This window comes from Hydra vulgaris, chromosome 11 (genome assembly GCF_038396675.1).
Source record: "Hydra vulgaris chromosome 11, alternate assembly HydraT2T_AEP".
Lineage (NCBI taxonomy): Eukaryota > Metazoa > Cnidaria > Hydrozoa > Anthoathecata > Hydridae > Hydra > Hydra vulgaris.
The window spans coordinates 51,384,167-51,528,345 of record NC_088930.1 but is presented as its reverse complement, the minus strand read 5'-3'; the positions used below and the strand labels follow the sequence as shown (position 1 = coordinate 51,528,345).

At 28.8% G+C, this 144,179-nt stretch overlaps 10 protein-coding genes, 1 long non-coding RNA gene and 1 other non-coding gene across 13 annotated transcripts; 8 read left to right on the top strand and 4 right to left on the bottom strand.

The window, feature by feature from the left end:
• Positions 1–1,985: 1,985 nt before the first annotated feature.
• LOC136087301 (uncharacterized) lies at positions 1,986–3,591 on the bottom strand. 2 transcript variants are annotated; one of them, XR_010641700.1, is made up of 4 exons: positions 3,462–3,591; positions 3,144–3,368; positions 2,879–3,034; positions 1,986–2,564 (listed from the first exon to the last, which is right to left on the bottom strand). It is a non-coding gene; the product is annotated as an uncharacterized LOC136087301 (long non-coding RNA). The 2 variants fall into 2 exon arrangements; XR_010641701.1 differs by having other exon boundaries at positions 3,237–3,368.
• Positions 3,592–8,581: 4,990 nt separating this feature from the next.
• On the bottom strand, positions 8,582–9,067 carry LOC136087122 (uncharacterized). The gene has a single exon (XM_065809628.1). It carries the CDS (start codon positions 9,065–9,067, stop codon positions 8,582–8,584), a length of 486 nt encoding a protein of 161 aa, XP_065665700.1.
• Positions 9,068–22,295: 13,228 nt separating this feature from the next.
• On the top strand, positions 22,296–23,168 carry LOC101240259 (lateral signaling target protein 2 homolog). Its single transcript, XM_065809156.1, has one exon. The coding sequence runs from the start codon at positions 22,500–22,502 to the stop codon at positions 23,037–23,039; it is 540 nt and encodes a 179-aa protein (XP_065665228.1). The 5' UTR covers positions 22,296–22,499; the 3' UTR covers positions 23,040–23,168.
• Positions 23,169–28,694: 5,526 nt separating this feature from the next.
• On the bottom strand, positions 28,695–29,141 carry LOC136087121 (uncharacterized). The gene has a single exon (XM_065809627.1). The coding sequence runs from the start codon at positions 29,139–29,141 to the stop codon at positions 28,695–28,697; it is 447 nt and encodes a 148-aa protein (XP_065665699.1).
• Positions 29,142–35,805: 6,664 nt separating this feature from the next.
• trnaa-ugc (transfer RNA alanine (anticodon UGC)) lies at positions 35,806–35,877 on the top strand. The gene has a single exon. It is a non-coding gene; the product is annotated as a tRNA-Ala (tRNA).
• Positions 35,878–40,051: 4,174 nt separating this feature from the next.
• On the top strand, positions 40,052–41,116 carry LOC136087120 (uncharacterized). The gene has a single exon (XM_065809626.1). It carries the CDS (start codon positions 40,052–40,054, stop codon positions 41,114–41,116), a length of 1,065 nt encoding a protein of 354 aa, XP_065665698.1.
• Positions 41,117–41,863: 747 nt separating this feature from the next.
• Positions 41,864–44,899, bottom strand: LOC136087119 (zinc finger MYM-type protein 1-like). The gene is made up of 4 exons (XM_065809625.1): positions 44,876–44,899; positions 44,270–44,597; positions 42,910–44,219; positions 41,864–41,884 (listed from the first exon to the last, which is right to left on the bottom strand). The coding sequence occupies exons 1-4, from the start codon at positions 44,897–44,899 to the stop codon at positions 41,864–41,866; spliced, it is 1,683 nt and encodes a 560-aa protein (XP_065665697.1).
• Positions 44,900–50,032: 5,133 nt separating this feature from the next.
• Positions 50,033–50,485, top strand: LOC136087118 (uncharacterized). The gene has a single exon (XM_065809624.1). The coding sequence runs from the start codon at positions 50,033–50,035 to the stop codon at positions 50,483–50,485; it is 453 nt and encodes a 150-aa protein (XP_065665696.1).
• Positions 50,486–67,386: 16,901 nt separating this feature from the next.
• LOC100203015 (epoxide hydrolase 4) lies at positions 67,387–86,508 on the top strand. Its single transcript, XM_065809155.1, has 6 exons — positions 67,387–67,800; positions 68,029–68,184; positions 68,268–68,380; positions 72,669–72,798; positions 84,225–84,348; positions 85,915–86,508. The coding sequence occupies exons 1-6, from the start codon at positions 67,407–67,409 to the stop codon at positions 86,051–86,053; spliced, it is 1,056 nt and encodes a 351-aa protein (XP_065665227.1). The 5' UTR covers positions 67,387–67,406; the 3' UTR covers positions 86,054–86,508.
• Positions 86,509–109,331: 22,823 nt separating this feature from the next.
• On the top strand, positions 109,332–110,096 carry LOC136087117 (uncharacterized). The gene has a single exon (XM_065809623.1). It carries the CDS (start codon positions 109,332–109,334, stop codon positions 110,094–110,096), a length of 765 nt encoding a protein of 254 aa, XP_065665695.1.
• A 4,208-nt stretch (positions 110,097–114,304) lies between these two features.
• LOC100211338 (Parkinson disease protein 7 homolog) lies at positions 114,305–125,519 on the top strand. The gene is made up of 6 exons (XM_065809154.1): positions 114,305–114,469; positions 114,553–114,648; positions 117,345–117,404; positions 124,964–125,033; positions 125,118–125,198; positions 125,291–125,519. The coding sequence occupies exons 1-6, from the start codon at positions 114,380–114,382 to the stop codon at positions 125,440–125,442; spliced, it is 549 nt and encodes a 182-aa protein (XP_065665226.1). The 5' UTR covers positions 114,305–114,379; the 3' UTR covers positions 125,443–125,519.
• Positions 125,520–128,991: 3,472 nt separating this feature from the next.
• Positions 128,992–129,472, top strand: LOC100207502 (nucleoside diphosphate kinase-like; the record flags this gene model as incomplete). Its single annotated transcript, NM_001287383.1, is given in 1 exon segment — positions 128,992–129,472. A coding segment is annotated over 1 exon segment (456 nt). The 3' UTR covers position 129,472.
• Between the last annotated feature and the right edge of the window lie 14,707 nt (positions 129,473–144,179).

The following is a 144,179-nucleotide window of genomic DNA, read 5'->3' as shown; positions in this document are numbered from 1 at the left end:
ACAATGTCTGCATTGGTTTCAATATCGAATGTTGGGAAATTATAAATGAAAAATACAAACTTTTGAAAATATAAAGACATAAGCCCTATCTCCATTGAGTTTTTATTTGTTTTTTATTATTATTTCCGTTTGGAAAAGTCCTTCGAGCATGCGCAAACAGTATTAAAACAAAAATGCGGATGGTTTTTAATACTAGAAAATTTTATTTAAAATTAAAGCTCTGCTTTTATTTCCGTCAACTTTCATCATGTTATCTTGAATTTTAAACACTTTAAAGAAGTCTAAAAATAATGATCTTTTAATATTTTTTTCATTTATTTTATATTACCCAATGCTAAAACATAAAAAACGGAATTTTTTGTTAACAAATTCTTTTGGCGCACTTATGCCAGTTCGCATTCATGCTGATTTGAATTTTTGCAATTGCTTCGCACGTATGCCAGTTCGCACTTGTGCCAGTTCACACTTGTACCAGTTTTTGTAACTGTTTCACACTTTTGCCAGTTTGCACTTATGAAATTCGCGCTTGTTCAGTCGTCCCTATAAAACACAGGAAAGTACCAATTAATTTTTAATTTATTTACGAGATATTTCAGTCTGGTAAGCTCAGGCCGTTTTCAGATGTAAAATCGTCTTACGACGGTCTGAGCTATTCATACTAAAATATCACATAAATAAATTAAAAATTAATTAGTACTTAGCTTTGTTTTATCTTATTATATATAAAATAAATTATCGAGTACATCAAGAAATGTAATTGAAACAAATGATCTCAATATTAGAAATTTTCTTGTGAATTTTTGTAACAACATTAGCGCTTTAAAATCATAATACAGTCTTTGTTTGTGTTTTTATTTAGATGTTTTATGAATGAAATTAAAAAGCATAGTTGTTATATTATAGATGCTATGAGGTTTATTCGTTCAAAAGATATGTAAAACTATAAAAGTCGTTTGAGTGGTATTTATTTTGGTTTCAGAGTGGTATTTACTTTTATTTCAGAGTGGTATTTACTTTGGTTTCGGACAAAAAAAGTTACAATCAACAAATTAGTTGAATTTTAGTTTTAATTAATTAGAATTAATTTTTAATCATTAATTTTTCACAAAGTCATAGGCTCAACTTTTTTTTAACATTATTTTGTTATTAAACTCATTAAAAAACAAATTACATTTTGCTCCGTTGTGCATCGTGTGTTGGAAACAATGTATTTTTGCGTTTAACTTTTAATGCTTTTTTATGTAAACTTTCAATAGCAATTTTACTTAACCAAATGTTTGACATAAAGAAATGTATGAAAAATGGAATAATTTATTCACATTTAATTCAACACAATAGGGGAAAGTGCTTCAAAAGAACTTAAAATAGCACTTGCCAGGGCAATGAAGATCAGAGATAACAAAGACTTTCTTCGAATAAAACTTTGTATGTTTTAATTAGAAAATTATTTAAACAAAAAATAAAATGCAATACATGTAATGGAGACTTTAGCATGTATTCTAACCCAGCCGGCACATCTAGCTTTAATCTCAGAATTAAAACCCGTTCAGACACGTGTTTGTTACGATCCAGGCGTAAACCAAAAACACGTGGATTTCACGGGTAGTTTTACTGGAGTTTGACACGTGTTTTTTGTGGTTTTAAATACGTGTTTTATAAGGTTTTAAATACGTGTTGCAAGAAGTTTTAAACACGTGTTTTATGAGGTTTTAAATACGTATCTAATTTAATTACTTTATTAGGTTATATATATCTTCAAACACGTATAAATTAAAGTTTAATATGGAAATTAATTCTTAAACTGATACAACGAAGTCCTAGCTAAAAATACGTAGATTTCTCGTAAGATTAAAGCCCGCTGCGAGTTTATACTAAGGTCATGCAAACTAGTTTTTATTAACTATTTATCAATGATTTATGATATTTTATCAATCAACTTAGATAAACTTTTTAAGCTTTGATTGACTTTGACTAAAACAAGTTCATTTCATTATATTTTACTTACTACATTATATTTATAAAGAAATACTAAATTTCATTACAATTTCTAAATTTCTTCCTTCAAATAACAAAATATATATGCCACCTAAACAACTGCAATTAAAAGACAACGTATATATTGTTCAGCCTCTTGGCAGCATGAGCTCAAAAAAATTAAAGGTACGTCTTAATGACAAATGGTCAGTATAAATCTTGTTCGGCACATGGTTACTATACGATACGTTGACTTTTGATTACTCTTCCTCCGTCATGATCGAATATAAACAGCATAGCAATGCGCTTTTGTATCCTTGCTAACAGTTCCCATTGCATCTTTAACTGCATTGTCTTCAAGTTGGATCTCAAATTTGACTAACTCGTCCATTGAGGTAACCTGTTCAAATGAAACATTGGAATCTTTATCTAGAAGCTGTTGTAATAGACTAACAGACATATCCACAGTTTTCTTAATCCTATTAACTTAATTATTTTGCGCTGTAATGTTGCATTATCCATTGGAATTGTTTCGTTTGTATGATTTTTTGGTCGACCTCCTTTATTGTTATATGATTTTGATGAATCGCCTTTATTTAGTTGAGAAAAGACAAAATTTATAATAGCAAAAATAAGAACATCATATTATATTATTTTGTATAGTACAATCTAAAAAATAAATTTGTTTAACTGTTTGAAAGTACTGGAGTAATGATTTTTAATGGTTAAATTTATTCTTTACTTCTCTATCACCTCCATTACTATCCATTCACTCCTCCTGTAAAATTGTGTTTTCTATAGTCCTCACTCTAAATTGGAGACTTTATTTTGTAAATAAACCTCACCATTAAAAAACATAAACCACTAAGTAAAATATTGAAATCAAAGATAAAAAAATGTTCACTTTTTACTGAATCAGAAAGTAGAGATTCATTGGATACGTTTTCATCAGCATTTAAACCAGTGCATCTTTTCTAATTGGATGTTTATTTAATGATATCTTTAATGGTTGAATTAAATCCATATCCATTGTTACTTTGCTTGTTGAATTTCATATACCCTGGTTTAAAATACATACATTTATATAGTTTACATAACAAATAAATAAAAAATAAATCTTATATAGATAGCAAAAATAAAATGTAAAAAAAAAAAAAAAAAAAACTTGCATAAATCTAAAAAAGTTGGGATTGTGTATATAAATCAACAATTGAAATTTTTTTGTAATCCCAGTGCACACATTTCACTCGTGCTGAAAGTACCTGAATAGATCTACTTTGTTACTATTCCCTAACATTTGTTAAGAAAAACATTGTCATCATTATCGAAATTCCGAAGTTTTCTATCAAAAATTTTATTGTCAGTATCATGATTATGTGATGCAGGTTCAGCACCTACAACATAAAATTCACAAGGGAATTTACCATAAATATCAAGGAACTATTTTTATTTTAAAACTTTTTTTATTAAAAACTAAAAAATATTACCCTTTCCCAGAAATTGCTTCTAGTCTCAACAGCAACTAAATCTTCGCTCATTGGCTTCTTTACAATTGTAGAAAAATGACTAAAATCCATTCCAATGTATTTTTACTTATTTAAAGAAACATATTCTGGTTTAAATACAATAAATAAGTATGAGTACATATATATATATATATATATATATATATATATATATATATATATATATATATATATATATATATATACATATATATATATACATATATATATACATATACACATATATATATATATATATATATATATATATATATATATATATATATATATATATATATATATATATATATATATATATATATATATATATATATATATATATATATATATATATATATTAGTAGAAAATCAGTTAACAAAAATTTTTTCCATTTAACACTGTGTTTCATCAACAAAGATTCATCAGAAATGATTTTTAAACTAAATATTACTATGAATATATATACTATAAATCACTCAATATATTACTATAAATATATAAATAATATTACTATAAATAGAAAAATTCGCACTTTGTTCTCAAGTGTCTAAAGTAAAATCAAATTAACAGATATTAAAACTGCTTGGCACTGAATTCTTGGAAGTAAGTTCTGTCTTGCTGAGCAGCATTTCTTACATTTCAACAACGATTAATTTTATCCTACCTAGATCTATCTCTTTTATTTGACAACAACTATTTTTATGTTGCCTATTACCATCTACACTAATAACTTCGAGCCTAATATTATCCATTTCAATTCCACTATTATCATTAAACAAATTACCAACAATATTACTATTGTTACAACTGAATAATAAAGATAAAAGAATCATCCAAATTGCGATCTTTTCTAATCAAAGACTATAATTCAACTTAAAATTTATTGTAAAACTGAGATACACGATTGCTAACCAATGTTGCATGTTCAGGATTGTGCACCAATTATGCCATCTCTTGGGGAAAAAAAGTGAATAAACTGTAGGATCTAAGTTAGCTGACATTTTCAATAAAACTTCTAAATGACCTTTTGGGTAAATAACTTCCCTGGAAGCAGGTGCAGCACCATCTCCAACGAATACAACAGCAACTTCACTAACTATAGTTTGCAAATGAAACATTAAATTATGTAAGCAAAGTTGATTGCGATGTTATTACTTTCTAAAATTTACTGCTGCAAGAGGGCCAGAGATATACAGTTGATAATGTTGGGGGAATATCTTGATCTGGCCTAAGATTATCTACAAAATGAAAAACTTGACCCCATATTTTAAAACATGGCGGCCTATGATTTATAGGTTAAACCACATTATCAGTTAATAAAACAAAAACAGGCATATTAAATTCTATTATATTTAAAAAAATTTATATTGGAATTATGATATAACTTTCTGTAAATCTTGCAGAAAATGGAAGCAAAACTACCTTTCTATTATGGGAACATAAAAAATGTGTTTCATCAAAAAAAATTTAAGCACAGCAATGCTGACAGATCTGGCTCATTTCTCCTAAATAATTATAATCTAGAATAGTATCACTTCTTGCTATACAATATATTTTGATTGTCTAGCAGCATTTCTTACATTTTGAGGATGATTCATCTCATTTAGGCTATTTCTTTTATTTATGTGATAACTACTTTTAACTTGTCTTATCATGATGTACTAGTTTAGGTATAAATTAATTTATTCTTACCAAGCAGCATTTCTTATATTTGATGACAATTAATTTCAGCTTGCCTAGTTCTAATCATTTCATTAAATTATCAATTATTTTTAAGTTGATAGTATTTCTTCTAATAACTTATTTAAGCCTAATATCGACCATCCAAAAAAAAAAGAGAAAAGAAATTAAATAAAAATATCAAAATATTAATAGTCTAAAGTGGTAAATAAATCAACAAAGTGGTAAACATATCTACAAAAAGATAATTAACAATGTTCAAGTAAAAATCAACAAAAAACCTGCAATCCTAATAACAAAGATATTATTTGGTAATAAAAACAAAAACACAATGTTGAAACTTAATTGGTTTCTCATCTATAAAACAATTTTATCTAACTATTTAAAAGATAAAAAAAATCAAAATGCCTTATGTTAAGCAATGTATTTAAAAAAAAAAGAATTAAATGCAATTACTTTAGAATATATGATATATAAACCTCTACAATTTAACTCATTAGCTTAACCACTGGTTTACCATTGAAGTCAAAAATTAATAAACAAAAATTAAAGCAATTGATTACAATTATTATTCAAAATAAAAACCTCTAACAATTTAATTTAGGATTTATTAATATCCATATTTTTTTTGGCTATGTCAGTTAGTATATTTTTATCTAAAGTAATAAAAAAGATGAAACCATTCAAGGACAAATTTAAAAATCTAAATATATATTCAGATACCTTAAAAAGAAGCATGACACAACATTCTTTTGACAACTTCCAACATAATTTTTTTTACTTTCTACTAATTCTTTCTACTTTCTATTTTACTATTTTCTATAACTTATTTTTTTTTTTTATCTAAAAGAAAATATAGAAATAGATACAGAGAAATATAAAATATATTGAAATATACGCAAACTTAGGTAAGTACATGTCCACAAATAATAGTCTTATTTTTATTTAAAGAAAAGGAAACAGGCTATAAAAATTAGAAAAATACAAACAACCAACAACAAACAAACATTTAATTAAATTTTATTTTAAAATTAAACAATGAACAACATCAATTCCTCTTGAAAATAAAAATTCGTCAGCTTTAATTCACTTGCAGACCTTGCTGGGAAGGGTTAGCGTTCCATTAGATGACTCAAAACGCGAAATGCGAAACACAAAAAAACACAGACCAAGAAAGTTTTTATATGCTAATACGCATGCGTTTAAAATTTTATTTTGGAATCATCGCGCCAAATATGTTTTAAAACGAGTTTCGCTGGCTTTTTTAACAGTTTACCAAAATTCGTTTTTTATAAGTTTTTGAATCATTCTTCAAATCAAAATAAGTGAAGATAGTTCTTCTCAAAAGTTGGAAGATTCATTGGGTAATTTTTTCATATAGTTAAATCTTTTTATTTAAAGTTTAAATCAAGAAAATTTGAATGTGGATATATGTACCAGACTGTTCACATATGATGGTTTTTAAAAACCATTATATGTGAACAGTCTGGTACATATATCCACATTCAAATTTTCTTGATTTAAACTTTAAGGATTCAGTAATGCTGTTTGTTATAAAATTTTATAACAAACAGCATTACTGAAACCTTAATTGTTTTTCAGTGATGGAATATTATAAGAAGATAATGCAAGATTATTTTATGTTTTATACAATTAAGTAATTGTTGCTTTGCCTATTTCTAAATAGATTCACATCCGATCACTGCTGCAGTTTCAAACCAGGCTTCAGATTTAGAAATTAAGCACATTTTATCTACATATGCAGATGTTTGCGCGAAAATTAAAGAACATGAAATTTTGCACACAGTGCATTATGTTGTAGCTTTCAAAAAAGTCATGGAAAAAAATATTGAAGGTTTGAATTACTTTTAATGCCTAATTTATTACTAGAATTACTTTTTTATTTCAATATAAGATAAATAATTGTATTTTAAATCTGTTTTGTTTTTTAAATTATTTTCAATTTTAAAAAATCATTAAACAATAGGCTTTGTTATTAGTTTAATTAATTGCTTAAACAATTAGCATATCAACTTACTGGTTTCAAAGTTAATATATTAATAGTAGAGCTAAGTAGAGCAAGTTTTCATTTGCACTGATGTATTTATATTAAAAACCTTAAAAGTAAACAATTATGATTAAGTTTTATATTTCAATTTGATTTATTTAATAAAGATGTAATGAAGAAAAATCACAAGGTGTATTTTGAGCATAAAGATTATCCCTACTCAGGAATACCCTTCATTTTTTCATCATCCAGTATTCTTGACTTTATCTGAGTTAAATAATACCAGCCGCTGAGTGAAGGTCAAATTCCCCCTCTAAGCAGTCAGAGAGTGTTGGCTTCTTATCAAGATATAAACAAATGCTAGTAGCATCAGCAAACAATGCCAGATTAGATGTGAGAAGTTCAGGGAGATCAATAATGTAAATTAGAAAAAGTATAGGGCCAAAAGGATAGAACCTTGAGGAAACCCTGAAGTTACAGGAAATAAAGAAGAGTGCTGTCCGTTGAGGACAACTTTGATACTATGATTGGTAAGGAAAGATTCAATAATCTTAAAAACATTACCTGATATACAGTCAAACAAGAACTTATGGAAAAGACCAGCATGCAAAACCTTATCACAGGTTTTAGAAATGTTGAGAGTGATAGCCCTAACCTTCCTACATCATTTAATGCACAATAAAACCTATTGGTTATTACTGTTAACAAATCAGCAGTAGAACGAGAAGATCAAAATTCATATCAGAAAGTTATTAGAGTCAATTTGAGAGATTAAGTGCTTGTTAATTAAAGACTTAAAAACCTAGCTTTTGATAGTAAGAAGACTAATGGGATGGTAGTTAGACAAATCATATTGCTCTCCAGAATTTTTGAAAATAGGTACAACAAACGATGCTTCACAGCAGGCAGGAAAACAAGATTCTGATAAGCATTTGTTGAATAGTTTTGAAAGTATAGACAATAGCTCCGGAAAACACTTCTGCAAGACTAAAATAGGTATGTTGTCCATACCACAAGCTGTAGAAGAGTCTAAGCAGGAAATCACTTTAGATACAGAAGCTGGGGTGATTGCAATGGATCAAACTGCCCTTCGGCTATATCAGGTAGAATGTGATTAGTGGAATCAAGAGATGAGATTGTTAAAAAGTTCTTAACAAACAATTCAGCTTTGTCTTAGATGAGGTCACAAAGTCTGAACCATGCAAGCGGAGGTGGGTTTTTTTTAAAAATATATTTACTTCCAACAAGGCTGCAAGCAACTATTAAAGTTGGAAGTTACTGGAAGGAAAAAGATGAATAGCAAGATAACGATTTAAAAAACTACAAATTATATGAATCAGAAAAACATGAGGAAGGGATTGAATTCCAAAGAATTGATACTCGAGGAAAAAAACTAGATGAATAAGAATTTTTTTAGCACTTAGGAACAGCCACAGTGAAAGGATGAGACTTAATTGAATGACGAGTAACACAAGAATAAATTTTAGTAGATGGCACAAGAGACGCTAGCTCTTTAGAGCAGCGCCCATTGTAGTATTTGTAGAAGAGAGTAAGAAAAGCAACATCACGACGATGTGACAATGGCTGAAGGTTGGCTGCAAGAGCAGGTCCAACTATGTTTACAATGCGTTTTTGAACCTTGTCCAAAAGGGAAAGGGCATTGTTGGAAGATCCGCCCCAGATATGGCAACAATATTCCATACAATGATGGATTAAAGATTTATAGAGATAAAGAATAGAATCAGGAGTAAGAAAGTGGCAAGCACAATAAAGAGAAGCAACCTTAGCAGATGCTAATTTTGCAATCAATTTGATATATGGTTTCCAAGAAACATCAAAAGTAAGAGTTAAACCTAGAAGACGAAGAGTTGATGACTCATCGAGTACATAACTATTCATAAATATAGGAAAATCTAGATTATAGCGATAACGATTAGCTGAAAAGTATTGAGTTATTTGCCTGATACACCGTAAGACAAAAGCTTATGTAGAAGACCAGAATGCCAAACTTTATCAAAGGCTTTAGAAATATCAAGAGTGATGGCCATAGCCTCTCCGCATCTATCTAATGCAGGGTATTAGAGCTATATCAGGTATTAGTTATATCAGGTAGAATGTGATTAGTAGAATCAAGAGTCAACAATAAGGGCAAATCTGTTATTCCACCTCTCTTGCATGGTTCAGATTTTGTTACATTGCCTAAAGACAAAACTGAATTGTTTGCTAAGAACATTTCATCAATCTTGTCTTTTGATTTGACTAGTCACATACTACCAGCCGACAAACAAGTTGATCCATTGCTTTACATTCTTATCACTTCAGCTTATGTATCTAAAGTGATTTCCTGCTTAGACACTTCTACAGCATGTGGTCCGGACAATATACCTGTTACTAAATCTTGCTGACATTCAAAAATACTGGATAAGTATTCAATGAAGGGTATTCCTGATTAGAGATAATTTTTATTCTCAAAATATACCTTTTGATTTATTTCATTAAAATAATCCAAATTGAAATATAAAACTGCAACCATAACCATTGTGTATGCTTTAATTTTTAGTATAAATCAGTGCAACTGAAAACTTGCTCTATTTAGCTCTACTATTAACATATACATGACATTACTTTTTAACTAGTAAGGCAATATGCTAACTGTTTAAACAAAAGTTATCGTTTGATGATTATAAACAAATATTTATCTTATAATCAAATAAAAAAAGTAACTTCAGTAATAAATGAAACTTTAAAAGCAATTCAAACCTTCAGTGTTTTTTTCCATAACTTTTTTTTTTCTAAGCTACAATAATGCACTGAGTTCAAAATTTCATGTTCTTTAGTTTTTTTTGCCTCTGTATATGTAGATAAAATGTGCCTAATACCTAAATTTGAAGCCTGGTTTGAAACTGCAGCAGTGTTTGGTTGTGCATCTATTTAGAAATAGCCAAAGCAACAGTTACTTAATTATATAAAACATAAAATAATCTTTCATTATTTTCTTTTCATATTCCATCACTTAGAAACGATTAAAGCAATGCTGTTCGTTATAAAAACCATTATAATATAATTTAAATGTGATCATATATACTGTTCAATGATAATGTTAATGATCACATATAGCATATGTTCACATGAGCAGACTGCAATCTATGTGATTATTTATGAGTATGTCTTATTAAGTAAATCTATGTGGTCATTATATTTGAATAGACTGCAGATAAAATTTAGATGCGGATATATATTCACATTTAAATTTTAAGGTTATAAAAAAACATCTAAATTATATAGTTATAAACAAACATCTCTTTATTTTATTCTTTTAAATCAATAAAATTTAGATGTTATTATTATTATTAAATTTAGACTATTATTTTAAATCAATAAAATTTAGATGTGGATATATGTAACAGTACTGGTACATATGTACCAGTACTGGTACATATGGATATATATATCCACATCTAAAATTTAGAAAATTTAGACTAAAATTTAGAATAAAATTTAGAAAATTTAGACTAAATTTTCTTGGTTTAAAATTAAAATAAAGAGATGTTTGTTTATAACTATATAAAAAAAATACCCGATAAATCTTCGAAATTTCGAAAAGAACTGTCTTTACTCATTTTGATTTGAAGAATAATTCAAAAACTTGTAAAAAACGAACTATGTTGAACTGTTAAAATGTCAGCAAAACTAATTTAAAAATAAAAAAACATGGCGCGGTAATTCAAAATAAAGTTTCCATTTTAAACGCATGGGTATTAGCATACAAAAATTTTCTAGGTCTGTGTTTTTTTGCTTTTCGCATTTCGCATTTTGAATCATCTAATTTTCTACACGCATTTTGAATCGTCTAATTTTCTACATCTAATTTTCTACGCGGTCTTCCCAGCTAACCGCTGGGAAGACCGCGTGTAGAAAAGCCCAGAAACTACTTTAAAAACGACTACTATTAAATTAGCCTATTAATATTTATACAAGGGATTTCAGTCATGCATATTTTTCCGTTTCGCAAGTTCATCATAAAAGAGGTCGTCCATAAAGTACGTACGCTCATAGGGGGGAGGGGGAGGTCTTCAAAAAGCGTAGGGGGGGGGGGAAGGGTTCAATCAAAACAAAAAACAGGTTTTAGCAGGGCCGTGGTTGTTGGGTCGGAGCCCCCCCCCCCCCCCCCAAAAAAAAAAAAACATGTCATTGGCGTCTCAAAATCTTCCAAATTTGACCGCTAGGTTTTGCTAAATTAAAAGCTTTTTAAATTAGCAAAAGGGCACAAAATTTGCTATTGCCCCCTCCTCCTCCAATTAAGAGGTATAGGCTACCCTCGGCACTGGGTTCTACCCTTTGTTTTCAATATTACTGATCTCGCTTAAGACTCGTTTTTTACTTACTAAAGAGGGGTGTCTGAAAAAAACGTCCGCCTTAAGTATAGTTTATTTATATTTGATTCGTTATTAAGACAAAGAAAAAAATTTATACGGATAGCTCTGCGAATCGAAACTGGATCGCCACCGATTATTTTTACCACATTAACCTCTCGGCCAAACACACGCTCTGCTTTGTATCAGTTTAAACTTATTTAAATTATTATTTGCATATATACTTAAAGACATTTTTAAAATGCGCAAACAAAGAGCTTTGGGGTCGTATAAAGTATTTAAGGTACCCTCCGCCTTTTTTCTTTTAAATAAAGTTTTTTATTGAGAAAAAAAAGTTGAGGGGGGGGGGGGTATTTGAGAAATGTACGTACTTTTTAAGGAGGAGGGGGTACACAAAGTACGCTTGGCAACAGGGGGAGGGGAGGGTCAAATTTCAAAATTTTTGGCATACGTACTTTATGGACGACCCCTAAATAAACGCGATTTTTTTGGCAACTTTTTCAGGAAATATTTTAAAGCTATCTAATTTCAAACCAAATTGCCCGTTGTATACCTTGTATAATTTGTTATAAAAAGTTGTATAATTTTAAATAAAAATGTTGTTCTGTAAAGGTTATTTTTCAAAGTTCCTTAAAAAAGAAGCCAGAAAATTTTTTAAGTCGTTTTTTTCATAGTTACGTTAATTTACACATTTTGACAAGTAAATATGCTGATTTACATTGCTTTTTTGGTATTCTAGCACCTCAAAAAAGAATATTAAGGTTATTAAATTATAGTACTTGATATTAGTTTTTATAACCATTTGCTTTTTATATCAGGAGTTATCAATTTAAAAAATACACTTTCCATCATCTTTTCGATTTTTACTTAGGCGCCATTATGGTATTCCTTTTAACCTATATAGTTAGTTATCAACATGGATATTTAGGAAACGCTGATTAATGTGACTTTGATGTATAATTAGTTTTTCATATCTAGTTATTTGAAATGCAGAATAGAGATCTGTATTTATGTTATCAAAATTTAGAAGACAAAAGCTTAGTCAATGTGTGCACAATTTTTAGACAACACTTTTTTTCCAATTTCCAAATTACTAAAAGTGACCTTACTTTGTTTTCGAAAATAACTGTGATTCAAAAAGTTAGGTTGCTCATTAAAAAAAGAAAGAAGAATTTTTGCTTTTAAATTTTATATCACTATTATTTAAAACGAATGTTCAACCATTTTTACAATCAACGTCATCTGAAAAAGAAAAAAATCTTATGAAAGACCTACATCTCAAAATTAAAAAATAAAACTCTAAAGCGCAAACTTGAAGAAATCGTTGAAAAAATAGTTGAAAACAAATGTAACCAGTTGAATGGTCTTGAAAGTGAAAACAAATAACTTAAATTAGCTGTAAAAACCAGCAATGGAGAGAAATTAGAATTTGTAAGACAAGTTATGCAGTGTAAAGCACTATATACAGCAACAAACAAAAGTCTGTTGAGTCTAGAAAAAAAGTTTACCGCATTAAAACTAAAGAATAAAAAAAATAAAATTTGAAATTTAAATAAGAAGATTGTTTATCGAGATATAAAGTTAAAAAAACAAGAAAAAGAAATTGATGCATTAAAAGCGCAATTTGAAAAACAATCTCAAAGTTTAAATATGGAATTCAATAACCTTAATCAAATGCTAGAAAATAGTAATGCAAAAGTTGAAATGTTGTGTCAAGAAAAAAGAAATCTCAAAAAGAAATTAAGCTGTGTAAAAAATAATTTAAGTAAAACAAAGGAAACAATTTCCTTTTCTTCAATTGAAAATCTCTCTTTTTTTAAGTCAGAAGTTAAAGAACTTAGTCCAAAAGTTGAATCATTTAACAAAGAAAAAATTTATTTAAATGGTCATTTAAAATTGTTGGAAGATGAGGAAATTGTAACATTTGAAACAGGACGTTATTCAAGGAATATTCGAGAAGTTGTCATGGAGCTGTTATCATTAAATGCCGGTATGAACAAAGTCAATGATGTTATTAAAATTGTTTTGAAGAAACTTGCAAAAAAAGGAATTACAAAACTTTCCTCAGTAGGTACAAGATCTAGATTTATGTCAGAAGCTTTAATTCTTGCACAGCTTCAAGTATAAGAAGAAATGTCAGATAGTATTGAAAAAGACAAAGGAAATTGTTTACATAGAGATGGAATGACCAAATATAACAGACATTATCAAAACTTTCAGTCGACTACCAAAAGCGGTAGAATACTATCATATGGACTATCAAAAATGGCCTCTGGGGATGCTGCATCAACTTTGAGTTCTTCAACAGAAATGTTATATGATATTTGTGATATTCTAGACACAAAGGACAGCATTTTGTTTTGTAATGGGGCTGCACTGTATTATCATTCTAAATCTATTAAAGAATTTTTGTGTCAATGGCCAAATCCTAATAATCTACTGAAGGCAGTTAAGGAAGATATATCAAATATATTATTTTTAGCTGAATCTCGTGCACTAGGTAATTTGGATAAGCTTATTACTGGTCCTTTTTGGAAACTTGTTATAGAAAAGAAAAACATTCTAAAATGAATAAGTATTTATTTCGTTTAAAAATGAAACTGTCAGATCTTTGCAAAGATACTTCTCCTATGCTCAATGAAACACCTGTATTTGATCTAAGAGATGTTAAAATACATAAAGATAAACTTTATGAAAAACTATTTGAGGATACTGGCAATATAGAATTTGATGTTTTGGTGCAACAGTCATTAGAAATAATTTCCCATGTATTTTTAATAATACTTGAAAGACAAGCAATTGATCAGCTCCCAGGCGGTAAATATTGGAACTCAGATGATCAAATTCAAAAGGCTGCTGAAAACGTACCAACGACTAACAAAGCTTTAGAAAGTGATTTCACGATTCTGGATCTACTTATTCGAACTAAACCAAATACCAAAATTCAAATAATTTAAGCATATACTATGTGGTACCGAAACCAAACCTTAGCATGGCTGGATGTAAAATCAGAAGAAGAGCGTTACATGTTAATTGAAACAGCTTCTCATAGCGTTGAAAAAATGAAACTAAAGTATAAAGAGCGGCAAGTAGAGTTATATTCAAAGAAAACTTCAACGTTGATAATAAAACAGCAAATCAAAGCAGATGCAGAAAAGAAAGCATCATTAAAAAAAGCAAATATTGTAAATGTGCTTATTTAATTGAAATCGCAAATTTGGATAACAGTAGAAGAAGCAGAAGATAAATCTTGAAAAATTGATAATAATACTTTAAGGAAGCAAGTTATTAGAAGTCAATTAGATTTTTATCGTTATGTAATGGGGGCAAAATGTTCATTGAAGCTGTTTTTTAAAACTAAAGTTTCTGGAAATAAACGTATTGATTTAAATTCAAGTGAGCTGATGGAGAACTTGGTAACTATCATTCGCACATGCAACTTGCCTTCACCAAAACAAAGGAACAATACACTAAAAGAAAAAAGCCAACACAATGACTTGATTAAGAAATAAAAAGAAGAGTTGTTTCGAAAGTTAAAAGGTGTAATCACTGAAATTTTTATTCAGTATTTATTAATTTAAAATCTTGTGTTATTTGAGATCCTACTATCTAAATGTGAACAAAGATAAATCTATAATATTTTTCTAATGATAATCAAATTTATTATTAAGATTTTACTTTCAGGAACATACGAACACTACGAAATTCACAAGGAAGTAGAAACATACGAACACTACGAAATTCACAAGGAATTAGGAATATACGAACACTACGAAATTCACAAGGAATTAGGAACATACGAACACTACAAAATTCACAAGGAATTAGGAACATACGAACACTACGAAATTCACAAGGAATTAGGAACATACGAACACTACGAAATTCACAAGGAATTAGGAACATACGAACACTACGAAATGCTTGAAGCTCTTATTTTCAACTAAAGTTGTTTTTATGGTTTCCACAGAGATTTTATTGCTTACGACCCACTTACATATTTTCTTTACTTTCATAAGTGTATATGAGTATGTTCACTTTAATAATTTGAAAAAACTCTTGTTTTTTACGGCTTTCGCGGAAATTGTATTTTGTTTGTCCCAATTGCCCCAAATGGGGAAACGAGCCCTAAGATTCTAAGATAATTTTAGAATTTTTATAAGTTTATATGAATTTGTTCACTCTTATAGTATGAAAAAACTGTTTTTTAACAACAGCTAATTTTTATGCTTTTTACAAAGAAACTGTTAATTTTGACCCAATTACCCCAAATGGGGGCAACAAGCCCTTGGATTCATACATATTTTTAGGATTTTCATAAATTTATGAATTTGTTTACTCTTATTGATTGAAAAGGTTATTGTTTTTTAACTAAAGTTAATATTTATACTTTTTACAGAGATTTTGTTGCTCTTCGCCCAATTACTCCGAATGGGGGAAACGAGCCCTGCGATTTCAATATAGTTTCTAGATTTTCATAAATTTGTATGAATTATTTCACTTTGACAATAACATTATAAAAAACTTTTTTTTTCCTTGACTAAAGTTAATTTTTATTAATTTTACCGTGATTTTATCGCTCTTGACCCAAATGCCCCAAAAGGGAAAAACAACGCCTGGGCCAACTATATCACAAAAACAATTTGTATAATTGAATGCATTCATTCCTTTGTTTAAAAAAATAGAATGAATATACTTTATTATTCGTGCTCAACTGTAAGTCTTCTCGTCGATGTCCATTGAAAATTAAATTAAATTTTTAATTTCGGTGCCAAAAATCCTTAAGAAAAACTCCATAAATTTCAACCCAAAATACGCATTATTGGACAGCACATAAGTCGTCATAACTCGGGAAACAGTTATCCAAATTTAAGAAATAAACTAATTTTGAAATTGTCTATATTTTTCACATATTTTATTAATAATTATGGTTAAAGATAGTAAAGTAATCAAAACCATGTAAAGTGCCTAATTGTTGACATTGTTGACCCTGACATTCCCTGACAGAACCCTGACAGTCCCTTTTTAGTTTTTTTAATAATAATAAAATTTATAAAAAAACTGTAAAAAAAAAATCTGATAAATATGCTTTTCAAATAGCCTACCCTTTTTAAATCTTCCTGGGTATTTGGATTCCAGACCTTCCGTATGCTTGACCACGGATTAAATATTTTTGAGACGGGTTTGCTTAAAGAATGGGCGGGGTTTCGCCGATATGATTATAGACAAAAATCTATTTTTGATTTTTTTAAACTGAATATTTTAAACTAGAAGTTTTGACCAAATTTTGCTAAACCTTTTAAGTTTTTGAAGAATATAAGTCAATTTACTCATTAAATATAGGTTACTTTTAATTGTAATCAAAAGTTATATAAACTGCAAGCTTATATAATTATTTATATATATATTAATTTTTAGAACTATAATTTTACAAATAAAATATTAAACGCCTGCTTAAAAAAATTATTTTATTAGTAAAATTTATTTACATTTGGTAGCATATTACTTTAGTGTGGTTCGTTTCGTATGCAAGTTTCTTATAATTACAGGTAAAAGGATCTCTGAGTACCAGGTGTTTTTTTTAAGGTCCTGGTTAAAACAAAATATTTGGGCGGCCATTCAGTTTTTACTTTTAGAGTTGACAAAATATTCTTGTTAGAATATTTTGTCAACTCTAAAACTTCGCTTACCCTGCTTATTTTTTATATTCCACTACAAAATGCTAGGTTTAAAAGCCTCAGAATGCTAGGGGAACGAAACTTAATTAAAAAAAAAAAGAAAAGTTTTTTTCATACGATTTCTTCTCAAATCAATGTGCTAACAAATCAATGTGCAATGTTCTAAGAGACGTCATAGAGATGAAAAATAAGCAGTTAAAGAAAGTAGTTGAGTAGTGTCAAATCATTAATAAACATGGTTGGGTTGCAATCATATCAGGAAAATTTCTACAAGTTAAAGATCTAAGAACAATTAAATAGGTACGCGGAAATCTGCGTTTTACGGAAACAAAAAAAGTGCTAAAATTCTGTGCCATGTTTTTTGAGTCTTTATTTTTGCTAGTGAGGAAGAAACGTTTGTTGATGGTTTATTTTTTAGAATTTCCATTAACATAGATATTTTCTGAAAACTAGAATAAATAAACTTTATTATTATGTGTCTTTTGATAAAAATGAAGAACTTTATAAGTGGTTTTATTGACATTCAAAACTTGGTTGTAGTTTGAGCATTCAGTGCATGTTGATAAAATGCTCTTTCATTTTTCTAACATATTCTTTCATTTAAGTTTACACATTTTCAATAACCCTGTAAAATTTCATTGTAAAATTTTTCCAAACACATGTCCTATTTACTCACGTGCTTTGGTACCTAATTTATATTTCTTCAAGTTTAACGGTGGGAGGTAGGGACGTGGAAATTTTAAGACAACATTTATAATTTAAGAAATATAATCTGATTTAAATAAAAGTCAAATGTATACTTTGTACCCATTTATAGTAGATGAAAAGGTACAGAATTTACATAAATTTTTATAAAGAAACAAATATATATATATATATATATATATATATATATATATATATATATATATATATATATATATATATATATATATATATATATATGAATAAAACTTTTTTGACAATAGGGTGTGTCCTCCGTAGCCACCTTAAAATAAAATACACCTCACATAGTTGTTGTTGGTCTCAAAATTAATTACAATAACTTTTTGTATATAAAAATTACCATTTTTACAAAAATGATGCTCTTTTATAGAAGAAATAAGCATTTTAGGGTGATGGTGGTTTGGCATCCCCTTTAGCCCCCTGGATATGCCCGATGGTTATAGACTATTATAAACTTGTAGTGCAATATTACATCTATCTTTTGATACCAAGTATTTCTTGTTCTTTATTAGTAAAAAATATAAACAATTTATTTCTTTTATTTGCTTTTACTTATATTTGTTCAAAATTTATTTTACAAAACGAATTTATATATAAACAGTTATATCAATAGTGAAACGTAGTTTTACACATTTTATATATATTTTATCACAAGCATTTTTCACAATTTATATATTTTATTGTAAAAAACGACCTGTAATGAAGCCACAATGGGGCTTGGTGATAAGACAAACTTATGTCTTCTTCCTCAAGCCATTTGTTTTATTATTTATGTTATTTAATAAAAAAAACTTTCTACAGCAAAATAGAAAAATCAAAAAAAAAAAAGGTAAAGGCGTTTAAATAAGAGTTGACAAAGTTATAACAATTTTAGTGAAGTAAAACTAAATTTTGACCACAGTTTCTTCAATAAATCCATATATCAAAAATTTGCCACTAAAAACCGCATAACTTTTCTTAAAATCGTCCAATTTTGATAATTTTATCACCTTTAAAATACTGTATTAAAAAGTTTTCTAATGATATATAATATTCTAGTATTTAATTAATTTAAAATTTTCATGTCACGTACCTAAATTAACAATGACTTGATAGTGTTATTGATATAGGAAGAGAGAAGGAATATTGTTCAATTTTTACCAAAGATGAGGAAGAGTCGCTAGCCTGTTATATAAAAAAAAAAATTAAGTAATACACATGATTGAGAAATAAAATTATTTTCTTATAAACTGTTCAAGTTAAAAAAAGTAAAATCATTTTTTTTTAAATGATTATTGAAAATCATCATTAAGAAAACTAAACGTGTAGTATTTAATTATTTGTTTTTGTAATTTCACTAATTTATTTAGATGTCTTAAAGGTTTAAACAATTCAGAGTTGACAAAGACAGTTTTGAATGTTTTGGGAGTAAGAAAGCAAGCATGCAGAAACCTCTGTAGATGCCAGATTACTAAGCTATCATCAAATGCTCAACGAGCACTCCAAACAAAAAAGCTTACTAAGTTTTTTTGGGAGCGTTGGGGTGCAAAATAATAAAAGAGCATTATAAAAAAGGGAACTGTATCTATAAATCGTGCCCGTAACTGTGCAAAAGAAATGGCGTGTAAAAATCTTTGCGAGTTAGCTGACGAACTTATAAAAAGTAATATTACTTAATAAGAGTAAAAACAACGGCTCAATGGAGGGCAAGGAAGTCAAAGCCAAAAGAGCAAGCTAACAAAGAAAGGAAATTTTTACAACAAAATCTAATTGAAGGATTTTATTATGTAAGGAAGAATGTAATCGCAACAAGAATGTTTGTGCTGCAACTAAGCCTTGAGTTCGTTTTGCCATAAAGTTTTAAATTCTACATGCAATAAAGCATCATGCTGAGGTGAAACAGGTTCAAAACGAAATATGGTCAAACAATTTTGTGAAATAGGAACCAATAAATGCCTTCAAATTGAATCTGATAAAGATAACGTCGAAGACTTCTTTCCTTCCTCTGACTCCTACAAGAATTCAACGTATCATTTTGTTTTCTCTAATTTTTGGATTATAGCTTATATAGATCTTATTTTTATATTTTTTATTCATTATATAATTTTTTAAATTTGTTTATGTTAAATTTTACTTTCAAATCTTAAATGAAATCAATGAAGTTTATTACACAGTTTTTTGAATTAGTTTCTCAAAACGCTAGGTGAAGCACCACAAAATGCTAGGTAATTTGAAACGCAATTTTAAGAAAATTGGATTTATTCAATGGACGCATCTTTTTAGCACTGTTTTTAGAGTCTTGAAGCAACATTTCTGACAACAAATTGTAGACTTATTTTTAGAAGGGCTCAAAAAATTAAAAATTGTTTCAAAAATTTTTTTTAATAACTAGTAGACTGTCTCTAACGTCTTTTTAATTTAGTTTTCTTATATTTAATTTTTTTTCTTTAAGATCTTTTTTTCCTTTATGAACATTATATTCTTTGTTCAGTTATTCATGGCTTTCAGTTTTTAATAGAAAATTTCGGGTTTTGTGTTGCTTAATTTAAAATCTGACGTTCTCAGGTCCCACTACATTCTGAGGCCCGTTTACCTATACGGTAATATAAATTATTTTTAATAAATTATTTTCTAACGTAAAGGGTTGTCCATAAATTGCGTCACGCTCTAGGAGGGGGGGAGGAGGTTAGTGATATTGTGACGTCTCATAGGCAACTTGTTACAAAAATGTTACGATGTTGTGATAATGGGTGTGACAATGTGGGTTGGGGGTGGGGGTCAAAATGGTTAAAATTTGCGTGACGTTATTTATGGACAATACCTAACAGTGAATTACATTTTAAGGAACAATTATATTATTTAATGCCATTTTTAAAAAGTAACTTGCTTTAAAATGTAAAAGTTTTTAATATGACTTAAAAGGTAAATAACTTTTATATTTACATTTATATAACTTACATTAAAAAGTAAATTCAAATTTCATTTATAAAGTAAAAGTCGCTTTAAAAAATTAATTATTTTTACATAAATGTAAATTTACTCTGAACGTTTAAAGTTATTAACTTTTTAATAAAAACTTACTTTAATTTAGTGTTAATAAAATTTTAATTAAAAAACTTTTTGGCGTCGCTAGGGGGGGAGGGGGGGTGGGCCGCACCAGATGACACTATCACAACTTGACACAGAGGGGTGACACCAAAATAAATAGAAAGCAAATATGCCAGAATTTTTTTAAAAGATTTTTTACTATTATTAATTAGATATGAAGGACTTCATTTAGAGTCTTGAGGGTTGACACCAAAAGTTTACCACTCTAGTTGACATCAACCTCGGCAACGCAACTGCATTTGTTAAAGAAGATTCTTATGATATGTTTTACACTTTTTCTATTTTTTTTCTTCTTTCATTTTGTAGTCTATTTTATTTTAATTTTTAGCGACAGTTATTGTTATAGTGATTGCATTACTGTCATGTCCACATATTTAATTCTATGTTTTTTATAAAATATTAAAACGTTTATTTGATAGCTTTACATCACCTTCTCAAGCAAAATACAACTCTAATATTTGGCGGTGGTTTAGGGGCAAATAACAAGAAAAAATTTTCTTAAAAGGTTTTTAAAGAGAATTCGCAAAAATAGTTTATCAAGGTAATTTTTTTAAGTTCCTCAACTTTTGACTTTTTGTTGCAGTCTTTACCTCAGGGTTTTATTTGCTCTTGTAACGTATTTTGGGTTATTTTAGAACTTGTGGTTATTTCCCATTCTTATTTTAAAATCATGGGTTATACCATTATACTCATATATAAGTTTTGTAGCTATACCTTTCCAATCGATTCTTTTCATTTAAGTAGGAAAATCCTTATCACTGTTATATCTTTTTGATTTTAGCCTCCTTGTTAGTGATTTTCTAGTAATGATCTTAAGTACTCGTTTGTCAATCTTTATCAAGTTAAGTTCTTGCATTTTGTTGCTCGTTTTTTCTATCGTTTTTAAAATCATTATCTTTTTGTCTATTTTATATGGGAATCGCAATACCTTAACAATGTAGAATTATCTTTGATGTTAATGCTAGAAATTGAATACCATTTAAAAGTAAACTTCCTTGTTAAATGCTCTTCCACGGCGCTTTGCGACAAAAGTTAGGGCTTCTTAGAGGATCTTAATATTTTGGAGAAGAAAAAAAAGTTATATTAGTGAACAATCAAAACAGTGTTTTAAAAACGCTAGAAACATAAACATATCATAAGCTAAACATAAACGCAGATGGTTGTTTAGCTGTTCGACCGATTTTCTATCTATTTTTTATGACTCTGGTAAATAAAGCCATTGAGCCTTGTAAATTGTTCAAGTAAATAAATACTCAATAAGTTTGATTTTTTTTAATTTTTATGAGGAACTTAGTTGTTAAACGTTTATTAAAACTACTAACGTCTGAAACATAACAGTAAAAGTTATTATTATATTATCAGTAAAAAAAAATAAATACAAAACTACAATCTAAGGCACGGTTATTTTCGATAAATAACCGTAGAAGATTATTTGTAGTAAAAACAATTAAAGAAAAAAATATTAAAATGAATGTTAAACATATCATTTTGATCTTGGGTTTTGTTGGTTCTTCTATATGCATGCCGATTGCTGAAGAAGGATCTGCCGAAGAAGATAACAAAATTGATTTAAAGTTAAAACCAAAATCTCACAAGGAGGTTAATGGCTTAGTTGCAGTAGCACCACTATCATTATCAGCTAATGTAACAACTACTAAAGAGGTCGAGTCTAAATTTACTAAATCCAAGTCTGTTGCTACTAACAACAAATTTTCAAAAGAAAGTAACAAATTGCACACAAGATGTCATCATCATTGTCATTGTCATCATGAACATGAGCATTGTGGACACCACTGTTGCGAAGATCACGAAGATCACAACGATGAATGTGGTCATGATCATCATCATCATTGCGATCATGATGACGGTCATGATCACCATGAACATCATCATTGTGACTGTCATCACGATTGTCATGGTTGTCATCAAGAACACTGCCATGAAGAGCACAATCCTTGCGGACATTGTTGTGACTACTGCTGTTGCGAAAATGAACACAAAAAATAAGCTTATGTGGCTTTGTATTTGGAAACATTTTGAACGATAGAATAACGTTTTGAAGGATAGAATATAAAACAACAAACAACTTATAAAATTTATTTATGATATACAAGTAAAAAAATAGTTTAACAGGCATTTCACCGTTTAATGTTGTTGCAGCTTGCTGTTGATACTTGTTGTAGCAGCGTATTTTTTGTTCCAAGGCATTAGGCTCTACCCTACCAAGCACACATGCATTGGGCCAATGTATGCAAAAACATCGCAAAGTTTGGCTTTTTTTTTTTATTAAGTCCAATGTTGATCCAAAGTCATGTGTGTGTTAGCAAAGATTAAAAACAGCTTGCGCAGTTACGTAAAAACAACACAAAAATTGATTGCATTTACGATTTAAACCCAACGTTGATCCAATATATACAACCCAATGTTTCAAGGAAAGATTTAATAAAATCTTCTATCATTTATTAAATCTCAAGCAAAACAAAATTATAAAATGGTTTATGTGTTGTTTTGCTTGCGATTTGTTAAAGTTTAATACCAAATACTTTAAAAGCAACATTTAGCCAGGCTAAAATACAACGCAATACCAAATAAAAATACAACGTTGAATCAACGGTAAGTATTACACTTTACCAACTTAAAATACAACGTTATGGCTACGTAGGTTACTTTGTTTGAAATATCGCATTTGCAACCAAAATGATATAAAAATAACGTTGATGAACGATATCGCGCCAATGTAATTGGCAACATTGTTATTACATTTTACCAACGTGTGTGTGCTCGCTGGGATAAACGTAATAAGTAATACAGACAAGATTTAAAATATTTTTTTTTAGTAAGGTTTATTAACTTTTTTCTTATAGACTTTATATAGACGTTCTTATAAACGTTCAAAAACGGTGCGGCTTGTCAGAAATAACAAAATTAAAGAATTCTTGATATTATAAACCTTGTTCTTGATATTATAAACCTTGTAGCTTCAAAGTTCAATTCAAAGTTGCTTTAGAACATATGTTGGTCTCATAAAAACTCTACCCTGTATAATAACACGATCAAAATACGGCATTGGAAGAAAAAGAAATATGGAGCTAACAAATGAAGATCTGTTTGAAAAAAATCTTGAAAATATTATTTGTTAAATGTTAGTAATTTTAAAAAAATATGTATTATAAGTAAAATATAGGATATAATAATACGAGAACTACCTACTTAAGCTTATGGTCATAAATAAAAAATGTCTAAAATTTGAACAATTATAAATAACTATTGTCTAAAATTAATCTACTTATTTCTTTAACCCAAAGTTATAAAAATAAACAAAAAAATACATAATTTGTTTAAAAAAATTTATTGTTAATTTATATTTGCCGATTAAATGAACGAAAAATTATGTGATGGGAGGGGGGAGGCGGTGAAGAACTACACTCCCTTTCCCGACAGCCTTGGATGGGATATACTTATTTTTTTAATATTGTTTATCTTATATGCCCTGAGAAATACTAATGGGCTTATTGCAGAGCACCGCGGATGAGCATGTAACTAGGAACTTTAAGTTGCCTACCTAGCCAATGGTGCAAAATGGCCAAGAGCTGGATTTGAAACCTAGATTAATAAATTTTGATACCTAAATTAATAAAACAAATTTTAGGGTAATTTTAGCAAATTTTAATGGGATTATTGGGGTTAATGAATATATTTTATCATTTTAGGTGAAAACAAAATTTTCAAGAGCCTGCATTTGCAGTTTTTAAGAAGCGTTTTTCCAATTGGTTTTTAACAATATAAATGAACTACATTTAATTAATTTTTATTTTTATTTCAATCCATTATGTAAATTTTAAAAGTAAAATATAGACAAATTTTAATAAAAATAAAACAAATCAACAACTTAATATGCTGAATAAACTGTAGACTTAAATCGTTTAAAAAGATTTAATCAAAAATTTCTTGATAAAAACATGGATGAAAAATTAAAAAAAAATTATCTTTTGTTCCATACATTAGCGAAAATGAGTAACTTTAGGAGTTGCAGTTAGGTGAATTGGTGAGCTTTTAGCACGTTTAAAAAAATTTTTAATGGCCTTTGAAAGCTGATCAAGTTTGCTTGCATTACAGCTTGGCTCTTCAGATCAAAAATGAATATTTATTTAAAATTACTATTTTAAATAAATATTCATTTTTGTATAACTTTTTGTACTTAAGCATTGGAAATTGTTAAAAACTTTTAAGAAATTATTTCATAGTTAACAAGTGTCAAGATTATAGTTATCAGTTATTAACTTTTTTTTCTTAAATATTTATGTTTTTTCTTTTTTTAATTATTAGAACTTGGGGAAAGGGGGCTAAATAGTACCCCCTAAGGAAAAAAATTAATAAAAATAAAACTAAATGTAGGAAAAAGTTTAATTTTAGATAGACACAAGCATTGATGAAACTAAAACAAACAAGCATGATTTCAAGATGTAAATATTAAAATAAAGAGCACACTAATAAAAACTAAAAATAAACAAGGTCGTACTAATTACCCACAAGAAGGTTCAAATAGTACCACTAGTGAGGGTAATAAGTACCAAAGGGTATGAAGAAAAATAAGCTCAGCACTAATAATAAGTAATAAATAAAACAATAACTGGTTCATTCTACATTTGTAAAATATATTTATTGACATAATTCACATATATAACTATCATGTGACCCATTTTGAGACTCAGATGATGAGCATGCAACATGTACCCATGCTCCACAAATTAAACACTGAATCATATCCTCCTCAATGTTCTTATCACACATGAAGCAGTACCAACGCTGCCCTTTGTTATCTTTAGAGGTTGGGGTAATTAGTACCACAGGTACGATTTACCCCACCATCACAGGTACGATTTACCCGACTATGACTAAACATAGTTTTCTACTTCAGTGTTTTAATGGGCAAAGTGAATCGAAAAAAAACCCTTAATCATGAAGAAGAATGGATGGGCTAACACCATAAAAAAATAGAAATAAGTTACGTATATCCACGCCTGCAAGGTACGACTAGTAGGACAGTGTAATTATTACATCAAATAGGGTAAAGGGAAACAGACTTAACTCCTTTCTTTAACGTTCGATTCCGCCATTTTTTGGTCAGTATACATATTTAATCTGCTGGCTTGATTTTATCGTGTTTCCGCCAATTTCAACGAATCAGAAAAAGAACAATGACGCTGGTACGAATTGCACAGCGGTACTAATTACCCCCCTTTCCCCTACTCCAAATGGAAACTGCTTATTTAATGCTTGTTCCATATGGTTAATTGGCAATGAATCTTTGTTAGAATACTTTAGATATATAACTAGTATCAAATTATATATTAATGCTAATTTTTATACAAATCATCCAATTATTTTTTCTTAAATTCTCAAAACGATCCTACAAAATCTTGAACCATCGATTAAAACGCTTCTTTTTCTATTATTATTTCTCAAAAAGCATATGATTCCTATTGTAAAAATAACAGAATACCAAGTGTCATATCAGAGTCTATCAATATTGCTACAAACTATTCTTATTCTTCATTTCTTTTTATGTGCGCTCACTCTAGTGTAATAAGAATGCAAATTGAGTCATATCATTCTTATGTAAATGATACACAAAAGTCGAGAAGAATGTTTATGATATGTTTTTTATTTGCACTATTAGACCATATGTTGAACACTCCTCAAAAAAAAGTACACATTTTTTGTTGCTCATCAGTTATTACAGGATTTAAACAAGCCTCTAATATATCAGTAAACAGAGATCATTTTGTCCCTCTAATATCTTTAACAAGTTTATCAAAAAAATACAATATTCCTGATATTTTTGCACTCAAATTACCTGAATTACCTTTTAAATTACCTGAGACAAATCGGGTTGCCACTTTAAATTCTATTAATTTGTTTCAAGATTCTTCTCAGGAAGCAGATATATTAGGGTCAAGTAAAAGTACTTCCTTTAAAAAAGGAAAGCAACTTAAAATTGATCAATTTACTACTAACTTACCTTTTCCTGAAGAAAAAATGTCTGTTCAGTATCGTTGCCGCTTAAATTAAAAGTTCTACGCTATCTGTTGCTTCAAAATATTCTTCAATATCTAGCAAGCCACTAAGAAATGTAAACTCAAAAAGTAATTCTTCTGTTTTCGGAAATTATTGTGAATTACCTTTTGTAAACAAATATGATGTTGGGCTCTATGCAATTTACGGAATTAATAAATTGAGCAATGAAGAAAAATATAATTTACTTAAAAATGTTCATAAGCAAAGTTCTAGTTTTCATTTCGAATGCAATAAAAATTCTCTTTTTGTCCTCTTGGTTTGCATATTCAGAAAATAAAAATTTTTTTGTGTTAATTGTATTATTTTTGGATCTGAAGAGCCAAGCTGTAATGCATTCAAACTTGATTAATCTATTTTTTATTATAAAAATGTATACTTTATTTTCTTCAAAAACAAAGATATTTTTCCTATAACACACACACACACGCACACATGTACACAAATGAGTCTTGTGTGACACATCAACAATCAAACAAATATACACAAATAAACGCAATATAAATATTGCACGAGTTTTTTTTTCTGAAAACTTTATTATTTAAAAAAATATATATAATCTCACTGGTTAAAAAACGTTTTCTGCTCGAATTCTCTGAGATAAAGGAAACTGAGTATGTGAAAGTTTGCACATTTTATGAAATACACTTACTTTAGTTTCTTTATTAAAAGAAAACTGTTCTCTAATACTGTTATGAATTTTTTTTATAATATTAAATAATAACAATTCCTTTTAAGCTTGATCCATATTTTTAGGTAAAAGACATTTCAAAACCATTTAAAGCATAGAATTCGCCATATTAGATGTTCGTTCACAGCTTCGCGAAACGTGTATTTCATGAAAAGATTTTTTTCTGTTTTCACATTCGCAGTAATTGCGTGATTGGCCTGCACTCGTCAAAGATTTTTCTGATTGGGCTGGCATCCCTAAAAACTATTTTTGATTAGCTTAAGAAACCAAGCCAACCAAAAGTGTCTTTTGAGGAGTGCAGACCAATCAAAAAGATTTTTGAAGGGAGCAGGCGAATTAGAAAGCGTCGTAGGTTGTCCAATCAAAACATTACAAAAAGTAATATAATAGGTAATAAAATAGCGTTCTTTTAAAGAAAATGAAATCACAACGTATAAAAAGGAATAAACAAATTTTAAAATTTACTTGTTAACGATAAAAAATACTATGCAATATTTAATTTTGCTACTGTTTCGCATTCATCATGCCATCTACAGTGTACAGACGTCCAGGTTCTTTGAAAGATATCACGCTCCAAACCATGACTTTAGTCGGATGTTTGATCTTCTGCGCCAGACACTGTGGAAGAAACTCTTCCCTGGGCTTCATCTTACATATCGACAATCGTTGTCCAATATTTCCAGTGTTGATTCATCCGAAAAACATACCTTAAACACACACTTATACAGTGAATTACACAGACTACTATTATAGGCTAACAACTGTTACAATTATTCTCTTCTAGTAATTTAAATTTCTAGTTAAGTTAAATTTCATTTAATTTGTTTGTCGCTAATCAAATTTTAAAATTATTTTGCTGGACAGTATGGAAGTACATTTAAACAACTCACCATTTTCTAATCCTCCACTGTCCACGTGGCAAATTGTTTGGCCCATAATAATCTTTTCTTCATCATTGCAGCGGTCAGTTTTGGTTTCTTTCTTGGTCGGTATGCCCTCAAACCAGCTTCAATTAATCTTTTTTGCACTGTGCTGCTACTCATCTGAACACCTAAAGTGTTCATTTCAACCATCAATTTGCGTGATATCATTTTGCGGTTAGATTTAGAGAGTCTCGCCAAAGCTCGATCATCTTGTTGTGATGATATCCGCTTTCTTTCGCATTTTCCTTTACGTTTTGAAGTACCAGTTGAGCCATGCTGCATGTTCTTTTTTATGCTTAACACGATGCTCTGAGTCACCCCACATTTTAAAGCTATCTGACGTTGAGTAAGCTCTGTATTCTCCAAGAGAACTTTAATCTGACCCCTTTTACGCGGAGATAAATCTTTTTTTTTCCCCATTGCTACTAAAGTAAATAAATAAAACAATTAAACACTGAAGACTATTTTGATTTTTTACATGAAGTTGATGGTCTGGTTTCAGGACCTCAAATCAAGTCATTTCTGGTAGCCTAACTTCTTGCAAAATAATCCCTGCCTAATTGCAAATAATTGAAAATATTGAATATTCATAACTAAGAACATAACTAACGTATTTTCAAAATACAAATCTAATATGCAGGCACTAAAATCTCACAGTAATGCCCCAGGTATGATATTAATCATAATACTTATTGACTATAATGCATTTTAATGACAAAAAGTACAAGTAAAGCTTAAAAATTTTTCTCAATTATTGCAATAATTTGAACAGTACTGTACTATAGACTAGTTATTTATATTATTATCATATATAGTACTATAGACTAGTTCTTTATATTATTATCAGGTTCGAAACGAGCTTTGGGCATATTTTCGCGTCACGGTAAGGAAGGAGGCGTGAACTTCCCGGTTAAATGCACTTACGCGGTGCTCTGTGACAAGACCGTTAGGACTTCTTGGGGCACCTAAAATAAAATTAAAAAAATTAATAATAATAAATAATATTTAATAAAACACTGTAATTAATTATGATAATTATCACTCAGAGAATTTTTTATTATAAATTATAAAAAAGTTTAATGTTATATAAATCTTAACGGCCTAATATCATTGAGCATTAAAATTTAATTAAAAGCTAATTTCTTAAGTCACTATTATTACTAATATTACTGTGCATTTTTCAATTAAAGCAAGTCTTTCATTTTTAGAAATTCGACGATGCGGCCAGTGGTTCAGTTAGCTGTAGCACCACTCATTTCCTCTCTTCTACTTCTCTTTCTCTAGCAACCATCCCTAAATAAATCTCAGCATTAAAAAAATAGCGAGGTTTAGAACAAGTTAACGCCCCACCTTGATGCCCTATTTGTCAGGTTTTTTTTGGCAAACTTTAAAACTACGGTATATATTACGGGGTTCAGTGATAGTCTTCTTTTGCCCCTGTCATGTAAATCTTTTATTCATGTACTTTATAATTTCAAATATTCTTTAACAGCAAAATTTAAAAAAAAAAAAGCACTTGCCCACGTGTTGGAACTATTTGTTTACCAACTCAACCATATCGGAAACAATGACGCATAAGCAACAACATTTGAGAAAATGTTCCCATATGTCTCTAAAAGCTGCTAGTTTATCGTGTTGACATCTTTCAATAGCGTTTACTTGTTGTCAAATCTCATTAACTTTGTGATTAACTCAAATCTTTCACGATACATTGTGGCTTTGTAAGCAAAAATTCTAAGTTCATCACTTCACAGGTCTCTGAGAAACACGTTTTCTTTTCTCAAAGCACCCATAAGGTAACAAATGCCAAAATAACCAACTAGTTCCTGTTCTGTTATGTCATACCTAAGGAGACCAAGAAAAACATGTATACTTATGTACAGTATACACAATAATATAAACTTATCAAGACTATTTTATCAATGCAGTTGAAATCAAATCTGTAATAAATTAAAAGGTAGTAATTTATTGAAAAGTTAAAATATGTAATTTATTTAAAAGTTTTGTAAAATATGGTGAGACACTTCTCCAGCACTTATGACACGTTGAGCCTCTCAATTATTTTTATGAAGTATCCGGTCATTTATTTCTGCAATTAAAAATAAATTCTCACGTACTGTATCAGGGTTGATACAGTACGTGAGAATTTATTTTTACTGCTCATCTACTGTTGTCTTCCAAATTCTTCCGTTGCGACTAACATTCTCTTCTCTAAACGAATTATGTTTGATATCTGAAACTTAATTTTTATTGTCATCATCCTAAACGTTATCTTCTAACTCACTTCTCGAAGATTCAAATCAAAATTTGCCAGACGTTTAAATATGTTTTTATTGATTATATTTTTCTAACTAAGTACTAAATATATGAAATAAATATATACAATCCACATTACTTTTTACAATCTATAATAAAAATGCCGAAGGATTGGGACTGACCATTCTATCGCATTAAAATTATTTTTTCGAAAATACTCTTCCGTTTTATAGAAAGTATATTTCAACTCTTTGTCTTGTTGATAGACAAATTTGTTTTTAAATTGAAATTTGCTAGCGAAAATCTTCAAACTTTGCTTTAAAACGTGTACGTATTATATTTGGTTTAATTATATAATAATAAAAATATTTGGTTAATTACACATCAACTTTAAGCTTATTGCTAAATAACTGATTTCCACACCATGTATTTTAACCGCCATGTTTTACTGCTCTTCTCACACAATATTTATCCTTTGTCTTCCTTTCATAAAACTTTTTGTTCATCATCCGATGAGCTCAGCTTAAATTTGAATTAATTATCAAAAACTACTTTTCTTTTAATACTCCATAGTCCGCATGTACTCTTTCATGTACTCACATGTTTCTTTTAGTACTCAATAATCTACATGTACTCTTTCATGTACTCACATGAAAGAGTACATGTGGACTATGGAGTTTGTCTGGGTATATTATACGTCGTATAATATACCCAGACAGATATTGTCTCTTAGGACATTTATCTACATAAAAGGAATAAAACTGCAAAAAATTAGGACTTATTACATTTTACTTTTTAAGAGATCAAGATTTTAGCATGTTTTTGGCTTAAAACCACCTGTTTTTGCCCAAAATTTATGGAAAAAAAATTAAAAGCAACTTTTTAAAAATGTATTTCTTATGTTTGAAGTAAAAAAAATCAATCGAAATATTATCAGATACAAAAACAATTTCTTTAGTAGTTTACTACCTTAACATCACAACGTTTTTTCCTCTTTATATTTCCGTTTGTTAACCGTTTTGACCTATGGATAAAGGGCCGCCTTTACTTAACTGTTATCACGTTATTTCCCCTTATGCAACGGCGATAAAGAGTCCATTTTGACGGGAAAAAAATATTTTTAAATTGGAATTAAATTAGAATGATGTGAACTTCATTGAAGTAATGAAAGTTGTCTTAGATTGAAAAATAAAACACTTATTTTCTTTTACTTATTTTCATTGGTTGGTTTTAAAAAACATGACTATCAATCGGAAATCAATATTGATTGATAATCGAGATAGGAAATCCAAAAAAGAAAATCAGTCTATTTGGTTTAGAACACACGCCTGAGCTTCCTTACCAACATACATGAATTAGATATTGGCTCCGTGTCTTGTCTTGTAGCCGAATTTGTTAACCTATATCCCAACAACATCAATTCAAACCTTGGAAATGAGTGTATTTATTTCAGAAGATTCGTTTCAGCAGAAGTTTTGATTGGCGAAAACTTTTTTCTTTTTTTTTTATATATTTCGTCATTAAAAAATAAGCTTTTACAATGTTTTTACAACATAAAAATATAGCATAAAAGTTTCGACCGGAGCTGGCAGAAGACATGGTCTTATCATCCAGCCCCGTTGATATAAATAAAAAATTCAGCCGATAAAAATAAAAAAGGAAAAAAAAAAACTAAAGAGAGAACTGATTTAACAATCTATTTACTATTTACAGAAAAAAAGAAAAAAGTTAATTATTTCTTTTTATTTTTTTTTATATTCTACTTTTATTTTTATTATACACGCACGCACGCACACACACACACACACACAAATATATGTCCATTCATATATTGGGGTGAGTTGTCTTAATTTAGGAAGAAATATTTATTAACCAAAGATGGCTTAACAAGGAAAACATTTATGATTTGATTAATATAAACAGACAACCATACTATACTTTTAACCATAACTTGACTTAATTGATTGCATTGTTATTGGAAATAAATTTATTTTTGCAAAAATACTATTTTGTTCCAATCAAGGTAACTGGTTTTCTAAATTGGAATATTTTCATTCCTCAATCAGAACAGGTTGTTTCTTTTTTTAAAAAAAGCCAGTAAAATCAATAAAAATTGATTAAAAATGATTTTTATCTATACAGTAAAAATTTAAACAGTTCTTTCAAAACTTATAAAGGGAACAATATTACCCTGACAAACTGAAAATCTACAAATTAAAAATTGTATAAAAGCTTCAACTGTTATTATGTTCTCTTAATTATTGATTAAAAATCACTAAATAAAGTATTATTTTTAAGGTTTCTAGTTGTTACTAAGTATTTTAAAGTTGCACTTGAACTATTTCTTCAACCCTTTGATTTTATTACTGATTTAGTAAGGAAAACTTTATAGTTCCAATTAAGGAAACTTTTGACTATTTTGTTATATCACTGCAATATCATGCTTGCAGCAACTTATAAGATAAGTTTATAATGATATTTTGCATTTTAAATCCCATCAAATTAAACGCAAAAAGCCATATGCCTATAGCAGTATAGTTTACCCAGTGCAATCAATATAGTGCGGACACAAAATTAGATCACCGAAAAAAAAAACGCAAAAAAATTTTAGATCAATGGTGCACATGCCTTTTTTGAGGACTTTCAAAATGTGTCAAAACGTATAACGCGTTTTACTTAAAAAATGCAAAATATAACCATAATTCGCTTTATTTCAGAAATAAATGTAATTATTATTATATTATATATTACAAGTTATATTATATATTCTATTATATATTCTATTATGTATTATATTATATATTATATTATATATTATATTATATATTATATTATATATTATATATTATATTATATATTATATTATATATTATATATTATGTATTATATTATATATTATATTATATATTATAAATGCAAATGTATTAGCTTTTACATCGTTAGTTTTTTTATAAAATCAGCTTTTTAAAACCACATTTTTTCAAAATGGGGCAAGTTGGGGCAGCTAACTTTTTTAGATTCTAACAGAATGATACAACCTCTCTTTAAAAAAAGAATTGGCTTCGCGAAGAAAGTCTAAGGTAATAAGTCCTAGCACTATAAAAATCAGTTTAAACTCATACAAATTGCATTTTTTAAAGGCATTTTTTATAAGATGTATCAATACATATTTACCTTTTTTTTTTAAATTAAGATAAATTTATCTATTATCTTTGTATACTATGGAAATTAAAATGAAAAGTTTTGAAATCAGGGAGAAAATTAAGTTTTAATAATGATAAAATTTTAACAATAAAAAAGAGCTGTTTACGGTCATTTTCAAACAAAAATTTACAATTAAATCTGTTTTTTCAGTGCTTATTATTTTTTACCGTTAGAAATATAAGAAACTGTAGAAAATAGTTAGCTAATAACAAATTTCGCTACTCAAAAAACTATACTTTCGGCAAATTTCAAGTGTTTCTAAATCACTGTGCGCTGTTCTAATTATGGCATCTCTCGCTTACATACAATACTAAATAAATCTGTTTTATATTCCATTTACAAATTGCGTAAGATATGTTAAATATTGCATTTACAAATATCGGTATTATTGTAAAATAGAATAATGTCAAACATGTTTTAAGTACCATGCAATATAATTAAGATGTTGCGTCAATTTATAAGACATTAAATAACTAAGATTATCAAAATTTTTTAATAATAGGATAGTAAGTGCTTTGTATCAAAATCAAATAAGTGTTTTGTTGCACGCTAAAAATGTTGAGTCGAAAGTGATAAAAAGAGAAAAATTAACGTTAAGATTCAAATTATTTGTTCCGAAAATCTTGAGTAATTTTTTGTTCCGAAAATCTAGAGCATTTAATCATTTCTTATTTTGGTGGCTCATAACTCAACCTAATTTTGAAATTAGTAAATCGTAGATTATGACGATTTTGATTTTCAACTAACAATTTTTGATTTTTATATTTAGACCTCATTAAAATATGCGCTACTAATTTTCCAACCTGCTAAATCGTTGACCTACTGTATTTTTGACCTACTGAATTTTCAAACCTACTAAATATTCAACCTATTGTACTTTCAGTTTTATAACTACGTCTTTCCGGTATGTTTTTTGTATATTTTGTTGTTGATTTTAATACCAAACTTGATCAGCCTTGGCACAGTGGTTAAAGCGCTGTTATCAAAATCGGGCAGTATAAGCTTCGATGAATGCTTGGAAAACTTATTGATTATTAATTAAAAGAAAAATTCGTAGTTTAAAATAAACAACGTTAAAAATACAGGTTATATAATTTTCGAGTTTAATTTTTGAGAATATAATTTGAGTCAAATCGGTTGAAAATGAGAATTTATAAAATAGCTCGAAAACGAAAATGTATTAAATCGGTTGAAAATAAAAGACTATAATTAGTTAAAAACAATTTAGGCCACAGTAGGTTATCTGAAAATTTGTTCCACTTTTTAGCTGTTCTTTTTGTAGAACAACTTGGTAGGTCGAGATTTTTGTAGGTGTAACTATCTGACACGTTATTTTCGAAAATTACGTGTAATTATATAAATAATTTGGCAACAAACCATTTTTTTTAAACTTAATTAAACAACTTAATTAAACAAAGGAATTCCTTTAGTTTGAAAGTTGAAAAAACGAAAATTGTTTAATTAAGCTTGAAAAAAAGGTTTATTGCCAAATTATTAGGAGGTTAAATTGTTAGATTATGCAATAGACTTTATTTCATAGTTATCATAGTTAAATAGTAATCATTACGTAACATATTTAAGAAAAAAGTTTTAATCTAATATTTGATTTTTAATTAAAACGCAAGGGGGTGTAGCTCAGTGGTAGAGCGCTCGCTTTGCATGCGAGAGGCCCGGGGTTCGAAACCCCGCTCCTCCAGCTTTTTATTATCGGTGGTAACTGTATCGTTTTTTGTGGATATTGTGTTGTTTTGTGTGGTTAATGTGTTGTTTTGTCAAAAGATGTTATATATTTGTATGAGAAAGAATTTTTTATTTTTTATTTTTATTTATTATTTTTTTATTTGTATGAAGGAAGAATTTTTTATTTTTTTTGAACATTTCCATAATGCATTGGCCTAGCAGCTTTGAATCTTGTATAAATAGATTTTGTTTTCTACAAAGAAATCTTAACAGATGTCGATTTAAAAGTTCTTCTAAAATACTTATACAACCCTTATTACAACCAGTGTTACATGTTGCTGTATCAGCACAAATTTAAATTATAAAGCTTTCAATTCCAAACTTTTTTATAACATTAAAACATGCCAATGCTCGATCATATCCTTTCCCCAATTGACATTCAATTATGCCTAGCAGCTCATCCTGTTGTTTTCCATTTGTATTTAAATCTCAGTCAGGACTTGTAACAACAATATCTAGATGTTTGTTTATTTCAGAAATATTGTCTTCATCTAAAACCGTAACTTTTTTTGTATCAATGTGCAAAATTAAATAACTACTTTTACATTTTTATATTTTATTTTTTCCTTAATTATTTCTGATTCCCTAACATATAAATCTTTTCTTATTTTTTCTACTTTTGTCTTTGAAAGTTTTCTTCATTAAGATCGATATATCTTAAAAATAATTCTAATAATCATGTCTGTACTTCAACAGAAATTCCAAAATGCCCACAAAATATTGACGTTTTCTAAATAAGTTCATCAATATCTACTGTTACTGTCACCTTATTTCGTTTTATTTTAGTTGATTGTTTTAATTTCACCATAGTTATTGTATTGAAATTCTTCATTATCAAAATTTTCTAACGAAAATAACTCTTGATTTTCATTAATACAATTGCTATTTGATGAAAATTGTTTAAATTTTGAGTTTTTTGTGGAAGATTTCTCCTTTAGCTCAAAATCCTTGGCTTTCTTTTTGCGAAACTCTCTGTTGGAATAAACTTATTGATATTTTATTGTCTATTTTGTCAATTATGATTGTTCTTGCAATTATTTGGTTGTATAAAATAAAAAATCGCATTCTTTTGCGTCTTTTGATCGAATTCTATCTTTTTCAATTATTTCATTAAGTTTTGGGTGCCCTATGTCAAACAGTTCTTTTTTTAATGCCAAAAAATTATTTTCATGCAGCTTTTGTGTTTCATTTTTTTTGAACGATATGATACCAGTTTCTTGTGATGATATATTAATTTGGAAACATTTTCCTTAAAATAATTTAATAAATTTCCATTTGTCACTTAGCTTAAACTTTTATATCATTCATTTAATGAATGAATGATTCATTATCAATAATTATGTAATAAACTATAAACATTATTTAAATCAATAGTTACCTATTACTTCTGCAACTAATGTGTCGTATACCACCCATAATCTCTGTTGGAGTAAACGGTTTTCTAAGAACAGAAACAACACATTTGGGCTGACCTGTTTTATCATTACATAGCAGCTCGTGATTTATGTAGAGAGGGCAGGATATAACTTTTAGTGTGTTTTTATTTCTTTTTTTGAAATTTAGTAATTTGCAGCAGTGATAAAAAATATCTTAAAACGTCGCCTTTAGTAGGTAAAGTTTTGCAATCAATTTCGTGGGTTTATCCTAATAATAATATTTCAGTATTTAAACGCGTTGATATTGCCACTTTAAATTTAAAAAGTTCCAAACGCAGCGCAGTTTCATAAAATTTATTATGGCGCGCTGTGGTTATAACTCCGCATTTTTCCGGCGGTACAAATAAAAAAAAAAATTTCCCTAAAAATGTATTATATATAAAATATTCAAACCCTTAGGGAGGTTAGGAAATTAAAAATTTCTCAAAAATTTTTTCAGGAAAAGTCTTGTGTAACAACATAGAATGGCAAAATAAATTGGCAAAGTTGCAGTTTTTCCAACCCCTAAAAACGGACCTGCCTAATGTGCATGCAACTTGCGTGGTTAATTAAGAAAAGCAAAAAATAACAATCATTCTTTGTTTGGTGTTCCAATGATATGGCGGGAGTCTAGTAACCATTCTACGGATTTTTTTTTTCTGTTCTGTAAATATTGCTGGATTTTTATATAAAACTTTTGTTTTATATAAAAATCTGTCTGTTAAATATCCTGAAGTGGCATCAGTTTCAAAAGCAATACTTCATAACCCTGCCACTTTGCTAATACCTACTGCACCTACTGAATGTAGTATCAATGTAGAAATGTTAGACGAATTTTAAATTGCGTCTTCTGTCAGTAGCTCAGACTCTGATTACAACGAGCATGACGAAAACGTCCATTTAATTAATAATGCGGAACTTTGCGATCTTGTGCGAGACTTGGCGCGGACAAAAGGCCAAGTAGAATTACTTGGATCTCGACTTTAAGAATTTAATTTATTGGCACCAGGTACAACAATATCTAAATTTTGAAACCCTCACAAATAATTGGTAATGTTTTTTTCAGTTAATGAGAATATTTTCAGTTAATGAGAATGTTATTGCACGGATGTTGAGAATCTTATGAAAAACTTTTGCATTGAACTTAGTATAGAATCATGGAGATTATTTATTGATTCATCAAAGAGCTATTTAAAAGCAGTATTACTTCAGAACGGAAATATATGTGCATCTGTACTGATAGTAGCGTAGCTAAAAGTTTCGGGCTCATAGGCAAGATCCCCTGAGGGGCTCCCTTAAGGTAAATTTATTTTATAAAAAAAGTAAATTCAGTAAATATATTATAAACTCAGTAGTTTATTATTATTACAGAAAAGAACACAGTATGAAAAACACTTACAAAGTACATAATATTAAAAACTTTTTTTGCATTTGCAAAGATATTCACAACTTCTTTAACATCCATTGTTGATGCTGTTTTATGCTCTATGGCTAGTAATGCAAGATGATGTAGTCTGCTTTAGTTGGTTGCATTTCTTTTGTAATCTTTAATTATTTTTTAATTTATTAAAACTTCTCTCCGCACTTGCAACCGTTACGGGTAATGTGAAAAATAAAAGAACTGTCATGTAAATTTCGGAAAAATCACTTTCCAATGCACTATATTTGGTTGTCATTATTTCAGCTAGCTGTTTAATTGTCATTGTGTGGTTTAAATCTAATTTTAATAATTTGGTAAGTTGGACAAATTGATTAGGTAGGTTGGATGTAAATACTTCTTTTACCATATTTTGTTGCGACATTAATATTTTCTTAGGTTCAAGAAATGCAAAATAATGGTTGATAGTTCTCATTCCGGTGAAACTTTTATCGATTAAGACAATTATTTTGTCAAGTGTATAATAAAAAACATTTACCTTGAATATTTCTTCATTATTACTAAAACGATAATCTGATGATAATTCATCAAAATGACGTTTAACAAATCGTCGTCGTTAAGGGGAGATGGGGGAGCATTGATCGCCCGGCAGTATGATCTTTTGGCTTTTACTCGTTCATTTTTGCCTTACTAGAAGTGAGGTTGCAATTTAATTAACCATTATGCTTCCCTAATTGATTATTCGTAATATTTTTTCATACGGTTATCAGCGTCAAAAAAAATAAAGAAAATATTGTTTTTCGTCATAAAAAGTGATTTTTTTAAATCGTACTATAATTCAAATATATTTTTATTTAGATGTCTGTATGGGTTAACAACAATTTTATTTTAAATTTGTAAGTGTTAGGTGTATAATATAATATATAATTTTTATTTGGCTGCAATTTATACAGTAGATATTGCTATCAATATGTTACCTATACCTATTGGGGTACATTGATCTTTGACTATGCGGGGCCCATTGATCGGAGGATCAAAGTGCCCCATAGAAGACGAAGTGCCCCATGTTTTTGTTTATAAGCAATACAGTTAAACGAATGGAATTGTATTTATGATTTAAAAAAAAACTATATAAACAAACAATAGCTTTCAGCATTTCATTTTTTAAATCTACTTATGTTATAAGCTAGTAATAATAATACTATTATTTTATAATATCAAAAGAATAATATTTAACATAATAATTAAAAAATATTTAACATAATATTATTATGTTAAATATTAGCATTTATTAAAAACATATGTTTTTATTGATATATTTTTTTACAGATCTTAAAATGGTTAGAAATAGAATTAAAAAAACAAATAAAGTTGCTATACCAAGTGAAACAATGAAAGTAGCTGTTAATAAAGTTTTAGAAGGAACACAACTGAATGTTGTAGCACGTCAGTTTAACATAGATAGAATGACTTTAAAAAGATATTGTTGTAAAAAGAGGCTTAATCCAAATGAAGCTTTCAAGCCTAACTACAACAATAGACAAGTTTTTACAGCAGAAGATGAAAAAAGTTTATCAAGTTATTTACTAATTGCATCAAAAATGAACTATGGCCTTTCAACTAGGTCAACGCGATTATTGGCATATGAATTTGCTTTAAAAAACAATAAGATATGCCCATCATCATGGATCAAAAATAAAATTGCAGGCATTGATTGGTTGCAAGGTTTTATGAAAAGACAACCAGAGTTGTCTCTAAGAACACCTGAAGCAACGAGCTTCGCTCGATCAACAGCTTTTAACAAACACACTGTAAGAGAGTTTTTTCAAAATCTTAAAACGGTAAGAAATCGATATAAATATAATCCTAACCGTATATACAATGTTGATGAAACTGGTTTAACAACCGTTCAAAAGCCGGTAAAGGTTTTAGCTGGTAGAGGAAGCAAACAAGTTGGAAGAATCACATCTGCAGAACGAGGAACATTGGTAACTGCATGTTGTGCCTCTAATGCTATTGGAAATTCCATTCCTCCATTATTTATTTTTCCTAGGGTAAAGTTTCATGATTACATGATTAAGGAAGGACCTCCTGGATGTGTGGGATTTGCAAATCCTTCTGGTTGGATGAACTCAGAAATTTTCATAGAATGGATTAAACATTTTGTTAAATATTCAAACTGTTCTCAGGAATCTCCAGTTTTGTTACTTCTCGACAGTCATGAAAGTCATATTTCTGTTAAAGGCTTGGAGCTTGCAATTCAACACGGAATTACAATGATAAGTTTTCCTCCCCATTGCAGCCATAAATTGCAGCCATTAGATAGAACTGTTTTTGGACCATTGAAAAGGTTTTACAATTCTGCATGTGATAATTGGATGGTTTCAACCCAAGACCAATGACCATTTATGATATTGTTTCAATAGTTCGAGAACCGTATACAAAAGCTTTCTCACCATCTAATATACAGACAGGATTTAGAGTAGCTGGCATTGAGCCATTCAATTCTGAAATTTTCAAAGATGACAAATATTTACCATCATCAGTTACAGATAGAGCTACTCCAGATACAGTCACTATCACTCCTGTCAACAACATGGAATCTGAAATGATACCAGCACATGTTAATCACATAGAGTCTGAAATAACTATAGTAAATATTGAAACAAGTATTTTAAACAAAGTGTCAACAAGTGTTGCTTCTATAATCTCACCTGAGGTTTTAAAACCTTACCCAAAAGCATCTGCCAGAAAAAAAAAAGTTAAAAGTAGGCAGTTAAAAACAAGGATCTTGACTGATACTCCTGTCAGAAATGAAATTCGTTTGTCAAAAGAAAAGAAAATTTTGAAGCAAACCAAAAATCAACAAAAAGTCTCCACAAAAGATAAGAAAGAAACTAAGAATTACTTGCTTAGGAATAAAAAACAATGTAAACCATAAGTTGCTTCACAACTTGACTTTCACAAATGATGAAATATTCTTAATCAAAATATTGTACTTTTAACAAGTTTTGTAAACTTAAAAGTTGTATTCTTATTTCAGTCTTTATATTTCAGTTCTTATAAATTTCAAGTTGTTGTAAAGTTTTAAACGTATATAAAGCGGGTAGCTTATAGCTGCTGTGATTTATACATTTTTTAATTAAAAATTAGACTAGTGGGTTTAACTGCTATATTTAAAAAATAATTAAAAAATTTAGATGTATTATATGTTATACAATATTACCCTTTGACTAAATTATTTACAAGATTTAGTTATAGAAGTGTTAAACGTTTAGATAATATTACGCATATAAGATCAATGTGCCCCAAGTCGGAGATCATAGTACCCCATAGTTTGGGGTACATTGATCTTTTGAGAGGGTTGTTTAAAAGTTAAAATTATTCATGTTTATCATTTTTTTAAATCAAAATATTTATATATTCCAAAAGCCAGATAGTTCTACATGTGTTTCGTAGTTAATAAGTTTTTACATCTCTTTCAGGTTCTGCGCAATTTTCAAAACACTGCTACGGCGATCAATGCGCCCCCATCTCCCCTACTTTAGCTTCCATTTTAAATTCTTCATATAAGTCTCAAAATACTTTTAGTTTAACATTTAAACTTTCTAATGCAGAAACTGCCGTACTTAAATCCACATCTTTTTTTGTAAAATTTTAGATACTTACTTAGAACAAGATAAAAGTCCTTACTTAGAACAAGATAAAAAAAATTGAATCATACAACGTAAAGCAACACGAACAAAATGTCTTCAAGGGAAAAACTATGAAAGTAGACTAACCTACTTTAAATTAACGACTCTTGAAAAAAGATGCGAACGTAATGACTTAATCCAACTTTTCAAAATAGTAAAAAAAATAGATAACTTAACATTGGAATACCCACCAGATTTAATAACTTCAAATACAAGAGGTCACAACATGAGGTTTCATAGACAATTAATTAAAAATCCAAAGAGGTACTATTTCTTAACAAACCGTGTTATTAACAGCTGGAATAATTTAGATCAAAACATTGTAGATTCTAAAACACTTAATCAATTTAAATCAAAGTTGGACTTATTTTTAACATAAATTGGCTGTTAAAGCCTAGATTACCTAGGCTCCGTACATTGTCATTGTACATGTACACAGTTATTATTAAATAAATAAATAAAAAATAATTGATTTCAGTCATGATTTTGAATAAAAATACATTAATAAATACAAACTCAAAATTTTCGATTTGTTTTTTAATATTGGCTGCTTCATTTCTTTCATCCACCTTATTTGATTGCAGTATTATTTTTGTAACTGCTTTTAAAATTTCAACGAAACGAACTTTAATAGCTGCTATAGATTGTATTCTCCCTGACCAACGCGTAGGGTTAAGTTTTTTTAAAGTTTTTTCCGATTCCCCAGAAAACTGTGACAGCAGATCCGACCGGTTGATACTGCTTCCAAAGAAAGAATATATATTTTGAAGTTTGGCATAAAATGGCATTACATCATGGCAGCCAGATACGCTATCATTAACAACTAAATTCAAGTTGTGACTGTTACAATGGATATATTCAGCATTTGGTTGCATTTGTTTAATTTTAGACTGTAGTCCATTGTAAGTTCCACTCATAACACTGGCACCATCATAACCTTGACCATAGCACTTTTCAATTTGAATATTTAATTCACTAAGTATACGCAGAACCTCATCAGTAATTCCTTTGGCTGAATGATCCGTTAATTCAAAAAATCCTAAGAAGGTTTCAATAATATTAAAATGTGTCGCTTTTTCGTTTTCACTGCGATCTATGTGTACGTGTCTTATAACAATGCTTAATTGATCTTTCTTAGTGATATCTTGTGTCATTTCTAACATTAAAGAATAAAATAGCGATGTATTGATTTTCGTAGTCAGTTCTTCCAATAATCTTATTCCCAAAATTGTTATTAATTGATTTTGTATATCTGGACTAAGATACGTAATGGATCCAGAAGGCATTGAAATAATTTGCTTCATCACATCATTATAATGAGCAACTAGTTCTACTTGCGAAAAAAAATTCCCGTTATAATCTCCTGTAAATCCTTCTCGATGGCCGCTAAAGGCTAAAGAATTTTTGGCGAGCATAAGCGTTATACGAATTAAACGCTCTAATGCCATTTTCCTTAAGGATGCTCTATAACGTAACTGTTCCTCCTGTATTTCATTAATTGTCTGATTAGTTTTCCATAGTTCATATACTGCACAAGCATTAACATGAGCTTGTGAAGAGGTATGAGAACTTATACGTGTAGATAAATTTTTCCAATCTTTCAAACCAGTTTTCCATTGGCTATTTTGATTTGAAAATAACCAGCATGGCTCACAGTAGACAGCATCTAAGAGTATGGAATAACATAGCCATATACGTGGAACTGGACCATATTTTGATGTGTAGTAATAATAAGTTTTACTAAAACTTTTGTTCTGTTGATTATAATCTTTGGGAAATGGTCCTTTTGGCTGATGCGGTGGAATACATACTAATAATAACGTTTTTCGTCATCAGATATAATTTGATTTAAATATTTACCCAAATCACTAGTTAGTGTCATAGGGTGAATATTAGTTTCTACTGCTGTTTCTTTATTTGCTCGTTCAATTTGTATTGCATTTTCAGTAGCAGTATCAGTAGTCTGCGATTCTTCAGTTTTCGGAAATTCATTTATATCTGCAGAACCTATATTATCAGATTGGTGAATATAATTTTTACTTTTTTTAAAAAATATATCGAGCTTGGGCAATTTTTGTAATTCTTTTTCTTTTTCATTTCTAATTTTACGCTTTTCAGCGCCAGTTTTAACTTTAGATGTAGATTCCGCAATGATAAAAATGGGTCTTACACTTATAAATTCCAAAAACTGGTGAAATCAATATATATAAAAGTTTTATTATTTTTTTGAATTAATTTTTTACAAAAATTAAAAAAATTTTAAAAAAATATATATGTATATTAATATACATATGACTAAATAAACAACGTAGAAGTTCACAAATATAAAAAATGATGACTTAGTTAAGCACAAATCTATACTCTTTAAAGGTTCTCATTGAACTACAATAGTTTATAAATATTTTAACGCAAAATATTACAAATGTTACTTAGATAACAAAAATTCAAATTAAAAAAAAAACTTGCCAGCTCTATTGCAAATTTCAACATCTCAATTTCGATTTATGAATTTTGAGCAATGTCAACGTTTGGGCCCTTTTTCGACGGACCCTTAGGCTGTACCTACTCTTGCTATAGGGTAGCTACGCGCCTGTGTACCAATTGCATATTTTGCCAATCTAAAAGAAACATACGATACAATGTCACTGCTATTAAATAAAATTGATTATGGTAAATATAACTGGAGAATAAGTGGTGATTTAAAAGTAATTACAATTCTCATGGGAATGCAAACAGGCTACACAAAGTATTGTTGTTTTATGTGTGAATGGGACAGTAGAGATAGAAAACAACACTATATAAAGAAGGATTGACCAATCAGAGATTGGTCAATCCTTCTTTATATAGTGTTGCCAGGAAATAAAAATGTCCTTCGATTGAAATTAGTTGAACGTGATAAAATAATTATGCCACCACTTTATATAAAATTATGACCTGTTAAAAATTTTGTTAAGGTGCTACACAATCACTCAGAGTCGTTTATGTACTTACGTAACAAATTTCCTGAATTGAGTGACGCTAAGGTGAAAGAAAGTATATTTATTGGTCCTCAAATAAAAAAGATTTTTACTGACATCCACTTTGAAAATTTACTTAGTAGAATTGAAAAAAATGCATGGCTGGCATTTAAATCCGTAGTTGTTAATTTTCTCGGAAATAACAAGTCTGTAAATTTTGAATATGTGGTTAAAAATTGCTTAAATGCCTATAGAGATATAGGATGCAACATGTTTCTCAAAATTCATCTTCTTAACTTGCATCTTAATTTTTTTCCAGAAAACCTTGGTTCTGTAAGCGACGAATATGGTGAACACTTTAATCAAGATGTAATGGTAATGGAGTCGCGTTATCAAGGTCGTTGGAGTGTAACAGTTGGAGTGTTGGCGGATTACTGCTGGACACTTCAACGCGATTTGCCAAACGTTTATTTTAAAATTAATAAAAATTATTTAAGCAATTATAATATTTTACTTAACTTATAAAAAAAAAATATAATATTAAAATAATGATATTATAAGATTATTATAGGTAATGAATAATTTATATACCTATAATAATCTTATAATAGACGTCTAAAATACGTTTGAGTATAGACGTTTTATGGACGTTTGTTCTAAACGTTAATCTGGATTTCATTCTAAACGGATAATTGACCAAATCTGAACGTCTTGTTGAAACGTTGTTTTGACGTTTAGTAGACGTTTGTGTGTTTAGTAATAAGAGCTATACAGGTCGTGAAATTTATAAAAAGGATATAGTTGTAAAAGTAATGAAGTTTATAAATTAGATATAGTTATAAAAGACCTGGTCTTATTTTTTATACTTTTTATAACTATTATAATATGTTTATAAACTTTTATACTATACTACTTATACTATACTTTTATTTTATAAAACTATATATAAAGTTATAAACTTATATAAAACATTTTCAAATAGTGAGGGTTTAGAGAATGTTTCTGCACTATGCTTGTTTATGTTTCGATAATTAAAAAAAAATTAAATGATCAAGCTTTTGGCAGTGGAAATATTTTATTAAAAAATTTCTATCAAATATTTTTTAAATATAATCTCAGCAGAAAATAAAAGTTTACATTAAGATTAAGTCAAAGATTACTTATAAAATTAATAAACTCATAAACAAATATTTTGGATCACTGGTTCATGCATTATCCAAAATCTTCCTAGAATACCGTCTACCACTTGATTATCATGCACATGTTTGTGCAACATCATCTTCTACATTGTTATCCTGATCGTCTGATTTTGTAACCTGATTTGTAACCGCAAAAAACTAGGGTGAAATAGTTAGCATTAATTTTAAATTTTAATTAAAATAATTTAAATGTACATTCATAAATCAAAATTGGAATTACTCAGAACAACTTTACATATAGACGATTTTCTGAATGGAAGTCTCCGAAATTTCCTGTACCATCCTAAACATAGAAAATTTCGTAATATTGACTAATGTAAGTCAATATTCTAAACGTTAGATCGACGTTTAGTAAACGTATATAAAAAAAAGTTTGAAATATACATTCCAAATCAAGCGTCAATTTTTAGTCAATAATAGGTCGCTAAACGTTTTATCTATTTTTCGACCTATTTCGATTTATTATTGACCAATTGTGAACCAATCTGTGTTTACTGGGCTCTTTTCAAGTCGTCAACAAAATGGAAAAAATAAACTTGAAACATTCAATCAAAAATTCCATCTGAAAAAGAATATAAATTAAAACTACTAAACAAAACAGAAATTCTCGTAAAGCAAATGAGGTGGAAGGCTTTCTTTTTCATAAATAACTACCCAAGAAATGATTCAAATTATACAGACTACTGAATCAAATCATCGAAATGCCCACCACAAATAAATGAAAGGCGTTCTTTTGAAAAAATCCTTATAAACTTAGTTAAATCAATAAAATTTTGCAACGTAAACTGCAAGTTTCAAAATAATACGCAAAAAGACTTAAAATCCACAAGCACGCCACATAAAACATTAATAAAGGTAGACAAAATATCTAATTTTTATAAATTATCTAAAGATGAATACAATAAACTGTTAACAAACGCAATTACTTCTACTAACAAAAAATCGATGCCAGAATTAAAAGATCAAATAAATAAGGAAGGAAAAAACATTTTAATCCACCATGAAGTGTATAACAATATTGAGATAAACGGATCGTCCGGCTGTTTTTTCACTTTAAAAGTCCATAAGGATAATTTTATTAACAACCCTTCAGTTCGCCTTTTAAATCCGAAAAACGAAAAACGAGGTTGGAAAAATTAGTAAAGTTACATTATCTAAAATTATTTACGAATTAAAAATTAAGCTACAGTTGCATCAATGGCAAGCACCCAATTTGTTATAGATTGGCTTAATAAAATTAAAAACCTAAAAAACCAATTTCTAATTTTTGATACAAATGATTTTTACCCATCTCTTAGTGAAAACACTCTTACCAATGCAATCAGTTTCGCCGAACAACATGTCATTGTAAATAATGACGATAAAAAATTAATATATCATGCAAAAAAATCTTTAATTTTTAAAAACAATGAAGCTTGAATAAAGAAAAGAGGCGGATTATTTGATATCACAATGGCAGCATTTGATGGAGCTGAAGTTTGAAAACTAGTTGGTATTTTTATATTGTTTCAGCTCTCTCAACATTACGATAAAAATAATTTTGGCATGTATCGTGACGAAAGACTTGTTATTTTTGAAAAAAAAGCGGCCAACAAATGGAAAAAATTAAAAAGCATTTTACGCATATTTTGAAAAGTAACAACCTACTTAACTCCATCCAATGTAATATTAAAATTGTCAATTATCTTGATGTAATATTGAACCTGATTGACAGTTCTTATCAATCATATTGTAAACCTAATAACCAACTTATGTATGTCCATTCTGATTCAAACCATCCACCTAATATAATAAAAGAAATCCCTCGCACTATTGAGTTAAGATTATCAACTATGGCAGAAAATAAAACTGTTTTCAATAATTCCATTCTTCCGTATAAAAAGGCTTTACGTAAATCAGGATAAAATTAAAAACTCACCTACCAACCGCAAATAAACAAAAATCAAAAAAGACATCGCAAACGTAAAACTATATAGTACAACCTCCCGTTTAGCAAAAATGTTGAAACTAAAATTGGAAATCGCTTCTTAGCTTTAATTGAAGAACACTTTCCAGTAGGACACAGGCTTCATAAAATTTTTAATCGAAACTTTATTAAAGTTAGCTATAGTTACATGCCTAATGTCAAGTCTTTAATAAATGTACATAAAAACAAAATTTTACAAAACGATAAAATTCAAAGATAAAGTTTATTTTGGTATAGGTGTAACCACATTTAAATTAAATTATGCCAGCCATCTTAAATTTTTCAATGCACCCAAATGTAAAAATGACACTGTGCTTTCCAAAGAAATATGGAAGCTAAAATCGAAAAAAATAAAACCTGTGATTACATGGAAGATAATTCACGATGTAAGCCCTACATTCAAGCATCAAAAGTTTGTAATCTTTGTAAAACCCTGACAAGAAATTTCATATACTATCATATAAAGGAGAAAATTTACTTAATAAAAGAAATGAAATAATAAAAAAGTGCCGGTGAAGGAGGTATGAAATACTTAACCGGTACGGATCACTGTACAGTAACTCCTACCGGGCGGTACCGTTCACTTAACAAATGATTCCTACCTAGGTGCCAAACACTGTACTTGGGTACCGAACACTTATTATTTTCGCCGTGTAAATGTCATTAAAAAAAAGCAACTAACGTGGAAAAAGATACAAAAAACATATGTTCACTAGCCGTATAGTTTAAACAAAATTTTAAAATCAAACTTTTAAAATTTAGTATCTATCACTTTTTTTTTTGTGTAGTAACTTTTTTAGATCAAATTAAGATTATTAAATACTAGATTTTATAGCTGTTTTAAAGTGATAATCATTCTATAGCGTTCTATTAAATAATATTGGTGGCATTTAAAATTATTTCTTTCAATATTGTTTACATTTTTTTCTACATTTATCATAATTATATTTTATACTATATATTTTATGGACATGGATATGTTATAGACATGTATGTGCTATGAACACTTCTTTTACTATTATATATATTTTAGTATAAAATGGAAGAAAAAAATTCAACAGAGATCGACGACTCAAAATTATCTGAAAAAATAATTAAAGAACCAAACTTTTGTGACATTGAGAATTATTTATAATCAGGAATTTTTCCTGAATATTTACAAGGAAGAGAAAACATAGGTAATTAAACAAACTTTAAAAAACAAAACGACAGGTTTGTAATTGTCAATGGTACATTACAAATATAGAAAAATCATGAAAGTTACTTCTGGCCCAGAGACTTTATCTGTCTTCAAAGATCAAATATCTCGTGATCAGTACAAAAAAGCAGCACATTATGGGTTAGGCACATCAACTGAATCAAAGGCTATAAGTGGACATGTAGGGAGGGATAAAACAATATGGAAATTGATTGATTCAGGATATTGGTGGCCTAATATGAATAAAGATTAAGAAGAAATCATGTTGCCATTTAAATATCATGTCAAAAATCAAATTCAAAAATGAAAAAAGTCTCTCCAGAGTTGCATCCAATACCAGTTCCAACAAAAGTATGGCATCAAGTTGGTGTAGTTCTCTGTAGTCTTCCTAAAAATCTAGAAAGTTACATTGGCATTTGTGTAGTTGTTGATTACTTCTCAAAATGGATTGAAGCAAAGCCTATTTATAATAAAAGTGCTGAAGAGGTATCCAGATTTCTTTATGAACACATTTGTTGTCATGGTTGTGCATCGATTCAAATTAATGATCAAGGTCGAGTATTTTGTAATAAAGTTTCTGAAAATTTGTTAAATCTTACTGGAACCTGTCAACGTATTACTTCTGCTTACCATCCTCAACCATATGGTCTGGTTGAAAGAGCTAATAGAACTATACAGGCTTCTATGCTTAAAGTCCTGAACGGAGAGGAAGAAATATGGCCTCGTTCGTTAGATAGCATACTGTTTACATTTTGAACAACTCGCCATAAGTCAACAGGTGTCACTCCCTTTCAAGTTATGTATGCAAGGGAGTCAGTCTTACCCATATATTGCATAAAAAATGATCAAAGCTTAATTCATGATGTATCTGTTGATTTAGAAAGAGAAGAAGGTATTTATTTTAATAATGAATTAAATTAGTTTATTATATTTTACTTGATATTTCTAAAACTAATCATGGACTGGTTTTTAACTCTCTTAATTTATTATCTCCCTTTTTAAGTTTTGATAATGTTTTAGCAAGCAAGAAATTGAAATTAGCGAGGTTAATTTAAAATACAATGGAAATTATCTTTTTTCTGTAAAGACTTTTAGTGAAAACTTTATAATTTTTTATTTATTTTTAATAGTTTAGATTTGTTTTTTTAACAATAAAATTATTTGATTTAGGAAAACATTTTCAATTTCTTGTCATGCAGTTGTTTGACTTCATTTTTCTCATTTTTTTTGACCTCTTTTCCCTCATTTTATTTTAAAACACACCTGTTTTGATTTAAAATGGCAACACAGATTACCAATTATTTAATTATTAAAGTTGAAGTTTTAGAGGACAAACAACCTGAACTCAGATTGGTAATCTTCTAAAATTCTGCCTTTACCATTGACAGGTAGCGTGGTTAAGGAACTACGAAATTTTAGGGGCAAATAGCGTGCCTAGGAACTTAAAAGTTTTACTAAATGAAAAAAAAAAATGCAGATAAATTTTGTGCGTCAATTAAAGTAATGTTTCATATAACGAATCTTACGCTCATGGATTCTCATAAAAGTATATTCTTGAAAATAGTCACACTGCAAGCAATTATTAAAGCAAAAAGAAATTCAAGAAGCGAGGGGCTAACAAAACTTACAACTCCATGGGTCAAGAAAAGTGAAAAGCGGTCTTTTCACAAATATATTTTATTTGTAAAGGTTTATACCAACATTGCGGTTATAAACAGCAATAAGACATTCGAATTGATTTAGCTACTCAGGTCAGATCACCCTCTTCTATTGGACACATGTAATCTAATATAACTTACTTTATAAGGCAAGTGAGACTCCTTAACCGTATGAAGTCAACGTAAGAAAACGAAAACTCTGAAATAAAACCCCCAAATTACATGTCGGCAAGGGTAGTAGGACCATGTAAACCCTGAAAGGTAATCTTCTCAGTCAAATCCATGAAGGACATCCTTTTATAAAAACTCTATTAGAGTATAGTTATCATATAATCTTATAAAAGTTATGAAAAATTAATAAGTTTAAACAAGAAGTATTTTCTTTTTTTTTGCCGTTAGTACATGATACCTGAGTTAAGTGTTTGATACCTGGCCGGTAGGAATTACTGTATAGCGATTTGTACCTAGGCAGCGAGCACTGTACAGTGTTTGTTACCTTCCAGTACGGCTTACTATACAGTGTGCGCTACCGTTAAGTCAATCCTACCTACTACACCGGCATTCAAAGAAATTTTTACTATCCTTATTCGACACCGGTGACTAAAACCTTTGACGTCTTTTTGTTTTGTTTTATTTTTGTAACTTCAAAACTTGTTACACCGTAATTTTAATTTGTAATTTTTAAACGGTTTTTAAGTGACGAAATACACAATGGCTGATGATTGCCGAAAGGCATAAAACCTCAGAGTTCCATCGAAAGTTGTTTGTATTCATTTTACATAAACATATATATATATATATATATATATATATATATATATATATATATACATATATATATATATATATATATATATATATATATATAAATTAGTAAAAAACACTTATCTAACTTTTATCTTCGACTTGAAGTTTCACCATTGCTGGATCATCAGGAAGAGTTCTCTTCCTGATGATCCAGCAATGGTGAAACTTCAAGTTGAAGATAAAAGTTCGATAAGTGTTTTTTACTAATTTATTATTGCTCTGTTCTTTAAGAACATTGAGCACTCTATTTGTAAAATACACTAACATAATTTACATATATATATATATATATATATATATATATATATATATATATATATATATATATATATATATATATATATATATATATATATATATATATATATATATATATATATATATATATATATATATATAAAGGGGAGACATCGGACAGCTTTTAGTCTAATTAGGCTTATTTAATAACTATTGAATTTTTTCATAGTAACATATTTTTTTGTTAAACTAAATGATTAAGTTTTCTTTTAACATTTTAACTTTCTTTATATTTCTTGATTTTCAATGTTTAGAAAACTATTTTAAAAATGCTAGTCAAGTGTCCAATGTCACCACGCATGGAGTGACTTTGGACGCGTAAATCGGACATGTATAGGGAAGATTATGGACATCAAATAAATAAATACGCAATTTTAACAATGATAGTTTGTTTTTCATTTATAAATTATTGCACTTTGTATTCATTCAAATTGCAGTTAAAATATATATTGTTCTTAAAACGAGACCTCTTATCTTCTGTAGGAACTGGCTATACATGCACTACATCGGTATAGGCGATGAATTCAGATTCTTCATTAGTTCTTATAAATGTATTGGAAGTTCCTTTTGTAAAACTCCCCTTCATAACCGCCTTTCAATTTTTTAATAATTTTTGCTGTATAGTTACGACTTGATTGTTTCCCACATCCATATACCATTACAATTATAAATCTTCCTTCTGGCACATCAAATGTATCAGCATTGGTGTCATTGAATCCATCGTCATCAAGGTTATGTGTACTCTCAATCATTGAAATTTTTAGGTCTATTGATTTATCTGATAACGATTCTCGAAGGATTGCTTTTTTGAGAGGTTTTTTCCCTGTAGAATCTTCTTCTTGATTGTCTTTTTTGTAAGATTTTTCGCCACTTTTGCTTTTGTTGCAGCTGCAAGTGTCTCCTTTTCTAGGGTACCTGTGGCTATTATCGATCTACCCTTACAATTGTGCAAATAGAAATTTACAAAGCTTTTATAATTGTCGATTGGGAATTGTTATTTTTATTTTATCAAAGCATAGGAGAAGACTTTAGACAATGTCCGAAATGTCCGAAGACTTCCAATAAGGTGTATATTGAAAAAATCAGGGGAATCGTTACAAACTCCTATATAGGTTACAAATATAAGTTCATAACTAAGATCTTAATGATTCACTTGGAATTGAAAAATTTACATCAAAGAACCAAAAAATCGTTTTTTCAATCTAAAATCTGTTTTTTAGAAGGACTCTCTCTCTCTCTCTCTCTCTCTCTCTCTCTCTCTCTCTCTCTCTCTCTTATATATATATATATATATATATATATATATATATATATATATATATATATATATATATATATATATATATATATATATATATATATATATATATATATATATATATATATATATATATATGTATACATATATATACATACATATATACTTTATATATATATATATGTATATATATATATACATATGTATACATATATATACATACATACATATATGCTTTAGGTACTGTATATTTTATGTAGTATCTACAGAGTGTACATATTATTAGTGATGTACATATGATTAGCCGATGCCGATAATCAGCATCGGCTTCATCGGTCACTTTTTGCATAATCGGAATCGATATTGGCCTTTTTTTTAATTAATTTATCGATTTTCCAATCAATGGCATTTTTATATTTTAGTCCTACATTATGGTAATAATTAAATAATAAATAATACTAAACTTCATGCATTACTTAGAATTTTTTTGAGAAATTGTTAATTTTGACTTTGTTTACGGGAAAATCTGTTTATTCTTAAGAATTTCAAGTTTATAAGCTTTAATTTAAAAGTTAAATGTATTTATACTTTTATTACTATAATGTTGTTTTTAGAATAATTTTATTTTCTGTTGTTCTATTGTTATACTTAAAAGTAACCTATTTAAACATTGTTATATATGTGTGTTTAAGTATAGCCTACTATATTTCTATATCGTTGTTGTTTAGATATCCAAATTACTAATAAATTAATAAAGAATTCTAACTTAACTGCTTACTAAATACCGTTTTCTTTTTAAAATTGAAATAAAAAACGTTCCTCAAAAGTTGTATTTACTTTTTTTGAAAGTGTTCTTTTTATAGTTAAAAAAACTAAAAAATGTATGTTTTTTTAAAACAGTTTTTCTAATATCTTTTATTATAATGGTTTGGCTCTGTTTTGGGTTCAAATACTTGTTTACCAGTACTTATGCCATAAAAAAGTTAACACGATTTAAAGTTGTATGCTATATATTGTCACAGCACTTGCTACTTACAGTTTTGTTAATAATTGATCTTAACGTAAGGAAAAAATTGAAGTCATTGGTCTCGAAAATGTTTACGTAAGCCTTGGCCTTGAAACTCTTAATCTTGGCCTTGTCCTTAAAACTCTTGGCCTTGTTCTTGGCCTTGTAACTTGTGGCCTTGACCTTGGCCTTGCTACTTTTGGCCTTGACCTTGGCCTTGCTACTTGTTAACAACTCTGCTTATTATACATCACTACTTTTTGTGATATTTATTTATAAACTTTGGCATATATATAATTCTGACATATATAAAATTCGCCGAATGGTCACACACGAGCAGTGAACGCCTGAGGGAAGAAATGAAATACATTAGAATAAAGGAGAATTATTTTTCAAACAAAGCATATTTTGACAGTTGTCAAGACAAAAATAAAGATTAATAGAGGAATATTTAAAATAAGACAGACAATGCATCTAAACAGTACTAACAATAATAATAATAATAAAAAATAAATTGTTATATAAATACTAATATGAAATAAGATAAACAAAAAAAATATATCACCAAACAAAAAATACATTAAAAAATAAAAAGTATGCATAACAATGAAAGGCCTCAGAATGGAAAAAAAACATTAATGCCAATGTGTAAACATAATTTGTGTAGTGATTAAGTAATAAACATCTCCTCAGAGTCGCGTCTATTATTACTGGCGTTTCGATGAGGATCAGCACTTATAACTAGTTTATCCCGTCAGACAAACATCATCGCCACTTATGCTTTACCCCGCGACTTACGCCTATTCCATACTGCAGTAAAAAAGGATTCACTACAAATAGCCAAAACCCAACCATACCCAAATTTGTAAAGCACTAATATTTTTTTAATGATATGAAAAGTGTTAATCTGCTGCACAATATAAGTAAAAATAATTAAATAAATCACTTACCATACCAACGGTAGAAAAAAAAAAAAAAAAAAAAACTACGCACAATAAATTAAAATTCAAATAAAAACGCCAGAAACAAAACTAAAAACAACTAAAATGTGTAAACAGAAAATGCTAATAAATTTTCCCTAAGACCATTCAAACCACATAGGTACTTCCAGCACAAATAAACCAAAAACAATCAAATGGCAATATACCCTATTAAAAACCCTTTTAAAATAAAATAAAACATAATAGAGTATTCAAAAAACTCTAATGTTGTCATAGATACTTCATTCGAATTTTGTTAACCAATCTGAAGTGTAAGAAAATGAAACAACCCGCGCAACTTAAAATCATAACTAAAAATCAAGTATATTAGAAAGTAGAAAAAAACATATGTATATCGCCTGCAAAAATGTAATGATTTAAACATGTAGTGAAGGTTATAAGAAATTCTCTGAATGATAATAAAAGACGAAAATTGTGTCTGTGAAAATTAAAATGAAGCCGAGTAATGAACGTACGATAATATAGCAGAAAAGCTCCTTGATAACAGCAACAACATGAAAATCAGCGGATAAATTATACACCGAAGAATATTGTAATAAGATCAACTAAATACTAAAATAAGACCAGATAAATTTAAGTCAAATGAGTGGTTGAAAAATTATTTTGGGTGATAAAGCAATGATATTAGTCGTCATATAAAAACGATGTAAGAGGCGGGAAAAATATTGTTTAAGAAGTAAAGTCTTCTCTACGGTCCGAATTAAAGGTAACTTTGAGACCATATCTAAATCGAAGTTTCCGAAAAAGTAAAGCTTTCTCTACGGTCCGAATTAAACGTAATTTTGAGACCATAACAAAAAACAAAAACACGTCCCATCAACAAAACATGTCGAAAGCCGCTAGTCAAAAAGATACGCTCTTATATATATTATATGAATTCTAAAATGAAAAAACAATCACACATGATAACCACATATACATAACATACAAATCGGCATTTAACATTCCAACTACATACTATATATTAAAAGAAATTATAACCTAAATAAGAATGAGTTCAAACAAAGATAGTTTATCATATAAAAGAACAAAAAGCATGCAAAAGATGTAAAAAGGCTATATGTGCATAAGGGTGTATAGGTGTAATGTGTAAGTCCGTGCTGTGCTATTCTTTTAAATAATATATGTTGGATTGGATATTAATTACATAAAAGGAGCATGTTGAAAAAATTAAGATACGCCTCCGAGTTATAAAATACGCCTCCGAGTTATAAAATACGCCACCGAGTTATAAAATAGGTTTTTGTAAATATTAATAACTCGGAGGCGTATCTTAATTTTTTCAACATGCTCCTTTTATGTAATTAATATCCAATCCAACATATATTATTTAAAAGAATAAAAAATTTTATAGGATAAATTTTAAGGTCCCCGCCAGGCGTTTAAAACACCCAACATTTTTGCCCAAAATCGAACTGGCGGGGACCCTAAAAATTGTACAAACATACTTTTTTTTGTTCAAACTTATTTTCATATAAATGGTCAATTTATAAATCGATTCGCGAGTTTAATTTCAAAAATTGATAAAATATGAAACACCCTAATATACATACATATATATATATATATATATATATATATATATATATATATATATATATATATATATATATATATATATATATATATATATATATATATATATATATATATATATATATATATATATATATATATATATTTATATATATATATATATATATATATATATATATATATATATATATATATATATATATATATATATATATATATATATATATACAGTATTGGACAAAACATTTGCAACCAACATCGAACAATGCTAAAAAGTGTTCCTAATTTTACATGTCTTAAAAACGAAACGAACCATACTATCACAGCAAACAGTAGTCTGGAGTCGTAGCATGCCATGATATGAGCAATCAGCTGACAGGTGATAGCACACAGGCAGAATTTCGTTGACAAGTGCCATTTTGCAGCGGACAAAACAAGTGCAACTTTTTTGGTTTGTTTCATTTTCTTAAGTCTGGTCCGTGTCAACGTCACGGAAGTTTTTTAATAATTAAAGGAAGCAGAAGCATGCAGAAGCTTCCAGAAGTTTCTAGAAGAAGCATCTGGAAGCATCCAGTAGCATCCAGAAATATCCGGAAACATTCAGAAGCATCCAGACGCATCCAGAAGCTTCCAAAAGCATCGATAAGAAGCATCTAGAATCTTCCAGAACAGGTTCACACAGGTTCATCTTACTATATAAGAGACATGTAAATCGACATGTAGTTCAGTGAGTATACGGAAGTCAATCAGTCAGTATTATCAAGACAGTTTATCGAAGTGAGTTTTATCAAAGTGTTTTATCGAAGAACATCAATACAAGAAGTGAAATACAACAAGTGTTTCATTACATCAATACAGTCCACATCCAACCAAGACGTTGTGTTGCACAGAGCATTATTGTATCATCACAAGCTAAATGTAACACGGTAAGCCTTGAGAAACGTGATTATTTATTTTTATTATTTTTATGACTTCAAGTGCAAAAATGGCTCCCGACAGTCTTGGATTGGAACTAAGAAAGAAAATTATTGGCGATTACGTAAGTGGAATGTCACAAAAAAGTATTTGTGATAAATATCGCGTGAAAAAATGGACCGCATCAAGACTATGTTCCAAATATCGTTCTACGGGGAAGTTGGCAGCAGATAACAAAGGTGGAAGACCGCGTTCCACCACTTCTAGAGAGGATTCTATGATCGTCAGGTCCGTCAAGAAGGATCCCTGGATATCATCATTCTAGATACAAAAGCAGTTAGAGCTGCCTGTATCGGACCGAACGATCAGACGACGTGCTGTTGAAGCCGGATTGTTTTCTCGACGCCTTGCAAAGAAACCGCTGATTTTACTAAAAAACCAGAAGAAAAGACTCCTGTTTGCTACATCTCATATTGACTGGAATGTGCAGAAATGGCGAACCGTCCTCTTCAGTGATGAATCGAAGTTCAACATCATTGGGAGCGATGGCATTTGCCGTGTACGTCGACCTGCCGGAAAACGCCTCGATTTACGTTACTGCCATAAGACTGTGAAGCATGGTGGAGGCAATGTAATGGTCTGGGGGTGTTTTTCTGCTAACGGTCTACGTCCAATACATCGAAACGATGGAATAATGGACCGTTTTATGTATAAAATTATCCTGAATGATGTTATGTTACCTCATGCTGAATGGAATATGCCAATAAAATGGGTTTTTCAGCAAGACAATGATCCGAAACACACTGCAAAAGTAGTCAAGCAGTGGTTTCAAGACAACCACCTATCGGTGATGGATTGGCCGCCTCAATCTCCGGATCTCAACCCTATCGAGAACCTGTGGGAGATCGTCAACTGCAGAATTAATCGTGAAGGTGTTCGTAATAAGGATCAACTGTTTGAACAAATCCAAAAGGCCTGGGCAACGATTCCACAAAGTTTCATTGATCACCTGATCGAATCTATGCCTCGAAGATGCAAGGCTGCGATCGACAACAAAGGATTCGCTACGAAATAATGATAGCGAAATACAGCTTGGTCAACATTTTGTCGAGTTGCACTTGTTTTGTCCAGAAGGAAATCAACTTTTTTTAATACTTTTGATTAATCTATTAATTTTCGTGTACAAATAATGAACTTTGTGATGAATAAAACTTGAAGAACTTTGTCTCTAAACAGTTACAAAATTATTTCTCTAAATTGAAAAAATGCAGCACTTTTATAAAAAGAAACTAAATTAGCGCTATTTGGTTGCACGCGTTTTGTCCGATACTGTATATATATATATATATATATATATATATATATATATATATATATATATATATATATATATATATATATATATATATATATATATATATATTATATATATATATGTATGTATGTATATATATGTATGTATATATATATAAATAAATAAATAAATAAAATATATTTCAGACAACAGGCATGTACAAATTAGGTGCCAGGTCCATAGTTTTTAAAAGAAAAGTATTTTTTTAAACTTTGATTAAGTGAATGCATAGAGTGATTCACCAAGGTACAAGCCATCAACTGTTTACGAAAAGCATGTCCAGAGTTTAAGATTATTGTATGAAAAGATGGTAATTTGAGCTCTAAAAGCATGAAAGATATACTATCATATTTGTTGTATCCGAAAAACATTTTAGTGCATTTGTTGTAGCAATATTGAAGGCGTGCCATTGTTTTATCATTCTAATTTTGCCACAAAGGAACACCATATAAACACCATATATATATATATATATAAACATATATATATATACATATATATATATTAGGGATATGACTTTTTTGCAACCTTCTAGGCCTGTATCGTAATTCAATGAACTTTTATGTAAAAAGAACGAATAGATGTTTCATTTTGACATATTTTGAAAAAAGGTCACCCCAAAACCAAAAAATCGAATTTTCAATAGGTACACTTTTGTACAGTAAATGAATATTAAAGGCTGAAGATGTTGTAAGAGTCATACTCCTGTTGTTATTTTATTTATTTATGCAACATGTACTGTGATATAACAAAAAACATTATGTGATATATAATTATACAAGTATTACAAAATTAACAGTATCAAAGCGTCTAGTACAACAATATACATAACTGTCTGTGTCTATAGGCCTACTGTGTTTAGTACATGGGTCACATGATGCTCACGTCTCATAAAGAGTCTAGCGCTTATTACTTAGAATGAATCGAAGTTGCAGTTTGTCTTTCTTTCTGCAGGAAGCATACAGGTCTTGCATCACCTTGATTGCACGTTCAGCTATCTGATTACTTCGTGGTATGTCGATGACGGATGGCTCTTTCTTCCAGTGATTTTTGAATGACTGCAATGCCTTTTTGTAAGGCTTCAATACATCAGATAAATTCTTGAAGTCATTGTCATTGTACTTTTGACTACTAAACCAATGTTCTGCCCACTCATATGAAATGAACCTGCAAACCTTCTCCAAATTCTTTCTCGCTTCAGGCATAAGAATGAACGCCAGAATTGCGAGAATGGCTCTTGAGTTCCATCTGGCATTGCTCATATTAGGAATGTTCTGAAAGTGAATCAGAGGGAAGTTTCTTTGTTCTTCATAGAACCTAAACACTCTTGTTAAATGGTACAAAAACTTCATATCGTCTCTCCACCCTGATTTATCAAGAATTTCTACAGTTCCATTCACAAACTTATCCTTCAGTTCATCATACTTATTCAACAGTTCAGACACAAATGGGTATTCAATGTTTGGAGATTTGGTATCACCCCCAAGTTCTTCGTCCATCACCAGACGGAGAATCCTGTCTAGTACGTGATGCTGACAACCGATAAATTGTGGTATTGTGACACCCTTTAATTTAAACATACGTTGCAACTTCACAACAACTCCATTTCTCTTCCCAGTATTGACGTTTGTTGTATCAGTAATGATCATCTTAATTGAATTCCACAAATTGTATTCATCAATAAGTTTGGCAATTTTTTCAGCAACAGTTTCAGCTTTGCCATCTTTTAAACGCAGTGCATCAAGTTTCACGTCAGTTCTTTCATTCTGAAGTACAACTACCTGATATTCCTTATCATCTATTCGTTTGCCGTCAAAGTGTAAGGACCACTGTTCCATTTTAAGTTGTTGTATCATTTCTTTTTTTAATTTACCTGCCTCTTTGAATATGGACTTGTAAATTGCTGATTGACTTGGAGTTGGAATATCAATACCTTGTTGTGATAATACATTGCATATTTTAGCAGCTTTCTTTGTGGAAACTCCACTTGATGTAACCATACTTACAGCAAATTTACTTTTGTAGTGCTTTCTAGTTTTTTTCTGAGTGTCCTCATCATCGTCTTTATCACCGTCGTCGTCTTCATCATCTTCACTCTTACTTTTGCAGTTTTCAGATTCAGTACCACTGTCTGTGGTAGACAGGACTTGTGATGTGGAAGGTATTGCTGTTCCAGACTGGACTTTCCTTCTCTTGGAAGGGTGAATGGTTTCTTTACTTGCCACTTGTCCTGTTGAGTACCCCACCTGTCCTTTACTTTCTTTTTGTAGGTGGTATAGACGTTTATCTTCCGAGGATAACCACTGGCCATTCACTTTCGTGATGTCAAATAATGCATTGAGAACATCATATTTTCCACGCTTGACACATTCATCATAGACCTTCAGCACCTTCATAAGCTTTGCTCTTATCACTTGATCAGACACACGTGGAAAATTCAGTTTATTGTCCCACAATTTTGTAATTTCCTTAGAAATTTGTTCTATTCGTTCTTTTCTTCCTTTAACATATGCTCCGAGAAACTGGTATCTTCCTACGATCTGCAATTGAAGTGGTATTCTGGATTTTTCATCGAGTGAATGTTCTTCTACAGCCACGCTTCCTCTTCTTCTGTGTGACTCTTGAAATCTCACCAAATTTTTAGTCCAAGTCTTCTTGTTCTTTGTTACTGTGGTATGACTTTTCTTGTGAGACATCATATAATATTGTTACGACTTTACGGATAGCTGAGCGTAAATATCCGTTTAATAAAGTCGTTTAATTAATAAAATACTTTAACTGTATAGTAATCCAATTATAGTTCGATAATCCAGTCAATGTTGATAACAGTTCGATAATCCAGTCCGTATCCTAACGATAATGCTACAACTACTTATACTTCGTACACTTACAGCGTCTTTAGTTCGCTACAGTAGTTCCTTATTAGCTCAGTTACACGCAGAGTACTTCATAGAACTATTCACATTATCAACACTGAGCTCTGACAGCAGCTCGCTTATATAATTATTTAGAGCTTCCAGAATGTTCTACTAAGTTCTATAATCTTCTACAGTCTGTTACAGTCGTCTATATCACCGTGGTAACACAATGACGTCATCACATAACAATTCCAAGTATTTGCCGGCACACGGCCGTTTCGTTGCCATGGTAACGTGTGGCGTTATATTTATAAATTCATAACAAAATAATGAAATAAATAGAATTAAGCTGAGAATTAAGCTTAAGATTAAAACATCGGTCAAAAATGAATGTATAAAAATGGTAAATCAAATTTTTATTTTGGGGGTGACCTTTTTTTGTTGCAGCAAGCTATTTGGGCCTTTGTTCTTGATTTTAGGTAAAAGTTCATCGATTTATGATACAGGATACATTTTATTTTAAAAAAAATTAAATATTCATATCCCTAATATATATTTATATATATACATATATATATAGATATATATATATATATATATATATATATATATATATATATATATATATATATATATATATATATATATATATATATATATATATATATATATATATATATATATATATATATATATATATATATATATATATATGTATACAACTATCAGTGCTGGGACAAATACTTTTTAAAAGTATTTGAAATAAAAATAAAATACAAGGAAAGTATTTCAAATAAAAATTCTTTATAAAATTATTTTAAATACAAAATACAAAACACTGGAATCGTACCGACTCGAATCGTACATCACAACTTTATTGACATAATTTAACCTTTAAATCAACATTTATTGGCCTTTAAAAGTAACAGTTTTTCGAATGTTACATCACTAAGATAGTTCCTTTGTGGCGCCTGAATTTGTCCAGCGTTGCTAAATAACCGCTCAACAGGTGCGAACATAAGTAAGGTCGTATTGTACCTCACAAATACGTGTTTTATAACTTCATATTTTGCCAAGATTTTAAAATCCGTACCAGAGTCGCTTAAGTACGATTAAAATTCGTTGTTGACTGTTGTTGTTCTGCAATGTTAATTTCGCTAAACGAGAAAAAATCATCACTCATGCCACTGCCACCAGCTGATTGAGTACCTGGAAGTGGGTCAGGGTCAGAAATAGTATTAGCTTTGTCCAACAACTGTTGCTGCTGAGACTTAGCTGCACGAACGAAGAGATCACGACAGAAATCTTTTTTATTATCCGGAACCCATCTCATTTTGAAGTAAGGATGCAATACTGCTGCAATTATCCTGCTGGCATTATGTTCTGAAAATGATAGATGACCCTCAAATCTTGTTTACAAGCTTGTAAGCATAGATTCTGCAAATTTCTTAGCATGCTTCAGTGATTTCTGCTGCAGGTCCTGCAATTTCTGCTGTACAGTGTGCAGCCTTGGAAATACATCACCAAAGTACACATTGTCACCTTGAAGCCTGTCAATGGCAACAGCAATAGGAGCCATTATTAATACATACTCTTTTGGACATTCCAACTCCTGCTTTTTGAACTTTGGCATCTTCAAAACGTCGCATATTTCGCCAAGCTTATCTTGCAACTGGAGAATGAATTTTAATGCATCAAACCGGGAGTTCCATTGTGTAGGGACAGGTATCAGTATTACCCTTGCGATGATTTTTTTCACAGCATCCGATGCCTTGTAATTTCTACGAAGCAAATTCCAAATGCTGGTACACTTGGCCAATGCAGCTCAATAAAGACGTTTGAAATTAGTATCGGAATCACATGCTTTATCTGCATCAGTAGTTGATGTGAGGCTGAGAGAGTGACTATTGCAAGCTTCATGGTGAGGCAGAACAACTTCAGTATCAGCATCCGTGTCTTCGCTAACTGGTAAATTTAGGACTGCAGTCATGTCCGCTATTTCAACATCATCGTCGGAATTTTCTGCTTCATCATCATCACCAGCTTCTGTTTCCTGAACTTGTTCTTCAGCAGTTGCAGAGATCAGATGCAGTACTTCTAGTGTCTATAAAATAACCAGATGCAGTACTTCTAGTGTCTATAAAATATTTTCGGAAGGCTTTGCCGAAGTTAGAGGCATTATCTGTTAGGGTTGCTGTAATTTTTCCACGTGTAACCCATAGTCATTATGAATTTTTGAGATCATTGCAACCACTGAGTCGTAAGTATGACTTCCAACAAAACGTTGACAGGAAAGAGCAACAGATATGCGTGATACTGAGCATTCAGTACTAATATCAATATAGTGAGCTGTCATTCCTAAGTAGCTCTTTCGGTTCACTAAACAAATGTCAGCTGTTGTACAAACAAATGGTACTTTACTGAAGACTGTTCTTTTATTATCACGCATTTTTTGCGAACGGGCGTTTAATCGCTTGCCTAATGTTTTGCGACAAGGTATACTGAGATTGCGATTGAGTCCGTGGATCAAATTTTTGAACGCCAGCTTTTGCACTGTGATCAAGGGGCGCATTTCCTGCACAACGCAGTCAGCAATTAGCTTGTCAACTTCATCCTGTGAAATGGATGTTTGATTTCGAGGCATAATGTGCATTTGTTTCAACTTCTTAGAAGCAGGACCAGATTATCGTAAGCGCTCTGTAGCTGTGATGGAATCTGGAGTCGGAGGTGGACCTTCTGCCGAATAACCTAAGCCTTACGTTGTTTCGCAACTGAAACCTTGTGCTGCTTGTATTCATCGATTCGCTTTTTGCCATGAGCATTCTGCAACAACAACAACAACAGTCAATCAACCGAGATTATTGCATTTATTTGTGTTATGTTATAGCATTAGTGTTTGTCTGTGTTGCCTTATGTGTTTATCGTTTTTACTGTTTAGTGCGTGGTTTTACCGTTTCGTTTAACTTTCAATGTTTTTTCTTTGACTAATTGACTGGCTGTAACTACTATGACTTTGAGATGAGAATGATTTATTACATATTTTATTCATTGTTTGCTTTGTTTGTTAAATTGAATGATTTTATTTAATATTTATATTTATACCATACCACATTAATCATTAAATTGTATTTGGTCTGGTCTCTTTTTTTTTCAGTAAATGTACACGTGCCTCATAATATTATATTGAAATTAAATTATAATTTTTCTATCTAATGACTAATGAGTAATGATTACTGATTATTATATAACAAACATAAAATACACAATATAATATAGTGTTTTTGTAGTTATATACATACCTGAAGATGTTGAGTAAAATTAGAAGTTGCTTTCAGTGAACCACTGTAAGTTTTTTTGCCAACACATAACATACACTGTGCAATAGTTTTAACATCCCCTGTAGTTTTACTTTTAGATATAATTTTAAAAAATTTTCCCTCAAGTATAGCAGGGACGGCTTGTTCACTCTCAGCATTTTCATTTTCTTCAATTTCAGTCGTTTCCCTCTCTTTCGTCATTTTGGAATCTTTGGTAGATTGGTTTCCTCTAGTCATAGTAATTAAATAACAAATAAATAGATAACATTACCAAGGGTGGTCCAAGGCAGCACAATACAGCCAAGGAACTTTTGGAAACCAAGTTTTAATTTGCTGTTGGTGGAAAAGTATTTTGTATTTTGTGTTATAAACAAAATAAAAAATAGCCTTGAAAAGTATTTGAAATAAAATTGAAAATACTAATGAATAAAAGTTTTTCAAATAAAAATAATATAAAAGTATTTGAAATAGTATTTTAAATACTTTCATTTAAAATACTTTTTAAAATACTCAACACTGACAACTATAAGGGCACACTTAGGCAGTCTGATGACATACTAAAATGAGGGCTGCATGGCTGATGTTGGGAGAGCATGCAATGGAGTTGCTGCTTCATTGAATGAGGGTTTGGGTGCAGGTAGTATCAAGTTTTTTTCGTTCTTTATTTTTTTCTTTTTTATGCAAAAGAAAACCTTTTTTTTTTTTTTGCATAAAAAAAACAATATTGGTTTTTCAAAAGTACAAATTTTGATTTGCAAAAAAGTTAATAAATTTATCAATAAAAAAATATCTGCCGCATGCACCTTAATAAGTTCTATATGATAAATTAATGATGGATTTAAAAGTTTTTTGAATAAAAAAAAATTTTAGGGGTTTCTTATGACCCTTGAACATTTAATGTTAATAAAAAAAAAGTTTTTCAAAGTGTGTCTTGTTGGATCTTAAATGAAGTGAAATTATATAAAAATTTTAAAAAAATTTTAAAAATAATATTTGTATATAAATATGTTTATATATATATATATATATATATATATATATATATATATATACATATATATATATATATATATATATATATATATATATATATATATATATATATATATATATATATTTATATATATATATATATTTGTTGAATGTCGAAATAGCATAAAATAAGTAATTATTTTTAAAAATAACATGATGTTTTTTATTCTTGACATGTTTTGTAAAATTTTATTTACATTTTCAAAAGATTATTTTACAATAATAAAAAACTCTGAAATATATATTCAAAAATAGAAGTCTTTACAGATCTTTAAAGTCTTTACATTATATATATATACTTTACATATATATATATATATATATATATATATATATATATATATATATATATATATATTTTTGTCCGTTAATATTTCTCTGTAAAGAATTCTATTTTTTAATATATATTTCAGAGTTTTTTATTATTGTTAAATAATCTTTTGAAAATGTAAATAAAATTTTACGAAACATGTCAAGAATAAAAAACATCGTGTTATTTTTAAATATATATATATATATATATATTGAGATATACAATGTAAATATATAATATTTATATTATATTTCAAAAAAGAAAATTACACTTTATATGTAACTCCCGGCAATTTACTCGTGTCTGTATAACTGTAATAATCTGCATGTATAATTTAGGCTTTTATTTAAAAAAAATGATTTCAGTATTTCAGATACTTTGCAAGCGGTTGTCTTATTATTGCTTAGTCTTGGCATGTTCTGCAATGTATATTTTTAGTTATTTTGTTAACTTGGTACGGCTTTTTGTAAGTGGAAAAAGATGTAAAACAAAAAATCGTGCATCACCCCCATCCTGTTTAGTTAAACCTGAGTTAGGAGTTCATGGCTATTTAACTCTAAAAAATCGTAATGACTTGAAGATTCATTATGTTGCTAAAGGAAAACCAGGTAACCCATTAGTACTATTTCTGCATGGTTTTCCTGAGTTCTGGTATTCATGGCGGTTTCAGTTACAAGATCTTAGTGATGATCTTTATGTTATTGCTGTTGATATGACAGGTATTAAAATAAAATTGTAGGTTTTTTTTTTACTTTTGTCCAATGTGTTTAATATGTATATACATGCATGTATTATTATTAGTAGGATTTGTTTAATTTTAAAGTTATGAAATATTATACAAATAATTGTTGCAAAGTTGTGATTTTGTTGTTGGCTGTATTTGCGACTTGTTGTTGTAAATAAAACAACTTGATTCATTTTTAGTAGTTATGATTTGTTTGATTCAGGTTATGGAGATTCAAGTAAGCCTCAAAATCTAGATAGATATCATGTTAATGAAATAGCTGAAGATATGAAAGAAGTTATTCTTGAACTGGGATACAATTCTTGTATTTTAGTTGGACATGATTGGGGTGGTGTTGTATCTTTTTCTGTGGCTCATAGTAAGTATCTTTAATTAGATTTCTACTTGAACAGAAGATAAATATTGTTTTATATCAAATATTAAAAAAAATTTTAATTTCAGATTTTCCTGAGGTGGTTAATAAATTGGTTGTTGTTAATGTACCACACTCAAGAAGTTTTAAAAAAGCATCATTTAAACAACTTTGGTGCTTCACTTATATCTATTTTTTTCAGGTTATAATTTATTATTTATTTATGTTACAATTTATAACTTGTTTTTTTAAGTTTGTTTTGATTTGGACTTTCTTTATTTTTAAACAAATTAATCTCAATTATAATTTTTTTAAATATAATCTACAGAGGTTCAAATACTTATTTCTATTTGTATTATGTAAAAATGGGCTATTTGGACATAATTGTATTGTATCAGATAAAAAAAATTCTTAAATATTTCTATTTTTATTTGATTGAAATGTATTTGCAGCTACATGAACTAGGTTAACCACTGTTTTTTTGGGAAATATTTTCTTTTTACTATTTTTAACACTAAAATTTGTTATTTAAAGGTTTTTGTAAAAATACTTGTTTTCATTCTTCTACATAGTCCATTTTATCATTCTTATCTTGAAAAACATATATTTTTCTTAACCTAAATTACAAATATTTGTATTTGTATTTGGAATTCTAGAATTAGCATATCTGTATTTGATCAAATTTGTATTTGATCCCAACCCTGATAATCTACACAATTCATGTTTTTGAACTTTTTTATTAAAATAAATGAAATGCTTCAACATTTAATATATTTTAATAAAATACTTGTAATAGAAATCTAAAAAAATACATATGTTACTACTACAAATAGTGTAAAACGATACCTAAATATACTTGATAATTTAATTAAATAAACAAAAACAAACAAAATTAGGAAATTAAATAAATTTAACAGTTCATTAACAACAAAGTCCCCCTTTTTCCATTGTTAATTTTGCAGTTTTTATTATATTACTTTATATTATTTTTTTTTAATTTTTATATTTTTTTGTTTGTTTGTTTGTATTTTTACACATATTTAAAAAAAATACTTTTATTGATTTTATTATTTAGGAAAAAGTTTTAGTGTATGTATATAGAAAAAAATTTCAGTGTATATACACACTGATACTCAAACTATATTAGTTGTGTATATACTCCACTTTGCCTATACTTTGCTTATATTTGTCCACTGCGCTTAAAGCTAAATCTGTTGATTCATAACGTTTGGTCCCACAGTTTTATACTTAATATAGTTTTTTCAAGGAAATGAAAAAATTATACATGTAAAAAAACAAACTTTATTTACTGGTTATTTACTGGTTTTTTTCAAAAAAAAAAAAAAATTGATTGCAAATAATATTTTAAAATATTAGAGTTTTAGCTAACATTTTATAATTTAAAGTTTGTAGTCTAAGCAAAAACTATATATCAAGTTATATAATATACATGCGCAAAGGCTAACAGCTAAGCGCTGTGGCCATTATAAGCTTTTTTATGGGACAATTTGATTTGTGTTTTCACGCTTTGTTAGTAATTTTACAATTCATCTTTCAAAACATTATTCATAATAAAGGAATATATTATGTTTTTTAAATAAGTGTCACAAAATTATTCTTAATATATTAAATTAATATATAAAGATTAATTTTGTGAAATCCTTATCTGTTATTTTTATTTTGAATTTATGTTGGTTGTTTTAGTTAGAGCACATTCGTACAGTTATAAGTGGGGAGGTTTTGTACTGTATGAATGAACCCCACATGAGTTCAGAATGTTTCATTCATAAAAATGTTATTTTCAATAAAGAAATCCACAAATATAGATAAAAAAGGCAGAACAAAATAGGTAGATGAAGTAGCAATGAAGTCTGCGATGAACAATGTTTTAGAGAATAAAATTTTATCTATTAGAAGGTTAGCACAAAAATATGAGAATCGTATATGATGAAATAACAACTCTTAATTATTCAAGCATAACACTATGCAAACGATAGTTGCTTATTAGTGCATATTGTGAGCTTGATTGTTTAGCATACTTAATAAAATGTTTCTTTATTCTGTATATAAGTTTGTCAAAAATCAAATTTATGCTAGCTTTCTTTAACATTTAAACAATAACAGTAAATAATTTAAACCAATAACAAAGTTGCTTAAATAATTTAAACCAATAACAAAGTTGCTTAAATAATTTAAACCAATAACAAAGTTGCTTAAATAATTTAAACCAATAACAAAGTTGCTTAAATAATTTTAACCAATAACAAAGTTGCTTAAATAATTTAAACCAATAACAAAGTTGCTTAAATAATTTAAACCAATTACAAAGTTGCTTAAATAATTTAAACCAATTACAAAGTTGCTTAAATAATTTCCATAAAAAAGCTACTAATAACACCCTGTCGCATGTGTCTACTTCCAAGTTCACATCAAATCAAGTGTTCACTACCCAAGAAGAGACTCTATTAAATGAGTACATTATTAAATATTCTGAAATGCATTATGGGTTGACAATCGTACAAGTTCAAAGACTAACATAGGAATATGCGAATGTAAATCAACTATAATATCCACCTAGCTGCCATCACAAGCAAATGGCTGGAAAAGAATGGCTTGACAATTATCATAGGCGTAATGCTATCTTAAGCCTAAAGATATCTTAAAATACAAGCGCAGCATGTGAGAAAACCTAAAAAAAATTGATAAAATTGATCATGGTAATAGCATTATTTATCTGTCATTTCCTCCTCACGCAACTCACTGTCTTAAACCTTTTGATGTGGTTGTATTTGGACCTTTTAAGGCCTAGCTAAGGATGGCATTTAATGATTAGCATGTGAATAACCTAAGAAAAATCCTTAATATATACATTATTCCGAAACTGGTCAGAATTGCCATATATGAATTTTAATTGCAAAAGTATTTCAAATGTTTTTAAAAAGGTTGGGAATGCCCATTAAACAAATTGAATTTAGTGATGAAGAAATTCTGCTCTACGAGTTTACCATTAGCAGTCACAGATTACAATATGCAACAAATTATATCTGAAGAAATAACCAACAAGATTCCAAGAGTGCATCACCATCTACATAGTCTGCGGGATTATAACTCCAGAAACTATCCATACTTTACTCTAAAGTTGACAGGAATATAACTTAAAATACTAAGAAAAGAAAACTGCCAGAAAAATCAAGGATATTTACAGATACTACCGAAAAAAAAGCAGACTAATAGAAATAAAAAGATCAAAAGAGATGAAAAAACAAGGAAGAAAAATAAATAGCTAAGGAGCTGAAACGCGATTTATATTTGCTATCAGATACAAAAAAAAGAAACCAAACCAAAAAAACAGAAGAATTAGATACTGAGAACGAAATTCCAGTTATGACAGAAAATAATAAAGTAAAAAGTTTTGTATTGGTGAAGTTAAGTAAAAAAGGTTGTTTAACATTATATTAAACAGATGGTAACCAAATACAGCTCCATGGAATATAAAGTTTCATTTCTAAGAAAGAAGCCAGGTAGCTGGAAATTTGTTTTATCTAATACCAAAGATAAAGAAATGGTTTACTTATAGGATGTGGTCTGTGTTTTAACGCCACCCAAATAAGCAAGAACCATATAACAATAAATACAATAGAAAAGATCTTACAATGTATAATGTGCAATAGTAGACCCGTTATGTGTCACATTATATCACGGATTACCCTGATGGTAATGTTGATTTTAAAAATTAAAGTCATAAAACTTAAATTTTAACAAGTTTTTTTTAAAACAGTGTATTATTACTATTTTTAAAGTCTTTTTTCTATTTAAAAAAAAAAATCCAAAATTACTGGTCAACCTTGACCAGCAAGAATGTATTTTTTGAGGTTCAAATTTTTCATTGATCGTTGATTCTCTTTGTTTTCTACCCTGAATATTTTTTTTTTTTTTGCATGCTGAATAATAATATTGCATTCTTTTTTTTTTTTTGCATGCTGAATAATAATATTGCATTTTTTTTTTTGCAAACTGAATTATAATATTGCATTTAATATCTTTAAACTATCAACCCTAAAGCATTATTTAATAAATAATGAGTTGCTTAAACTTAGTGTTTCTAATGGATTTAGGAAACTTGGTGTTACTAATTGTTGTACTGCCATACACAATCCTCGGAATTAGGGTCGGCAATGCCAACCTAACTGCCGACCTGAAAATGTTTGAGGTCGGCAAAAAATTGCCGACCTCGTTTCTATGTTTTATGGTAAGATCTTTGTATCAAATAATTTTTGCCGACCTGATGCCGACCTCTAAAAGATTGAGGTCAGCAAATTATTGCCGATATTTTTCCTAATTCCTAGGGTTGCGTACAACAATTGCACAACAAATTTGTTTTACAATGGAAACTGGCATTAAGTTATGCAACTTTATGTTGGTTGTATAATGAACTTATGTTAAATTTTAAAAAGGAAAAAATAATAAATTTATCTTCTTTTTTTTTTTAGTTGCCGTTTATTCCTGAGTGGATTCTTTCATCAAATGACTTTTCTTTATTAAACTACATAAAAAGCATGGCAAACTCTAATAACTTCACTGCTTCTGATCTTGAAGCATACAAGTATTGTTTTCAGAAAGGTAAATAGTTTGATCGGAAAGAAAATAAGAACAAGAACTAGAAAAATTGAAATTTTTAAAAAATCCTAATCTTTATGTGTAGTAAATGGTAGCCAAGGGACTCTTTGGGTTTTAATAGGTTTGTTCAACTTTAAATCTATAAAAAATTATTTTGAAAGTTTAAGAAACCGTTTTACACAATATAGGTGTATAGCTTGTGATCAATTAACTATTAATAGAAGTTATTTTACATTTGCTTGCGTTTGTGTTTTGTTATTTATAATCCTCAATATTTATTAAAAAGCATTAGAAATAACCTAGATAACCAATATACATTGGTCCCATAAAGGACTTATATGGGTTTAGAAATCATGTGGGTATCCCAGCAGGATACCAGAGGAAAGAGGGAGTCGTCAGAGGGCTTGTATGGAAGTCATGAGGGCTACCCGCTGGAATGTCTGCCTGGGTCCCATATTTGCCCTAACTGTTTCCATATTTTGTCCTAATGATTTTCATATGTGTTTTGCTAAGTTTTCCATCCAGTCACCCATCATAATCCCATTAGTTTCCAATTCCAACTTCTATTATATGATATACTCATAATATGTATCTTAATATGTGTTTATTTATATTGATTAGTATATTGTTTCTGAAAATTAATGATAAAATTTTAGAAATCTATACTTTTTATCGTATATATACTGGTATAGTTTATGAATGCTTATATTTAAAATGCTGCTTGCACAATTGCAAGGTATTTTTATAATGCTGACAGTACAAAAAATTGGAAAATTGTTTTTACTCAAATTACTACCAATTTTGCTGAATTTTTTAAATTTTTTTATATGAAAAAATTAATAAGTAATAATAATTAAGTCGCCAATTTTTCTGTCCGAAATAACAAATTTTCTATTTGATTTAAGTCCAGACTTTGAGATGGCCATCCCAAAACATTGATGTTATTTGTGTCAAAGTATACCTTTGTTTTCTCAATTTTTAAGAACATTATCTGATTGGAACCGTTGCTAGTGTGGCTGGTAGAGGATGAAAACGCAAGACCATCAGTGTAATTGATCGCAATATCATCATTAATGTGCAGAAAAATAGAATTGCATAAAAAAAATTTATACAACTTTCATTGATACTTTAATTAAAATCATTAGTTACTTTATTTAAAAGCGTTTTGCTAGAAAATAATATAAAAGCGTTAGTAAAGACAAACATGTCAAAGTTTATTTTTAATGTAATTAAAAAATCACTTATTTTAGCACATTTTTAAAATTATATGGTTAAATCATCAAGTTATAAACCGTGGTTAAATCATCAAAACAAAATATTATTTGCATGGTCATAAAAAGACTTGTTCTTACACACCTTCCTGGCTTCCTTCCTGGTTCAAAGTATTAAGAAATACTGAATTTTTTCAAATTCAGCATTTCCCAATACGTTTCACCATCAACAGTTAGTGTATTTTCTGTATCATCTTCAAAAGAATTAGGATCTAAGAACTTTTTTGGCATGTACACCACACCAAACATTTACTTTTACAGATTGTAGACAGCGTTGGTGGACTATTCTTGAATTTTCTGTATCCCAAAATTAGATACATTTTTTGTTAACATAACTGTTTAGATTGAAGTGGACCTCATTACCCATTGTAAGGTTGTTAATGAACTCAGGTCCTTGCCTTGTCAATTTTTGGTAATGGATAGCTTATGCTAATATGCCTAATAATCTGCTGGTACCTGCATCTTCAATTCTGTATCTTATTTGCAACGCGTTTTAGAAACCTTTAAAACCTCTGGAGCGAAGTTTGAGATATTGCAAGCTGTTGAGACCACCTTCAACTTGACACTGAAAGCTTTTCTTCAACGTTTTTGCATACACGCTGAATATTGTCCTGTAACCTTCCTGAGCAAGGCCTTACAGCAAGTGAATTTGAAACCACAAGACAATGCTATTATTTGTTTATACGGTGATTTTTTAACTCCAAAATGACAATTGTAAGCTCTTTGCATTAGTACAATTGATTGTCTGTTTTTCAGATAAAATTTAATTATTTAAACTTGTTGTTCGATTGTGAATTTTTCCATATTAACAATATGTATATAGGTATATGTATAATAGTTTACAAGGATTATGCTTTAATAATCTACAGTTTTTTTAACAAATTTATTATTTGTATAAAGTTGTTTAAACTTAAAATGCTCTAATAAATAGTGCTCTAATAAATGCTCTTTTGGGCCTCCCTGTACAAAATAGCTGTAACACAATCAATCATTAAAACTGGTTTTGTAATGTTACCAGTAAACAAAATTACTTTTACCTCTATGTAAAATTCCAGTTTCTCTTTTACTGTTGACTAATAGTTAAAACAGTGAACTTCACATCATATAAGTTTACTTAATTAAACCCTTAATTAAAAATATAAGTAAACTTAATTAAATGTTTTAACAGTTGGCAAACTAATGACAAAAGACGGTGAAATAATGACAATAGAAGACAAAATAATGACAATAGAAGACGAAATAATGACAATAGAAGACAAACTAATGACAATAGAAGGCAAAATAATGACAACTATAAAATAAAAATGAAATTATGTTTGAATTTATAAAAAAAGATAACATTAATTAAATTTAATGTTATATATAGCTTTGATTAAAAAATAAAATTTGATTTGTGAAAATGATGTAGTTGCTAATACTAAAACTAATAGTTCTTTAATAAATAAGTTATGACAAACGTTTTAAATATTAGTTGCAAAAACTTCAAATTGTTCTTCAAATGATCTTAAATTTATCAGTTGTGATACTGTAGATTATCTGAAAATAATTTTAGAAACAAAAGGAAGACTATAATAAAAATTAGGTAGCTGTAAAGTTGTATTTCAATTAAAATATCAAAAACAACACTTACCTTTCTTTTGGTTGATGATGCTGACAGGGAAACCATAGAAATTTGTAAGTTGATAAAAATTTATAAACTTAACATCATTAACCAAAAAATTAAGTAATGTTATATTTGTTGCTTTTGTTAAATAGTTTTTTGTTTTTTTTCTTTTTTGTTCACATTCTGTCAATATTTCCATTTAATTTATATACAATTTCGAACACCTCAGAGCATAATAAACAATATAATGACTAAATACAATATAATAACTATATACAAAAACACACCTGCAACATTACTTATGATGCAATAAAATATACAATTTATATACAATACAAACAAAAACATTTTTTAGAAGAACATTTGACAATACAACATTTATGTAATATTTGTTAAATAGCATACTTTACAATGCATGTTATAAATTTTATAAGAGCCATAAAAAAAGCAATGCAAAATGCATATGTATATGTGTGTGTGTATATATATATATATATATATATATATATATATATATATATATATATATATATATATATATATATATATATATATATATATATATATATATATATATATATATATAACCCCTAACTGGTTGTCAGAAACTTTTTCCGTATTTTGTTGACAAAAAGTAAAAATTAAAATGCAAGACCAGAATTTTTTTTTATTGCTTGATAGACTGCTTGCCGCAACCAAACCCTCAGTCGATGTAGCAGCACTCCTTTACGAGTCAGGCTATAAGATAGTCGATGTAGCAACACTCTGTGCATGATTTACAGTAAAAAAAATAAAAATAAAAACATTTTATTAAAAAAAATAATAACATTTTATTAAAAAAAACAAAAATAAAAACATTGTTTATATTATTAAAAACATTCTGAATGCTTTAAAAACATTCTGGTCAATTAAATTTGCGTTTTTGCGGTTTTTTTAAAAAACGATTAGTTTGTAATTAAATTAATGGTTTTAACTTTCTGATAACACGAAAATGTTGGACGAAAGTCAAAAGTAATTAAAAGTGACATATTTGTTGATAAAAGAATCATTTTTTACCTTCCATACTCCCAAATGCAACAATTTATATATATATATATAAATTTATATATATATATATATTTATATATATATATATATATATTTATATATATATATATATACATATATATATATATATATATATATATATATATATATTTTATTTCTTTATCAAATCAATATATAAAATGAAATTTGTTTCATTCTTTGATATGAAATTTGTTTCATTCTTTACGCCCCACCCGTTTATATATATATATATATATATATATATATATATATATATATATATATATATATATATATATATATATATATATTATATATATGTATATATATCAATTTTTAAGTAGATACTAAAAAAATTATCTGTTCATTTTATATATTGATTTGATAAAGAAATAAAACTTTTTAATATTAAAAATGTTTATTTAAAATTAGGCCACCTTGATTTTGTTCAATAGCAAAAACTTGAGACCTGAAACTATCAATCAAATCTTGGATATTTTTCAGGGGTATTTCTTTAACAACTTCTTTTATTTTTTTAACAAGCTCAATATTGCTACTAAAAGATTTCGATTTCAAACGATCCTCCACTTTATTCCAAAAAAAATAATCTAAAGGATTAAGGTCTGGCGAGTTCGGCGGCCAGATTTTAGGTGGAATGTTTTCAATGCCCATGAGCTCAAGGGGTTCGATAGTTCCTTTGCTTGTGTGTGACGTGGCGCCATCTTGTTGATAGATAAAATTATCTTAAATTAGTCGAATTCCTTCTTATTTAATGATTGGTAGGACATTTTTTATGTAAAAATCAGAATTAAAGCTCATATTGTCTGGCTTAACTACTAATTTGGTTGGTCCATTAAAAGTGAGTCCACACCACACCATGACTTTAAAAGTAAATTTATGTACTGGATGAAGGCCAATCCCTTCGTTAGCAGCTTGTCTTGATTCAGCATAAATTCTGTCGTTTTAACGATTGTATTGTCCATCTTGATTGAATATCTTCTTATCCGAAAATAGGATTTTTCGGCAAGTCGGTTTACTGAACAGATTTCTTATCCAATGAGAAAACGACTTTCTTTTTTCGATGTTAGCTGCAGTTAATGCAGGAACACTAATTTTTTTTTTACTCTTTCAATTTTAAGTCCTCGTTAACTATTCTATGAACAGTTTGAGATGAACAACTTGCTTCTCTGGCGATTTTTCTAACTGACTTTTTTGTTCTTGTTAGATACAAGATTTCACCTCACTTTTGCAATGAATTGTTTTGTTCGAATGCTCCTTGGCCTACCAGGCGAGGTTTTGGCTGAGATTCCAGATTTAATTATACGATTGACCCATCTGTACACTGTTGCCCTAGATGTTTCTGTTTGTAATAAACTGTAGATTTTTTGAGCCTTGAAACCTTGCTCTAGCCAAGATTTAATCATATTTTGGAAGATTAGATTTAGCGTCATTATTTTAACAAATTCTAAGGGCAAAATTTCAAAAGCTATAAAATTTTAAACAGGGTTTCATGATGTATAATAATATATATAAAACATGAAATAATTTAAAAAAATAAAAATTTTAAAAATATTAATCATTTTATAAAAAAACAGATAAAAAAAATTATAATCAAAAAATCTTGTTAAATTCCCTATTTTTCATTTTTAGTTAAAAAACGTAACTTTCTGTTTACTAAAATCTAAAATAAAAATTTAATTATAAGATGATAATTCTTTTTAAAATTTTTATATAATTTTCCTTCATTTGAGACCCAACATGACATAATTTTGAAAAACTTTTTTTTTAATAATATTAGGGACCTATATAATGTTCGAGGGTAGGTAGCAACCCCTTAAAATATTTTTTATTCAAAAATTTCTTAAATCTAGCATTTTTTTAATTATATACAACATATTCAGGGGGTGCCAGCACCTCCTGAATATGTTGTATATAATTAAAAAAATTTACCTCGGATTATGCTACAGAAAAACTACGTTTAACGGAACTAAAATTATGGTTAAAAGAATGTCTTTACCCAGATAATATTATAGAAAAAGCATTTCATAATGCCAAATTACAAGGACCAGCACCTTTAAAAAAATCCAAAGAAGTTTTTCCTCTGGTAACTACATTTTATAGCAATTTAAACTGCCAGCCTATTTTAACAGAAACTAACCTTTTACTTAGTCTATCTACTAATGCAAGGGTAAAGAAGGTTTTTTCAAATATACATCCAGTAATAGCCTACAAACAACCACCAAATTTACTTAGACAACTAACTTCTTCAAAATTTCATTCTATTTCATCTATCAAAAAAACGGGTTTATTCAAATGTAAAGATATTCGTTGTAAAATTTGCCAACTATATTTACAAGAAGTTGATAAGTTTGAGACGTCTAATGGAACTATTTGGAATATTAAAAGTCGCATTACTTGTAATAGCAAAAATGTTATTTATTATTTAAAGTGTTTATCATATAATGGTTTATCTACTTACACTGGAAAAACAAATAATTTAAGAAACCGTACTAATGGTCATATTTCCAGTTGCAGAACAGGAAATTCTACAGACCAATTTGACAATCATGTATTTGAATGCCAGAGATTGCACAACAAAACTATAGAACCTTTTTTCCAACTCTTTGTTTTCCTTGAATTGAAAAGTGAAAAAAATTTGTTGTCATATGAAAGTCATTTACATAAACAAAAACATGACACATTTAATTGAGACTTCATTTTTTAAAAAAATGTTACAATGGTAACTCATAGTTACAATATAGCAATTTAATTTTTCTATTATCTAACTTTCTACAGTAATATAAAAAAATTTGATAAAGCATTAACCATAGCACTACTGATTAAAATAGTGAAAGGCCTTTTTATTATTTATATATTTATTTAAAAGAAATAAATCTTTTTTCAAATTTCAAAAATTCAATTATTGTTTTTTTGCTTGGCATACCTTTTTCCATTATATATATATATATATATATATATATATATATATATATATATATATATATATATATATATATATATATAATTACAAATAACATTATTATTTTTTTTTTTTTTATATTTATTTCATATAAATACATAGATAAAATTCTAACTTTAAATAAAACTGAATAATAAATTTACTTAAATCAGAATCAGTCAATTTTGATTTAGTCGAAAAAAGTTTATTTTTTGTTAATCCTTTTAATTTTAATCCTTTTTAATTTTAATTTTAGACCAAAACAAAAAAAAAACAGTAAAGTAAATTGAACTAATTTAAAGTCATACGTTACGAGACGTAACATTTTTATGTAACAAGATGTAATGTTACAAAACTTTTACATAACATGTTTACGTATCATTACGAATCAAATGTCTGTTATTTTTATGTAACAAAAAGTAACATATTTAACCTTGCAAGACGTAACATTTAACGCGTGGTTTCTTATTATTTTTATAGTTTTTTGTTTTATATATATATAAATATCTTTATAAATAAGTATATGAAAATCTATATATCTATTTGTAATTATATATAAGAATATAAATTTAAAAATCTTCGAAGTATAGTGTAAATAGTAAAACAATAATTAAAAAAAAAAAACACTAATTAAACATTACAAATAATTAATTACAAACACAACAGTAGATTTAACTAATTTAAACATTTAAATTTTTATATGAACTACAGTGAACACATAATATTGGTTGAAACTTTATATATATTTTTGCTTGTGGGTTTATTAAAACTTTAAAAGCACAAAAAAAAAAAAAAATAATTGTATAAAAAAAGTTTTACTTGCTATCAACAGAAAAATTAAATCTCAAGACTAAAAAAGGAAAATTCTGTAAAAATCGGTCTTAAAAATTTGAAAATTATTACTTCAGTCACCGAAAAATCAATGGTTCAGTGTAAACAGGCTTTAAAAATCGTCAACATTGTAATTTTCTCACCAAAGTATAAAACTTATATCAACATAATGAATGAAATTATGAAAAAACAGTTGTTAGAAAATGCGCATTTGACCACAAACCATGCTAGAATTAAATAGTTTTAAAACTATTTAATTCTAGCATAGCTTGTGGTCAAATGCGCACTTTCTAACAACTGTTTTATAATAACTTATTTATTATGCATAAAATTTTATGCATGTTATGTAAAAAATATTAGTTTGGATTTATAAATTACCCCCACCCCTTTTATTACCTCTTCCCAGTAAATCAGTCCTGGACTAAAATTCCTGCCCACCCTTCTTTCATTCCCACCCACTCTTCTTTCATTCCCACCCACCCTTCTTTCATTCCCACCCACCCTTCTTTCATTCCCACCCACCCTTCTTTCATTCCCACCCACCCTTCTTTCATTCCCACCCCTTGTAGTAACCAATTGAGATGTTATGTAAGTACAACCAATTGAGACATAATGTAATTAATTGTAACATAACGTAAATAAATTATGCATTTAAGAATTATTTTAATTGCGCCTTTTTTTTTACATTACATTACGTCTCAATTGGTTACACTTTTAAAAGTTAAAAAAAAAAGCCAATTGAGATGTTACATTGCAAATGGATGTCTCAAATTTGAGACATCCATTAATTAAAATACGTTAAAAATATAGATTTTATTTTACGTTACATTACGTTTTTTTGAAACTTTCAAAAGTGTAACCAATTGAGACAAATGTAACTTAAAAAAAAATCTGTATTTGAGACTTATTTTAACTGTGCTTTTTTTTTTACATTACGTTACGTCTCAATTGGTTACACTTTTAAAAGTTACAAAAAAAAGCCAATTGATACTTAACATTGCAAATGGAAACTTTATTTTTTTTTCGTGACAAAGTAACCAATTGAGACAAAGCTATTTCACAATAAAAAATAAAGTAAATATGGTAACTAACTATACAGCAATGGTAAACAAACATTTACTGCGTTATCAAGTTTATTTAAATAGTATTTGAATTAAAATAATTAAAATAAGAGAATGTAACCTTGTTACCAATCGAATGTTACCGATTGAGATGTAACAAAATTAGTAAAATGTTATAAGGGATGATATCCAATTCTGACCATATCCCAACATAAATTGGTTAAAATTTTTATAAATTGGTTATACTTTCCTGTTAAAAATAAAGTTCATTTACAAAAAAAAAATTTTCTTGTTTTCAAATGAATAGAGTTTAACTTTTTTTTTTTTTCCTTTTAGTTGAACATTTCAAAATTTAATGGCATTTTTTCAAAATCTTGCTCAGAAATTCAATAGCTTCTTGCTGAATGACAATGTGCAAACAGAATATTTACTTTTGCTAAAGTATTTATAATAGTAACCCAAAACTAGTTGTCATGCCTGGTCCATTAGAATTTTACTCCATCTTGTTACATGAACTTTATATTAACACCTAAACAATATGTAACTCTTTACATAACTCCAATTTACCACTCATTATCATACACACATGCAAGGTACATTCCAACATGTAAATCAGTTTTATGGTCTTAAGTTTAGCCTTCTTTGTTGTTAGTTGCATTAGCTGTTGTAAAATTAAGTTATTTAAACTAAGGAAATTTGAAAATTTCCCCCTCAAACGAAAATTTTCAGTTGATGTACTTACACTCTGGTAGAAACTGGGAAAATGGGTGCACTTTTGGTCTATGTTATGAATCACTAACTCAAAAATGCATCTGATATTCTTAAAATTTTCACATGCACAATTTTCGTCTTTTATTATTAATCAGAGAATTTCTTATATTCTATGCAAACAATGTAAACAGGCTGTATGTGCATAAGGGTGTATAGGTGTAATGTGTAAGTCTGTGCTGTTTATGTTGTTTAGTAGAGTCTTGTGTTGTTAGTAACCAGCGTAAAAGATTTATCTCTTAACTACACCAAGCTAGCCCAGTCATACTCTAGAAAACCATGAAGGATTAAACACCTATGCATGGATTTATAACTGACTTATGACTAAAAAACTAGCCCAGGCGTCTTCCAGAGGCAAACAACTTCTTTCGCGGTGACAGTAATTGTGATTTGGAAAATAGTTGTGCTCAATGACCGCAACACTAACCCTTATAGGCTTGGCCCAATATATTTAAAAACTTTGGCATATAAAGTTTACCGAATGGTCACACACGAGCAGTGAACGCCTGAGGGAAGAAATGAAGTACATTAGAATAAAGGAGAATTATTTTTCGAACAAAGCATATTTTGACAGTTGTCAAGACAAAAAATAAAAATTAATAGAGGAATAATTAAGAATAAATAAGACAGACAATGCCCCTAAACAGTACTAACAATAACAATAAACAATAAATTGTTTTGTAAACACTAATATGAACGAAGATATACAAAAAACATGTCACCAAACAAAAAATAAATAAAACAAAACATTGATTACAAAAATAAAAAGTTTGCATACAACAATGATAGGCCTCAGAATGGAAAAAAATGTAATATGCTCTACTTATAACAACAAAGTAATTGATATGTAATGTCTAAAGTAACTTGTTTTATGATATTTGTTGTTTTTTTATTTTGCCAAAGAAAGTAATTTAATATTTCTATGTTTTTGAAGTTTATGCTTGTTATGTAAAAATGGAAAGCACTGGAACTAGCATGGTTAATAAAATGTTATAAGAAATTTTGAGACTTAAAATTGATACTAGAAAAAGTAGTTTATCAGTTCATTTTACATCTAAAAAATACCAAAAACTCAAGACTACTTTAAAAAGGTATTTAAAAGATTTAAAAAAATGACAAGCAAAAAAGAGTACTTGGAAGTGTAATGATGAAGGAAGAGAAATCAACAGTCTAGGTGGTGTTGATGAAAGTAGTAAGTCAGGAGGAGTTGATGAAAGCAGTAACTGAAATATGGGTGATAAGAAGAAACAGTTCATCACCTAAAATCAAGAATAGTTATCCTAGTACATTCTGGATTAAAAAATATTTAGAGTGAAACAGCAATTGAGCATTAAAAAAAATGCAGAATCATTGAGTAAAGCAGCCAATGTTTTAACAGATCAAATTGAAAATTTTGCAAAGAAATTCTTTGACTTTTTGTGTAAAGCGAATAAATTGAACATCTTAACAGGCCCAGTGCTTCATTGACAAATTCTTGATGAAACTAGCTTTGAACTAAATCCAGGACTTAAAAAATTTTAAAAAAGACAGCTCTAATATTTACTCATAAATAGGATAATATGAGCATACTTAAAGATTTCTAAGAATTTAAAAAAAAAAATACCAACCTGACAATTATAACTAATTTTTGGAATATAATGATTCGTTATTAACAAAACTTATCATTAATATATATATATATATATATATATATATATATATATATATATATATATATATATATATATATATATATATATATATATATATATATATATATATATATATATATATATATTCAAATCAACTAAGAAATACTATATAACTGTTATTAATAATGATCAAAAGTTTTTAATAATTTTTTTAAACAATATTTTTGATATTTACATCTTTTTTTAATATTTATTTAGGTGGTTTTACGTTCCCGTTGAATTATTATCGAAATCTTTATAATCAAGTGTATACTTCTCGTGGTCCATTTAAAAAGATTGTTCCACCCACATTATTAATTTGGGGTGTCAATGACCCAATTTGGTAAGAGGTTTTATTTTTTTATTTTAGATCTTTATGCAATTTACACAAAATACAAACAAAAGTTTTTATAATAATGATGCAATTTGACTAGTTTGTTTGCAGTTGTTTTCTGTACGCTGAATGAATGACAGCTATGAATGAATGACAGCTCCTAATTTGGTGAAATAATTACTGCTCAAAAATAAAAAATATATGGAATCTGTAAATAAATACTTTTTTCCATTTAAATTTGTAAAAGTATGCAAATGATATTGGAGAATCAGACAACAATCAATTTTCATCAATATTTTAGTTAAAAAATGTCAAAATCTCTAAAATTGGCTAACAATAGAAATGTTATTTTGTTGTATTAATTTGATCTAAACATTTTGTAATTTTATGTTCAAATATTAAAAGAACCAAAGGTAAATGACAAATGTGTCAAAGGTTGTATAGTTACATACAATGGTTAATCTGTTACATACAAAGGTTTTTTGAAATAACTGAAATAATAGAGAAGTTTCAGGAAGACAAAGCATGTTTCCAAGAGAAAAAAGTGGCAGTGCTTATTAGATGTGATATTTAATAATATTTTTTTGGTTGGGTCATTTATTGGTCAATTAAGTGTCAAGTGTTAAAAAAATATAGTTGGGGTGAAACATAAGTTTGTAATGAGCATGCAATGCAACATTTTTAGATTCACATTATCTTTTGCAATAAGTTATTCTGGTATTAATTTATAATTAATATTTTGTACATGTTTATCTCTTGGTTCAAGGAGGTTACTACAGTCAAGACTGCTTTTTGAACGATCCAAGAAAGCTTTTTCCACTCAATTCTATAACAAAAAAAAACAACCTTTACGAACAAAGTTCCTGCATTATAAATATTAGGTTTTTCTAATGAAACTCTCTTCCATCTCATATTTTTTCTTACTCATACAATTAACAATTTTTTTTAGTCCTCTGTTAACTGTTACCTTGTTCTTTAAATCTCTTATTTACTTTCTGTTAACTCTAAAACTAATCAATGGTTTCTTGCACTTTAATTGGAAATTAGTTTGTTTTTAATAAAAAAATTTTCCTTCATGCTCAAAAATGTTTCTTTATTTAGTTTTTTTGTTAGCTCCCAACTTAATAGTAGTTGCTTTCAGCAAGGAGTGATTTTGTTGCTTGCAGCCTTGTTGTTGAAAGTGATTTTGTTTTAAGGAAAGAAAAAAAAGGTGAAATTTTATCCTCAAGGCCTCAATACATTCACCAATAATGCTTATAAAAGTTTGATTTTTCAAGTGAATCAATTTATAAAAATTCCATTGTATTATGTTAAATGGGCTTGTTATCAATCATACAATAACAAGTAAATTTTTTAAAGAATTTTAAAGTACAGTTAGGTAGTTTAATTATTTTTTAATTTGATTACATCATTGTCTGTTTTTAATTATTATGTTAGTTATTATGTTTTATTTTGATTTTTAGATAAGGCTGATTTTGTTTTTAATTTAAAAAAAAGCATTAATGTTTTCATATAATATTTAATACTGTTATATATTGTACAGAATACACATTATAGTTTAGTTTTTGATTTTAGTTTGTTGGAATCAGGTAGGTTATCTCTTGAAGCTTTAGAAAATGGCAAAATTGAATGTATTGAAAATGCTTCCCATGCTCCACATTACGATCAGCCTAGAGTCTTTAATTCTACACTTATGAAGTTTATATCTTCATAATATCTGATACAATTAATCCCTTTATTTTTCTTGATTATAAATGCATATAGTATATACATACAGAAAATAAGTTACAGAATTTATAGAAATTTATTTAGAATGTTTGTTAGAGAAATTTTAAAGTATTCTTAACATCAGGTTTGTAAAAATTGCATATCTTAAATGCAAGAAGTTATTTTTTTAATTTATATTGATTTTTTTAATTTTTTTTTAGACAAAATGAATTTTTTTTGAAAATGATTTAAGCTATTAATCTTTAGTTATTATAATTATTAAATCTCTTCAAATATGTCTTATTATTAAATCTCTTTAGAATTATTAAATCTCTTCAAATATGTTTTATTATTAAATCTCTTCAAATATGTCTTAGCAATTTTTTTATGGTAAACTTTTATATTAGAGGCTATCTTTAACAAACTGAATGATATGAGAAAGATGATTTCAAAAAGATGCAATTGAAGCAAGTTTTTTTTCCTTGTTTAACATTAATATCCAATAATTATATCCAGGACAAAATCAAGCCTAATCTTTCAAAAGTTTTACACAAAGCGTTACTCATATATTAAAAAAAAAAGTTTTTTTTAAACTTGTTTAAACAACAACAATATAAAAAATTTTAAACTTGTTAAAACAACAACAAAGAAACTTTATATATTATTCTAATTATGTATTTTAGTTTATCAAAACTTTACAAATTCGTAATCGTCAAAATGGCTTGTTTATAATACGTTGTAGTGAATTTTTTTTTTGAAAATTAAAATATTTTTTTCTGATGTCCAAAGAGATTTTAATAAAAAATATTTTCCAAAATGGGTAAAAGGGGAAGTTATTAACAATAAATGATCATAAATTTGGAACACAACATATTTTTGTTAAAACACTTTTTTAAAATAAATAAACAAAAATCAAAACAATCACAAGGTTTTTGAAAGTTTTTGAGGAGGAAAAGGAGCTGGCCAGGGGGGAATTTTTGTTGTAGATTTTGAAACTAAGTTTGAATAATAATGGTTTTTTGTAAACTATCCTCATTTGTTAAGTGTATAAAATAGCAAAACTTGCTTGTTAAATCTTTCTATAGGTTTCGCATGTTGGCATAGTTATGCCATTATAGAACTTAATTAATGAGGAAAATAATTTACTTTCACAACTATCTTCATTAAGTAAAGAATCATCATTCATCATTATTATTCATCATTAAGTAAAGAAGTTAATTTTACTTCGAAACAGTCTTCAACCACTTTTATTTCAGCTTTTATTTTATCAACGTTTCATATTTTGCTAATTAAGCAACTACCCCTCGCTTAGGTTACACCCTATTGCTTGTGATAGCGTTCAAGTTTATATAACTTATGAATTGAAATTTTTAAGGATCTCAGTTGTTTAAATCAACATTAATTATGGTTTTTAGGCTTATAATTAAGAAGAAAAAAAATTTTTAATTACGGTAAATATACATAACCATTGCTATTTACTATTTTAATCAAAAAAATCCCATAATGATACCTGAAATTAATATTTTCATTTAAACTAAAATAAACCACATAGCCATAGCAGCATTAAAAACCCAAAAAAGAAAACAAGCTGGAGTCTTTTGGTAAATTAAAGTTTAAAAAAATTGAAAATAATGAAGTTATATAGAAAAAATAAAAAAAAATTATATTGAAAAAAAAACTATAACTTCAATCTGGTGGAAGTAACTAAAAAAAAAGCAACTAAACAGAAACACTTTTTTCAAAGCAATTAAAAACAAAAATGTTTTTCGGAGACGAAATAACCAATAAAATATAGTAGCAATTTCGTTATTAAATACGTTTATAAAGAGTTTGTTAAATAAATTTAACAAATTTTTCATAAACGTTAATTGAAAGAATAATTTTAGGAATAAAACGTTTAAGTCGTTTTTGAAAAAAGTACAAACAGTTTTGGATAAGTCTGAAATTTACTCGGATGAATTTTGAACAGCCTTAAATTCACTATAATTAAAGTCCAACATTGCAGTAATTTTGTCCCAATTAATGCAAGTGTTTTGAAATCAGTATTTGATATTATTGAATCGCCTCTTTTAATTATATTCAATTTATTTTTAAAAGCTGGTGTTTTTCGGGATTAATTGAAAATAGCAAAAGTAGTTCCTTTATATGTAAAAATGGCGACAACTGTAAAGCATCCAATTAAAGGTCTATATCCACACTATCTTGTTTTTCAAAGTTACTTGAACGTATAATGTATATTAAATTATATAACTCACAAAATAAATAATAGTCTATATAACAAATACTTTTGTTTCTGCAAGAGTCACTCGATATATCATAAAGATTATTCAAATTAAAAAAATTAATTTATTCAAAAGAATTTTAAATTGTTTTGAAAATAAAGATTATACTCTAGCTTTGTTTATAGATTTAAAGAATTTGATACAGTTGACCACGAGATCCTCCTAAATAAGTTACAGATATATGGAGAAACAAACAATAACCTAAAATCGTACTTATGTTATTTATAACGTTACTTAAATACCAGGAAACAACAAGTATCTTACGGCTCAACATGTACGCCGTTTTGAACAATTAATTGTGGTATGCCTCATTGCTTTTTTTTTTGGACCTTTGCAATTTTTACTTTATGTAAACGATATCTAAATAACTTCAAACATTCTTAAATTCATTTTTTTTGCTGATGATACGAATATTTTCTTTCCACGTCCCAATATTAAAACAATTTTTATTTTTTTATTTTTACAGATGATCACGAGCTGCGATAGTTGATCACGAGCTGCAACACCTAAATAAGTGATTCTCACTTATTTAGGTGTTGCATCCTCAAAACTAAATATATTTTATTTCATTGACCACCCAGCTCTGATAATTTATCACTTCATCTTTTCCAGCTTAAGATCGACAGTATTAAAAAAATGTTCAATTCAATGAAAATTGTAGACATAATTTCATAAGAAAGTCTAAATTAGAAAAACCATATTTTGCACATCGAAAAAAAAATCATACTTTAAATAGCTTTAATAGATTATACTTTAAAAACCTTTTAATCTTATTCCAAGGACCGCGACTATGGAATTTAATCTATATAGAGGGAGAAAAAAAATGAAGCCATTAAATTCTTTTAAAGTGGCAGTCAAACTCTATCTCTTTGACTTAACTAACGCCAACATATTCTCCTTATTTTTTAAGATTAAAGTTAGAATAACACCCAAGCTAAAAATAATTTATCTTGTTCGGTTTTTTTCTATACACATTTAAGAGATTGGAAAGCACATGGTTTGCTTTGGTTTTTGTTTTTTTATTTAGGAGTTTTATTTTGTTTTGTTATTGTTAAAAAGCTTTTTATTTAATCTAACTTTTGTTTTATCTCATTTTTATAAACATTTTATAAAACTGCGAATGAATAAATGATATGAAAGCAGTCTTCTACTTTCTCTGGTTATTATCTTAAATTTCATCTTATTATTTATAAATGTAAACATGTTAATGTATTTATATTTATAAATGTATTAAAGTAATATGAATGTAAAATATTTAGATAGTGACGAAATAAAAATATCTCAGAATAAAAAACTTTTCAAATATCTCAGAATAGAAACTTGATCTAGACATCTACTTTTCCCTAAAGGGTTCTTTTTATATATGTATATATATATATATATATATATATATATATATATATATATATATATATATATATATATATATATATATATATATATATATATATATATATATTAGGGGTGTACCGGAATGAAATTTTGAATAGTGTTATGTACAACATTTGGTCAAATTGAGCTAAATACACAAAAATTGTCGTATTTTTTCATATGGTAAGTGTACGATAAATTGTTACGAGTCTACAAATCGTTTAAAATGTTACGAGTCTACTTAATTGTTACTCAGAGCCGTGGCTAGGCTCCCCCACACACATCCCCCCCCAACTGGGGGGGGCCAGCATTTTTAGGGGCCCTTTTTGTAATTTGAAATTATTTTTTTTGTATTTTTTTATAATAAGAATATTTGAATATATATATAGTTACTGTTACTATTAATAAAAAAACATGGCCTTTTAAACACAATATTACCAAAATTAAGCAAGCGTGAAAAAAGCAATAATATTTTTCATGTAGAAAAAAAATAAAAAAAATGTTTAATTCCCGAGGTCCGAATTTTATGAAAAACACGAGCTTCAAAAAAATCTATCAAACCGTTAAAGAGAAACCATTAAGCAGCAGCCAATCGTGCGAAGAAATATATTTCTCTAATTCGCATATTTTATTAGGTGCAAATATATTATTATTTGTATTTAGATTACATATTTCAATGTTTATTTATTTATGAATTATAAATCGTTTTTTATTTTTGGCGATTCACAATTTATCTTATCACAATAATGTTTCTGACGCACAGAGGTGTGACATTGTTAAACGTGGTTTCAAAAAGATCGAAATTGATTTTCCATACAATTTAGAAAGAAGACGGTTTTCACTGAATTATTATAGCCGCAAGATGAAGATTGGAGAAATCTTTGAACAGCAATAAAGTGTTTTGTTTTTGTTGCAAACTTTTTGGGATAACTTCTTCACCATTCCGGCAAGGAATGAACACTTGGGAAGGCTTGTCAAAAAAACTTGAAGAGCACGAAACATGCAGTGCACATTTCAAGTGCTTTGAACAATGGATAACTTTACGAAAAGGTTAACTGATATTTTCTTTAATTTATTGCTTTGTTACTTTTTTTTTCTTAACTAATTTCTTTTCCTCAATTTTGGTAATGCAGGCATTGCAAATCAAGCTACCATAGACGAGAAACAACAAAAGTTGCTTCATAAAGAGCGGATATTTTGGAGGGCTGTGTTAGAAAGGATACTAGACATAACCTTATTTCTTTCTGCAAGAAATCTTGCATTCCGTGGTTCAGACACAGCCATTGGTTCAAAGAGCAATGGAAACTTTCTTGGGGTATTTGAATTACTGGCTAAGTATGATACCGTTCTCAATGAGCTTATGCAAAGAATTCAAACCAAGGAGCACTACTTGAGCAATGACACACAGAACGAGTTGATTAGACTTTTAGCCAGGGAGATTGAATTCAAAAACTTTTCTAAGGTAAAAAAAGAAAAATGCTATTCTATTATTTAAGATTGTACGCCAAACGTTTCGCACAAAGAACAAATCAGCATTATTCTGCGATCAGTAACATGTACTCATGGAGTAGGTATCGACATTTCCAAAAATTTCTTTGGATATCTCACAGTAAATGATACCACTGGAAAAGGGCTTTTCAATGCATTTTTAAATCAGGCAAAAAATTGGGATCTAAATATTTTAGACTGTCGAGGTCAATCTTACGATAATGGTGCTAATATAAAAGGAAAAGTAAAAGGTGTTCAAGCAAGGTTTCTGGAAATGAATCCTAAGGTCTTATAAGTTCCGTGTGCTAACCATTCACTCAATCTTGTTATTGTTGATGGTGCACTGTCATCCATCAGTGCAATTTCTTTTTTTGGTGTTCTTTCAAGGTTATACACGCTCTTTTCATCGTCTCCTCCTCGATGGGAAATTTTAAAATCATGCGTGGCAATTCTAGTCAAGCCACAATCAGATACCAGATGGGAAAGTAGAATAAACTGTGTTAAACCACTTCGCTTCTATTTAAAAGAAATCTTAGAGGCACTTGAAAAATTGGAAGAACATGCCTTAGAAAATAGAGATGGGGCAACAGCCACAGAAGTACGATCGCTGACAGAATATATTAGAACATGGCCTTTCTTATTATCAATCATTATTTGGTATGACGTTTTATTTCAAATTAACAAATCAAGTAAGCTGCTTCAGCCTTTTGCAACCTCTCTCGACATATTAGCTAGTAAAATAAATGCAACAAAAGCGTTTCTTTATGAGTATCGCGAAAATGGATTTTCTGACGCACGTGTTAAGGCATCAGAAATCGCAGAAGTACTGGGTATTGAAAAGGTTTTTTCGATGGTGCGTTCACGAAAAAAAAAATCGATTTGTTCATACGAGTGTGCTGATCACACTTGGCAACCTGAACATCAGTATAAAGCAGATTTCTTTTTGCCACTAATTGATATGTCAATTGCATCAGTAAAAGAGCGTTTTGAACAGATCAGCATTGTCACAAAGCTTTATGACTTTCTTTACCGATCTGAGAGTCTTATCAAAGCTTGTAATGAAAATTCTCTGTCTGCTTATTGCAAAAATTTGCAAATAAAGCTTGCTGATATAGATTCTGAGGATTTAGAATCGGAGTTAAAACGTTTTGTCATAGTTATAAAGGAGGAAAAAAATGCTCTCCTAAAATCTGCATATGACTTCCTAAACTACATCTACAAAGAAGAGCTGCAAGAAACTTATCCCAATCTAGTTATTGCGTTACGAATCATTCTTACTTTACCAGTTACTGTTGCAAGTGCAGAACGTAGCTTCAGCAAGTTAAAACTAATTAAAACATTTCATTGGTTAGTATAAATAATCTTGCTTCATTATACATAAATACGTGTAGCTTTATTTCTTTGTATTTTTAAACAGATCAACAATGGTCAATGAACGTTTGTCTTCCTTAGCAATGCTGTCTATTGAGAACGAGGTTGCAAGAACATTAAATTATGAAGGCATAATAAATGAGTTTGCAAGCATGAAAACACGTCCCAAACCTTTTTTTGATGGTTTGCGACGTACTTCTATTATACTGATCAACAAATAAAATTTTATTGTGCATATCTTGTTAACTAGGTGGTTTTTTAAAACAAATTAAATATGCTGATTTCAAATATGCAAACCATTTTTCACCATCACGTCAAGTTGTAAAGATATTTGGGTTCAAATCTTTAGTATTTAAGGTAAAGTCCCTAATATTGTCGAAAAAAAAGTTATTCAAAAGTATGTCAACCTGGGTCTCAAAAGAAGCGTATTTTCATAGAAATTTTAGAAAACATAAGTATTTTTCCTTAAAATTTATTGACAAAAATATTATATAAAAAAATGCTAAAGACTCTTAAAAAAATTTCAACAGAATGTTATTTAGCAATAATACAGAAAATACTTATTTTTATAACAAATGAATAACATTTTTAAAATCTCTATGAAAATACACTTACTTTGAGACCCAGGTTGACATACTTTTGAATAACTTTATTTTCGACAATATTAGGGACTTTACCTTAAATACTAAAGATTTGAACCCAAATATCTTTACAACTTGACGTGATGGTGAAAAATGGTTTGCATATTTGAAATCAGCATATTTAATTTGTTTTAAAAAAACACCTAGTTAACAAGATATGCACAATAAAATTTTATTTGTTGATCAGTGTTATCTGCGTAATGCATTTACAGTAGTTAAAGAAACTCTTCACTAGTAACTCTATATCAATTTAACAATTATAAAATATATCTTTGAATTTAAGCGTTAATTTGATTGCATTTAGTCTTATGAACGGCGACGTTAAAATATGTCAGGTACCCAGCTGTTTTGAAGTAATCTGTAAAATTTATCCACTTTTTAAAAAAAAAAAAAAATTGGGGCCGTAATGGCTAGTTTTGGGGGGGGGGCCCAAATCCACAAGCCACGGCACTGTTGTTACTAGTCTATTACTTTCAAGATGCTCCACTGTAAAATTACATCGAGGCACTTAACTTACGTTACACGGAAAACAAGGTAAAACAATTGCTTCAAATTTTAGGTCAGATTTCAGCGATTCACAAGATGTTAAGAATTCTAAGCCAATTTAAAAAATATATAAAATTTTATCACAGGTGACTGGTTAAGAAAAATAAACTTGTTTTTTTTGTTTTTTTGTTTATTAATTTATTTAGGTGCCCCAAGAAGTCCTTACGATCTTATTACAGAGCCTTAAGATCTTATTACGATCTTATTACAGAGCACCGCGGATGAGTATTTAAATGGAAGTTCATGCCTCCTTCCTAACTGATGTCGCAAAACTTGCCCAGAGGTGGGGTTTGAACAAGGGATCCTTTGTTTTTGAGGCAAGTGCGCTACCACTGCGCCACGGCTGTTAATTTTTTTTTTGATACTATATATTTAACTTACGTTACATCACTTACGCTACCAAGCGATATTTATCGTGGACTTTTTATATCTAATATTCAGAGTTGGTGTTACGTAACAAAAGAGTTGCAGAAGTATTGAACTCATTTTTTAAAAATAATTAACAAAGGAAATTTAAAAAAACTAGTGGCACTGTTCCTGAGTGATTTTTCATAACATTTATGAAAGTTATCTAATGGGTAATAGTTTTTACACAAGACCAGGAACAACTTTAAAAAATTATTTTAGTATTACAAGTTTATTAATACTTATTCGAGTCGTTTAAGTAAGAAAATTTTTGGTTTATCGAAGTTTTTACTTACACTCCTTAAGTTTATGCGTATTGCCTTATTTTAATTAGGTTGAATTTTTAAAATGCTGCAAAGTATTTACATTTAAATCTTTTAAAATATTTTTGACGAAAAAACTGCTATCACAGTTTTTTCGTCAAAAATATTGTTCGTTGAAACAGTGATCGTTTGTGACAGGAGGGGAAGAGGTTAAGAATTGACAAGTATAGGGTGACGTACTTTATGGATGATCCATAACTACATTTACAAACGATTTATTTTGCTAAAACAAAAATTAAAAAGATTCTAGCTGTTTCTTTTTTATATTAGGAGAATAGCAAATAATTTTTTTATTTATGTGTATTTATATGTCAAATAAAATAAGAATACATAAACAAATAAAAAAGCAATAATGTAATTAATTTTAATTAGCAAAATAACAATACAATTTTTTCATGATTCTTATAATATAAAAACATAGTCACGTGATCAAGTCTAGTGCATAACAAACTTTTAAAATGTCGTTTACAGGCAGTAAACTTTTAAAATGAGTTTTTTACAGGCGAAACGCTTGATAATAAATATTAATACTGATAATGAATTAAATCCAGATTTGCAAGAATATTTTGAAAATGCATTATTAGAGGTAATAATAATTTTTAAATTTTAACTAGAATGGTTTATTTAGGTGTAAAGATTAACGCAAATGATTAAGTCAAATAAAAAACATTTTAAAAAGTTACTGTATCTTTTAATATTTAGTGTTGATAATCTTACATACTATTTTTAATATATATTAGATAGCCAATATTAGAGACTTCAAGTGCAAAATTTGCGAATTAAAAATGTATCAAACAAAAGGAGACTTAACACGACTTATTAAAAACAAACATACTACAAAGAGTCAAACAGAAAATGATTTTATCACAAATATAAAAAGAATTGTTGCAGAAACTAAAACTGGTTTGTCAACAAATATGTGTTATCCTGAAAAAGCTATTTCAGATATAAAAGACTTTGATAATAAAATTATTAATTTTAAATTAATAATTAAAAATAACAGAAAACTTTTTTGATGAAAATAAGAACAATGTCGCGAAAATTAAAATCATCAGGAAATGCTGAAAAAAATTATTCTAACTTCTATAGCAATATTTTATAGCAATATTGTTTCTATAGCAATATTGTTTTATTTTCAGATACACATCTTAATCTCAAGAAACCTGCATCAACAATATTTACAACAAAGTTATGCAATAAATTATTTCATTATTTGCAAAGCTCTCCTTCAAAGAAAATCGAAGTTGAAGAAACTTCAACACGTGAGGTGATTGGATTTAAATATTTGTCCGGGTATGTAGTAAGAAACCTACTTAAAAAGGCAAAAATAACAAAAAATTACCAAAGCAAAAACAATCAAACCATAATTGGTTTAATTGTTAAAAACCTCGCTTGCTAACCTCCAAAATACTGAATTTAAGAATTTAACAAAATAACCATTAAAGGATCTTAATGTTGTAAGTTTTTATAATGCAATTGTGGATGATGTCTAATTCACGTTTTGTATGATAATGCTTTTCCAATTATTATACAAAAAGTGAATAATTGGGCTATTAGACAGTACACTGTCCAATAGTCCAATTGCTTGGACTACTAGACAGTGTGCTGAGTGCTATCTGTGCTTTGAGTCATGTTCTTTAGTCAATTTAAAAAATAAATAAAGTATCAAAAATTATAAAACACAAAAAGCCGTTGTCATAACCAAGTTCTCTAAATCTATCAATCACTGATATTCGTGGTCTTTGAAGTAAATTTTCTTCTGTTGAGTCTTATCTCTTGCAAAGTTCACCAGACCTACATGCTCTTTGTGAGAGGAATTTAATTTCAGTTGTCTCATCTTGTGATGAGACAGCTGAACTCGAATTAGATAATGTCGATGGATATCTTCCTTTAATTCGTAAAGATATTTATAAGAATTCACCCATTTTTTGGAAAACTAGGTTTGAATCCACAAAAACTAGGTTTGTTGGAAAACTAGGTTTGAATCCTTTTATGTGCTTTCGTTTAGCTCCACTTCACTCTATCACCTTTTAATATGTTCTATATTGCTCTCCTTTGTCTTAAGACTGCACTCTTTTTGATGTTATTTCTGATCAAATTAACCAAGCCCTCTCTTTATCCTTAAGACAATATCGTTTTTGTTGGTGAATTTACTGATTGTCACACTGAATGGCATGGTTCTAGTGTCAGTGACTCTGCAGGAGTTATAGTCCACAACTTTTGACTTTCTCAATCTCTAATACAAATTATCAACTTTCCAATTTGTTTTCCAAACAATCTGAATCATTTACCTTCTCTACTCGATTTATGTCTTGTTTCTGATCCTAGTCAGTGCTCATTTTCTTCACACTCACCCCTAAGTGCTTCTGGTCACGGTTTGATCTCTTTAAAAGTGTTATCTCGTTCTTCTTCATTATCAGAATCCCCCTATCATCATACCTCTTACAACTATTTTAAAGCTGACTGGAACTCTTTCCATGATTTTCTTTGTGATGACCTTTGGGTAGAAATTTTTTGTCTTTCTGCTGACAAATGTGCTACTAATGTAACTTCTTGGATTCAGGCTGGAATGGAACCTTTAATTGGTGAGATATTCAAGCCATTTAGCTTTGTAAACAATTTTTTTGCAATATTTTATGTTTTGAATGTGAGAAGTATGAATAGCATTTGCTAAATGCTATTCATGGTACTTTTTGCTAATTATTTTCCGCTATAGTAAAATATGACTCGGATAAATGCTGAAATGAAAATATGATTGGCACACGTTAACCGCTCTAAGGTAGGTCAATATATTCGTTTACTGTTTTTTTTTTTAATTTCTGCCGCATCATAAAATAAAGGTAAATAATAGAACAAAGTTTCAAATCTTATAATTAAAAAAAAACACACACACAAACAAAGGCTTTGATGCAATCAGAGCTAAAAGGTTAAAGTCAACTTTTATATATATAAACTTTGTTATTTGTTTATATCCATAAAATGCTTGAGTTACACATTTTATTATTATTATTTTTCTCTAATGACCTCTAATGAAGCTAAGATAATTACTTTCTAATACTTTCTGTAACCTATTAAAAACGAGTAAAAAATAAGTGGAAGGTATGAATCAGACCTATCATGACCCGTTGTATGGGTCCGTATTTTCAAGTTGTATATAATTGTGTTATTTTCATCACGGATGATACTTTAAAGAATATTTCAAAGTTTGGGACCATAATGGAATAATACTCGACTATCAAAATGATTACTGCATTTTGTTTTCTTTAATCTTAGTGATTTTTCTGACGTTGAGAAGTGAATTAAATTGCATAATGACGTTGGTGCTTCCTGGATAATAGATTTGTGCATTATTAAAAGGACCTTGAAATTGATTCTTTTTCATTTATTCGATTTTCTGGTTTTATTTATTAGTCTTGCGGCACAATTTTGAACAGACCGCAGTTTCTTTAAGGTGGTACCCCTAGAAAATAGCTATTTTCTTTAAGGTGGTACCCCTAGAAAAAAGCTATTTTCTTTAAGGTGGTACCCCTAGAAAATAGCTATTTTCTTTAAGGTGGTACCCCTAGAAAATAGCTATTTTCTTTAAGGTGGTACCCCTAGAAAATAGCTATTTTCTTTAAGGTGGTACCCCTAGAAAATAGCTATTTTCTTTAAGGTGGTACCCCTAGAAAATAGCTATTTTCTTTAAGGTGGTACCCCTAGAAAATAGCTATTTTCTTTTATAGTAATAGCAAATTGTTTTAATATCAATTTTTTAATACTAGAAATAAGTACAAATTTAAAAAGTATAATTTTATAACAAAATAGGAATTTTTTAAAGCTGAGTCAGCATTTATTTTACAGTTTTATGAGCAAAATTAGAAGAAACTTGGGACACAATAATTTAAAAAATGCATATAATTTGAAATTTAGTACGATGATATATTCATATATATAAAGGAAATGAGCGAAAAAAAAAATCTATAGACAGGCTTAAAAACTCATAATGACGTTTAACGTAAAAAAATACACTTTTATATAACTCTCTATCTAAATACAAAATTAAAATAAACGAAATCAAATAAAGAATCATTAATTTCTTTTTGCTCAGTTTCTAGGTATATATTTAAAGAATGTGTCCAAAAAATTTCAAGTCATAAAATTTAATATTTATGAAAATATGAGATTTGAAAAACTTAAAATTGCACGAAATTCATATATCGCATAAAATGCAATTTAAAAACTTAAAAGAAAAACAGTGCAAACTTTTGTTCTCAAATATTTTATCTTAACTTTTATACTTCAAATGAACCCTCAAAAGAGTTTTAGGCCAAGGACATTCTTGCGGTGCTTCATATTTTAATATTGGTAACTCATATTTTCATGAGTTCTATGAGTTACCAATAACAACTTTTTGGGAATGGTAAACTAAAAGTAAAACCACTTGTTAATTATATTTATTTCACTAGTTAATAGCCAAAGGATTAAATTTTTGCTGATCAATAGTGTCAAAGCCGCCACTTAGATCAAGTAACATTTGCACTTAAGGTTTATGTTTATCAAAGACTTTAAGTATATCATTGTAAAACTATTGAAATTCTATATGACGATCGTTTGTTGTCATATGGGAATCAAGGCAATTTGAAACTACTCTTTCTATTTGCTAATGAATACTAAATTAAAATCTGGTTTATAACTTTTAAATCAGATCAAATCAAATATATTTCGAAATAGTTATAATATTTTAAGGAAATTTACAATAGTACAAGTACTTATATAAAGTAAATACCTGAATATACAACATAACGTTATAGTCAATGATGAAAATAGTAATAATAACTGATATCAATAATACTAATTATAATAATAATGATAATAATAACAACAATAATAATAACAATAATAATAATAGTAACAAAATGATAACAGTTATAATAAAAGGAGAATTTCATAAATAAGGACAATAACAGCAGCAACAAAAATTTAGTGAATAATGACAGCGACAACAAGCATTTAGTACGAAGTAGAGAATGGTTGAATGAAAAGAGATAAATAAATAGATAGATAAATAAAGAATGCCAAAATACTAGTATTAATAATATTAGAATCGAAAAAGTTTAAAAATTGCAGATAGAAAAAATTTCAAAATGTTAATAATATCAAATAAAAAATTGAAGGATCACAAATTGATATACATAATAAAGAATTCCAATATTAATTTGTAGAAATATTCAATTGTATTTTTTTAACAAATAATTAAAAAGCTTGATTTTGAATTCAGAGATTGAATTAAAAGATTTTAGATCAGGAGGTAGTTTGTTCCATGAGCTAATAGATTGATGTTTAATTAATTTATTTCCATATTTAGCAGAGTGGTGCTTTGGAATAACTAAGTTAAAGCTACTGAAGGAGCGAAGAGGATCGTGACTATTTGTACTTGTAAAGAAATTGTTGAATGATAGGGGAAGGTTTTTGTGATGATAATTCCAGACGAATTGGCAGTTAAGGAATATCACAAGGTTGCTTAATTTTAATATATTGGAGACTAGGTACAGCACATTAGATTTAAAGTTATTGTACTGAAAATATATTATTTTCAAAGTTTTATTTTGTAGATGGGACAACCTTAAAATGATTTGTTTATGGAACTGTCCCCATACTTGACATGCATATCTTAGATGGGACCCAAAAATAGCATAATATACACTGCAAGGCAAAAGTGTCCGGACACTTGGATTTTGTTTAGTTTTTTAATTAAAACTCCCATAATTATTTAAAAAAATTCAAATATCATATTTATTTTATAAAAGATACATATAGTTACTACTTAAGAAAAAAAAAAGATAAAAAATGAAATAAAAAAATACTAACAACACTATTATTATTAAACTGTGCCTTTTTGTCAAAAAGTAACCCACGAGTTTTTATCACTTTTTTTGCGATCCGTGGCATCCTATTTATAAATTTATTTATTATTTCGGGTTTAATTGATAACCAGGATTCTTCTAATATCTTCCACAGGTGCTCTTTGGATGTTGGGCATTTTTGTCTGACTTTTCTATCCAATTTTTCCCAAAGTATCTCTTTTGGGTTCAAATCTGATGATTGGGTCGGCCAGGTCATGTTTTTGAGGACACCATTATCCTCTTGTTCCTTTATATAGTTCTTACATAATTTTGAGGTGTGTTTAGGGTCATTGTCCTGCATAAAAACAAAACCACGACCAATAGTTTATAAGCCAGAAGGTATAGCATTGTTTTCTAGAACTGCTTTAAATTGTTATTTTTTTAGAATACCCTCAATTTTAACTAGGTCACCTACTCCAGCTGAAGAAAAACATCCCAATACTATAACTGACCCACCACCATGCTTGATTGTCGGCACGAAACACTCTGGGATCATTTTTCTTTTGTTGTTTTTCTCATATAATTTCTACGCCTTTTCCATAGTACTTTTCCCCAGTCTTCTTCTGTCCAATTTTGGTGGTCTATAGCCCATTGTAACCTTTTCTTTTTATTTCCAATCCGTAGCAACGGTTTCCTGACCGCTATACGGCCAGAAAGTCCTGCTTGTCTAAGACGTCGTTTCGTAGTGGTTAATGAAATAGATTTTGAATGACTCCTAATAAAGTTATTTCCGGGGCCGTAAGTCTTCAATTTCTTTTACTCATCAATATTATACTATTATCTTCTTCTTTTGCTGTCTTCAGTGGTCTACCAGATCTTTTTTTGTCTTTAAAAATACATGTTTCTTTCCATCGTTTGATGGTATCTTGTACAGCACTTCTGGCAACTTTTAATTTTTTGCAAATTTTACGAAGTGAATAACTTTCTTTATGTAATGTAATTATTTCAGAACGTTTTGCAATTGTTAAAGAAGGTTTTTTACCCATATCTTTAATTAAATAGTCGAATTATAAAATTTTAAAATTTATTTCAAGATTTTTTAATGCAGCCGTCATTAATACCAAATGAAGACTAAACAAAACTAAATATTCTTAATCATTTTAGTCGGCTATCGTTATATTATAAATATTTACTTCATGTTTCAACAAATAAATAACTTTAACAAGACCAAACTCTTAAGAGTAATGTAACGCTATATATCAAGTTAAAATAAACAATTAAAAAAACAAACTTATTTATGTAAGTTTGAGGTCAGTGACCAAAAACTTACATAAATAAGATTACCCAATTACTGACCTTACATAAACACTTACATAAACACTTAAAATTAGTAAGTTTAAGTATTATAAATTAATATTATTGATTAATTTAATGATACAGGATATATTTTAGCTTTTTAAATAAAAATATCAAGTGCCCGGAAACTTTTGGTTTGCAGTGGATATGTAGCAGAATTTCTAGATTTACATAATGGCGGACTTTGGCTAGCATTCCATCAGATCTGCTGAGTTTCATTGCTAAGTCATTCATATGGCCTTGAAAAGATAGATTAGAATCAATTTTAAACCTAAGATATTTAATAGAGTTTAAAAGATAAATTTTTTGTCCGCTTAGTCTAAAATTTAAGTGCTTATTAATTGGTTCCAGATTGGATTTAAAGATGACCAGCTCTGTTTTGTTAGAATTGACAGAACGTTTATAAGAGCGAAGCCACTGAGCAAGATTTCCAAGATCATGATTAATATGTTTGTTGATTTTTTAAAGTGATTTTTCAACCAGTAGCATGTTTGCATCATTAGCAAAATGGTAAGCAGTTGCAAATATAAAAGAAGTATTTAAGTCATTAATAAAAAGAAGAAAAAGAAGTGGTTCTTAAACTGAACCTTGTGGGACGCCATTTGAGCAATTCTGTAAATCAAATTTAGTGCCATTAATAGAAACAAACTGTGTTCTGTTTTGGAGATATGAAGTAAACCATTTTAGTCGGATGCCTCTGATTCCATAGTATTCCAATTTTGTGAGAAGGATGTGATCCACAGTATCGAAAGCTTTTTGCAAATCTATAAACACCCCACATGCAAAGTGCTTATTATCTAGAGCTCTTCTAATCTTCTCAGTAAGTTTGTGATGATATTTTCATTCAGATTTAGATGAGTAGGTATTTTATGTAATGATGCTTTAATATTTATGATATCTTTTATGCCTTTCCATGTATTTTTTATGTTTTTCATGTTATTATTAAAATAAGTTATGAAGTATGATTTTTTACTACTTTTTAATAAGTTGCTAATTTTATTTCTATAGAATTTAAACTTCGTGAAAAGTTCATTTTTAGTATCAATGTTTTTACATCTTGCAAATTTTTTATAGAGTTTGTTTTTGACAGAAATAGATTTAAGTAAGCCTTTAGAGATCCAGGGTTTAGATTTAAGTTTGATTTGATTTTTAGTCAAAGTTTTATAGGGGGCACATTGGTCTAAAACTCTAATAAACGATTTTAAAAATTGATTGATGGATTCATTAATATTGTCATCTTTTTTAATCATAAGCTCCCAACTAAATAAAGTTAAAATTTCTCCCAACCAAATAAAGTTAAAATTTCTAGACATCGTCTAGAAATTTTAACTTTATTTGGTTGGTTGGACGTGCCAGGAACACAGACAAATTGTGCCATGTGATCCGAAAAATAGTTTAGTTACCTGAGAGATAATCAGAAGAGTAGAAATTCATAAAGATGTTATTAATGAGTGTTTAAGCTGTACGAGTAGGTATATGGAAGGATTAAATGAGTAAGAACATAAGGTATCAAAGTAGTTGGAAATAGGATTAGATTTACTATAGCTCAGTAGATCTGCATTGAAATCACCCATTAAAAAGATCAATTTTTGCTCTTTGCTTAACTTTTCAAGAAGTGGAGTTATTAAATGTTGTATTGAAATCATTTTGATTTATTGATGGATGACGATATATACAACCAATTAGGACATTTGTTTTGTGGGGCTTAATGATTTCAACAAAAACAGACTCAAGTAATTTTTTGTAAGTAAATCTTTAAGTCATGACGAACTACATAATTTAAATTAGACTGTAGATATAAAAGAGCACCACCTTTTTTGGCCTCAGTGGGGCAATGCTCAATATTGAATCCATTAATAGTTATGTTTGTAATATTAGTATCAGTAAGGTATAAGTTGGATTCAGTAATCCCTATAGCCATAGGTATAATATTTAATGTGCTGATAAGACTGCACAGGTCATCAGTGTGATAGGGAAGTGATGCAATGTTATTATGAAGATATAGATCTGCATTAGATTTTATAGCTTTATTAAAGTCAATAACATCATAGAATTTACACTTTATAGCAGAACCAGAGGTTGCATTAAGTTCTTTAAGTATGTTTCTTGAATGAATTGGAGATGCAAGATAATTTGATGATACAGTTTGTGGATTTTCGCATGATAATGTTGTTAAGAGCTCCTTATCAGTAAGCAGACCAAATGGCATGTTTTTAGATATACAATTGAAACAATACCATTTTGAAGAGTCTTTAGTGAGAAGATTCTAAGTGAGCAAATCTATTTGGCTGCACTTACCATGAACCCATGAACTGCAGCAGTCACAGAATATGGCTTTGTGGTTATCTGTTACAGTTTTAAAACAAAAGATGCAGAGTGTTTTATTTTTTATAACTTGATAAGCAGAATGTTAATACAATGTTTTATTATTGAGGCTAATGAAACAACTTAAGAGTGTTACCCGTAATTTCGTTTATTAGTTGCCAAGTGCGTTTAGAGTTTAATTTGTATTTTTCAAGTAAATTAGTGTAGTATATTAATTTTGAATTTTTCCTTAGGCGTTCAAATAGTCTTACGTAATTTTTATAATTGGTCTTACTCTCAGTTGTTTTCAATTTTAAATATTTAATATAAAGTTTTTGTTTAATTTTAGATGATTTTAGAATACCTTTAGTAATCCATGGCGATTTAATTTTTTTATGTTTGTAATTTATTTCTACTTTGGGAAAATTGATGTCATAAATTTCATAAAAAATTTTAAAAAAAGATTTGTATATTAAATTAATGTCTTCAGAAAAGTTAATAATGTCCCAATTAACTAAAGAAAGTTGATATTAAAAAGATTCTAGGTTTTTATTATGAAAAAGTCGTTTTTTAAATGATTTTTTTTTATTATATAAAATTTTCGCATAAATATCTATTGAAAAGAAAATAGGGAAATGATCAGATATGTCACTTTTAATAATGCCTTTTTTAAGCGAATTATTAAAAATATCATTGGTTATAATGCTATCAATTAAGGAAGTTGTTGTTTGAGTAATTCTTGTTGATTTGTTTATTAGAGGAACTGCTCCATTTTCAAATAGGCCATTATAAAACCCATTAATGTCTTTTTTGACGTGATACTCAAAGCAATTTAAATTCAGATCACCTAATATGTAAAGTAATTTCTTTTCGTGGTTGATTTTATTTACAATATGTAAAAATGAACTAAATGTATTAATTTCGCCAGTAGGTGGGCGATAACAACAGCTAATTACAACATTTTTAGTTTTATTGCCTAATATTTCAATCGTTAAAACCTCTATATTGACGTCAGAAATACTCATGTCATGCCTAACAAAATACCGTAGGTTTTCTTTTACATAAATAATTAAACCACCGCCGCGTTTGTTTGTTTTCCACCCTAATGAAATTAAATTATAGCCCGGTATTTTAAAATTATTATCTAAATTTGAGTCAGCAGAACTACACTAGGTTTCAGTTAGGCAAATTACACTAAAAATAGTTAGATTTTCCTCAAAACTATTGCAAAGATTTTCAAAATTTTTTTTTAAACTTCTTATATTTATATGAATTGCATTAAATTTATCACGCTCAAGAAATTCTTTTATTTCAAAAGTATAAAAATAGCTGCAGTTGCTTTGTAAAGCATCTGTTTCACTAAAATAACTTTGATCCGGATCGGACTCTTTGTTAAGTATAAAATCATTAAATTTAAAAATGTCAAAATTTTTAGAGCGACTTGAATCCATTTTTGTATTTAAAAACAATAAAAGTTAAAAATAAATAAATAATAAAGATAAAATCAATAACTCTAAAATAAAAGAATTTCTTAAAAGTCGCGCGTTACAAGTTTATTATATACAACTTTAGCATATTTACCTTTGGCTCTCAAATCTTTTGCCTCTTTAAATAACTGTTTTCGCAATTCTAAAGTTCTTTCACTGTAGTCTTCATTTACGTAAAATCGATCGTTCCACAATTTTAACTGAACATAGTTATCCAACGCAGTTTTTTTGTCTTTGTAGTTTAAAAATTTAACTATTATGGTTCTGTTGTACTTTTTTCCATCGCTACTTTTTTTCCCTGTCCTGTGTGCCCGTTCAATTTCAACATTACTTTTAAATCCAAGTTTTGTCTTTAAAACATTTTGAATCTTTTCCTCACTCAATTCCCACGTTTCGTTTTCATCTTCTTCAATTCCCGTAAACCTTAGGTTATTTCTTCTGCTCCTGTCTTCTAACTCAGCTAGTTTGTCTTTGACAACAACGTTTGTAATATCATTTTGGTTTGATTGTAAGTTTGGCTTTTTTTTGATTTCAGAAAGTTCTTGAACAATTGCTTCATATTTCTTGCTAAGAAACTCCGCCGATTTCTTTAGTTCATTAGTTTCTTTTTTTAGTTTTGTATTTTCTTCTTGAAGATTTAATAGCTTAATTTCCATTTTATCAAACTTCTCGGTAAATATTTTTAATAAAGTATTCTCATGAATATCTAACAGGTCTTTAATTTGAGAAACGGTAAATTTAGCCATTTTTAATTTAGTTTACAAAAGCACGTCCGTTCACGTCAAAAGTTTTTGCGTAATGATTTATGAAAAATTTATGAATGAATGATTTATGTAAAAATTTATGAAGGTATTAGATTAAGTAGAAGACAAATGGGAAAATTTGCAGGTATCAAACAAAAAACATTCAAGGTAATGCTTTCTGTTTGATACCTGCAAATTTTCTTTACGCAATGGTTAAAAATAATGATGAGCAGATCAGGACTCTTGGATTTGAGACAATACTCACACTCACAAAACAGTAAACTTTTTAAAATTAGTTTTTTTATTTATAATTCATCAGGCATCTGTAAACAAAGTTTTTTTAAAATGTATTGTGCTGTATTTTATAATATTAAGTTTTAATTAAAATTATTAATTTTTTTTGTTTTTCGCAAGTTTTTTGAAAGTAGCGATGTTTTAATTTTTAGAAACAAAAGCAGTTATGGAATGAAAAAGAAAATCCCTCAACTAAATTGGAATGCTACGAGCTGGATATCTCTTATTGATATTGCTGATCTTACTTATATTGAAATGGAGCCACCAACTACGAAAGAGTTTTTTGATAAAGAAATTTACACATTCATTAAAAATAAAATAAAGCTTAGTATGCAAGACGTACCCTCTCATTCCCAGAGATTTAAGAGATGTGTCGAATTAGTTTCTGAAGCTTCTAACACCGTATATGGATTTGAAGCCAGGAATAAATCTATATTAACAAAACTGCCTAGCAGAAAAATGCGTCAAAGGTTTTTGTCAAAATGACATTATTCTCGGTCGTACGATGATTTATTTACTTGCTTGTTACATTCTTGAAATAACTTTTTTTTTAGTTTAATATTGCTTTTTAAATGACTTATTAAACTAATAATGATTATTTATCGGATTTTATTGAGCGTTAAATTAGATAATCGATGTAACGCAACAAGTAAAAAATTTATACTTAAATATGAATTGTAACATTTTTGCTTAATAAAACGAAACGATAAACCGTATCAATGATTTTCAATACAAATGTTTGAGTTATTCCTTGGTGTGTCAAACTTTTTTGATCGAAATTTTGCCTTAACGTATTGAAAAGTATGAAACCACAAGCAAAAAGTTAATAGTTTTATAGCAAATGTTGAAAAAGGTATTCTTCAAACTATGATCGCTAATCCGCAAGACGCCTTTAGACTAAACACCTTTAACTTTTTATTTTTTTGTCTTATATATATAAATACAACTTTCAGTACCTTAGCCGTTATGATTTAAAAAAAAGTGAAAAATCGACCTACCCTAATGTTTATAAATTATTATTTAATAGATAAGCTGGAGTTTGGACATCAGGGCAACATCTTACTCTAAATGACATGATTATTTTGTAAATTTTTTTCATATGTCATTGGATTAAAAATTATTGAAAACTGATCGTTACCCAGTGGGCATGCATCGTCCGGGGGACGTACGTCAGACGTCTTACGGACGTCTGGATGTCCGCGAGACATTTGAAGCAACCTCCCTAAACTTAAGATACTATTCAACAACTTAAGTTTGAGATAACTTAAGTTGTTGGATAGTTTTTTTGCTTCAATCAGCTGATTATAGTTGTTATACATGAGTTTTATCTAGTAGCTTACTTACCATAGAGAATAGATTTTTACTTGAAGTGTTTTTATTTAACAGGTTAGAGAAATATGTTCTATTTTTTTTCCTGAGGTGTTTATTTTTTTTGTCAAGTTCATTTTTTGTTTTCTTAAACAATTTTTTCTGCTTTTCTTCGTTTTCCCAAATTGCATATATTCTCCGTCAAACCAAGGAGTCGTTTTGACTATTTTTACTATATTAGTTTTCAAAGAGAGTTTCTAAACAATTACTTCTATTATTTTAGTTTTCAAAGAGAGTTTCTAAATAATTACTTCTATTATTTTAGTTTTCAAAGAGAGTTTCTAAACAATTACTTCTATTATTTTAGTTTTCAAAGAGAGTTTCTAAACAATTACTTCTATTATTTTAGTTTTCAAAGAGAGTTTCTAAACAATTACTTCTATTATTTTAGTTTTCAAAGAGAGTTTCTAAACAATTACTTCTATTATTTTAGTTTTCAAAGAGAGTTTCTAAACAATTACTTCTATTATTTTAGTTTTCAAAGAGAGTTTCTAAACAATTACTTCTATTATTTTAGTTTTCAAAGAGAGTTTCTAAACAATTACTTCTATTATTTGATTATATATTGTTATTTTATCTTTCAGATTTTCAGTTGATGATATTTCTGATTTATTTCTTGATATTTCATTGTTGAAGGACTGTGTGTCTACTGTTTTTAAATTTCTGTATGTGATAGTATGGTACACTTTTTTTTCCTATTTCTTGTTTTAATTTTTTCTATATATTTTTCTATATAGTTTTCTATATAGTTTTCTATATAGTTTTCTATATAGTTTTCTATATATTTTTCTATATAGTTTTCTATATAGTTTTCTATATAGTTTTCTATATTGTTTTAGTTTTTCTATATAAATCTTTAGCATCTGAGTGTTTATTTTAGTAAGAAATAAACAAAATCAAGATAGAAATAAGAGAGTTTTTTCAGGGTTATTGATTTAAGTTAATAACCCTGATCAAATTGACTTTCAAAAACTAAAAAAAAAAAACAACACTTTTTTTCTCTTTAATGTTATTTATTATGTTTTTATGTTATTATTTATATTTATGTTATGTTATTATGTTCTTATATATATATATATATATTTTTTTTTTTTTAGATGCCCCAAGAAGTCCTAATGGCAGCGGCGGTTTTAAGCACAGGCAAAGCAGGCATTTGCCGGTGGCCTCGCGCTCAGGTGGCCTCGCATTTTTTTTTCTTGGTACAAGTATAATTTCTTAGTACAATAATATGAACAACGAAACTCATTTATTAAAATTCAATATAATGTATGCGTACAGTATTTTTATAAGCAGTATTTTTATAAAATATTCAACTTTACATATACATCTATTATTATGTATGTAGCAATTTTTTTAACGGTCTTGCAAATGAGATATCCTCATATCAGTTTATACTTTCACGTACAATTTGGCATGATTTATTGTTTGAAATTAACAAAGTAAGTAAAGTTATGCAGAATCCCTCGGCAGATATTTCTATTATGATAAAATTGGTGGAAACTACAAAAATTTTTTTAGAATCATTCAGAAGTGATGAATCATTTGAGGCGATTATTAAAAAATCTGAAGAAATAGCTATAAAATTAGGTACTGAGTCAGTATTCCCTCAAGTGCGGCTTAGCCGAAAACGACGTTTTTTTGAATATGAAGGAACTGATACACCTCTAAATGGAAAGTCTAAATATAAAGTAGATTTTTTTAATGCAATAATTGATGTTGCATTAGTAAGCTTAAATGAAAGATTCAAAATGCTTGATTCATACAACAAAATATTAGGTTTTTTAACCCGTACCGAAAAAATGCGAAGTTTAGATGCAAATGAATTGTTGAATGATTGTAAAAATTTAGAAATATCACTGAGAAATCCTAGTACAGAAGAATTGGACGTGAACCATGAAGAGTTATACTCGGAAATAAATACATTTTTAAGAATGGAAGCTTCGGCGGAATCGAAAGATGCACTGGAAATTTTGAAGTATATTACGGCAAATTCTTTAATCGAAATTTTTCCAAATTTATTTATTGCCCTACGAATTTTACTAACTTCCCTTATTTCAGTGGCAAGCGCAGAGAGGTCATTTTCCAAATTAAAACTCATAAAAAACTATTTACGTTTCACTATGGGTCAAGACCGCTTATCTGCATTAGCTTTAATTTCCATTGAAAATAAAATAAGTCGGTCCTTGGACTGTTCTGATTTAATTGATGAGTTTGCGTCTTTAAAAGTCAGAAAGGTTAAGTTTTAAGTCAATGTAATCGATCCTCCTAAAATCTGCGAAAAAAATAAATGGTATCGCATTTTGAGTAGTCTTATTAGTGCATCTTCATCCAAAATAAAAAAAATACTTAATATACATTTAAAACCTATGTGCGTTTTTTGCTTCGTTACGTTCTAATAAATATCCAAAACACAATAGAACACAAGAATTAAAAACTCAACTAATATAATAGAAAACTTGCCTATGGCCTCGCATATGGTAAATCCGCCACTGCCTAATGGTCTTATCAGAGAGCACCGCGGAAGTGCATTTAACCAGGAAGTTCACGCCTCCTTCCTTACCGTGACGCGAAAATTTGTCCAGAGCTCGTTCCGAACCTGGTTCTCCTGCTTTGAAAGCAAGCGCTCTAACCACTGCGCCACGGCCGCACATTTAAAATGAGGGAAATCAATTTGAATAATGAAGATATAAAAAATTTTTCTTAGCTGTGTACTACCTTAATTATTTTAAGCACTAGTTTTAAAAGAAATTTTTAAAATCAAAGTTACTTACTTTTCAAAGTAAGTTATTGCTTAATACTCCATTTTAGAGTTCTAGTTTTCTAAATATGTCATAGTTATTAGTGCCAAATGCTTTTGACAAATCAATATAAACTCCTAATGTATAGCAATCATTATTAAAACAATTAAATTCATAATGCATTAGTTCAATTACCGCATGATTCGTTGAATAGTTCTTTTTGATACCTAATTGCTTATTATACAGTAAATTGTACTCTGTTGAATAATTATTAAGTTTGTCATACCTAATTCCTTTTTAAACAATTTTGAGAAACATGGAAAATCATAAATAGGTTATTATAAGACATAGTGTGATCTTAGCAATTTTTATAACTCCCGTACAATACGTGAAATATGTGACGGTTTAATGAGATCGAACACTGCTTTATCACGTTGCAACTAGTCCACGTTTCCGTGAGACTAATTATTCTTAAAATCGTGGCTTAAATTACAAATAATAATGATAAGTTTTATTTTAAAATGGGAAAAAGAACTTCATTTTGAATTTGAGTATGATATCGAGGGAAATGACATTGGAAAACTGCGCTGCTTGCTTTGAAAACATTTCTCATTTTGTGGTTTCGCCTCTGAACTCAATCAATTAAGTAATAGAAATCATTGGAATAGTATTAAACATAAGGAAGCACATCTTATTTATTATCCGTTTAAACTTTAAACGAATGGGATTCAAAGGTATGACGAGGTCATTAAGTTCATTTAAGTTTCTTACAAAAAGGATATTTTTAAAAATTTAGAAACGTTTGTGCTTAAGTAACAACTCTGAAGTCATTTTATTATTTTTCGTATCTTTTTTTTGTATTTATTTGATTTAGTTATCAACGTAGTACTTTTATACTTATTAGTGTTTTTAATAGTTTTATATAATTTATATAGTTTTTTTTTATTAATTAGTTTTATTTTAATATTTTCATATTTTTATAATTCATATTTTTTCCTTCATGTACATACATCTTTATTTTTACTTATTAAACAGCAAAATAACTGTAATCAAAAAAAAAAAAAAAGGTGTTGCAGCTTACAAATAACATATTTTATGTGTTCTTACATAACTTATTAACAACTTATTGTTATATGTTAATTTTTTACGCATTTTAAATTGGTTAAAGTAGTATTAAATTATTATTATATAATGTAATACTAAATAAATTAGTATCAAAGCACTCTTACTTACCTCATTTCTATTTTCTTAAAATTTTTACATAAAAAAATAAGCATTTTTATCCTGCATTTTGATATTGGAAAAGGGCTGCGTAAAATGGGTGAAAAAGATCGTCACTCACTTCTGAAGAAACACAATGTCGTTTACTACTTTGCCAAGAAAAAAATGATTCCCTGATTTGTTGGAGCTAACTAAGAGAAATGACGTTTAAAATTTTACCAAAAAAATACCAGTCCTACAATGTTTTGAAATTGTAACGACTTGCATTTTTATCACTTAATTTTTAAAGGTGTTTTAATTTTTGTTTGACAAGGTGAAATAACTTCTAAAGATATTTTTGATACGCATACAGCGGGTTTTTTAAACCTCACTTTTCCATATTATTATTATTATTTTTATTTATTTTTTTTCAAAAAAACGAGGTGATGCAAAATAACCTGGCAAGACGAATTTTTTGTAATTTTTTATGCTTTGGTTATTTGGCCGTCAAGTCGGGAAAAGCACAATTAACGAGTGTATTATTCGGACCACGTGTATCATAGAAAGAAATTCTGGTGAAAATATTTGTTCACGCTTTTAAAGTTGATTAGAGTAATGTTCTTTTATTGACCTCATTTTAGTTTCAAAAAATTTTGCTATAACAATAAGTATTTTTATTCCGGTTTTTTTATTTCCTGAATAAAAATACTTATTGTTATTTCAAAATTTTTTGAATTTAAAATGAGGTCAATAAAAGAACATTACTCTAATCAACTTTAAAAGCGTGAACAAATATTTTCACCAGAATTTCTTTCTATGATACACGTGGTGTATCATAGTAATATATAGTGTATATATTATATACACTATATATATAATATATTATGTATTTATACACACACACACATACTGTACCTGATTAAATTATTATGTAACATTTTGACAGTTTAATATTTTGGTATCGTTTAATTCGAATTCACTTTCAAGTTTTCAAGTGGGACCTGTTTAATTTGCTGTTTAATTTGTTTTGTAATGATGTTATTTGTTAACCATTGTGATTTAATTCCATAAAATATGTATAATAAACATGGTCTGCAGTTAAGCGGCCTAAAATAATTATATTTTTCGTTTTTAAAAAGGCGGAGAAGAGTGTAAAAACACTTAGTAGTAAACTAATAATAATAAATAATAGTAATAATTATAACAATAGTTATTATTGTTAATATATATATATATATATATATATATATATATATATATATATATATATATATATATATATATATATATATATATATATATATATATATATATATATATAGATATAGATATATATATATATATATATATATATATATATATATATATATATACACGAATGAGAATGCTAAAATAAAATAAATCTAGATTTACCATGAACATTTTTTAAACAGTTATTTCAATTTTTTTAAATGTATTTTCCTATAGAAGCCAATTTTTATTATTTTAAAAATAGTTTATTGTAAAAAAAAGAAACTGTTTTTAAGTTTTAAATTACATAATAGAAAAAAAATAAAAATAAATTGAAGACATTTGCTCTGATAAAAAAGCTAGTTTTTTTTAATTTATAATTTCAATATGCATTAAATATTACTTGGAAAGAAGTTGTGGCACTCAACCTTTGTTGTTCTATTAACAACAGGTTTAGCATAATTGTCATATTGTTATATATGTGCTAATTTTGATTTTTTTGCTATCTACTCTACAGACAGAGAATCTCTGTTTGGTATTCTGAGTTTATTTGTAATAATTTGAGATTTGTCATTCCGCAGCATCTTGAACCTTAAATTTAAAAAACATTCATTTAATAACTTGGAGAAATTATTTAAAATTTTCATAAAGAAATTATTTACTGTACTCATTAGGTACCCATAAGTACCCATAAAGTTAAAATGATACACAAAAAAAATTTCAAATCAACCTGTATGGTTTCATCACTGCAACTTACATATTTTTTGATAGAACAACTCTTGAATTAATGTAAAAAAAAAAAAAAAAAAAGCAATATAAAACAAGTAATGTAAGTCAGAACTATGTACAAGTGTGTTTTAGGGTAGTTCTTAAACTAACATTTTTGACAAAAATCTGTTTTTCCTCTAATTTATTTTTTCTGTTTGTTTAGTTATGTGTACACAAATATTAGTGCTAAAAATGTTGAAGTACTATCATGACCAAAGTTATACTTAAAAGATTAATTTTTTTAGGATAAACATGGCAGATAATTTATAATCTGAATTTTCTTTTCAATATAATTTTTTCTGTAGTATTAATTTCGATATACTTAACTTTTTAAATATATCAAGATTTAGATCATTTTGAAATTTGATCATTTCATTATTAATTGGGGACTTAATTAATGAAATCAAACTTTATAATTATGTCAAAGTTGTATATATTAGTATATATTGCAAAATTATATATTGTTTATACTACAAGTTATATGTACGTTTTTTTAAATTGCTGTAATTGGTGTTAACATTATGAGCTTTTCAGATTATTTTGGATAATCTTGTCTGATTGTTATAGTTAATACACTGCAATAAAATTTAAACATGTCTGGAAAAACAGCACTTTTACTTCTTGCTGAAGGAGCAGAAGAGATGGAATCTGTTATTACGATTGATGTATTAAGGCGAGCCAAGGCATGTTGATGCTAATAAACTTTTTGTTTAATATTCTAATAAATAGGTTTTTGTTTATCGTTTGTGTAATTTTATTGTTTTAGATTGAAGTTACAGTAGCTGGGTTAGATGAGCATTTGGTAAAATGTAGCAGAAATGTCCGTATTCAATCAGATGATATTTTGGAAAATATAAAAGACGTAAGAAAATAAAATAAATGATGAAAAATATCAATTATATTAAAAAAATATATATAAATAAGTATAATTGATATATATTTCTCTTAAACAAATAAATTTCTATACAATTGAAAGTTTGAAAACTATGAATAAAGTTAATAATAAAAAGTTCGATAATTATGGCAAAATACATGTTAAACACGTATTCTAAATTTAAAACAAGATACAATTAAAATTTAAATTGATAATTGAATTCATATTGTTGCAACTTGCATTTGTAAATAATGACCTCCTGAGCAAGGCGTAAAACAATCATCTTGTTTAATCATCTTATAATTTTGTATATTGATATCTTACCTTTTTTAAATCTTACCTTTGAAGTTTCTAAGTCAAGAAATTGGGTTCTTGTCTCATACCTATACTTTTAATTTCAAGTACTCATATTGCTTAATTGCATTGAACATTCTTGAGTGTGTTATTATCTTTTCTAATGTGTGGACTCAATGTTTTAAAAATTTATCTTTTTATTGATATAAACTAATGTCTTTTTTAAATTTTATTTCTAGCAGTTGGAAACAGCTTCTAGCTTTTTTTTCTTTTTTTAATTGCTTTTTAACCTTTACTGTTCCTTTTTGTTGAAACACATTTTTCTGGCTTTTCTACTAGAGATCTTAGGATGCAAAATGGGTAGCATTATTTGTCACTTGGTGGCAAAATTGATATATATTTTATAACAATTGATATTAATTTTATAATAAAGTTTTCATGGTTTTAGGTATGTTAACATCTTGGCTTGTTATGCTGAGATGTTAACATGCCTTTCAAAAAACCTCCCAAAGAATGTTCTTAAACTATCCAAAAGTAGTATGAAAAGTATGAAAATATAGTATATACAAGTATGAAAATATGGGTGAATCAAACCAATATTTCAGTTTGTGTCATTGGTGAATAAAGGAAGAACAAAGTGTTTTAACATTTATTTAAAGTTTGATCAAGCATCAAGAGGTTTTTTGCATCCAAAAGATGTATTTTGCAGCGTGTGTGGACAACTTGTAAAGACAAGAATAAAAAAGTGAAGGCAATTCAAAGCAAGCTGTAAACTGTGTTAGGTCTACAAAGGCATACTTTAACATGCCTGTTGGGGATCAGAATAAGTCTGGGTGATTGTATTTCACATGTGAATATTATAAGCAAGATTGTGTTTGCCTTTTTAAAGTTTTTTTTTATGACTCGGCTCTGGCTTTTATGATAAATGATAAATCGGCTCTGGCTCGACTCTACAAGCTCGATTATAATAGAGCTTATGATGTTTCAGTTGATGATAGAACCTCAGAAAGTACTTGGACAAAGCACATTATGTTAGGTTTCTTCAAGAAATTTTTCACTGCTCTTGACAAGGAGTCTGCACTTTATCTCAAGGTACCTCCAATTACCTCCAAGATATTTGTCAGAAGCTGTACAAGGCTAAGGTTAGAGCTAGAATTTTTTTTGAACAATAGATTAAGAAGATTGTAGAACGAAATGCGGTCTCCAAGCTGTTGAAGAGGGAGGCGAAAGTGGCTTCCTGTGTAATCAGAAGGCGTAAAACTATGTGGAGTTGGTTCAGATTCTCATAAAGAATTCCAACAACGTTGGATTCAGAATTTCATTCTAAGTCCATTTTTTTTATGTTTATCTCAATTAATTCAAGGAGAACATTGGAGCTTACTCAGAGGAGCAAGGCAAACACTTTCATTAAGGTATTTATATTGGGCTTTAAACGTTGTTATTGAAAGGCTTCTTTATAAAAGTGATTTACAGTACATTTACAAATCTAGAAATTCTAGAAAAATGGTAGTAGTGTATTTCAAATAATGCCAATTACACATAGTTTTAACAGTTTTAAAAACTGAATATAAATGGTGTAGGGGAAGTTAGTGAACCTAGGGTCACCCCACTTTATTCAAAAAAGAGTTAGCTTGATAACGAGGTAAATTGTTTAATTTTGATTGGTGCAGATTTTTTTCCCCTCTGTTGTTTTGGGACTACCATTTTACATGTAGATTTATTTGTCAATTTGCTCAAGCTCTTAGTCAATTTTGTTATTTAAGAGTTGCAATCAAGTAACACTAGATAAATTTGTTGAAAACAATCTAAGATTAAATAAATTTTTAATTAAGTTTATGTCTATCTTTGTTGTCAGTTTATTATGGAGTTAAAACCTAGTTTTCAAAGAGCAGCCCTAGGTACAATAGCTAAGCCCTAGGTACAATTAAAAAAAGCTTATTGTACCTAGGTCTAATAATTTTTAAATTATCAAAATGTTAAGAACATTTCGAAAATTGTGACTATGGATTTTTAAATGATTTTAAATTAATGCTACAGATGTTCTGAAAATAGTTTCTATAGCAACTAGTATATATACTAAGATTCTTTAGTATAAATTAAATGAAATGCATTACAAAAGAATTTTTTATTAAATATAAACTTTTTAAGCCAGACTGTTAACTGATGAAACTCATCCCAAACAATTAAAAATATTATTTCTTCAATTTCTCCATCGATTTCTCTCTACAAAAAAATTGATGGTGTTGATAGATTCGCACATTTTAGTATTATCCATATTTAAATAAATATGCAGAATTGCTTGATCTGCAAATTACTAAATATGTTAAATTAATATTATATTTACTTTTTATTGAAACATCTATTTTTTGTTTTTGTTTTTTATATAACAGAAAATGTATGATGCTGTTATTATACCTGGTGGCCTTGGTGGTGCAAAGAAGCTCTCTGAGGTTTGCTTGTTTTTAATATGTTTTACAAATAGAAATTGTGAGTAGAAATTTTTTTGAAGAATGTTTAAGTTGAAATTTTTAAAAGTCTGAAACTTTATTTTTATTAATGATTGACTTTTTGTGAAATTAAATACTTGTGTAATTTTGTTTTTTTAAATGCTCTAATCAGCAAAACCAAATACCAAGTGCGCAAAATAAAGAATGGAATAGCATGGAAAGAGTTAGTTCGTAAAAATGATATATAAAAAATATACTAAGTTACAAGATTTCAGAAAGTTTTCCTAAAAAACAAGAAATAATGAAATTTTATGTATATATATATACATATATATATATATATATATATATATATATATATATATATATATATATATATATATATATATATATATATATATATATATATATATATATATATATATATATATATATATGTATATATGTATGTATATATACATACACATACAATCCTCAAAATGAGGGTCATCATTTGGCAATGTTGACCTAACTGCTGACCTCAAAGTGTTTGAGGTTGAGGTTGACCTCTCTTCTATGTTTTATGGTAACCCATTTGTTCAATTTTTTTTGCCAACTTGATGGCGACCTCTAACAATTTGAGGTCAGCAATTTATTGCCGACCCTATTTCTCCTAATTCCAAAGGGTTGATATACAGTACTGTGAATAAGTTTTAGACCACCTACATATTTTCAAAAAATCCTGGAGAAAAAATCCTTCTCTAATATTTAAGTTTGTAGTTCTAAATTATAAACTTATTAAAACACATGTATTTCACACAAAATATGGAGCTATTACAAACTTTTTAATGTCAAACTTCATAAAAAACTTGTAATATTTACTATGTCCTCCTTTTGCCTCAATCCAAGCCAATATTCGCCGGGCAATAGATTTATACTGCTGAAGACTGTTTTGAAGTACTTCAAAACAGTTTTCAGCATTTCAGGGAGCATGTTCGACCTTCTTTCTGTCCAGGTAATCCTAAATATGTTCAATTATATTCAAAACTGGAGTCAGGGGAGGCCAGGTCATCAATTCCAGTACTCCTTCCTTTACCATTTCATTTAAATAATTTTTTACCACTCAGGATCAATGTTTTGTCATTGTCCTGTTGCAGAATAAAATTATGACCTTTTAGTCTCATTCCGGATGATACAGCATGGTGCCTTAGGATATCCACGTAACGTTCCCTGGTGAGTTGCCCCCCTATTTTGATCAAATCACCTACTCCAGATGAAGATAAACAGCCCCAAACTTGTAAAGAGCCTCCTCTGTGTTTAATATTAGGGTTTAAACACTTGGGCTGATAGGCTTCTTCAATTCTTCTTCAAACATATTAGCGTCCTTTCGTTCCAAAAATTTTTATTTTGGACTCATTGGTGTACAGAACCCGATTAAAAATTTCCTGGACCCAATCTTTGTGTTGTTTTGCATATTTAAGTCGTTTTTCTTTATTGCCACACCGTAATAATGGTTTTCGAAATGCAACACACCCTCTTAATCCTAATTTAAGTAGGTGCCGTAGAACAAAAGAAGAGCTGATATTTTTCCCAGTTGCTGTGTTAATATCTTTTGCCAGCTCGGTTGATGCTTTTTTTGTATTTCTAAAAGATAGGGTTTTCAAATATTTATTATCATCTTTTGTTAACTTAGGAGGTCTACCACTTTTCTTTCTATCTTTAAGGGAGCCAGTTTCTCTGATTTATGTAACAGCATTCTTCGAATATCCTGTTTTTGATGTAGTTGTTATGACAATCGTTTTAATAAATAAACAAACAAATCCTTCAGGTTTCCTCATCTATTTTGTTTATTTATTCAAAATAATATATTCTTTCAACTTTTCTTATATATTATTGAATTTAAGTACGCTTTAAAAAAATTACATAGGAAAAAAATTGTAAATACGTCCAATTTTACAAGTGGTCTAAAACTTATTCACAGTACTGTATATATACACAGGCTCGCAGGAACAAAAATTATATTGGGGGACAGTGCAAGGGCCTTTTCTTTTTATAGTCATTTTTTCCACTGTGAGGGGGAAATACTACTGGGAGGTCAAATAGAAGCAAGTCACAAATTTTTGTCAAAGGAACTTACACCAAAAATACGGATTACAAATTAGGTCTTTTCTATCCTTTTTTTCCTTTTATATTTTAATTTGTAATCATTTGCTTTTTCTAAAAACTAACTTCAAAATTTTTTATTGGAAAAATTATTTGGTGGTTGTGGGGGGGGGGGGGTGCAAATGGCCCTGTTGACCCCACAGTTGCTACAGGTCTGTATATATATATATATATATATATATATATATATATATATAGAACCCTTAGATGTTGTCCGAAAGTTTTTTCCATATTTTGTTGACAAAAAGTAAAAATTAAAATGCAAGACTGGAATTTTTTTTTTTTAATAATGATAGACTGCCTGCCCCAACCAAACCCTCAGTCGATGTAGCAGCACTCCCTTGCGGGTCAGGCTATTTGTCAGTCGATGTAGCAGCACTCCCTTGCGAGTCAGGCTATTTGCCAGTCGATGTAGCAGCACTCCCTTGCGAGTCAGGCTATTTGTCAGTCGATGTAGCAGCACTCCCTACCGAGTCAGGCTATAAGATAGTCGATGTAGCAACACTCCGCGCATGATTTACAGTAAAAAAAATAAAAATAAAAACATTTTATTAAAAAAAATAAAAATAAAAACATTTTATTAAAAAAAATAAAAATAAAAACATTTTATTAAAAAAAATAAAAATAAAAACATTGTTTATATTGTTAAAAACATTCAGAATGTTTTAAAAACATTTAGAATGTTTTTAAAAACATTCCGGTCAATTAAATTTGCGTTTTTGTGGTTTTTTTATATAACAATTAATTTGTAATTAAATTAATGGTTTTGACTTTCGTCCAACACGAAAATGTTGGACGAAATTCAAAAGTAATTAAAAGTGACGTATGTGTTGGCGTAAGAATCACTTTTTTCCTTCCGCTCTTCCCAAAGCCAACAAACTATAGATCTATATATATATATATATATATATATATATATATATATATATATATATATATATATATATATATATATATATATATATATATATACATATATATATATATATACATATATATATATATACATATATATACATATATATGTATATATATATATACATACATACATGCATACATACATACATACTTACACATACAAACAAAATAAAAGTTAAAAAGTTTAATATGTAAGGCTTGTGATATAAAAGTTATAGGGAAGAGGAAATAAACAAGTTACAATTATAAAATACATGAAAAACATCAAGCTCATTAAACTTCATTAAAAACTATGTTTAGTTTTTAATGAAACTTATAATCCTGAGAGTAGGAAACCATCCGAACCATATCTTAATGCCAAGTATGTAATTTATTACCAAGTGAATTTCTGCGAAACAAAAAAACCTTAAAATACTTTTGAGATTTTTAATTATTTGTTTGCATAATAAGAATTTCCGCTCTGGGCCCGCAAGACCTTTTATGGCGGCCCCCAACATTTTTATCATTTTATTACATATTGCGGCCCGCAGACATGCATTTAAAAAATGTTTTATTAAAAAAAACAATTAAAAAATCACTAATAGTTTTTTGAACTCCTTTATTAAAAAGTACATGAATACTAAATTAATTTTCTAACTTTTTATTAAAATTGAAACTCTGAAATTAAAACCATAAAAAATTATTTAAAAATTATGACGATATATTTTAATTTTAACAATCGATATGAGAAAATAAGGCGGGTGAATATAAAAACGCAATTGCTTTTACTCAGCGTTTTTGGAGTAATTGTTCAGCTTTACCTGGATAAAGATTTAATAAAAATCTTTCAAACTTTTATTTACGTAAAGCTGAGCAATTCACTTAAAAAATGCTGAGTAATTGCTCAGCTTTACGTGAAAAAAAAATTAGATGAAAATTCCTCAAATTTTTGTTATCGTAAAGCTGAACAATTACTCGAAAAATGCTGAGAAAGAGCAATTGCTTTTTTTTATTCACCCGGCCTAATTAGTTGTTATCGTGTTGTTGTTGTTGTTGTTTACCATTGAGCTATTTTTGTTTTTTGGTTATTGTCACTAAAATCAAAATGTCTCATTCAAAACCAAGTGCAAGCACAAAACGTAAAATTGAAGATGAAAAAAGAATTTTTCAATCAAAGTGGGAAGTGCTATACTTTTTTACAAGCTTTAATGAAAGTATTATTTGTCTGATTTGTCAACAAAAAGTTATTGTGTCGAAAGAATTCAATATCAAGAGGCACTATAAAACTCATCAGGAAAAATTTGAAATTTATCAAAAAGATAAAAGGACAGACAAATTAAATGAACTAAAAGCCAAACTAAAAAAGCAACAAAATATTTTTCATTTTGTGAACAAATCAAATGAACTCGTAGTCAAAGGAAGTTATAATCTGGCACATTTAATTGCATTTCATTCCAGACCTTTCATTGACGGTGAATTTATCAAAAACTGCCTAATTGAAACTGCAAAGATTCTTTGCCCTGAAAAAATAAAAGATTTTAACAACAAGCCTTTCAAGAAATACAGTTGCTGAGCGTGTTAATGACATAGCAACAGATTTGAGAAGTCAGTTAACAAAAATCTGCAAGGATGTTCAGGCCTTTTCAATTGCTGTTGATGAAAGTACAGATGTCAAAGATGTTGCTCAGTTGTCTGTTTTTATTAGAGGTTGCAATTTCAAATATGAAATTACAGAGGAACTTCTAGAGTTGATTCCAATGCATGGTACAACAACAGGTGCAGAAATTATTTTGGAGATTGAAAAAATACTGGACAAGTATAAACTTCCAATTACTAAACTTGTGTCTATGGTTATTGATGGAGCACCTGCTATGATTGGTTCGAAGAAGGGTCTTGTTGGTAAATTAAATGAGAAAATTGGCAAAAAGATAAACAATTTTCATTGTATCATTCACCAAGAAGTATTATGCGGAAAAACAATTGATCTGGATTATGTGATTACAAGAATAACATCTGTTGTCAACTTTATAAGAGCAAGAGGACTAAACCATTGCCAGTTTGCTTCATTGTTGAATGAAAATGACAGTGAATATGAGGATTTATCATATTACACTGAAGTTCGATGGTTATCATGCCACAAAGTAGTCAAAGCATTCAATCATCTGAAAACTGAAATATTTCAATTTTTGGAAACAAAAGGGCAAGATATTTCAGATATCAAAAATACCAAGTTTCTTCAAGATTTAGCTTTTCTAGTTGATATCACAAAACACCTGAATGATCTGAACATTATTTTGCAAGGAAAGAACAAATTGGTCACCACAATGTTGATAATGTCAGAGCTTTTCAAACCAAACTTTTACTGTGGGAACGCCAAATTGAACAAGAAAACTTCGTACATTTAGAGACGTACAAGTCTATGAAGCTGCAAGACCCAAATTTTATGTTCAGCAGCTACTCAAAAAATATAAACAATATAAAACAAGATTTTAAAGTAAGGTTTCAAGATTTCAAAAAATGTGAACCAAAGTTTGCTTTGTTCACCTCATCATTCAACTTTGATATTGAAAAAGTGGAAGAAGATCTGCAAATGGAATTAATTGAACTTTAGTGTGATTCTATTCTCAAATAACAATTTACTGATGTTGGTTTACCCAAGTTTTATTCATTTTTACCACCACATCAATTTCCGAAGATGATTCAATTTGCTTGTCAAATATGTGCAGTGTTTGGCAGTACTTATCTTTGTGAGCAACTTTTTTCGCGCATGAAACGAAATAAAACCCCTGAGAGGTCCAGACTTACTGATGAACATTTATCTTCCATAATGAAAGTGGTAGCTAGCCAAAACATAAAATCAGACCTTATTAAGCTTTCAGCGAATAAAAGATGTCAAATTTCTGGAAAATCCAAAATTTTATGTTTGTTATTATTATTGCAAAATACTCCTTCTTCATTTTTATTGTGTTCTTATTGAGTGAAATAAATAATGCAAAATTAAACTTCTGTACTTTTTAATAATATTGCAGTGATTTGTAGATTTTAAATATAATTATTATCTTGTTTACTTCACATCAAACCTTAGCAAAAGGACAGTTTGGGTTGAAGAGTTACACTTCATTCATTAGAAAAATAAGTATTAGCTTGAGCGGCCCTTACAATATTTCCTTAGGCTAAAGAGGCCCCCATACCAAATTGAGTTTGACATGCCTGGTATAAGGGAAGTATTCATAAGAAGCTCACAAGGAAGAGAAGTTAATTATTTCAAAGTTGGCTGATTTTTATTGTAATTTTCGGATATCTTGATGACAAATTATTAAATTGTTTAATAAATATTCCATGAGATGTAAACAAAATAAACAATACTTAGTACCATTTTTATAGTAGGTTGCATATAAAAATAATTTTTGTTTTAAAAATGCAAATATTAGTTTTATTTAAAGATAGAAGCTGGTGTTGATTAGGGACAGTCATTTTATAGAAATAGAAATATTACCTTTTGATCTGTAATTTCTTTTAACTTTGAATCGACAAAGAACCTAAGATGTGTTGATTCCCATTTATTTAATTTTTTCAATAGTTTTTATGCCGTTTTGATGTTATTTAATGAGAATGCCTCAGTATCATTTTTTCCATCTTAAAGAATGCCATCAGCGTAGACTTGTTTTATTAAAAATAGGTTTAGAGCTAATGCTTTATTTTTGCTGTTTCATGACTTCCATTATTTACTAATTATAATGCAAAATAATATTTTCACTTTATATTTTTAACTGCAGCGACTTCTCAAATTGCACATGTCTTTTGTCTCTGAGATTTTGTCTCTTATTTATAATATTGCCTAATATGCACATATTGGAAAAACGATGTAGTGCAAAGCAAGATGCAGTTAGTGTTGTGAAAACAAAATTACTCAAAAATCATAAATGCTGTAAAGCAATCAACTTGTGAAATTAGTTGCTATTGGTTGCATTGCAACTATTTTCGTTTTTTGTTCTTTATTGAATTGTGGATTCTTTAATCTTGTATTCTCAGAGTTAGTCCTCAATATCAAGCTAGATGATTTAAAAATATATTCAACAGAGAATATAGATCAATTAGTGTTATTAAAGCAGTTGTGCTTGTCAAATTTGTGTTAATCTGGGCATAACTATGGATTGTCAATTCAGAAAAAAAGAAATAAATAGCAGGAGAAAAATAATGTGATGCTGCATTTTAACATTATTTATTATTTTTATTTTTTTTGATAACAAGTAAAAGTTAATATACGGGAGAGGCGGGGTCTTAATAATGTTGGGGTGGGTGGGAAAATTTTCCAAAAATCAATAAACGCGCTCCCCCCCCCCCCCCCACACACACACACCTTTTTTTTTTTTTTTAATTTTATTACGGACTCGAGAGTAAATATTCTTAAAAAAAACAATTTCTAATATAACCAAGGATTTGGGATGATAACGCAGAAGCTGGTAAGGCAATATATGCCTAAAATAAAATGTTTAGGTAATTTTTTTTAAACTTTTTTTCAGTCTTCGGTTGTGAAAAATATCCTCGAAAAACATTTCAAACACGAGAAATTAATAGCTGCCATTTGTGCCGGTAGGTTTTTTTGTTGTTTATTACAAAACGAAATTTTTGGTTTTATTAAAGAAAATATTATGTATAATTTTGCTCCCGTTTCAGGACCCACCGTTTTAGATGCACACAATGTAGGGAAAGGAAAAAAAGTAACTTCATACCCATCCTTAAAAGACAAAATGAAGGGTGAGAACAACTTTCTTTTTTAATAAAGTTTTTGCTATAAAAATCTTTTATTTTTAATTTCTTTGTTTTTTTTTTGTTTTGTTTTTTGACAGATTATACTTATGTAGCAGAAAATGTTGTTACAGATGGTAATCTGGTGACTAGCCAAGGACCGGGAACTAGTTTTAATTTTTCTCTTGAAATTGTGAAAATATTGGTTGGCTCAGATATTGCCGAAGAGGTTTCAAAAGGAATGCTTCTGTAATACTCTTTTCGAGCTTTTTCTTATATATTTATATTTATCCTATATATTGCTTTAATAATAAAAGATAAGTAGTCTTATTTTGACAGTTTTTTTCGTTCTCTCTTTTTCCCATTTTTCTACATTAACTTCCTATTTTTCTCCATTATCTTCCAATTCTTCCATTATATGCCAATTCGGCTACTTTTTTTACTATTCGGTATTTGGCCGAATACCAATATATGAATTTTTTTCTTTTTCTTTTTTGCCGTGTAAATATATACAATCAAAATAAGCGATTCCGTTAACTATATAAAATAAACAAACGTAAAATTGGTAAAGTAATAAATAGAATTTTGCGGTTCTCTGCGACAAGACCTAAAAAATCGGTGAATGTCAAACCGGCGGAAGTCCAACTATGTAAACTTTCGGAAGCTAAAAAAAAACTACATTTTCCCCGTAGTAAATTTTTGTTAATGGTTTAATAATTTTTTTTTTTTTTTTTGACGAGTTTCTCACCTTCAAAATGTTTCTCATCTTCAAAAAAAAATTATTGAACCATTAACAAAAATTTACTACGGGGAAAATGCTGTTTTTTTTAGTTTCCCGAAAGTTCACATTATTGGACTTCCGCCCTTTTAAAATACACCGTGTCTAATGGTCTTCATTGAGTCTCCGCGTTCTTTAGTTTTTATTTTTATTGATATACACATTTGTATTTTTTTTCTTTTTTATGTATTGTATGAAGATAAAAAATAAATGGAAAATAAAGAGAAAAAAAACAACAAAAAAACATCTACTATTAAAAAATAACAAGAAGCGCTATTAACTTAAACATATTCTTCTAAAAGCACGGAAATATTTCATTTTTACTTATTATTTATATATTTATTAAAAAATCATAAATTAATTATTTTTTTCTTTAAATATTATATATATATAAGTCTAAGGATGAAAAAATAAAACAATTAAGACATAAATAAATTTGAAAAGTTATCAAGTGCATTTAACTCAATATTTTCTAAAATTAATGTACTTTTCATTTAATTAAAGATCAATCGAAAAGATATTTTGCAATTTCAGAAATAGTTTTGCGGTAAATCATTTTTTAAATAATAACTGTCAAAGTTTAGCTTTAAACATTGTAAGAGTTTTAAGTTCAGTTGTGAGTATATATATATATATATATATATATATATATATATATATATATATATATATATATATATATAAATAATTTTTGGAGATCATATATATAATATCCTCCAAAACGTATCCACCAAATAAAAAAAGTATATTTTTTCATCTGTAATGACTGAACAATCACAGGAACTTTTCTAAAATAAAATAAAAATCCTCTTTAAAGGAGATCCAATCGTTAATATTATATATAAGGAAAAGATTTGTTCAAAATACGACTGAAAACATAGTAAAAAGAATACATTACAATACACTGCAAGACAACGCAATAAAATAACCTTTCGTATAACTATGCTGTTATACGCTATGACTTTAACCTGGTATGTTATGCTGTAGTATGCTATGCTCAGTACCGTCCCGTAGAGAATGGCATGGGGGGGGGGGCGTGTGAAATATGACTTTTTGCCGACTAGATTTACATTATATTAGAAAAGAAAAATCCTTGTTTTTAAATATTTGCTGACTAAAAGTCTACATTTGCCGACAAGGTAGACGATATTTGCCGAGAAGTTTTTTTATAGACGGGAGGTGTTAGACACCCCCCTCTATGCTCTAACTATAACTTTTTTATAATTATGCTTTCTGATAACTATGCTTATAAAAATACAAATGCAATACAATACAATAAATTAAAATACAAGAATCTTTCTTATAACTTTGAATAAACGTGTTATTTTTGAAAATTTTAATGCATTATTCCGCATTCCGCATTTTAACCGCGCCCTTATCATTCTGGTTCGGTTATTTAAAGTTTTTGAAATAAAGAAGTTTAACGGCCTTCGTAATTTCAGCTTATTCTAATCGGTTTCTCCGCACCTCGTGGCAGTTAGTCGCGAAATTGACGCTAAGAGGGATGTAGTGAGATAAATTATAAATACCGTATTAGAATTTAGTTTAAGATTTTGTTATTTGTTATATTTGCTACTTTTTATAATCTTAGTTAATGAAGAAATTTGTCAAAATCAAAAATGCTAACGGTTTAAGGTGGTTTTTACATTAAACATGTCCTTTTTTACTTGAGCTATAAAATATTTTTACAACTCTATGACAGGTTTAAATGTGTTTTTTGCATGGTATTTTATTAAAGTTAAGTAAGAGATATATATAAATATTATTTTTATACATTAGTTTGTTATTACAATTAAATCTTTCAATATATTCAAAATATTCAAAAAAAAAATTTAAACCATGAATTGCAAACTCATTTTCAATAACAGATTTTTAATAATATAGAAAACTTAATTAATATAGCTGTTAAGATTCATTTGAAGTATATATTGAATATTGTCGCTTGTCTGTATTTTGTATGTTTTTTCTTTTGTTTTATTTTTGTATTATTTATTCTTGATCTTTGTTTATGTTTCTGCCAATGCATTTTCTGTCCATTTTCTAAGTAAACCAACAAAGAAAAAGTTTTTTTACTTAATAATAGTTCTAACACAAATAATAAGATCTTTCAAATCAACTTTTAACTCTCATTTTTAATATTAATTTGAAACTTATGTTATTTCTGTTTGAGATGTTTTAAAAATTAAACTTATATTTAAAAATCCTGAGTTAATATTAAGATTTATATTAAATTGAAATACAATAGATAAAAGAGTTTTGTGTTATTTTTTCAGACTTGATTACAAAATTTTTTTTGTCTAAAAAACAATATAACAGTTATATGAGAGTCTTTTTAGAATAATTTGATTGACAATATGATTATACATAATTTTAATATAAAAAAAAAATGTTATTACTTAGGCACCTGGAATATTCATGCATATCTTCAGTATCTATTAACATTAGTTAATACAATTTTATTATAACTTATTATATAAGATTATTATTGTAGTAACTTAATCTTTTTCATAAAATTTGTAATATTTGACTTAAATGATTTATTTTTAAATAAAGTTAAAAAGATGGTTTACATAAAGTAATTTAGCATAACTTTCAACTGCTGTATTTCTGATAATTATCTATTTAAATTATGAGTAAGCTAATAACTACAACAGATATAAATTGTATCTGTTGTAATTATTGGTAAATCAGAGTGAAAGTGTTTAAAACAGTTTGTTTTAGTATAATTAGGATTTAGTTTTGAAGTCTAATGATTAAATTATTATTAATGAATAAATAATTGTTTTGAATGTTTAATTAGGATTTGTCTTATTAGTTATCAGGCTTTGGTTAATAGTCAAGGTTTTTCTGTAACAAGTATCCTTTTTAAGTAACTCCAAAAGGGATATTTTGTTTTATTTTTTAGACCTTATGTGTATATGTTAATAGCATTACAACTTCTCTATAAAAAATGTTTATCTTTTAAATAAATTCTATGTTTTTTTTTATTTTTGTTAGTAAGTGTTGAACTTATTATCTCATTTAAATATAGACTATTCATAAATAGAAATGTCTACCGAAAGAACATTTATTATGGTTAAGCCTGATGGTGTAGTTCGAGGTTTGACAGCTAAAGTTATCAAGCGCTTTGAGGAGAAAGGATACAAACTGGTTGCAATGAAGTTTATGAAAGCCAGTGAAGAACTTTTAAATCAACATTATGCTGATCTTAAAGAAAAAAAGTTTTTCCCAACACTAATAAAACATATTGCATCAGGCCCTGTAGTTCCAATGGTTTGGGAAGGTAAAGATGCATGCAGAACTGGTCGAATTCTTTTGGGTGAAACGAATCCATTAGATTCAAAGCCTGGCACACTTCGTGGTGATTATTCGATTGATTTAGGTCGTAATATTGTTCATGGCTCCGATAGTGTTGAGTCTGCAAACAAAGAAATTGCTCTTTGGTTTACAGAGAGTGAATTAGTTGAATGGAGTTCACCACTTCACAATTCTGTTTATGAATAAGTCTTAAAATAATAATAATTAAAAGAAACATTTGTGTGTTTACTTTGTTCACGCAAGGTTTGTCTTTAAAAATAATAAATTTTTCCCATATTTTTGACTAATTGTTTTTGTTTTCATTTGTAACCAAAATATAAAAAAACTTTTTTTTTATATATCGTTTTGGTTACAAACACGACATCGCCAATATCAAAAACACAACATTTTAAGTTGACACAACATATTTTAAGTTGCTGTAGTGTTGAGTTTTTTGTTTATTCAACGTTATATTTTATGTATATTGCAGAGAAATATTTAAAATGTATATCAAAATCTATTTGTACAGGCGAATTTCACTCGTAAAAATTTCCATAAAGTTTATCTTGGTGATGAAGATTTTATCTATTGTTAAGATTTTATCTATTGTTAATTTTAACGGAAAAAAAAAATCTGTTGAAGTAAATTTGAAAAAATCTACAAGTGTGTTTCTCTTTAAATATGCTCTTGGCCTTGAAGCATTCTCAAATACATTGTTTATATAAGTATGTTGTACGAGACTAATAGTGAAGCACTTTAGCATACGAGGTTTATATGCAGTTTTACTGTGGTGAAGAACTTTATTTATAAACTGATTTACATGTTTATTATAAAGAGTTGAAAATTAGAGTTTTTTAAAAAAAGAAAATTTGTACTAAGGGGTCGTCTATAAAGTACGTACGCCAAAAATTTTAAAATTTTACCATGCGTACTTTTATGTCCCTACCCCCCCCTTAAAAAGTACGTACGTTTCTCAGATACCTCCCCTCAACTTTTTTCTCTCAATAAAAAAGTTTATTTTAAAAAAAAAGGCGGAGGGTACCTTAGATACTTTATACGACCCCAAAGCCCTCTGTTTGCGCATTTTAAAAATGTCTTTTAGTATATATGCAAATAATTTAGATAAATTTAAACTGCAATAAAGTAAAACGTGTGTTTGGTCGAGAGGTTGACGCGGTTGCAGTAATCGGCGGAGATCCAGGTTCGATTCGCGGAGATATTAGTACAAATCTTTTTCTTTGTTTCAATAACGAAGTATAAATAAACTATTCATAAGCCGGACGTTTTTTTCAGGCACCCCTCTTTAGTAAGTAAAAATCGAGTCTTACGCGAGATCAGTAATATTGAAAACAAACAATAAAACCCAGTGCCGAGGGTAGCCTATACCTCTTAATTGGAAGGGGAGGGGGCAACAGCAAATTTTGTGCCCTTATGCTAATTTAAGAAGCTTTTTATTTTAGCAAAACCTAGCGGTCAAATTTGGAAGATTTTGAGACGCCACAGACACGCTTTTTTTTTGGGGTGGGGGACTCCGACCCATCAACCACGGCCCAGCTAAATCCTGTTTTTTGTCGACTCAAAAAATTGGTCTTACTCATGGCTAGTATATAAGGGGTAGCATGTGTGCATGGGCCCCCGCAGAATTTTTTGATGTTCCAGATAGAACAATTTCTTTAGGATGGCGGAGGCCTGGGAACAAAAAGCCCTAAAACGTTTGCCTTCCCCCTTCCCTGCCCAAACGTGAGGGAAATATGTAGCAAAACTTTTAACTTTACCATCTAAAACTAAATTTAAATTTATCGACAGATTTTAATTTTTGTAGAAAAATATTGTAAATTACAAAAATATTATGACCATGCATAATTTACACCCTCTCATTTTGGGGTCGGAAAATTTGCATGGTCATAACTTTTGTAATTTATAATATTTTTCTACAAAAATTAAAATCTGTCAATAAATTTAAATTTAGTTTTAGATGGTAAAGTTGAAAATTTTACTACATTAGTGCCCTCACGTATGGGTAGGGGAGGGTAAGCGTTTTAGGGCTTTTGTTCACAGGCCTCCACCATCCCATAGGTATAAACAAACTTAAGTTAGGAGTTTGCACGATGTGTGAAAGTGTCCTATCTGGAGCATCAAAAAATTCTGAGGGCGCTTATACATGTGTGTGCATAGAGGAAAACTATACCCTCTACTCCATATACCATACATCTATTTATGTTGGCAAACTAGAATCTTTTAGTCAGAATGTAACTTTTCTATTGATTAGCTGGTTAGTTGTGATAAATTAGAAAATCGAAGTACGTACTTTTAGATTGAACCCTCCCTACCCCCCCCCCCCATACGCTTTCGTACGCTTTTTGAAGACCTCTCCCCTTCCCCCTATGAGCGTACGTACTTTATGGACGACCCCTAATTGCAAAACTAGCTGATATATTTTTTTATTACGTAACTTTAATAAAAGATCGTGTTAAACCATTGAAAACTTTTTTAAAATTTAAAAAAATATTGGCAGGCTACATTAAGTTATAAAATATTTGAAAACTTAACAAAAGAAGTGATATTTATGTTTGTCTACAGAACAGTATTTTTGTACAGTTGCATATGAACACTGACATTAAAAGCAAGAAAAAGTATTGAAGTCAAATAAGTTAACCAAATAAAAGTGGGTTATGGCATAAATAAACTGAACTGTGCAAATGTGATTGACAGTGATGCTGTTGGCGCTGTATCTAGACGCCATGCTACAAAAACTGCGTTAGTGTGTTACAACTGCAAAGGTTTGAATCACATTGCAAAGAATTGTTTGCTTGCGAAGAACTTGTCACCGAAGACTGTTAGATGTTTTAAATGTGGCGAGGAAGGACACATTGCATCGAAATGCTGGAAGCTGAAGGGAAATGATTGCAGGAGCGAGGAATCTGCGCTACCTCGCTCCTGAACAACGGTGTAATGAGCGCATTATCTGTTATTCGTTTGAAAGTTAATGGTATGGTTGCGACAGCTTTAGTAGACACTGGGTGTTCGAAGACGATTTTGAACAAAAAATTCCTGCCCAAAAGTCAATGTAGGTACTTATACTCTCAAAAGGTAGTAACGTTTGAAGGAAAGGTTCATCAGTGGGTCAGCGGTCGTGATTCTTGAGGTTGATGACATTAAAGCACGTGATGAAGTTATTTTAGTGGATTTCCAACCGTTTGGAGTTGATATGATGCTCGGAATGAGTTCCATTAAATTACTAGGAGGAGTATCCATTTCTCCTTTGGGAAAAGCGAAGTTCGGATTAAGTTACTGTGGAGCATCGGCTTTGAACAAGGACAAGATCAAGAAAATCGAAATAAAAAAGAAAGATCAAGTCAAATGGAAACGGAGAGATGAAGAAAGCCCCAACCGATTGCATAATAAAGTGGCACAGTACGGAAATCCACAATACGCTAGAGCAGACTATGAAAACGAACTACAGGGTTGGATTGATCGGAAGTGGCTCTTAGAGTATGACGAAAATGAATTGGGGCCGCCCAAAGGGCAGATTCCTTTAATGGCTGTCATTCAGAGAAACAAAGACAACAAAATCCGACCTGTTCTAGACTGGAGAGAAGTTAACGATTTCATTGAGACATATACGAGAGATGCAGATGTGTGTGTCGAAAAGCTTAGAGAATGGAGAAGAATGGGTAACAAACCAGCAATTATTGATTTACGCAAGGCTTATCTTCAATTAAAAACTGATAAATCTCTTTGGCCCTTCCAAACAGTGGTGTTTCGAAATAAAAGGTATTGTTTGACACGACTTGGTTTCGGATTGAATGTTGCGCCAATGATCATCAAATCCGTTGTGAGTGCCGTCATTGATCAAGACGAATTAATGAAGAGTGGAACATCCGCTTATGTAGACGACATTTTCGTAGTCGAAAGTGTGGTGAGACTTGATTATGTCAAGAGGCACTTTTTAAAATATGGTTTAGAAAGTAAAGAAGGTGAGCAGATTGGTGATAATGGAGTTCGTGTGTTAGGATTGTGTGTGCGCAAGGTTGGTAACAAACTGATATGGTCCAAAAGGAATCGAGTTGATGCTATCTCGCAAAAGTTAATCAGGAGAGTTGTGTTTTCAATCTGTGGACAGTTGGTAGGACATTTGTAGTCTCTTGAAGAGGAAAGCTGTCAGTCTGACGAAGGGTTGGGATGATGAAATTTGTGATGAGAACGTTAAGTGAGTGTTTAAAGAAGTATTTGCTGAGGTGTAACGTTGCGAGCCTGCTTGTGGTGATTGGGCTATGTGTGGTGATGAGGGAAAAGTGTGGGTTAATGCCAGTTCTTTAGCGATTGGTGCTTTTATTCAAGTTGGGGAAACTACTGTGGAGGATGCAACATGGCTGCGAAAAGAAACGTCTGATATTCATATAAACATGGCAGAATTAGACGCTGTGATACGTGAAATGAATATGGCTCTGATGTGGAAGCTGAAGAAAGTGACTGTTTTTACGGATTCCGTGACAGTGTTCCACTGGGTTTCTGACGCCCTGACAGGAAAGTCAAGGTTGAGATCAAAAGCGACGGCTGAAATGCTGATTCGAAGAAGACTGAGCGTGTTACAACAGCTAATTGAAGAATACAATGTTAGCGTTGAGGTGAAACTCATTCCTTCTAAAGACAATTTGGCTGACGCATTAGCAAGAGTTCGCAGCAGATGGCTCAACAAACTGACTGTGCCAGAGTTTCGGAATAGTTGTATGGGAATCGCAGCTACAAAGGCTAAATCTATTTCCGATATACACCAGAGAAATGGACATTTTGGAGTGAATCGAACGTAAAACTTTGTTCGTAAAACAATTCCGATTGCTACTGAAAACGATGTTCGAAATGTGATAAAAAGTTGTGAACCATGTCAGTCAATAGATCCAGCGCCAATACGGTGGGAAAAAGGGAAATTAAATGTTGAAGAAAACTGGGAGAGATTGGCCATGGATATCACGCATTATGGCACTGACAAGTTTTTGAGTCTAATTGATTGCGGACCTTCAAAATACGCCTTGTGGCGACAGTTATCAAGCTCATACGGAAGTCTTGCCATAGTCCGAATACTCCGTCTTATTTTTTGTGAACGTGGAGCACCGTCTGAAATATTGACTGACAATGAGCCGACATTTAAAACTAAAGAGATAAAGAGTTTCCTTGATAGTTGGGGAGTACAAATTAGGTTTAGAGCCGCTTATTATCCTGAAGGAAATGGAATTGTGGAAAGAAACCACCGTAAGATCAAGATAATAGCAGAACGATCGAAAATGTCGATACCGAAAGCACTATATTGGTACAATGTCTCAGCCGACAAAAATGGTGCAAGTCCGATGAACAAAATATACAGTTATATCATTGGTGTGAAAGGATTGGGAAAAGAGAATCTTCCTGCGCAAAATATCACGAACAAGAGATTTCGAATTGGCGATAAAGTCTGGCTGAAACCACCAAATGCGAGGTGCTATACAAAGTGGCAACCAGCTATGATAACTTGGAATGCGTCGAAACAAATCGTAGAAGTGAACGGCATTCCACGTCACGTGAAACACGTTAGACCTCAAAATGATACTCAGTCCTGCATTATCCCTGATGTTGAAATAAAGATGAATACTGAAACTGGTCAAGAGAACGCTAAAAATCAAGGAGAGCAAGTTAAAGATGTATTAGAGACGAACGAGGAAAATGTCGAAGCTGAAGATAGACCCCAAGAAATCAACATGCTTTTGCAACGGAGTGGTCGGGAACGGCGCATGCCTTCGAAATACTTTGATTGCTATTTGGATGATCCGTAAGGATCAAGGAGGAGTGTAATTCCGGAAAGTTCTAGAACATTTAATGACGTTAGGCATTTAATAGCTTTAATAGTTTTTACCAATAATAATTGTAAATATGTGTTTGCGGTGATTTATGACGATGTTTGGAAGGATATTTTAGGAAAAGCATAGGGTATATATATGGAGGAAAAAATTTGTAAAAACAGAGTTTTAGTTAGGAGAAAAGATTATTGCTGTTTATTGATTTGTTGGTTGCGAGAAAAAACTACAATTATATAGGATGAAAATTGGATATTAATCTAATGGAAATAATTTGAATAATAAATTGGATAATAATCTATTGGAAAATTTAACAAAAAAAGTGATATTTGTTTTTTCACTGAACATTAAAACTTTACTGAGTATTAATATAAATCAAAAAATTTAACCAAATAAAGGTGAATTATGGCAATTTTTGTAATAAAAATAACTTCATCAAAATTAGCTTTTACATTTGAAGCAAGTTTTCAAAAAAATTATTTATATTACATCAAAATAAAACATGACGCATCTCTGTTTTTATATTAATAAACAAGAGATATTCACAAAAATTTAAAAAAAGAACACTTGTTTTTATTGGTTATACCAAAAATTACATAATGAAACTATTCATAAAGTTTGTAAATATGGAGTACATTTAATTTAAGTTTTTTTTTTCTACCATATTTTACTATCATTTGATATTAAAGGATACACATTTTATATTAATTATAGAATACAATAACAAGTATTTTGTTCAGGTTAAAAGCTATATATCAACAAACATGTATTGTGTTTTGAAATTGAAATAAACAACAACATGAACTTGAATGTTTGCAATCTTTCTTGTTTCTACCTTTTTACACTTAGTTTTTCATAAAGATGTGGTAAGTTGAGAGTTATTACTTTTGATAATCAGTTTACTATATCAAAACACACTTGTGGACATGAGGTTATAGATTTTTTCTAATAGCTTTTTATGCTACAATACTTTGTGATCTTTTATTACTATACATTAACAAAGAATATCTAAATTCGCTCTTGCTTGCAATTGCTCTTAATTTAAGAGTGTTGCAAATCATCTGGGCTAGCTATAACAACCAATAATATTCTCAAACCTTTTTAGTGTTGTATATAATTTATATATGGGAGTAATAAGTGTAAAGTTCTAAAAAGAAATTAGGCTATTTTTTCAAAATACTTTTCTTGCTAAATGATTGGATAAATGGAAACTTAATTTGAAAAAAAGTATACCAAGTTAATAATAGTCTATTGATATTAGTAGGTAAATTTTAAAACTGTTTTACAAAATCTATCGTATGAGAATCACAGCATAGTCAAGTTTTACCATTTGGTTTATAGTTTGTTACAATGGTTGTTTTTTTTATATCTTAGAATTATAAAAACAACATAAATTACGTAACGCAATTTTCGATCGTTTTTGACCCCTCTCTTCCTCGTAACACTTAAGTAGCAAGTTTTGTATGGTGCGTCTTGAAACCACTAAACCCCTCGCCCAATAGCGTGACCCTCACCCTAAAAGAAACAGTTGTTTACTTGAGATTTTTTCAAAAAAAAGGACTTTGATTTAGCTTTATACAAGTTTATTTTAACCATTTTAAATGGTAAAATAAAATCTATACTGTTTATATGTTTTTGTTATATAATATTTGTAATCAGGGAAAAAACAAACAAATTTGTAGGTTGAACGTAAAAGCTCTAAATAGTATTTCATATTGATTAATAAAAGTGAGCTTTCGGGAAAGAAGAATGCAAACATGTATGTGAATATATTGTATATATTATATATACACCCAACTATCATTGTGCATTTTCACACTCTATAAGAGCTTTTCTTTCTTTCACATATATCCTATAACACAAACATATAAAGATTATAAAAATAAATTTAGACTTAAAATAGTTAAAATAAACTTAAAGCAAAATCGATGTCTTTATTATAAAAAAGAAAAGAAATCTCATGAAAACAACTGTTTCTTTTAAGAATGCTTTTATAATATATCTGTGTATTTACTTTCTTTCATGCGATTCTGCGCATAAAGAATCATGACGTACTACTAAATACGCGCGCGCACGAAATTACCGGAACTGTGAAGTGGTCTTTTTGAAGGTTTTCATTGTGGATCTAGATGCACGATTAAACCACTATGCAGTAATCGAATACGTAAAATTTCATCTTACTCGCAAACTATTGAAGCTATTCGATATTTACACTCAATTGATATGGATCATTAAAAAAAATTGTCCTCCAACAAGTTATTAGAATACATGCATTAACATTGGTTGGTAATAAAAAATATTCACCGGAAGTTTTAAGTAGGGCTTTTGAGTATTTTGCAATTCAAGATCTCTTTGCTATCGTATTAGAAATTATCATGAAATGCCACGTATAGTAACACTCGGTAAACTTATATTAAAAGTTGCTAAATTAGAGGATGTTGATTTCCTTAGCAATAGTTAAGGAAATCAACATCATTTGATACATTATATAAACATAATGGCTTTTTCTTGTATACCGAGATTAGAATAGGAGAAACAAATTTTGTCTATTCTAATCTTGGTAAGAGGTGTGGATTTAAATCACTTTATCTAAAACAAGTTAAACTATGCCTAAAGTAGTATGGTGACTAAGTGATCAATCCGCCTAATCTTTTCTGAATCAAGATATAAAAAGTCTGGAAATTAATTACGCAACTTGAAAAAAATGATAAACAAGTCGATAAATTGCATAAGGATTTTGCATTTAGCATTGTAAGTTCTTTAAGTGCTTTAATTATGACGTCTGACATTTTATATAATGTATGAATGGCTTTAGAGCAAAACGATGGAGTTTTATTTAAATGAAATTTGCAAGAAGTTGTCTCATGAAGTAATATTTTTTATGTTTTCTATATAAACAAATGTTCGTCTTAACCAAAAAGAGGCATTCATCTTTAGCAAAATTCTTGTTCAGAACCATGTCTCAAAAGCTCGAAATGGATAAACTCTTACTCATTCAGAAAGCTGTCAACCATTTATAATGCATTATTTACTTTAGCTATTTCGCAATGAAGCAACAAATTATCTTCACTGAAGACTTTAGTGAAGATAATTTGTTGCTTTATCTGTAGTTTTATGAATTTGCATGCAAAAAGTAAACAATTTTTTTCTCTTTTTGTTGTATTTAGGGATTGCAATCCCGGGATCCCGTATCCCGGGATCCCGGACGTTTTTGGGTCCCGAAAATCCCGAGATTCTAAACACAAAATCCCGGGATTTTCGGGATTATAGCAGGATTGAACTAATTAAATTATTTTGTAAAACAAAATGTTCAAAGTTCTTAATTATACTGAATTATAACGAGTTATATAATGCTGCTTTGCAGGTTTATCCTGTTTATGCTTTATCCTTACGATAAATGGAACAAATTTTTGAATAGACCATGTAGTTCGGGAGTTAATCATTGAAAAAAGTTTCACAAACACAAATTAAGGCAGGTTTGTTTGACTATTGTATAAAAAATAATCGTTAAGTTTGTTGGCAAGACTTCTCGCGTTAAAAAGATAAATTGTAAAATTGTTGAGCGAATTTGTGGTTAAGTGATTGCTTGAGTTTATTAAGTCGCTTGAACGTTTTGAAATGATAACCTTTTTATTGCTTTTGTTGTTTACCGCAATAATGTTTACCGCAATATATGTTAATAATAATGTTTACTAATGCTTGAGGCATCATTTTTTTGCAATGACTTTGGAATAACTGAAGAAATTAATTTTAATATAATGAAATTTCTGGTGTTTTAAAATACCTTCAAAATCCAAAATATGATGCTGTGAATGATGAAACAAATGTCTGCAAAATTTTTGGAGTTCCTCCTAAAACCCTTATTAGGAAGCAGATAAAAAAACTTATTGAGAGACTAGCTGCTTTTAAAAATGATAATTTAGAAAAATCAAGTATTGATGTTGATGAAAATATAATGGCTGTCGTTCGAAATGAAGAATCACAAGTTCGAGCCTCCCTGTCTTTAAGAGAAAAGTTACAAGAACAAATTGCACAAAGCATGAAAGCCATTCAACCAGAAACACAAACTTCAAATTTAATGTCAATCATAAAGAAAGAAATGCATCTGTTTGAAAATGGTGGAAACCGGGGGCATAATTTGGAATTAGTATACCAATATTTGTTATCTATTCCACCGACGAGCATCGAACCTGAGCGGGCATTTTCTGCAGCTGGGTATTTGGGAAGTAAAATAAGGAGTAGGCTAAATGACCAAACCTTAAATGCTCTACTATTCCTCCGGGCATATTTTCAGACAAAAAAAGAAAGTTTGTAAATAAAATATGCATTTAATATGAATTGTTTTTTTGTTTTACATTTATTATTTAGCTACCATTTATTTATAAATATAAAATAAAGATTTTCTTTAATTTTTGTCTCTCAATATTAACAAACAACTTATTATGTTATTTTTTACAAAGTAGCTTGTTGTTACAGCAGCTACATCGGTAGCCAAATTTAAGAAAATTTATGTTTACAAATTTATTTTGAAATTTTGATTGTTTATTTACTTTAGTCAAATACACTTTAAATGTTCAAATGTTATTTACATATCCAATTATTTGATGAAGGTTATTCTGTAAAGTCTGTAATCTTAAAACATAATATGGAAGGTACCGTATATATATTTCTGCATTATTTTAAGATCTTTATATACACCTGCTGCCTGTTACACAGTTAAAACAATTTAAGGCGCCATAGAAAATTAATTTAAGTCATTAAGGCATAATGAAATTAAATAAAAAATTGATAACATCAAAAAGTATATTCATATATGCAGTATTAAGTTCTGTTTTTTAGCAAATATCTCACATTATATAAAATCCCGGGATCCCGGGATTTTATTTACTTCAATCCCGAAAACCCGGGATCGTAATTTATGCCCGGGATTGCAATCCCTAGTAGTATTATAAAAATTTATGCTTGACTTAGTGAATTACAAACTGCTAGCATAGTTTTGTAATATTGCTGTTGTTATGATTGTAAATGTAAACATATATTTTTTATATATTACAAAACTATGCTCACAGTTTGTAATTTACTAAAATAAGCATATGTTTTGTATGCATGATGTCAATTATAATATATGCAACACATTTATCACAACAAATACACGATTGATCGATTAATCAGTCTTATTTTATCTAAATTATACAGTTAAAGGTTGATGCCAAAATTTAGAAGTTTTAAGCACCTTCTAAGAGTTATGTTTCTTATTGGATAAGTGTTTAGCAGATCATTCATGTGTTAACTCCAAGTTACCTTGATTTATTTAAAAAAAAAATTCTAACGGATTTTAAGGTTTGTAAAAAATTTGTTTGTATTATTAAAGTCTATTTTAGATTGATTCTGGTTACTGCCTAGTATTGTTAGCTATTGTTGAAAAATATCTGTCAGCTGGTGTTTTACGGGTTCTTACCTCAATAGAAATGTATGTTATTCCGACATTTTATACCAACATTCAAAATTTAATAGTATAATTAGCAGTGGTGAGTAAAAAGTTTCTCTTAAATACATTTTGAAGATGCATAGTCTAAATCTGCTATTGATCTAAAAACGATGTGCTCAGTAGATATATTAAAAAAAAAACTTTTTAAAGTTTTAAAAACATTTGTATATTCCTTATGGAATTATATTGCCAGTGCTATAGCCCTGGGCCCCACAGTTTTGGAGGCTTTTGTTCATTGAAAATATATTTTTAAAAGAAACTCTGAAATTAACTTTTTTGATTAATAATGGAAAGAGGCTTTCTGCTTTATAATAGATCTGAGCCCCAAAAAGTCGTGATTCCCGAAACCATAATTAATTGTACTATTTGTGTTCAGAGAGTAGTAATATTTAAGTTATTAGAATCATTTTAAAATTAATTTTGAATATTAAAATTTGTTTACTTTTAGTAGTGTACATCTTGGATTTCTAGAATTAGATATAGATATAATTTCAATTCAATTTTAATTTATGGATATCTTTTATAGAAAAGATAATGACCCAAAGTTAGTAAAGATTGCTAACATAAATAAAAAAGACAAATTTGAGTCATAAAACTCTTGTGTGCAAAGTAAACAGGGATGCAGGTCATAATAAATAAGGTAAAGTGAGAACTTTTTGAAAATATGTATTCGCGTAGATAAGGAAAAATTCAAAATTGATAAATTGGTATGGGGCGTTTCTTTGGCACCAGACAGTAGTTGTCCATGAAAGGGTTGTGAGACTAGTTAGGGGAGGAGGTAATATTTACACACAAAAAATTTTGCCAAAGGAAAAACAAATCCATGATCCGCCACTGTCCAATTCTAATATAAACGAAGTTTACAATAAAACCACAACTAATGTATCAAGGCGGTAATTTATTTGGAAAAGCAGTAAATTTTCCAGAACATTTTGCAATAATTGTTTTAAGTTTTATGATTTGCTCATTATTTGGAGGTAAAAAAGTTTAGTGCAAAGCTCTGCCAGTGTATTATTTAAGTGCTGATTTTTAATATGAGCAAGTTGTTGATATGATAAATTTAGTTTCTTCGTGTAATGGCAATACTGTTACAATTTTGTGTGATAATAATAGAGTAAATCAAGCATTCTTTAAAAAATTTAGTTTGATTTCTTCATCACGAACAACTAAAAAACACTTTTTTGCTCTATGATTATGTCCATCTAACCAAATCTTTTAGAAATAATTGGTTAACTGAAAAAACTGAAAAGTGGGTTGACTTAAAAAAGCTGTTTGAGTAAGAAAAAAACCTATTGTTAAACTATCAAAGCTCAATCAAGTGTCGATCTGTCCAAAACCCATAGAACAACAGAGTGTTGTATTAAGTCTTCAGATTTTTTGTGCTGAAACATTAACTGCACTAAAGATTCAACCGGAAATCTAGGGCTCAGGTGAAACTGTAGATTTTATATCAAAAATTGTTGACTTTTCTAAAATCCTAAATGTTAATAGTCAGTTTGAAGATGTCCGATTTAAAGACTTTAAAAGGACTGTCTTTGATAAATAAGCGATTAATGCGATTAAGTGATTTGATCCCATTGAAAAAATGTTAGGCAGTGTGATTGTCTTCGATATAAGGCAGTATTATTATCTTTGTACTGAAGCCACTAATGCCATTAATGGCTTCAATACAAAGACAGTCACACTGATTTATATCAAACATTATCACAACAGCAAACGTAGAAATTGAGCGTCACTTAAGAATTACCGCGGGCGCGGTATATATGAAGTAGAGCAAAATACGCGGAAATATCAACATACATTAAAGCGTTTAAAAGATTTATTATTAAACTGGAAATTTAACATTAAACTGGAAAGATTTATTCAATGGCCTCTCAACAAACAATTGTTACTATCTTTTTTGCCAAAAAGGAGAAGATGTTTGCAAGTATTTCATACCAACTACAAACAATCCCATAGTCCCAAAGAAGAAGTACCAATATGGTGCTTTTTATTTGATGCTGACAAAACGATTAAAAAATCTAGTGATAAATGAAAATTTAACACTAGATTTGGGACTCTATCAAATAATCGTATCTCCACGACGTTTTAAATAAGACTGTGGATTATTTATCATCTCTCTATATATAACAATGTATTTTATTTTTAATCAATTGGCCGCACATTCTGGATGAATAATATTACAACCTTTTTATTTATGTAAAGCCAATTTAGTTCTGATGGTACTATGCAAGTAATAAAAAAGTACTTTTCATTCGTTAGACCTTGTTCATTGTTTTCATTTTGACTAACCTATTTGTAAACACCATGTCCTGTCAAACTATCAAATCTAGCCGTGCATATAAACGCCATTTTAGTTAGTTCCCTAAGTATTATGATTAGCTCAGAATCTTGTACAACCCGCAGCCTTATAATAGCGCGTTTTAGAAGATCTTTTAGTGGTATGTGTACTGAATAGTCATCAGGATGAATGTTCTTATAAATGGATATATATTAATGGATATATGGCAGCCTTTTGTTCAGCACAATTTCTTAGAAGCTGTTGATTTTGATATTTCACCATCAATAACAAATGCTAAAGCTTCATCAGGTGAATACTTATTAGCAGCTTCAATGAGGTTTTTATTTTAAGTTTCTGCAACTTTTTTAGCAATTTCGTACTTAAATCACTTCTTACCCAGTGGGCACAAGAAGCGTTTGAGACGTCTAAAACATGTAGTAATACTTGTTAATATGTTGTAGTACGTATTAAAGCGTAGAAATACGTCTTAAATTTCTTGAACACTTTTTTTAACCCACTGGGTAGTTTCAATTTTAATGCATGAAATAATTTTTTATTTGTTTCCTGCCTGAAGCAAATGAAACATTCAATTGGTGGTTTTAAAAAACCATGGAGCATAATAATAAAAAAATAATCAGGAAAAAAAAAAAAATCAAATAGTTTACCTTCTCATATTGTCATAAACAATATAAAGTACAGTGACAAAAATAAAATTGCTGAAAAATTCAACAAATTATTTGTAAACATTGGCCCTAATCTTGACTCAAAAATTTAATTTTCAAATAACTCGTTTGAATCTAAGTGATGCCCACAGAGAACTAAAATACAAAGAACTTAACGTTGCTCTAAATTCCATTGTATCAAATAAAACTCCTGGTATAGATGGTATCTGTAGTATGGTAGTGGTAAATCCCAGTGGGCATTCGTTGTCCGGTAGACGTTTGTTGGACGTCTTACGAACGTAAGGACACCTGTGAGACGTCTAACAGACGTCCTCCGGACGATGCGTGCCCACTGGGATGTCTTTAAAGGATAAATAAACCTATATTTGAAACTTTCAAATACAGGTTAATTTTTTAAAAAAAGGCTGAATTTTAGAAGCCAGAGATTTAAATCGAAACGAACTCTGGACATATTTTCGTGTCACGGTAAGGAAGAAGGTGTGAACGTCCTAGTTAAATGCACTTCCACGGTGCTCTGTGACAAGACCGTTGGTCTTCTTGGAGCCCCTTAATAACAAAATAAAAAAAATTATATATAAAAAATATTTTGATTTTCAAAGACAATATTTAACTGAACACGCAATCCTAGTTAATAG

Excerpts from the sequence above, each read along its gene's own strand:
- LOC136087122 (XM_065809628.1), bottom strand. The coding sequence starts at position 9,067 with ATGAATAGTTATGTACTCGATGAGTCATCAACTCTTCGTCTTCTAGGT.
- LOC101240259 (XM_065809156.1), top strand. The coding sequence starts at position 22,500 with ATGAATGTTAAACATATCATTTTGATCTTGGGTTTTGTTGGTTCTTCT.
- LOC136087121 (XM_065809627.1), bottom strand. The coding sequence starts at position 29,141 with ATGGGGAAAAAAAAAGATTTATCTCCGCGTAAAAGGGGTCAGATTAAA.
- LOC136087120 (XM_065809626.1), top strand. The coding sequence starts at position 40,052 with ATGGTTAGAAATAGAATTAAAAAAACAAATAAAGTTGCTATACCAAGT.
- LOC136087119 (XM_065809625.1), bottom strand. The coding sequence starts at position 44,899 with ATGTTGAAATTTGCAATAGAGCTG. Across the intron at positions 44,598-44,875 it reads TGAAATTTGCAATAGAGCTG|TTTTTGGAATTTATAAGTGT; the intron begins GCAAGTTTTTTT and ends TGATTTCACCAG. Across the intron at positions 44,220-44,269 it reads GACACTAACTAGTGATTTGG|TATGTATTCCACCGCATCAG; the intron begins GTAAATATTTAA and ends CGTTATTATTAG.
- LOC136087118 (XM_065809624.1), top strand. The coding sequence starts at position 50,033 with ATGAAAAAAGTCTCTCCAGAGTTGCATCCAATACCAGTTCCAACAAAA.
- LOC100203015 (XM_065809155.1), top strand. The coding sequence starts at position 67,407 with ATGTATAATTTAGGCTTTTATTTAAAAAAAATGATTTCAGTATTTCAG. Across the intron at positions 67,801-68,028 it reads TATTGCTGTTGATATGACAG|GTTATGGAGATTCAAGTAAG; the intron begins GTATTAAAATAA and ends TGTTTGATTCAG. Across the intron at positions 68,381-72,668 it reads CTTATATCTATTTTTTTCAG|TTGCCGTTTATTCCTGAGTG; the intron begins GTTATAATTTAT and ends TTTTTTTTTTAG.
- LOC136087117 (XM_065809623.1), top strand. The coding sequence starts at position 109,332 with ATGATAAAATTGGTGGAAACTACAAAAATTTTTTTAGAATCATTCAGA.
- LOC100211338 (XM_065809154.1), top strand. The coding sequence starts at position 114,380 with ATGTCTGGAAAAACAGCACTTTTACTTCTTGCTGAAGGAGCAGAAGAG. Across the intron at positions 117,405-124,963 it reads GTGCAAAGAAGCTCTCTGAG|TCTTCGGTTGTGAAAAATAT; the intron begins GTTTGCTTGTTT and ends ACTTTTTTTCAG. Across the intron at positions 125,034-125,117 it reads AATAGCTGCCATTTGTGCCG|GACCCACCGTTTTAGATGCA; the intron begins GTAGGTTTTTTT and ends CTCCCGTTTCAG.